Here is a 144,179-nt window from a genome sequence, read left to right on the forward strand (position 1 = left end):
AGAAATTTCAAATTCTTTGGTATGCTTGCAAAATCTCTCTATCTCTCAATCTTATGCACACATGTGTATGCACACTTATGCACACACACACACACACACACAATACCCTCCCCATCATCTGGCTCTCCTCTGCCAGGGTCTCCCCTCCCTGCCTGCCTGCCCAGCTGCCTCTGTTGCTTGCAGGGCACCATCCCCATGCATGGCTTTGAGAGTCTACTTGTTTTTGTGTCCCTTTGATAGTGTTTGGGGTGGAGTGATTCTGGAGTGCAGGCTCTGGGGTCTCACTCCCTTGGTTCAAATCCTGATTTTATTACTTTCTCAGGCAACTTACTTAACTTCTTGTAAGCTCTATGAGCATCTGTAAAATGGAGATCACAGTGACCTCACCTCACAGAATCGTTATGAGGCGTGTGATGTGCCCTGTAACACATAGCACTGAGAACCCCCTAACCCCTTGTGAATGTTAGCTGGCCTCTCCACTGCTGCTGTGACTCTTACTGTGACTCTCATGATCTGGTCTCAACTTAATGAGGTTTTCTAGGTGGCCTCCCCATGCCCTCTGCCTTTGTGGCCCCCACATTTCCCCTCCATGACACATGTGCCCCTCTACTGTAAGCATTCCTAGACTGTCTGTTAGCATGTGACCTCCTGTTGTCTACAACATTCCCAGGGTTTTCTACAGTGCTGGGTACATGGTAGTGCTCAGTATAAAAGAAATACATAAGGAGTACATGAGATAGATGCTGAATTTAGTTAATCCAAGTTGACCCTGGAAAGAACATTCTGACCTTGAGAAGTACAGGACCCTGGAACCATTGAGCAGGACTGTTCCACCTCCAGAAATGCATCTGTTGTGCTACAGTTTGTTTAGAAGATCTTTAATAAGTGAATTTCTTTATTGATTTTTAAAAATGCTTGTTTCCCAAACCTGCTTCTAACTTAGAGACTATTAGGAGGTGTGTCTAGATGCTGGAAGGGTGGGCCCACCTCCACTAGGTGAGTGAAGAAAGGTGGAGCGCTACACTTGCAGAGTGCTGTACAGGCCTCAGGTGTCTTTCTGCCTGGGAAAGCTTTTCTTTCATGTGGCTGTGTCATTTATTCATGCACGCCCTCATGCACACCTTCCATGGGGCCAGCCAGTTCTCCTGTTTCAGGAACCTTGCTCTCAACTGAGGCTGGTAGACTGATGTCTGGGTGGGTGTGACATGAGCTTAGGCAGTAATTTGGCTCTTTTGAGAGTGCAGACAGTCTCCTGGAGTCCCATAGCTCCCATCACTCTGCAGCCAGGAGCAGAGTCCAGCTGTCCTCAGGCCCCACGGGGACCTCGCTGTGTTTACATGATTCGTCATATGGTAACCTCTTACAGCTCTTGGGCAGGCTGCACTGTTACCTCATCTGCAGTCCAGTGACCTCACTCATGTAGAATGTAGCCAGTGCAAGCTGGGAGCGGAGCGGGCTCAGCCTCTCACTTCAAGCCCGGGAGAAGCTGTCCTCCACGTGGGCTCAGGGAATCTACCAGGTGGAGAGCTGTCCGCTTAGTAATTATTCCCAGCCAGGATCCGATTGAGAGCCAAGCAGATGTGTTTTCCAGGGGCTGGGACTGGGAGGTGCCGGTGAGACATGTGCGTGCCCACACCTGGACGTCAGTTATCTCTTGTGATTTGTGTTGCCTCCAAGAAGGGCTACTGACCCCCGGTGCGGCAGAGTTGCTGTCCCTCTCAGCCTGTTAGGTAGGCACTTCCAAGATGGTGGTGTGCAAACAGGCTGCGAAACGCACCACAAAAGGGACAAGGAAGGCACACAGTCTCAGAACAGGGGTGGAAGCATCACTAGGTACTGTTTTTACTGTTTATCACTTTCTTTGAATTATATTTGCTCTCCCCCTCCAAAAAATATTGCATGTGATGACTAGGAATATAAAACAAATTACCTTTGCCATAGGCTGCTGGGTTTATTAGCCTCTTTCAAACTCTTTACAATGTAAAGGACAGGCTGACCTACAGTGGCCTCCTCCTTCCAATAGGCTATCCCTCTCTCCCCATCACTCCCTCCCTCCCTCCGTACCCATGACTTCCTCCCTCCCTCTCTCTCCCTCCTCTCTCTCTCTCTCTCTCTGTCTGTAACAGGAGCTCTATTTGTGCATTTAACAGCTTAATCTTTTGAGTTACTTCAGAACTCTGTATTTCTTCTAAGATTTCTCTGGGATACAATTAAAAATGTTCCACCTTTATTAAGGTATAGTTGACAATTAAAATAGTATATATTTACAGTGTACAACATCGTGTTTTGATATATGTATACCTTGTGAAATGATGACCAGAGTCAAGTTAATTAACACACCCATTGCCTCATGTTGTTATCATTTTGTGAGTGTGGGGAGAGAACATTGAAGATCTACCTTCTTAGCAATTTTTAAGTATACAATACGATGTGATTAACTATAGTCATCATGCTGTCCAATAGACCTCCAGAACTTAGTCATCCTGTCTTACTGAAACTTGGTACCCTTTGGTTAGTCATTTTAAATTTTTATGTAGCTGATTTAGCTAATATATGTATATTTAAATTTAGCTACCTTACATATTTATGTTTAGAAAAAAAGCAAAGATTAAAAATCAAGCTTAGGAAACAAAAATGGCAGAAACAACACAAAAGCTAAATAGCTCCAGAGGTCAAGAATTTATTTGGGGGCTGGTTGCAGTGGCTAGCGCCTGTAATCCCAGCACTTCGGGAGGCCGAGGTGGGTGGATCATCTGAGGTCAGGAGTTCAAGACCAGCCTGGCCAACATGGTGAAACCTCATCTCTATTAAAAATACAAAAATTAGCCCATCGTCTTGATGGGCACCTGCAGTCCTAGCTACTTGGGAGTCTGAGGCAGGAGAATTGCTTGAACCCAGGAGGTAGAGGTTGCAGTGAGTTGAGATCACTCCACTGCACTCTAGCTTGGACAAGAGAGTGAGACTCCACCTCAAAAAAAAAAAAAAAAAAAAAAAATTCCTCTTGACGGGGATGAAAATACTCCTGAGCGGGAGGATGCTAATTTTAAGGAGCAAATGTTAGTAAACTGACAGAGTCAGAGTCATCCCCCTGACTACGTGGAGTCAGTGAGCAATCTAGGACTTGTTGCTCCTGGTCTGTAAATGTGGAACAAAATCCGTTCTTAAGAGTGGGATCTTAGTCTTCTTGGGGTGAGAGGCAAATGCTTGGCTATAATAAGCAAAAGAGCTGGGGTCATTATTTTGATAGTGTGTTTGCTGTCTACTTTTAGTCATGCACCTGAGACATTCTTTCTTATTAGCAAGCTTGGAGCAGCAGTGGAGTGTTGAAATAATTTCTCCCAAACCTGGGCTCTAGGACAGTCCTCCTGCACACAGATGAATGCCCCTGTGAGCAAATTGCCTTCCCAGCCTGTTCAGAGTCACCTACGCTGCTGGCAAATGTTTTTCAGAGCAAGGTAAGGACTGCAGAGACCCAGAGGCTGTATATTTAAACAATTACGGCCTGTGTGTGTCTCAGCCTCCTGCTGCATGCTCCTGAGCAAGATGGTGTAATATGTGCATTTTACATATCAATAGCAGAGGAGGCTGTTTCCAGATGGCTGTACCTATTTCAAAGCCACCTTTTTATGCAGAAGGAAGACTGTGTGACCTCCCTCCAAGTAAATGTGTTTTGTAAGTCCTGGGAATGAATGCTTAAAAAATGGTCCTGGGCTATATTTCATGTCCAGTCCAATGTGTTGTGTGTGCACAGCTGTTCGGGGCTGGCATGTGGTAGCATATTAAAAGGAAGATTACCATTTCCAATTTTTTCCCCTTCTGAAAGCTTGATATGCATATATGAAACTTGTGGAAAAAAAATAGGCATAATGAGACAGGGATGCTGGGTCTCAAGGCACTAGTCGGTGCACATCTGGAGTTTGTAGCATTCTAGAGATAGTTACTTATTCCCAGGAGCCGCCGCCGGAGTGGGAATGGTAGCCCGGTATCCATGGTGAGCTTCCCTATCTCACCGTGCCAGGTGTGCGTGTGTGTGTTATTTCTTGGAAAGGCTGTCCTCTGAGGGGGTGGGGAGGGAAGAAGACAAGAGAGGAGAGAAGGGAAAAAACAGAAGGGAGGTAATTAGGCGCCACCTTGCCGAATGGAGCCTGCTCAGGCGTCTGAAATCAAGAATGGGGATTGGAAGGGCGCTGATGGAGTCTGACGATTCCCCCTGCCTGCCAACTCCACGCTTGTTTCTATGGGTACAAGACCAGGGGAAAGAAACCCTGGGGTCAGAAAAGAGGCATGGATCACAATGCCAAGCAGGATGGGCCTTGCTCCTTGCCTCTTCTGCAGTGTGAGATTAGTCTTGAACTGACAACCTGAATTCATGCTGATTTTTTCCCCCAGTTTAGACATTGGAGCTGTTTCAAACTTCGTAGGCTGTTATTTGGAAAAAGCCTTCATGGGATAGCATTTTAACTGGATAGCTGACTGGCTGATTTTATATTCCCACTTAATGGATAGAGAAATTGAGGCATTAGGAACCATATGGACCTGCCTTACTCTAAGAGGGAAATAGGAGCAGGCGTGGGAAGTTTTCCCAGGAAAGAGTTTGTTATAGCTTCATAGATTCACGGGATGCATGATTTTTTTTTTTCTTTTTTTTTTTGAGTTGTAAGACTGTGAGGTTGCAGATGCTCTGTGTAAAACAATGCCCCACAGGGAGGGAAGTGTGAGGTCCGGCCTGAGGCCACCTTTAAAAAGGGCTATAAACAGCAGCTGCTTCTATTGTGCGTGCCAAGTGCTGCCTATTAGTTTAGGTTTCCAAACTCCTTGTTTCCTTCTCTTGAACCAGATGTGACCAAGCAAGAGTTTGTCAATTCAGAGGTGGACCCCAGATGGTGGGAATCAGGGGAGGGAAGTGAGGGGCACAGGGGCCTCTGGGGACTGAGGCAGGAGATGGCTCTCTGCCTTTCTCAGGTACTCTGTTTTTCTGCCTCGGTGTCTGATCCTTCTCTGGATTTGGCAGCTGAGGCAGAGTGGGAAAGAGTGTCTGTGGTGTCTGATCTTCAAGCTCACACATGAGCACGTGGAGGACTCAGGACATAATGGAGGGGGATAGATGATGGCGGAAGAGCATTTGGGAGCCCCATTGGCACTCCTGATGGAGGGCAGGGAGGGGACAAACAAAAGAGCCCCAGGCCGCTGGGCCACACAGAACCTGGATGATGAAACAGGAGGATGAAGTCAGGAAGACAGAGCCACCTCCCTCTGCTGCCCCTGGTGAAGGGGTGCATCTGTTCCCTGGTTGGTGGGGGAGAGATGCCAACCCAGAGCGTTATTTCTGATTCATGGTGCGTGGCATTTTTATTTACCATTTATAAAACTGTGGGTTCAGTTGTGTTTTTTGTTTTTTGTTTTTATTTTTGAGACAGAGTCTCACTCTTGTCACCCAGGCTGGAGTGCAATAGCATTATCTCGGCTCACTGCAGCCTCTGCCTCCCAGGTTCAAGCCATCCTCCTACCTCAGCCTCCAAAGTAGCTGGGATTACAGGTACCCACCACCATGCCTGGCTAAGTTTTGTATTTTTAGTAGAGATGGGGTTTTGCCATGTTGGCCAGGCTGGTCTCCAACTCCTGACCTCAGGTGATCCACCTGCCTCAGCCTCCCAAAGTGCTGGGATTACAGGCGTGAGCCACCGCGCCTGGCCCCAGTGTTCTTAATTAATCCCTTTTATTTCTCTTTCCCTCTTTCTTTCTTCCAAGGTGGAGGACCTTTGGAGATGTGAATGAAAACAGCTGTCTGAACAAGTTGTACCCTAACTAGCGCATCCGCGAGTCCGAAGCTTGAAATGGGGAAGTTGGTCAGCATGGGCGAAGCTACGCAGCCCAGGTGAAGGGACACTCAGGCAGCAGCCTCTGCCTTTTCGTCCTCTCCTTTTCACGGAGATGACAAGAATCATCCCAGGACTTATCTTCTGAGGTGCTCAGCTGTGCTCCCAGAGCTGCTTTGGTCACTGCTATTTTGGAATTACACTGCAGCGAATTCTCATGCACAGAGGGTGGAAGCAGGATGAGTGAAGTCATTCTGGAGAACAATGTAAATTATAGCCAAATTATATATTTGCATATGCCATGACCCAGCATCCCAATATATGCCAGAGAAACTCTTGCACAGATTCATGTGGAAATAAACGTAGTAAAGATGTCCTACACATCTTTCTGGGTCCCAGGGAGTTGGAGGCAACTTAGGTACCCATCATTTGGGGAATAGAGAACATGTGGTGGGAGCTTATGCTGGAATACCATGTAGCAGCTGAAGTAATGAATGAACACAATTCTTTAGCAAGACTGTTGACTGAACTGTTGACTGAACAGTTTCTTACACTGAACATATAAGAAACAGGACACTATCTATAGCACGGTGTCATTTAATAATATTAACAGAAGCATACACATACAAACAGTATTGTATTTTTACGTTTCCAGGCACAAAATTTCTTATACATGACATTGGGTGGAGAGAGAAGAAGGAGACCTGTCATGGGGATCGAAGTTAGAGGGAAAAAATTCAAATAAAATTAAAGAATAGAGGGAGTTTAAACTGCCCAGTTATGATAATTAACATGCCATGAACTGAAGAAACAACTTAGTTTTGCACTTGAATTCCTATGTATGGAAACGGAAATTCTCTTTGTCTCTTTCTCATCTATCTACATACCTATAACATACCATAGTTTCTGTGATTAAAAGTATCACAGAAATGCAGAAATGCATATGAAATCTCACTGTCAATAATCAACCATCAAATACTCTTTAAACCTGTACTGCGGATAGTCCTGCGCTAGGTCTGATGGAACATGCAAGAGCATAGGGTATTGTCCTTGTTGTTATCATGCAGATTGGAAGTTACATAGGAGACAAGAGCATGCAATTTAAAATAGCATATAATGAATGCCTAAACTGTGTAAGACATACACAATGAGGTGCATGACATTTGAAAACAAAGATGGCTGGTGAGGACAGGAGTGGTTACAGAAAACTCACTGGAGAAAGCAGATCTACACTGGGCGGTGAAGGATGGTGGAACTAGTTTGGCAGAGGGAAGGGGAACGGAAGCCACATAGAGACATAAATCGTGAAGCTACCAAGGAGACCATGAGCGCAGTAGCCAGACCCCAGCAGAAGGGGCCAGCTTGAGGTGTGGATGAAGCAGGGTGCAGTGCATACTTATCCTGTCGTCTGCGCAACATTCAGCTTCTGGGAACCATGTGTTGCCGCCTCTAGCTCCTTTATCCCCAGGGCTTCTCGGAAGCCATTTGTACAGACGCTTTCAGGCCTCTCCTGCCCACTGCTCAGGGTGTGGGTGCTGAGGGCGGGATTTGGGATTTGGCCAGGAGGAAGCATCTGCCACCATCGGCATCCTTTTTGCTTTCTTTTCCGTCTTATGAGTACTCGGGGGCTGTCTCCGAGCTTTGCCTAATTGCTCTGTCCACGGACCAATGAGGAGGGGTCACGTTTTAAAGTGACAATCTTACATTGGCAATATTTTCTAGAAAATTCTACACACACCCGTGGACTAATCTTCCAGAGATCATTTAATTCAATTTACTTATTTAGAGACAGGGTCTTGTTCTGTCGCCCAGGCTGGAGTGCAGTGGTGTGATCTCCGCTTACTGCAGCGTCAAACTGTCGGGCCCAAGCGATTCTCCCACTTCAGTCCCCTAAGTCGCTGGAACCTGCCCCTGGCGAATTGTTACGTATTTTCTGTGGGATGGTGTCTTACTATATTGCTCAGGCTGGTCTCAAACTCCTGGGGTCAAATGACCTCCCACCTTGGCCTCCCAAATTGCTGGGCTTATAGGTGTGACCCACTGTGCAAGGCCAGGTACGGTGGCTCACGCCTGTAATCCCAGCACTTTGGGAGGCTGAGGTGGGCAGATCACCTGAAGTCGGGAGTTCGAGACCAGCCTGACCAACATGTCGAAACCCTGTCTCTACTAAAATACAAAAAATTAGCTGGGCATGGTGGTATGTGCCTGTAGTCCCAGCTACTCGGGAGGCTGAGGCAGAAGAATCGCTTGAACCCAGGAGGCAGAAGTTGCAGTGAGCTGACATTACCCCACTGCACTCCAGCCTGGCCACAGAGCAAGACACTGTCTCAAAAAAAAAAAAAAAAAAAAAAAGATTTATAACATGTATGAGTTTAATCAATATTATTAACAATAACTAATATTATTAAGTTTGTTAAGAAAACTAGGTCTGGCGTGGTGGTGCACACGTATAATCCCAGCACTTTGGGAGACTGAGGTGGGCAGATTCTTTGAGGCCAGGAGTTCGACATCAGCCTGGGCAACATGGCGAAATCCCTTCTCTACAAAAAAATACAAAAATTAGCTGAGTGTGGGGGCATGTGCCTGTAGTCCCAGCTACTTGGGAGGCTGAGGTGGGAGAATCACTTGAGCCTGGCAGGTTAAGGCTGCAGTGAGCTGCAAGCCTGCCACCGCACTCCAGCCTTGGTGATAGGACAAGACCCTGTTTCAGAAAAAAAAAAAAAAAGAAAAGATGAAGACAACCAGGAGGCCAGGCATGGTGCTATGGATGTTCACAAAAGGGGTCCTAATGCATGTGTACTGAACAAACATGTACGTACGAGCATGTTCACCTTGTGGTGGAGACGACATTGAAGTGTACCGCAATCAGGCTCTGTACGTGAAAAGTTGAAGCAGGGACACCAGGGCACTCAGTGTACAGCCTCTGCAAACCAGCCAGAACCAGTCCATGGTGAGTGGTCTCTTATCAGGAGAAAGTTACTGAAAAAAGGCTCTTGTCCAATCAAAGCTGTAGTTTTGGCTGTGGAACAGGGGATAGAGGTTAGTCTGGTGGTGTCTGGTGGCTGGTGAGCTGCAGTTGTTTCAATATTGCTTATCTCAGGGCCACTGCTTGGTTGGCTGCCAGAGAAAAAGAAAAACCCTGTAGCCCTTAGGACATAGTATACTCTTTAAGTGTAGGGGTGCATGACTTAACCCTTGCCTAGCAAGGCCTAGGTTCTGTTTAGAATTCGGTATCTTATTGCCACAAAGAGTCTGTTCTGTCAGCCTTACGATCTCTGTTTTAACATTAATGCTTGTCAGTGGTTGTGTCTAAACCATAAAAGAAAGGGGATATACGCGTTTGACATCCTATCCCATCATGGCCAGGAACTCAGGTTTTAAGGTTTCTGTGGGGTCCCCTTGGCCAAGAGAGGGTCAGTTCAGTCAGTTGGCAGGGGCGGGGGCTGTTAGGATTTTATTTTTAGTTCTTATTGATTTCATGTTGACATATTTTGGATATATTGAGTTAAATATAACACGCAGTCAGCCCTCCCTATCTATGGATTCAGCATCCATGAATTTAACCAACCTAGGATCAAAAATATTCAAGAAAAAAAATAAAACAAATAAAAAAGCAAAACAGTATAACAACTATTTATAGATCCTTTGCATTAGATATTATAAGTAATCTAGAGATGATTTAAAATATACAACAGGATGTGCATACGTTCTATGCAGTTACTATACCATTTTATATAAGGGGCTTGAGCATCCATGGATACTGGTATTTGAGGGGGTCCTGGAACAAATCCAACCCTCCATATACCAAGGAGCACCTGTATTATTAAAATGAATTTGAGCTCTTTTAAAAATGTGATTACAAAACATTTAAAATTACACACGGAGCTCACATTCTGGTTCTGCTGGATAGGGCTGCTCTGGATTAAAGTTGTTCTTGGTTTATTTATTTGGTTTTCCATGCACTTTTCAACTCTGATTCTATGCCTGTGATCTGGATCTCCTCTTGAGATGTGGATTCACATCCGCCATTCTGTCTCCTCATCTTCTGAGAGGTCTGCCCTGGAGCCCTCTGCTGAGCTCTCCTCAGGACCAGCTGCTGGTCATCCTGAGATCCCTCTTCACTAATGTCCTGGGAATTTCCTTTATTGTTCTACGGTGTTGAAGCCTGTTTCCTGGATCTCATTTCTTCCTCCTTGGTTAATTCCTTTGTTTTATGAAACATGCTCTCCAGTTTCCTAAGAAAAGTGTGTGGGAGGCTAATTTTTTGCAACCTTATGTGTCTGAAAATTTGTCTTAAAATCACGTGCCCTTGATGCACAGTTTGGGTAGGTGAGTCCAGGATGCAGATAATTTCTCCGAATTTGGAAGGCATTGCACCCATATCTTCTAGCTCCCTATACTGCTGTTGAGAAGTTCTAAGTCATTTGACTTCTTAACCTCTGTACATAACCTTTCCTTTGAAATATCCACTCCCTCTTGCAGAATCTTCTTTTTCTCACCAATGCTGTGAACTTTCATGATGATGTGACTTGGTATATGTCATGCCATTCAATTCTGGGAAATTTCCTTGAATTATTTTACTGGTGATTTCATCCCCTCTATTTCTTTAGTTCTCTCTCTTTGGAACTCTATTATTTGGATGAAACAGATAATTGTTAGTCTGCACTGGTATTCTAATTTTCTTATCTTTTCTCTTTTATTTTCCATCTCAGTCCTTTGCTCTCCTTTCTAAAAAGTTTCCTCAACTTATGTTCCAACTCTTCTGCTGAGTTATTTATTTATATTATTATATTTTAAATTTCTAAGAACTTTTTTTTTGTTCTTTGATGACTTTTCCTTTTTTTTTTTTTTTTTTTTTTTTTTGAGACAGAGTCTGACTCTGTCACCCAGGCTAGAGTGCAGTGGCACAATAACAGCTCACTGCAACCTCGACCCCCTTAGCTCAGGTGATCCTCCCACCTCAGCCTTGCGAGTAGCTGGGACTACACGCGCCCACCACCACACCCAGCTAACTTTTCTGTATTTTTTGTAGCGAGGGAGTTTCACCATGTTGCCAGGCTGGCCTTGAGCTCCTGGGCTCAAGCCATCCTCCTGCCTCAGACTTCCGAAGAGCTGGGATTACAGATGAGAACCACTGTGTCTGGCCTACTTTTCCTTTTTAATAGCATCCTGCTCTTCTTTGTTTTGCAGGTGCAGTATCTTCTACATCTTTGTCCCCAAGGACAGTAATGCTCACTTTGATTTTAACTCTTCTCTTGCCTGCATAGTGTCTGTTTCTTCCAAGTCCCCTTTTTTTTCTGTGTATTTGGTCTTTCTCTTTCATGATAAAGGTTTCCTCAGGTGCAGAATAAACCTGGGTGGTTTACATATGTTTATTGGCATGAGGGCTGCCTGCCTATAGCTGGGGTCCTGTGCAAATGAGCTTCTCAGCAGGGTGGCTGTGAGGGATCCCTGAGTGAGTTGCTTTAGGTCTTCTAGAGCTGTTCCTATTTCCCAGAGGAGAATTTGCCAGTCTCCTGCCCAGAGGGTAATATCTTGGCTGCCAGCATTCTGAGAGCTGAATCGAGAAGACAGTTTGGGATTTCAACATTCAGGAAGTATACATCTGCCCCACCCCCCATTCCCCTGTTTCTCTTTAAGATACCCCAGCCTGCTATTGGCTGCCTCTGTCAGTTTTCTATTTTTGTGTAACAAACTACCCCCAAACATTATGGCTTGTGAGCAATTGTATTTGCTCATGATTCTTAGGGTCAGGAATTTGGTAAGCTCGGCTGGGTGGTGGCTCTGATCACAAGGCCTCAGCTGGTGCAGCTGGGATGGAGGGTTCACTTCTATGCTGGCTTTGTCATTCCCATGGCTGGTGTGACTTGGCCTCTCTGTCTTGTCTTTGTATCTGTCTTTTTCTCTCTCTATGCTGTCTCACCCATTAGGACCTCTCTGTGTGACTTGGGCTTCTCACAGCATGGTGGTCTCAGTGTGGTCATGAAACTGCCTTGGCAAAAATCATAACAGTGAAAAAATTATGACAGTGAAGGAGATCTGACCTAACCAACGCCATCTTGCCTTTAACCTCCAAAGTACCCATGGTCATTCCTGGGCATGGGCCAAACTAACTTTGGGAAAAATTCACTGTATAGTTTAAATAATAATAGCCCTCTCCAAAAGAAACTTAAAAACTTAAAATTAACAAGTTTATTAATTTTAAAACTCATGAAAAGACACCAGGTTAGGAGGATGAGAGGGGCCTGAATTCCCTTAAGATGTAGGTATAGTTAAGTGATTACCAGCCATTATTCTGGAGGTCACTTCCCCAATTATTCCTGTAAATAACATCATTATTGTAGAACCTAAGGTTGGCCTTTTGAGATGTCTTTTCAGGCTTTTGCATTTTTGATGACCCGATGGCCCTACCTGGACCAGCAACTCCTTTGTGGCCCCCACCCATAAGTGGACTCAGTGCAGGAGGACCGTTTTCCACACCAGTACGATTGCATCCCCAACCATCAGCATTTCCCCTTCCCTAGCCCCCTGCCCATCAAGCTATCCTTGAAAAACTCTAGCCTTCAAAAATTCAGGGAGGCTGATTTGAATAATACTAAAACTCTGGTTTCTCATTTAGCTGGCTTTATGTGTATTAAACTCTCTCTATTGCAATTCCCCGTCTTGATAAATCAGCTGTGTTTGGGTAGTGGGCAAGATGAATCCATTGGGTTCTGACTTCCAGCTGTTGACTTCCAGCGGGCAGGAGGCGAATAATGCCAGTGCTGGGGTGGTTGAAGGCTATGTCCAGAGCTGGCATAGTGTTGCTTCTGTTGGTCAGAGAAGTCATGCGGGTCTATCCAGACTCAAGGGTATGAGGAAAGAGACTCCTTCTTGTGTTGGAAGAGAAAGGACCCATTGCATATGAGCATATGAGTTGAAAGATTGGCCATCTTTAGGAAATTTAATCTGCCACACTGCCCAAGTTAAAGTTGATTTAAAAATAATATTTAGTGAGCATGATTTTTATTGGGTAGGAATATTTATCAATTGTTTTCTCCTTATACAAAATTAAAGATTGTGTTAAACTTATCTTCTGCTTTTGGAAATAAGTGTACTTCAGAGATAAACATTTGCTATGAGTTTCCAAAATTTTTTCTGTTTGTGTACTTAATCTTTTCATATTGTCATTGATGATGTGTATCTGAGTTACTGGTGGCAAATCTGTATGGGTCTATAGCAACCTCAATTCTTGTCTCCTCAGAAGAAAGAATTCAGCTGAGGGGCATAAGGCACAAGAAGAGACCAAAGCAAATTTTAGAGCAGGAGTGAACATTTACTAAAAAGCTTTAGAGCAGGAATGAAAAGATAGTAAAGTACACTTGGAAGAGGGCCAAGTGGGCATCTTGGAGGTCAAGTGTGGGGTTTGCCCTTTGACTTGGGGTTTTATATGTTGGCATGCTTCTTGTGTCTTGTATCCCTTTTCCCATGGAATGCTGCCAGAAGGTCATATACCAGTGAAACTCTTTTGCCTCATAATGCTCATGTTCGAGCTCACTCGTCCAGCTCCTGTGATCTTACCGGGAAGCTGGTGATCACCAGTTTCAGGTGTTTCCTATCACCTGATGGTCCCCTGACTCTCCTGGGTCAGGAGGTGGGGTGTGGAGGCCCTCTCCTGCCCTGTTCATGTCTGACTAGCTGCCCACTGTAACAAGATGATCTGTGATTTTATTTTTATTCTTTTGATTTGCTTTTGCCTTTGGAAGGAGATCTATATTTATTCAGTTTGAAGACTTGAGATGGTTTTGTCAGTGATTGTGTTGGTTCCTGTTCTCTTACTCCCAAAGGGGAAATTTTATGTTTTTATTTATTTGGCAGTTTGATTTTCCTTGTGTAGGGAAATATATTCAGCTGGGAGAAGTTGTTGGAAGGCAGTTTTCCCTGAGGAATTCACTGCTTTTTCAAATAGTTTTTTTAAGCCTCTGTGGGGAGGTGAGATGGGGGCATTCCCCCAAATCCCCCACCTCCTGGAGGCCAGCAGCTCTGTTTGCGAGGCCCTGGTGAAGCTGCCAAACTGCTCTCATTTGCCACCCTCCAGAGTCCCATCCTCCTCCAGTTCAAGTTTGAGAACTTCCCAGATCTTCGGGGAATCACCTACTTGATTCCCACAGGGTCTTCCTTTGTGAGTATTGAACAGGGTTGTCAGTACTTTGATCCATCCCTTCACAGGCACCAAATTACACAAACATTGACTTCCTCCAAGTTTCTAGCCCATTGATACCATGCTTATTTTACCTTGATGTGATAGAGTTTTCTCCCCACTTAGTATGACTCTCTGATCCTTTCAGTGGAATTTGGGAAGGGAGGGACCCTAAACATGTCAGCTTAAGTGTCATTGGCCACTTTGTTTTTGGTTTTAGTCAACAGGTTTATTAAGAATTGCTCCAAAGATTTGATAATATTTGAAAGACTGAATATTTTATTTTTTATGGCTTAGAAGAGAGACAAGCATCTACAGCAGTAGCTCTCAATCCTGGCTGCACATGAGCATCAGCTGAAGGGGCTTGGATGAAGTGCTCATGTCCAGGGCACACCCTCAGAGGTTATGATTTGATTCTCCTGGCTTGGAACCCAGTCATAAGCTTTGAGAAAAGCTCCCTGGATGGTTTGTGTACTCAGAGTGCTGAGAACCATGGATCATAGGGTAATGGGTGCATATCCTAAGCCTGTGAGTACCCCTGGAATGGGGAAAAAGGAGGAGAAGGAAATAGCAGGAGTAAAAACGAAGACGTCATAGATAAGAGAAAAAAGCACAGGATTTAGAATCTGTATCTGATTCCCAGTGCCACAGTTGAATGCCTGCATAATCCTGTATTACTTTTTTGAGTCACATTTCACTCTTTGTAAAAGAGCACTAATGTTATCTACTTCATGGCACTGATGCAAGACAAAATTGCATGTCTGGGAAAGCAAATGTTTGTTATTATTTTTAAAAACTAGGGTTTTGTAGTGGCACTTAAGTATAGGATCTTGAGAGATTATCCTGGTTTTAGGGTGGGTCTAAATTCAACGACTGATATCCCTATCAATCAGAGACTGGAACTGGCAAACAGACACAGACACACAGAGGAACAGGTCAGGTGAAGATGGAGGCAGAGGTTGGAGTTATGCTGCCACAAGCCAAAAATTTCCTGGAGCCCCCAGATGCGGGAAGAGGCAAGGCAGTATCTGGAGCTTCAAAGGGACCATGACCCTGCTGACACCTTAATTTTGGACTTCTGGTCTCCAAAACTGTGAAAAAATAATTTCTTGTTTTGAGCTGCCAAGTTCGTGTTAATTTGTTATGACAGCTCTAGAAAACTAAGACATCCTTCCCCACCCCCTCTTCCTGCATTATCTTCTTCCTCTTTCACATTAATTATAATATTTAAGAAATAATTCTTGTTCTTAAGAGGGAGCTAGTTGTGATGAAGTAAAGAGCCCCATGTCCCAGCAGAACTTAAATGATGTGAAAGTTAAATGGTCAAGGAGGACCATAATATGGAGATGCTGCAAGCCACCAGGAGCCAAGCACTAGGTGAAGAGTGTATACAATAAGTACAGGGATGTCGGGGGTTTCTCTGCCCTGAGATCCAATGTTTCTCTTGATCAAACTTTCTTTAATTTTGAAAACTAGTTTTCTCTTTTGATTCCCTAGAAGATGTACCTCATTGAGCGACATCACTTTGATCTCTCAATTCTGACCTTCTAGCTTTGAATTTTTTTCCAAGTCAGCTTACCAGCATGTTTCATACTTTTCCTGCCTCCTAAAGGAACTTTTAAAGAATATCTGTGACTTAAAGATGGCAGACAAAAGTCACTGGGTTGTTTAATCCCTGAGGAGAGACTATGAAAAAGTGAAGATCCACATTGAAGAAATACTTTTTCATGTTTGGGAAAACATGTACTTTGAACTTTGAATTAGTAATTACTTTCTCTATCTTGTTTTCTTTTCTTTTCTTTTCTTTTCTTTTTTCTTTTCTTTTCTTTTCTTTCTTTCTCTTTCTTTCCTCTTTCTTTCTTTCTTTCTTTTTTCTTTTCTTCTTCTTTTTTTTTTTTAAAGAGACAAGTTCTCACTTTGTTGCCCAGGCTGAAGTGCAGTGGCATAATCTTGGCTCACTGCAGCCTCCACCTCTTGGGCTTAAGCGATTTTCCTGCCTTGGCCTCCTGAGTAGCTAGGACTACAGGTGTTTGCCACCAGCCCTGCTGTCCATCTTGTTTCTAAATCCAAATGAAGCACTACTGGGTAATGTCATGGGAAGATGGTGGAGTAGGAAGCTCTAGGAATTTAGGACTTGAGCATCAGCTAGAAACTGTCTGAAGCAACTATTTTGGAACTCTGAAGTCTAATAGAATAATTGAGCATTCAGGTGAGAGCTTGATAAAGAGGTTGACAATTTTCAGTGAATTTCAGCCCTTTGTCTAGCAGTGGCTACCACCCTCATCCCCTGGCCCTGCATCTGCTTGCCATGGGAGTGGTGGTATGTATTCCTGATGCGCTTTCTGCCGCCCAGTGGGGCAATAGAAACTTTATCCTCCAAAAATTGGGGTTGTGTGTTTTGATTGCTGATCACTGCTTTTGATTGTGGAGGGACTGGCACAGAGGTTGGCTAGCGTTTCAACCCCCATGGGCTAAAGAAGCTCCTGAGGGGATTTGAAGAGACAGGATCTATTCCCTACCTGCTAGTTTCACTCCTCCATCCCCTGAGACACTTTTGGGAGGTAGACAGTCTGGAAATATCTGTCAGTCATTGGCTGACTGCAGAGGCAACAGAACAGAAACTTCTCTGACCACAAAAAACAAGTAATATACAGTTGCAAAATTTGTTTAGAAAACTTCAAAATGGTTGGCCCTAGTCCTCAAAAAGCAAGATTTGGCAATTCCTGAGATGTGGGAGAATTAAATCTCTGGAGTCACCGTAACATAACACTCAAAATATCCAGTTGCTAACAACAAAAATACAAAATATACAAAGAAATAGGAAAATATGGTTCATTCACAGGAAAAAAATAATTTGACAGAAATCATCCCTGAGGAATCTGAGACACAGGAATGATTAGTCAAAGACAGTAAGTCGACAGTCTTAAATATGTGAAATCAGTTAAAGAAAACCATGCCAAAGGAACAAAGGAAATCAGAAAAATAAGGTATGAACAAAATGAGAATATCAATAAAGAGATAGAAATTATAAAAAGGAACCAAATAGAAAAGTTGAAAAGTGCAACAACTGAAATGAAAAACTCATTAGAGGTGCTCAATGGCAGATGTGAGCAGGCAAAATGAACTTGAGACAATTTAAACTATCCAGTCTAAGGAGCAGAAAGAAAAAAGATTGAAGAAAAATGAACTGAGAATGAATGATGTGTTGGATATCATTAAACACACCAACATACAAATTTAGCATTTCCAGATGCAGAAGAAAGAAATATTTGAATAAATAATGGCTGAAAACTTTACTAATCTGAGGAAATACATGAATGCATAAATCCAAGAAGTTCAGTGAACTCCAAGAGGCATACACTCAAAGAAATCTACACAGAGACACATTATAGTCAAATTCTTGAAACCCAAAGACAAAGAGAGAACTTTGAAAGCAACAAAAGAAAAGCAACTTGTTCTGTACAAGGAATTTTCAATAAGGTTAACAGCCAATTGCTCCTCAGGAATCATGGAGACCAGAATTCCTTATGTAAAGTCCTGGAAGAAAAAACTGGAAACCAAGAACTATATATCTAGCAAAACTATCTTTCAAGAATAAAGGGAAAACTAAATATTGCCAGATAAACAAAACCTGAGGGAGCTCATTAACTGTAGACCTGATACAGAAATGTTAAAGGGAATGTTTCAGGCTGAAAAAAAAGGACAGTAGATATTAATAGTAAACTGAAGCCATAAGAAAAAGAATATTTGTATATTACTGAAATTAAGTTGGTTTGTCGAAACTAGGTTGTAATAAGTTTAAGACGTTAATTGTAATCCCAAGGTAACCACTAAGAAATAACTAAAAAAGCCCGGGTGCAGTGGCTCATGCCTATAATCCCAGCACTTTGGAAGGCCGAGGCAGGCGGATCACCTGAGATTGGGATTTTGAGACCATCCTGGCCGACATGGTGAAACCCTGTCTCTACTAAAAATACAAAAATTAACCAGGGGTGATGGCATGTGCCTGTAATGCCAGCTACCTGGGAGGCTGAGGCAGGAGAATTGCTTGAACCCGGGAGGTGGAAGTTGCAGTGAGCCCAGATCATGCCACTGCACTCCAACCTGGGTAACAGAGTGAGACTCCATCTCAAAAACAAAAAAACACAAAACAAAAAAACAAAAACAAAAAAACAGAAAAAAACCTAAAGACCTAAAAAAATACAGGGAAAGAAAGGAATAAAAATGGTACACTACAACACTATAAAATCAAGCAACCTAAAACCATTCCAGACTGTTTCAGAGTGACTTTTAATGGTTTTACTAGTGGATTCTCACAATCCAGCCTGTGTGAGAGGAGTTACCTACACATTCCAGATTTTGACAACTTGGAAAACTTAGCTGTGAGGTAGCACACTAAGCTAGTTTTACAAGGCCAACTGTAGAGCTTATATCAAAGAAAGAACACAACAGAATGGAGAGAGCATTGGACTAGAAGCCAGTGCCTCTAGGACTAGGTTCTAGCTGCCTGAGTTGTTTGTGCTAGCAAGCCAGGTGACATTGAACAATTCTGTTTTCTTATCCATAAAGGGGGGTTGTTGAACTAGACAGTCTCAGAGGTCCCTTCCAGACTGAAGATGAGCATCAAGGTTTGCACACAGCTCTCCTCGATGGGGCCTGCCCTCTGAATTGAAGAGCATGTGTAACCAAGACCTCTTTCTACTCATTTACATCACAGATGTGCACTCTCTGAGGCTAATTTTAAAAGAGAAAAAAATATCGTATGGCTGGAAGGGACCTTGAGAAATGACTTAGTACAACAGCAACAACATCTGCAGCAATACTGATTCCTTCTGTCTTGTACAGCGTTTCAGAATTATCTCTAGAGGCATCCCTCCCAGTATCTGTTTTAAGTCTTGAGTCAGGTAAGGCAGACATTCAACTGAAGTAAACAACTATGTATTGAGGGTTTTGTGTGTGTGCCAGGCAATATGCTCAAATCTGCACACAGAAAAATAAGAGCGAGTCCTGGATTTAAGGAGCCCACATGGTCCATCAGCCCCAGGTGAGGAAGTGGTGCTTAGAAAGACACAGTTTTGTGAATGAAATTACACAAGAAGAGTTGTAGCTGGGGTGGGAAGGCAGGTCTGATTTCTAGGGAGAGATTGTCACACTGTCAGCCTGCCTGGATTCAATCCATGCACCCCTTTCATGAGGTCCAGAAGAGGTGATTGTACAATTCTTTTGGAAAATAAACTCTGGTCCAGTGCACCTTACTATAGGGATTTTGTTCTGATCAGTAGTCTATCAGGTTGAAGTTAACACTTACTTCCTCTTGTTCTATTTAATTGAAAAAGACATGGTCTCTGCCCTTTTTCACTTCTGGTCAGTGGTATAAGTTCCTCATTCAACACTTTGTAGAAGACATAAATACAACACCCTTGGGGCAGGATGAGAGGCTGTGGAAGGAGAAGTAGAACTGCTGACCCAAGCCTTGTGAGATCTTCAGGGCTCAAGAACTGCACAAGTTCTTATGGCCAGGTTTGCAAAGCACGTATTTTATTAATCTAGAGGCAAACAAACAGGTCTGTGTCCTCTTCTAGGTCTTGGTGAAAACTTATAAGGCTTTGCCTTTTCTTTAACCATTATCTTAATCCTTAACTAATTATTTTAATGAGCTTTGGCATGGACTCATATTTAATTTAATTTGTATCAATCTTGTCACATCTTTGAAAGCATTTTATGTCTCTATGTCATAAGACTCAGGGCTAGAATTGTATGATCAATAAAGAATTAAACATAGAAACGGTAGTTTCTAGAGTTTTCAATGGTGGTCCCAAAGACATCAGGTTCTAATTCCTGGAACCCATAAATGTTACTTTACTTGGAAAAAGGGCCGGGGTGGGGTGGCTTACGCCTGTAATCCCAGCACTTTGGGAGGCCAAGGCTGGCGGATCACCTGAGGTCGGGATTTTGAGACCAGCTTGGCCAACATGGTAAAACCCAGCCTCCACTAAAAATACAAAAATTAGCTGGTATGGTGGCACATGCCTATAATCCCTGCTACTGGGGAGGTTGAGGCATGAGAAATTGCTTGAACTCAGGAGGCAGAGGTTGCAGTGAGCTGAGATTGTGCCACTGCACTCCAGCCTGGGTGACAGAGCAAGACTCCATCTCAAAAAAAGAAAAAGAGAAAGGGTCTTTGCAGATGTGATTAAGGACCTTGAGATGAGATCATCGTTTTGATGGACCTTAAATGCCCATCAAAAAGACTCAAGAAAGCACCCTTATAAGAGGGAGGCAGAGGGAGAGGACACACAGAAGAGGAGGAGGCCATGTGGGCATGGAGGCAGAGACTGGAGTGACACGGCCACAGGGGGAGGGATGCGGAAACCACCAGCAGCTGGAAGAGGCTGGGGATGGCTTCTCTAGAGCCTCCAAATGGAGGAGGGCCCTTGATTTCAGCCCAGTGATGCTGATGTTGAATTTAAGAGAATACATTTCTGTTGTTTGAAGCCACCAAGGTGGTAGTAATATGTTCAGCAGCCACAGGAAATTAGCACAGGAACGAAAAAGCTTAGGTCTCTACTGTTAGAGCCTATGGATTCCTTCTCAGAACAATAGTTTTAAATCACACGATATAATACATAGGAGTATGCCACAAGCCAAATATATCGAAATACAGATGCTAGAACATAAGAAAATGAATTTGGGTAGCTTTGAGCACATGAATCAAGATGGTGCATTTCCCATAGAGGCAAGTGAAAAGTTATTTTATTTGTGAAAGATATCAGCATGTTTCAAAACAAGCTGCTGCTCAGCTTGACTCAGCACACAGAACTGTGTGGAGTGGCCTGCAGGAAGAAACGTGGGGATCACGTGTTGTCTACGGAGGGGACTCATACTCACTGTTGCTTTGCAGGCATGATGACAGTAGACAGTGTTCCAGGATAGTTACAGTAACTGCAAGGTCACTGTGCAAATATCTGGTGTTCCCTTGTGGCTAAGATCTGGGGATTGCTGATGCTCTGTGGTTTGTTCTATATTCATAATTGGAGGAGATGCTAAATTTTAGTTCATGAACCTCTGAGTGGCAGAAAGTATAGAGGAACAGCAGCTTGAGCGGCCAGGGTGGGTATGGAGTTGGGTCTGCAGGGAGGCCGAGAATGGCAAGGCTTGGTGTTTGTAAGGATGGAGGCCTGTGCAGGAGCGGGACCCCTCATATGAGCACCCTGTGAAGCAGGAGGTGCAACGAATTAGACGGGGTGTCAGGCTGACTGTGAAATATGACAGATTAACAGCCAAGGCTGGTGGTGTGACCTGCTTTCAGACACTTCATTTAGAAGTTATCATTTTGCTGGATGCTTCCTATAATTTGTGATGATGCTGATTGTGATAAATCATGAGTTTCTGGCAAACTCCGCCAGCCTGCTCCAATGGCTGAACAGAGAAAATGTGTAATTCTGTGGGAACATTCATGCCACGAATGAGAGCAAGGGTCTGGCTGTAACAACAGAATGCTCAGTCAGTGAACAAAGTAATTAAATCAAGCTAATTAAATCACAATAAAAATAATTTTAATTTAATTAATTTCTTTGCACTGATTGAACATTATGTTGAAACCAAGAAGCTTTCTGAACACTAATAGAATTTAGGCTCTGGGACACCAAAGTTGTGGTCCCTGGTGTGGTACGTGGGTTATTGTTGAGGGAATGAAATTAAATACATTTAACCAGATGCTGGAATGTTGACTGAAGCACAAATAGAAAATGATTTTGGAATCAAGATAATAGGGTCTCTTCGTTTCTTGGTTTGATTTCTGTACTAACTGGGTCAATAAATGTCAAATTTGGTAATCATTTAAAAGGCCTATATAAAGTAGATGGTGTACAATTGCCTCACTGTGCTGGAATTGGTGAGAACCTTTAGGTCAGGATCTTGGTGGTGAGCAGAAGTTCTAAGACACTTGCCTATTGTCACCACTGCCCCCAGCCCTTGAAACCTAATAAAGACCTAGAAGCATTAGAACTGGAATCCTTGACTAAACAAGTGGCAGTGGGGTTTTTAACTGCAGCCTGAAAGATCTAGGTGAGGCATCTAGAAGGACTTCCTGTTTGGGACAGATATTACCCAATAACCAGTTACTACTCCTTGAAAATGGGATGCTGGCCGTGGTGGCTCATGCCTGTAATCCCCAGTGACTCAGGAGGCTGAGGTGGGAGGATGGCTTGAGACCAAGAGTTTAAGGCTGCAGTGAACCACAATTACACCCACTGCACTTAGCCTGGGTGACACAGTAAGAACCTGACTCAAAAAACAAACAAAACCCCCCCAAACTGAATCATGCTCTGCCCACCCCATCCCCAGGGCTAAGCAGAAAGACTTATGCAAGCTGGTACTCATACAATTATTATTAAATTGAATTATTGAGGTCTCTTAAGGAATTTCTTCCCTTAGGGCTTGAAAATTAGGATGGATACTCTGTTTCCGGGGATATTTAAACATCGTACAGTCTGTGAGCAGGAGGATGCTCACACAGACACCTCTCAAGGTCACCTCTCTGAGACTAATTTTGTCACATAAGCAACACTGGAATTCTGAGTGTGTGTTAACAGGCGCTCACATAATTACCAACTGCGATTTTAGAGGAGTTCTGTGCTTTGGATCCCAATATTATTTATCATGCACGTTATTTTAATTAATATGTTGTGTGTGTGCCAACATTTGAACCAGACCTCATTATGAGTAGTCGGGGCACTGCATTGTTTGTTGAGTGGAATTGTTTTCCGGGATGCAGCTGGTTTCCCTCTCTGGCAGCCAGGGAGGGCAAGGGAACCAAGGAGCCAGCATTTGCATAAAACCTTTGCTGCCGCAGAGGTTTTCAGTGATCATCTGTCCTAGACACTAACCAGCAAGGAATTATTTCTCCATCCAAAGGATAGGGTGTGAGGTGCCCCCAGGGAGGACTCTGGAAGCTCAGTGAGGTTTTGCGGAGAGAAGGGAGGAAACATCAAGGTTTGTGATGTCTGAGTCTTGCACCCAGCCCCAGGAAAGCATATCCAGGTGCCTTGGAAGAGGGAATTGGCACCTTTGCTGTTGTCTGTTGTTACTTAATTGTGCACACAGTGTGAAATCCATGGAAGTGCAATGCCCATGAATTGCAGCTGGCAGTTCATCTCTGCCTGAACAATAACCAGAGACCCCCACTTCCTCCTACAGCCTGGTAGGACTTTTGGGCAGGTCTTCCTTTTCCTGGTAGAGCTAACCTCCCATAGCCCCCGCCAATACTTGCCCTGCCCTGAGGTTCAGAAGATGAACATTTTCCAGAAGAAGGATTCTCCTTTTTGGAAAGGAGAACTTCTGGCTTGACCTGCATTCCAGCCAGTTGGGTTGGCTGCAGCCCCAGCCTAGCCTGTATCCTGACCCCGCCCCCAGCACCTCCTTGGTCCCTCCCTACCCTGCTCCTTCCTCACCAGTGGAAAAGGGTGGTGAGGATGACCCTGGAGGAATCCCTTTCTCCCTAGAATATCTTTGTCATTCCAGCACCTGGTTTCCACCTGTGTGTAGCTTCTTGTCCCAGTATTTGCTAATGAGAATTAAGACCTGGAGTTCTGCTCTTGTCGCCCAGGCTAGAGTGCAATGGCGGGATCTCAGTTCACTGCAATCTTTGCCTCCCAGGTTCAAGCGATCCTCCGGCCTCGGCCTCCCGAGTAGCTGAGATCTGAGATTACAGGCGCCCACCACCATGCTTGGTTAATTTTTGTATTTTTAGCAGAGATGGGGTTTTGCCATGTTGGCCAGGCTGCTCTCGAACTCCTGACCTCAGGTGATCCGTCCACCTCAGCCTCCCAAAGTGCTAGGATTTCAGGCGTGAGCCACCGTGCCCGGCCCATAAGGTCTAGTTCTATTCATACCATTAAAAATGCTTCAACTAATACTACTTTTTATCCGAAGTCAAATATGTGCCCAGCAACGTGCTAAGCATGGTACCCAGATCATCACATTTAATTTTCGTAGGGACTCTATGAGGTAGGTGCTATTTTTATTTTCTTCTTGTGGATGAGGAAATGGTGGCTTCAGAAGTTAAATAACTTCCCCTAGGTCATAATTAGGAAGTGGCAGAGCTGCTTCTGGAATCGAGGTTTCTTTCTTTCCCAAATCCCTCCTCTGAACCCCCTTGCTGCCTCTGGAATGAGTCAGTGGTGGAGAAATATTCTGTAAGTGTGCTTCAGGCCTCTCAACACAGCGCTGCCCACCCATACACATGAGTTTATTTGCACACTTTGTCCAAACGGAGTCCTCTTCAAATCCTCTTTTCCAACCCTGAAAGCTATTTTGCAGAAGGAAGATTTTGGACCAACTAAGAATGTTAGGGCTATTTTTTCTTCTCTCAGAAAGTCAATTAACTACACACTGTGCATCTATATTGGTCCAAGGATTCTGTCACGGGAGGAAATCTCTTTAAAAGGTTTGACTCGGAGACCTCAGGACACCTCCAACATGGGGCTTTCAATCCACTGTGAGTCCCCAGCCCCTGCGCATGCCCGATGTCCACGGCACACAGCTGTGCCAGACCCTGCTGTCGGGATAACTGGTACCAGCCACGGGCAATAGATGACCTCAATCTACCAGCCTGAGAGCTCCACCTTGATCGCCACTGGTCCCCCTCTTTGATCTCTTTCTCTCTTTCTGCTCGTTGTTTCTCTTTTTCCCTCCAAATGGACTTTGTCCACTCTGGTCCCCATCCCCGTGCCAGCCCCTCCCTTTCCTGTCATCTTGACTCTGTGCAGTTGGCTCCACACTATGCTCGTTCAGGTGGCCTTTGCCTGCCTCATAATTCTCTGCTGAAACAGAATAATAATAAAAAACCCAAGAAAAGAAAATATTTACCAGTTCTGAAATGGCTTGAATTAATGAAATAACGTTTTGGGGCATTTAGATTGAACCCGTGTAATTGTAGGTTGCAACGTATAATAGTAGCTCATGCAGGGATATCATTTTGTGCTATTTTACTTTCAGGTTTTTGTTAATCCAGTGGGTTTGGTGGAATTAGAGGGCTGCTGTGAAAAAAAAAAAAAAAGCCTGAGCAACCTGCTGGCGAGAGAACAGCTTTGTCAAACTAGCAGGTAGCTGTACGTTTAGCCTTTATCTGGCGTACAATAAGGGCAATCACCAGGGCCTGTAGAAAGAGTATTGAACTGTCGACACAGGACATTTTTGTTGAAAGTAGTCCTTTTGATTTCCTCTTCCCAGACTAATGTAATAAAAACAGACATTATGGAACACATTCATCTCAGTTTGATAGGGACCATCCTGAATACCCAGCAATGTGTGCAGTCATAAAGGTTATCCAACTGCTGTAAGTGACTTGGAAGACGATTGTAGATGCAAAGGTTATGAACACCTCTTCCTAGATAAGGATGGACAGCTGTCACAGGGGCAGGCCGGTGTGCAGATAGACTTGCCACTTTGTTTCTACTAGGATGTTAAACTTTGAAAACATTCTAAATTTCAGCCACAAGCCCATTTTCTCTAATTAACAAAACCTTGAGTGGTTATCTCCAAGGAAGAAGAAAGGAAAACAAAGTGAAGAATCTTGAACTTAGTTTTGCTGATGGGATGGCTGTTTCTATGGAAACAGAAACAGAGGCAGGAACCAGCCATGAACAGCCAGGGTCAGAGGCCTGGCTTGTGTCAGCTTCTCCCACTCTCTATATTCCCGAATTCCATACTCTTTGACTCTTGGAGTTTATGACCTCAGTGGGGACCATTTGCAAAGCAAAGAGCTTCACATAACTTGAGAACTTAGGATTTTTCTCTTAAACAAAAAGCTCACAGGAATTGAGCCAACTCTGGAACTGCAGAAGATTAGAACTTATGAAACCTTCTGATTTCTTTAGCTACCTGAAGCATTCCAAATTTGCTGTTAACATGGTAAACATTACTCCCAACATTTATGTGTATGCTTGCTAAGATGCTATTTTTCATGCACTCACTAAAGGGCACTGAAAGGAACTGCTTATTCTCCATCAATTATATCCTGCTGTAAGCTTATAGGTAACATTGTACTGGGCATTAGAATGAGAACAGGTGGGTAATTGCAGATTGAATTTGAAACAGTATAGTAGTATCATTCCTCAAACTGAATAAGAAGCATGACTTGATATTTCTTTGAGACTAGAAAGGCTTATGTATCTTTGTACTCATCATTGCTGTTGAGTTCACTGTAGTTTAAACTATTCATTTGCTCATGCATTCATTCAGTAAACTGCCATTGAGTAGCCACTGTGCGCTAGGATTCAGGTATCGGGTTCTGGGAGTTCAGACAGAAGACACATTCCCTGCTTTCAGGAAAGTGACAGTCCAGAGACATTTCTAAGACAAAGCAGATGGTTACAATGGAACGTGATGAGTACTGTGATAGGGAGATGCCCAGGGTACTGGAGGAGCCGGGAGGGGAGCCACATACCCAGTGTTGTGTGTATGCATGCTCATGTGTCTAGAAATGCATAGTTTAAGAGTGGTTTCCTGATGGAAATGTTGTCTAAAATAAATCTTGAAGGATAAATAGAAGCTAGACAATGAAATGGAAATGGGTTACATTGCAGACAAAAGCAAATGACATCCCAAGAACTACCAGTTACTCTGTGAGAGCTACGGTTACTTGAGTTGTGATGGTTGAGTCTGGAGAAATTGGCAGTGCTCTTCAGTTTCAGGCTAAGTTGCCTATTTGTTGGAAGAAGGAAGGAAGGAAAGAAGGAACGACAGCTGGAAGTCACTGAAGAATAGGAAAGAATCTAAGATTTACTTTCTGCTTGGGCCTGGTGATCTAAAAAAATAAATTAAATCTTTCAATAGGTAACCTCTGAACCTCCGTTTCCTCATTTATGAAAAAAATATATATTTACTTTACAGGGATGTTATGAGGGTTAAATGAGATGCTGATATCAGTCACTGAGCACAGTTCCTGACACTTCATTCATGCTCAGTAACAATGGTCATCATTATCATGATAAGTATGGAGGAAAGAGGATGTAATAAAAGTGCCAATGAGAGCTAGTGTGGTGGTTAAGCCTGTAGTCCCGGCTACTCAGAGGCTGAGGCGGGAGGACTGCTTGAGCCAGGAGTTCGAGACTATTGTGAGCCGTGATCGTGCCACTGCACTCCAGCTTGGTGATAGAGCAAAACCAAATCTCTTAAAAAAACTTAACAAATAATAAAATGCTGGTGAGAGATGACGGTGGTCTGAAATGGAGTGGGAGTGAGCCAGGAATCTGAGAGACATCTGGAGAGGTAGGATTTGCAGGGCTGGTGAGTGGCACATGTGCAGGCAGTGAGGGAGAGGAGAGCCGAGAATGACTTCCGATTCCTGGTTGAGTGTGTGGCTGTCCCCTCACTGAGATGGATGCAAAGTGAGCAGAGAATGTTCACAAAGAGAAAGACCATCCAACACCCAAACCCAACTCCATTCTTGATCTGGAGAGCTTTTCAAAAAAGGACGCTGTAGAGACTGGGGAGTGCAGAGACATCTCCATGGGAGTGGGGGGGGGGGGGGAGAAGTTAGTAGCAACCCAGATGATCTCTCCTCAATGCTGAGAAGAGGAGGTGCAGGTAATCTTCCCAGCCTGCCCGCCTGCCAGATACTGGTGCCTGGGCCAGCTTCTCTCCAGCTCCTAGATAACCTGTAAGAATCAAGCTGCTCCCATGGGCCCAGGTTCCTCATTAGGACACATGACCTGTGATGCTGGTGACCTTTGAGCTTCCCTGCACACCAGAACCACAGTCATTCTATGTAAAGCAGCTGCTGGGAAAAAAAAAAAAAAGAGTTATGAATGCTACTTCTTAATGTGCTAGCCAGAGCAATAAAATTTTTTCTCAATACTAATTCTGCAATTTAAATTTATTATCTTTGTGCTTTACAGTATCCATAGCAGTAAAATCTGTTCTCAAGAGTATGATTACAATTTCCAACTACCTAAGAAGGAATTATTTTTTTGTTGATGTTTTAAAGCCACAGCAATAAAATTTAACACCAACAATACTACTCCAACTTTGTATACCTTAAAACTTGCCATAAATGATAATTGTGAAAAGAATGTAGGGAAATATGTAAATGTTTTTTCCAGGAGAAAGTCGCTTTTTTAGTTTGTCTTATAGTGAGATTCAGATTCTTTTTTGCAGCAGGGTCTTGCTCTGTCATCCAGGCTGGAGTGTGGTGGCATGATCAAAGTTCACCACAGCCTTGATCTCCCAGCCTGAAATGATCCTCCTGCTTCAGCCTCCCAAGTAGGTGAGACTACAGGTGTGGGCCACCATGCCAGCTAATTAAAAACATTTGTTTTTAAGTAGAGATGGGCATCTCCCTATGTTGCCCAGGCTGGCCTTGCCTGAGCTCAAATGATCCTCCTGCCTTGGCCTCCCAATGTGTTGGGATTACAGGCATGAGCCACTGCCCTAGCCCCAGATTCTCTTTTTTGTTTTGTTTTGTTTTGAGATGGAATTTCACTCTTGTTGCCCAGGTGGAGTGCAGTGGTGTGATCTCTGATCACCACAATCTCCACCTCCCAGGTTCAAGTGATTCTCCTACCTCAGCCTCCCAAGTAGCTGGGATTGCAGACATGTGCCACCACGCCCAGCTAATTTTTTATATTTAGTAGAGACAGAGTTTCACCATGTTAGTCAGGCGGGTCTTGAATTCCTGACCTCAGGCGATCCACCCACCTCGGCCTCTCAAAGTGCAGATTCTTAACAGAGCATTGGAAACACACTCCTTTCCACTTAGTCCACAAGTTTTGTTGATTCCACCTCCTAAACGTTTCTTGAATTGGCCCATTTCTTTGTCTACATGACCCCTGAAGCTACGTGCTATTGCTCTAGTCTAGGGGGTTACTATCTTATGCCGGGGCAACTAATATGGGCATTTCAGTGTCCACTTTCCCACTGTATAATCAAATCTCCACAAAGCTGCTAAGAAAAAATTTTCAAAACATAAATCTTGCCAGTTTTCAGGAAAACCTGGGAAATAGAAAACAAGTTATATGATGCTGCAAGAAAGCAATCAGCTAAGTGCGGAATGTGGACAGTGTTCAGGACAGATGACTCGGTTTCTCTACTAAATCCATGGCATAAAAGAGGCAGAGGAGGCCGGGTGCGGTGTTTCATGCCTGTAATACCAGCACTTTGGGAGGCCGAGGTGGGTGGGTCATGAGGTCAGGAGATCGAGACCATCCTGGCTAACGCTGTGAAATCCCATCTCTACTAAAAATACAAAAAATTAGTCAGGAGTGGTGGCAGGCACCTGTAGTCCCAGTTACTCTGGAGGCTGAGGCAGGAGAATCGCTTGAACCCAGGAGGTGGAGGTTGCAGTGAGCCAAGATCACACCACTGCACTCCAGCCTGGGCTCAAAATAAATAAATAAATAAATAAAAATAAAAAAGCAGGAGGAGGAAACAACGATGGAATGAGAGAGAACTAAGAACTATGAACGCAATGCTCAGGTATCACTGGTGGATTTGTGTAGCTCCTGTTGATTCCAACAAGCTAACTGTGTGAAGACAGTTCTGCCAAAATCAGGAAGGTCTGATTACGGTTTGGACAATAGATGCTGCTAAAGAACTACTGTTAATTTTGTTGGCACACGTTTATGTTATTGAAACAAAGCCTTTATCCATTAGAGGTGCTCGCTTGGGTATTTACAGATAAAATGACATGATGTCTTGCATTTGTACTAAAATACCTCAGTCCTCTTCTTCTCCAGGGTGGAAGGGTGGTGGGGATGGGCAAGGATCAAGACCATCAAAATGCAGAAATTTGTTGCAAAATTAAAAGTAAGAAATTTGAGAGAATAGGATAGATGAACCATTTGTTCTTTTTAATAGTAACTGATGTTTTCAACAAAGATGCTTATTCATCACCTATATCAATTAACAGATTTTTTTTTTTTTTGAGACAGAGTCTCATTCTGTCACCTAGACTGGAGTGCAGTGGCATAATCTTGGCTCACTGCAAGCTTCGCCTCCTGCGTTCAAGCAATTCTGCTGTCTCAGCCTCCCGAGTAGCTGGGATTACAGGCACCCACCACCATGCTCGGCTAATTTATCTTTGCGTTTTAGTAGAGACGACTTTTCACCATGTTGGCCAGGCTGGTCTTGAACTCCTGACCTCAAGTGATCCACTCGCCTTGGCCTCCAAAGTGCTGAGATTACAGGTGTGAGCCATCGTGCCCAACAAATTAACAGATTTTTTACTGAGTACCTATCTTATGTAAAATTGAGTAAGATGTAGCTTGTGTTTCCCAGAAGCTTACCATCTGGTAGGAAAGGAAAGACCTACACTGGTGAAAAGCTAAGTAATAATAATAACAATAATAATACTACTATAAGACATAAGTCAACAACATACAAAGTAGTCAAGAGCTAGCACAAAAAATATTGAAGGGACAGAACACTGTGCATGGTATGCTACTTTTTGAATATGTAAAGAGGAAAAAAGAATCTCTAGTCTTGTTTGCTCTAGTCATATGTGTATAGGCATTAAGAAAGTCAGAAAGGGCACATATGAAACTGAAAAATTGTTATCTATTTAGGAGAGAGGAGAACCAAGCCAGAAAATACTTCGTACTGAATAGCTTTTATACTTTCTGGTTTTGGAAAACATGTGAATGTGTTGCATATTAACAAATTTAAAGTGAAAAATACTCTCATCTCCTTCTTCACAGCAGATCCTTATCAGATCCAGATCCTATTACCCTTGGTATATGATCGGATGTCCTTTTCCTGGCTTTCAGGACAGCCACAATCTGCTTCTGTGTCCTCTTGTCTCATGTGTGTCAGCCCTTGAGCTCTGAGCTCCCCCATGTTGGACTCTGCAGACTCTCAGCTCTGCCATGCTCCCTCTAATGTGGAATTCAACAAAAAAACAGGACCTCTGCTTGGCTTGTTCTCCTTCACCCTTTGGCCTGATCAAGCCCCACTCTTTCTTTTTTTTTTTTTTTTGATATGGAGTCTTGTTCTGTTGCCCAGGCTAGAGTGCAGTGGCTCGATCTGGGCTCACTGTAATCTCCCAGGTTTAAGAGATTATTTTGCCTCGGCCACCCGAGGAGTTGGGATTACAGGAGCACGTCACCATGCCCAGCTAATTTTTGTATTTTTAGTAGAGACTTGGTTTCACCATGTTGGCTGGGCTGGTCTTGAATTCCTGACCTCAAGTGATCCACCTGCCTTGGCCTCCCAAGGTGGTGGTATTACAGGCGTGAGCCACCACACCCGGCCTCCTACTCCTTCTTTAGGTTCCTATTGAGTTGCCACTTTCTCAGAGCAGCCTTCCCATGCCATCCCCTGAGCCCAGTCAGCACCTTGCTTAAGTCCCTTTACTATATGCTCCCAAAGAACGGTGCTTGTCTCTTCTGGTAAGGTAACGTGTCCAATTTGTAAGTAATTGTCTGACTTCATCTTTTTTACTCATCTATAAACTCCATGAGAGCACAGCGGTGTCTCGTTTTTTTTTTTTTTTTTTTTCCTATGTTCCATCACCTGTTTCCAAGCTTCATATTGAGTGGAGTTTAATATAGAATGCTTAGGAGAGGGAGCCACGGTTATAGGAAATAAAGAGAAGATCATTTTGCCTGTGCATGATACATAGACTTCAGGAGGAGATGGAGTTTCCCTGAGAAGCAAAGAAAGAATAAGACGCTGGAATGATCAGAAAGAGGTGGATGAGGCGTAAGCAAGAGGAGCCATCTGAAGCAGAGGTCTCCCTCGAATCAATGTAATGGAGACAAACATTTGTACTGGAGAGAAAAAACTTTCAGAAGTTTATTCAAAAGGAAAGGGAAGCAACTAGGGTAGGAGTTCTTAGAGAGTGTCCCTGTTTGGGAGGTCAGTGAAGCTCTAGCAACTGCACAAAGACTCCATAGAGGTATCTACAAGCATATTTTTTTCCTGAGTAAACTCGATTGTGTTTTGAGAATTCTGAAAGTCTGGAGATTTAAGAACCAAAGATCTTGTCAGGTTTAGGCAAGCTAAGAAGAGCAAGACATGACCCGTGAGCCAGGGAGAAGTAGGAGGTGAATTTGAGAAGCGTTTCAGAGGAAAGAGCAGCAGTGAAGGAAGGGGAGGTGGTCTGGAGGGCATTAGGGAAGGTCATGGAAGGACAGTGAAACAGTGGAGGAACCCTGTCAGGGCCTGGATTGCCAGCAAGTCATTCGTTTCCTTGAACCTTGCTTTTACTGTGAGGAAGAAGAAAGGGGACTGGAGCACTAAAAAAACACCTCCTTATCAGCCTCCTGAGGCGGCCGTGAGGGGATGAGAAAGAGCCCTAACACCTGGAAAACAGTGGGGCTTGTTCTTGCTTTAATTTGTTCTGTCTGTCATTTCCACCACGCGTGATGTACAGATGATGACGGTCACCACCGATTGGTGGGGAAGGGCTGCCCTGAGCCCAGCTTGCTCTCTAGATCTCAATACATTTCCAGAACTGTGAAGAGAGACTTCCAGCCTCTCCCCACCCTACACAACCTAGTCTCAGTTAATGTCTACACTGCCGGTGTGGAATGGCTCTATGCTTCATTTCTGTCACATCTCCAGTGTGGAATTTGGCTCTAGCACCCGGCACTCTAGAAGTGGTTTCAGACAGTGTGAAGGAAACCTGTGGGCTCCCCCACCCGTGCTCTCATCTGTGCTCCTCTTGCTGGCTGGTGTCCCCGAGCCAATCACTTCACCTCTGTGCCTCAGGCTTCTCATCTATTAGATGGGCATAACAGTCATCCTGAGCCCAGTGGGCTGTGGTGAGGATAATCTGGTTTAATACGCAGGAAGCCCTTAGGGGAGACCTAACCACATAGGCTGCTTGATAGGTGGTCCCTCTGACTGCCTCCCAGTCTGGTGGAAGGGCAGCTCCTCCTGAATAGCCGGGATGGGTCAGCCCTAACGTGGCCCATTGCTCAGCAGCTAGCACCGCCTCTTACTGACATCCTCCATCAACCATTTCTCTAGAGCTACCATCAGGTGGCAGGTTTAAGGTGATGCCTGCTTGTCCCTGGGGCAGGCAAGTTTTTTTCCAGTGCTTCTTCTGTCTTTAGGGAGCTGGGAGATGCCATTTTCTTTTCAAGGCCGTGGAGCAAAAGTCAGAAGATGTGTTTTCATTCTTTCTCTGCCACCTTGTGATTTTGGGATCTGAACTAGTTCCTTCCTGTCATGGAGCCTTCTGTCCTTGCTCCTAAACTGAATATATAGGCTGTCGGGAAGTGGCATTAGTCTGCGAGGGCTACCATTACGAAGTGCCATAGACCCGGTGGCCTAAACAGCAGAAATGTGTTTCTTCACAGTTTTGAAGGCTGGAAGTCCAAGGTCAAGGTGTCAGCAGCATTGGTGTCTCCTGAGGCCTCTCTCCTTGGCTTACAGATGGCCATCTTCTCCCTGCGTCTTCACATGGTCCTTCCTCTGTGTATGTCTGTGTCCTAATTTTTTCTTATAAGGACACCGGTTGTGTTGGATGAGGGCCCACCCTAATGACCTTGTTTTAACACAGTTATCTCTTTAAAAGCCCTATCTCCAAATACAGTCACACTCTGAGGGGGTTAGAACTTCAATATATAAATTTGAGGGGGACATAACATAACAGAGGGTTGAATAAGAAACTGTATGTTAAAACTTGGCATAAAGCAAGCATTTGGTAAACAGCAGTTAAAAATACTGATGCATGTCCCTGCACTGTATTTTGCTATGCAAACCTGTGGTCTGTGAAGGAGGATGAAGCTGCTACTCTGACTTGGCTGAATTAGCAGTCAGGCCCTATTTTCTTCTGTTTCACAGTGCAGATCTCTTACAACAATGCCTCTCTACCTGATGGGCTACCACTGGCAAGGGGTAAATGAATGACAAGCTGATAACATTAAAAACATTTCTTTTTTGGCTGCAATGCTATTGAATGGAAAAATCTACTTGGTAAATCTCCTTAGCCTACATATTATTAGGGTTATTACGACGTCATCTCTTTTGTCTGGATTTTGCTTTTACTGGTCACATGTCCTGTGTCACTGGAGCACAAGCTCACAGTTGGCATCTTATGAATAAAGGAAAGTCTGCCTCAGCCATTTGGGTTGCACGCGATATCTTTACAAAATGGCTTTTCAGTATCTCTTCAATTAAAACAAAAGCAAGCAAACAGCAGCTATCACAACAACAACAGAATGAAGGCAGTGGGAGAAAGAGCTACTTGGTTCCAGATATAAGAAAAGTGGAAATTTCTTTTTTAGCTGGATCATTCTCTTGGACCCTCCACCACCAGGCCCACCTCGGACAGTTTCAGAACGGTAGCTGCTACTGCTATTGGGCCTCTATTCTCTTTCTTCTTGTTCCCAGGTTCCCAGGTGACGAATGCCACCACCAGTTATGTATTCCTTTGCGTGGTACTCTGGTGGCTTTCTGTCACTCAAAATGTCCCTCTAGCTGAGGTTAATGACTGTGAGCAAGGACTTGCTCATTGGCACCTACCCTTCTTCAGGAGAGAAGCACACAGAGGCTTTCAAGCCCCGCACGATTGCCTGCAACCTCTGACTCTCCAAGGCCTCTACATCCTGACCTTCTCTGCTCTTTTAGTTAATGACAATTATAATGTTCAAGAGGCACACCACTGAGGCAAGAGGCCTCAGCTAATTGGGCTACATGATTAAATGGAGGTAGATTCCTGCCCCCACCCCCATCCCCACCCTGGTGCACAGCAATGTATATTTCAAGAGTATAAATAATGAAATTTAAAAAAAGATCTGAAACGTAATAGAGGTTTAAAAGAAAAAAAATTTAAATTTGGATTTTGGGAAAAAAAATCCCTGGTTGCAATTTTGGATTTTCTTGATGGATGGATTTGCTTCAGGTGGGGGATGTCAAAGGCTCAGGTGTGTGTGGCGGGGGATGGTGGACTACAGCTGCGGTGCGGAGAGGCCAGATGGCTTGTAAGGAAGGAGCGAAAACTCAGGGAATTCTAATGATGAGAAGCCCTCAAAGAGCTTTCAGAGAGCGGGCAGACATGCTGGGAATCCTGGGAGCTGTCGCAATTAGCATCTAGAAATGATTGTAGGACATCCTTGCCTAAAATACAGGTTTACAGCACAACACAGCCTCAGCATCTGGAGTGTGTGCTGAGAACAAACACGCAAACCAGCCAACCATATACATATTTAGCATCTATATGCATGCATGTATATTTATAGATCATACACAAATCATATATATATATATGTAAAGGTTGCACACGTTGTTAAATCTATGCTGATTAGAATGGAGTCAAATAGGGGGAGGGTGGCTGACCACAAGGGTTCACAGTCTCCATCTGTCATGAACTCTCCTATGTCGCTATCAGGAATGAGTCCCTGGCTGCCTTTCTGGGAAGGGAATGGCTTCCTGTGGTGATGAACGATGCCAGCCAAGTGCAGGTCGAGGCACGCTCTCCACCCTCCCTAGAAGCTGTGCCACCAACGAAAGGTGAGGCTGCCACCATCACTCAGGCTGTAGTGCAGCTCTCTCTCGAGCTGAGAAGAGCCTAAGACTTTCTCCTTTTAAACAGCACAGGATCACCTTGAATAGCAAATGTTCTAATATTCAAGTAGAGTTCACTGGAAAAGAGCTCATAACCCTCTTGGGACTCTTTCCAGTCCTTAAGGTGCCTCTGTGTGTGTGTGTGTGTGTGTGTGTGTGTGTGTTTGTGGAGGATGGTTGGAAGGTTGGGAACAGGTTAGAAGGAAGGCATCCTCTTCCTCTTTTAAAGAAAAACAGATGCACTGAGTCTGTGATTTGCCCGTTGTCTGTCAGAAGAAAGGACCCCATGCAGTGGACTCATAGTTGAGTGCTCCCTCAAGGAGGATGTAAGACAAAAGGAGAAAAGTGCCTGGTCCCACTCTTTTACCAACAGTGCTGGGGCTGGTAGTTGGCAGCGATCTGAGAGCAGGACACGCAGAGGGAGAGGAGGGTGCTGAGTCAATGCTGGAGGGCTGGCTGGCAAGTCCTTACCCACACCCTACCTACTTCCTGCCTATCCCACTATCATCTGCCACTTCAGCCCCCTCAGTCTTATTCAATGAACTTATTTGACCTTGATTCCACTGCCGCAATGTCACACCGGAATACCCGACTTAAGTTTCATATGAAGTGTTTGCCCTGGTGGTGAGGGGTAAGGGTGGGGGCATCCCGTCTTCTCTGTGGCCATGAGAGCCTGCCTGCCTGTTTGGCTACCGTCACACTTGGTGACACAGGAGGTGGATTAGGGGACAAAAAGAATTCCTGCTGAGCTTGGGGGTACTGTAGGAATTCCATTTACTTCCCCCACCCCCTGCCTCTGGCTAATTTGTGCCTTTTAGAGCAATGCTGCATTTTCTGCTGTTTGGGTTTGTTCTGAGTCTTTGGAGGGGAATAAATATGACCCTGATAGTCTCAGTTTAAAAAGGAAGAATCCACAGCAAAGCAGTGTATTTATATTTGTATTTTTTGCCGCTTTTCCCTGCACCTGTAGCAGAGGTTTGCTGAGCATCTCACCCAGTGTCAGTTGAGTTGCAGGTAAAGTGGCTTGGGTTGCTGGACTCTGCCTGCTGGGATTTTCTTTCTTCTTTTTCTTTTTTCAGCATTGATTTGCCCCCAGGTTGTGCTACAAAACACATTGAGGATGAGAAAAAAAAAAAAAAAAAAAAAACACAGAGATGAGCCTCCCAGGTTTTAGAGCCCAGGGTGGTTTGAGAACCCAGGAGACAGTCCTGCCATTGAGGGCCAGTGTCTTGGGGTGTGACGGGCATGTGTGGGATCGAGGTGACGGGGGTGGAGTCCAGGGTGGGAGAGGACTAGTGACAGCATTTGAGATCCAAATCTCACTCTAAAGCCAGCTCAGAGCCAAACCAGGGTGTTTAGCTCTAAGACGGAGCAAGACTTCTAGCTGGTTAATTCCCCTCAGCTTAGTGTGCAGTGCTACTGGCTGGCAGGTACTGTGCAAAGGAACATGGGCAGAGAGCCAAGAGGAAAGGAAGCGACTGGGGTGAAGCTGAACTGAGCAGAGACCTAGGGAGAGGTGTGACAGGCCAGAAATCACAATGAGAACATGGAATAGTATTGATGAGGAAGTGAAACAGTTGGGTATGGTAGAAAGGCATTGCAATCTGGGGGCAGAAGAGCTGGCTCTGACCTCTGCACTTTATGAACTGGGAAGCCTTATGAAAGAGATTTACCATCTGTAAAATGGAGCCAGTGATCATCTCCACCCTCCCTACCTCACAAGGATGTTGTGAGAATTAAATGAAAACATTAAAGCCCCACAACCCCAAACCCACGCCAACATACTACCTGACCAACTGTGATCACCTAACAAATTTGGTTGAATAAATAAGTAGTATAAAACAGAAAATAGGTAAAAGATGATTAATAAAGCAAGAGGGAGCTAGGTGGAGAAGGTAAGAAAGAACCAAATGGCGATGGTGTTTGGCAAAGGCATCAGACTCACTCAAAAATGGCGAAGGAGAGTTGTCCAATGGCTGTATAGCAGTACTCTTGCTGTGAACACCTGGAGTACCAGCTACTGTACTGATGGGTGGGAGGAAGGTACAGGGAGAAGGGTTCACAGGGTAGAAACGACTGGGTGAAAGTGGGTAAGAGAAAGTCTAACAACTTTCTGTTGTCTGTTTTAGGGAGGCTGAAGGGATAGGCAGGAAGTTGCATGATAATCAGACAGATGGAGTTGGCTTGGATGGGTTTGGAAGTAAAGAAGAGCTGCATCTGAAGCCTGAGGCAGGTCACTTTATTTGAAATTCAAGATAGAGGAGTTCTTTATTCAAAATGGCGATCTAAGGAAGAGACTTACAATTTTCTCAGGAGAGACAGTATTCACTGATTTGCTCTGAATCCAATGATTTGGTTCAAACTGGAAGTTAAAGCAAACGTAAAAAAGACCAGAGAAAGAGAGTCCCATCTCTAACTGAAGAGAGGGCAAGTCAAACTTCTGTAATTCAGTGTCGTGAGACGAAAAGGAAAGGATTTCTGGAAGGAGGTGACAACACTGTTTTGCCTTTCAGGAAGGGAGCCAGTGAACATGGAATGATTGTAGTTGATTTAAGGGGTAAAAGTTGAGAGGCAAAGGACAGCCAAGGTTGAAAGGGCTTCTCTGAGTAGTTCTTTTGTTCATGGGCAAGACGTTGCTGCTGACGGGTTCAAGGGGAGTGGGAGGGTATGGGAGACGTGGGAGGGATGATGGATTGCCGATGAACCTATGAAGAATGAGGCAAAGCAGCATGAAACCATTTGTTTGGGCTTTATAGATTTTCTAATAAAAACGTCAAGGATTTTTCACACCATTTTGAAAATGTCATCAAATGCAAAACAGTTCTCTTCAGGCTTGTGACAAAGGCTGAATTTCCAATGGTAAATTCCAGCTCAAGATGTAATAACAAACCTTGTGGAGTTTTCTTCCAAGTCAAGCCAGGGGTCAGGTTTGGTCCAGGGTCCTTCATTGGGGTGACCTTTGACCTTTCACAGTGACTGAACCTGCCCAGTAGAACCCAGAACTTTCCTAGTTGTGAGGTATTTGGCAAGTGACTGAGGGTTGATGTTAGCCCAGTGGGAGCATCAGGGAGTCCTCTTTTGAACCATACTTGGGGAGTGGAGTTCAAATCTCTGAGCATCTGACTCAATCAGATTCTTCCTGGTGCAGCCATTGAAAACACCTTACAATGGACTTTCTTGTCTGTAGTCTTGCCAACTTGCAATCTACCTCACACACTCCCTTACAGTTATTATCATTATTATTTTAGAACATCTCTCATCAAGTGACATCCCAGCTCAGAAACCTTCAATGACTCCCCTGTGGCGCCTTTTGCTATTTTCATTTCATTATATTTTTTGGTCTTATTTTTGACTTAGGGTCTTGCTATATTGCTCAGGCTGGTCTCACTTGAACTCTTGGGCTCAAGTGATCCTCCTGCCTCAGCCTCCTGAGTAGCTAGGAATACAGGTGCACAATACCGTGCGTGGCTCCCATAACATTTTTATTTAACCCAAGACATCCAGAATGCTATCATTTCAAAACATAATCCACATCAGAATGATGAGTAAGATATTTTCTATCCTTTCTTCATACTGAGTTTCAGCATGCAGTGTGTGTTTCACCAGTTACAGCACATCTCAATGTGGAGAATAAATTGGATCAGACATACTTAATCTGTATTTTGCTTTCGTAAGATTTACAGGTGTAAGAGAAGATTCGCAAACCAAGTTGTCCAAACACACCTTACAGTTTTCTAATAACTGAATCAAATATTGGTCTTTAGAGCTGAATTAAATTTGAATCAAATGACAAATCCTTGTCTTACTGCAGAGTAGTTTCCCATTGTATGGATGGACCACTCCCCTTTGCCTTTTAAATCAAGTGCAAACTGCTTTGACTGGCTTTCTGCATCCTAATTCCTTTGCAGCCTTATCTTCTGTCATTCCTTGGTATGTATCCCAAGCTCCGACTAAACTCAACCTACTTTTCCCCCATCCCCAATGCTTTGCCCTTCTGGCTCTGCTCTACTGGGGCATTCTTCCTTTCCTTTATACCATCATTGCCTATTGAAATCCCACCATTCCTTCAAGATGTGTCTCAGAAGCCACTTTCATGAAGTCTTTTCTGACTCTCTCAATCTGTCGACGGTGATGTTTCCTTTCTTTTGAACCTTCTTTAAACTATGTTGTGCCTTCGATCAACCCATTTTTTTTTTTTTTGAGACAGGGTCTTGCTCTGTTGCCCAGGCTGGAATGCAGTGGTGCATCTTGGTTCACTGCAGCCTCTGTCTCTCGGGCTCAATCAATTCTCCCACCTCACCCTCCTGAGTAGCTGGGACTATGGGCACATGTTACCATGCCTGGCTAATTTTCGCATTTTTTGTAGAGATGGGGTTTTGCCATGTTGCTCAGGCTGGTTTTGAACTCCTGGGCTCAAGGGATCCTCTCACCTTGGCCTCCCAAAGTACTAGGATTACAGATAAGAGCAACTGTACCCAGGTGATCAATCCACTTTAACATGTATTCTAGTTCCTGTATGCTTTTTCTTGTTTTTTTTTTTTTTTTTTTTTTTTTTTTTTTTTTTTTTTTTTTTACAGAATTTTGCACTTTTGCCAAGGCTAGAGTGAAGTGGCATGATCTTGGCTCACTGCAGCCTCTGCCCCCGGAGTTCAAATGATTCTCCTGCCTCAGCCTCCCAAGTAGCTGGGATTACAGGCACCTGCCACCACGCCCGGCTAAATTTTTGTATTTTTTAGGAGAGACAGGGTTTCACCATGTTGGCCAGGCTGATCTTAAACCCCTGACCTTGTGATCTGCCTGCCTTGGCCTCCCAAAGTGCTGGGATTACAGTTGTGAGCCACCACGCCCAGCCCGTATGCTTGTTTAATTCAAGATGCTCATCTCATTGAAGTAGAAAATCATGCCTTACACATTTGTGAGCCCTCTCTACTTACCATCTGCCATAAAGTTTGAGTTGCCTCCTTGTGGGCCACCATGTTTGGGGACGAGAGAAAGCATTCATCTTACAGTGGGTCTTCTTTTTGAGTTCTTCTTTATCAAGTTTTCCTTGCTAAAAGGATCATATATGGTGGAGGGTCTGGCAGAAAAGGAAATAAGAAGGCAGGGCTGTGGGGTTTTGTATCTTGGTCTAGTCTAGCATATCAAATCTGCTGCCTTACATTTTGCTTTTGCAGATGTGTCTTTCCTGGGCCCAGAAGCAGAGCCCAAGAGTAGACTTGCAAATATGCTGTCCTCTTCCCTTGCTGGCTCTCTGCAGCTCAGAGGTACACAGTTAAAAGGCAGACAGATAGGTAGATAGAGAGAGTGGTTTCTGAGAAAACTCTGTTACACTTGAGTAACTTCTAGAGAGGCCTGCTCTGGGCAGTCTCTGGTTGGGTCCTGCTCCAAACATTTCCTCTTGGATCTTCTAAGCATGAGGTTGTCACTGTATGCCCCCCAACACTGGAAGGTGCTACTTTCAAGGATTAGAGAGAACATAGGAATTATCTTTTTTGACTTAAAAAAAAGGTACGGCTCTGGGGAGGGGATAGAGGGAAGGCAGTAAGGGTTACCATGATTTTTCTCAGAACAACACAGGGATCAACTCAACAGGCTTGTCACCCTTTGCCTGTCAGGAGCCACCAACATGTTGGAAGTCAGGTGAGCAAGGTCTAGGCAAGAGTTTTGTAGCATGCAGGAAGATAACTTTGAGAAGCTTAATAAAGCAGCTCCCAGCCACAATTTCTGGGGTGCAGGAAGCCACTGCAAGGATAACTGGCAATGACTCAGTTTGTTAGCCACAGAATTTGATGGTTTAACTCTAGATCTACCAGTGCCTTATGGTAGAATCCTGAACTGGTCCGTCTTGTGCCCGGGTTTCCATATCTGGGAGGGATTGTTACCTGTCATTTCTGGCAATTTGAGCAAACATTTTGACTGTTTTGGCTTTAAGATGGAAAGACATACAGCCTTATTTATTCACCCATTCATTCATTCATTCATTCATTCATTCACTTAACAGATATGTGTGACATACCTGCCATGTACCCAGAGAATACAGCAGTGAGCAAAACAGACGAATTTTCTGACCGCATACACAAACTAGCACAAGTAAATACAGATACACAATACTGGGTGGTGAAAAATTCTCAAAAGAAAGATAAAGACAAGGTAAGGGGACAGAAGGTAATGCAGTACTGTTTCAGACAAAGCAATCTATCTAAAGGAGCCTCATTTGAGGGGGTGGCATTTGAGTAGGGATCTGAATGAGGTCCCTGGGGAAGCTCCCAGGTACCTGAAGAGAGAGAGGAGTCGATTCAGACAAATGCATAATAATAAGTTCTGTGAGCCTCAGTTTCCATGGTTTAAAATACAGCTAATAATGCTGACCTGGCAAGGTGCTTCTGTAGATTAAATGCAATAGCACATATAAAGTGCTTTGCACGTGGTAGAAAGCCTCGGGTGAGTGTTTCAATGTAAGTGGATGTTGCTTTATTTATCTTGGGTGAGCAGACTGGGAGCTCATTCTGTTCTTCCCCAGGACCACTTCAATCTGCAGTCTGTCCAGGCCTCTTTCTCAGCCTGTAAAGGGAGGAAACAACTCTTGTTCCTTCCTCAAAGGAATGAAGGCAGCCAGGTGAGGAAGCATCCATAAGAATTCATTGAGCCAGCTCTTGGGAGAAAGGTCCCCAGAAAGCCAGAGCCATGTGAGAGGCCAGCCCTGACTGAAGGCTCAGCTCAGACTCCAGCACCAGGCCTGGTCTCTAAAAATGTAAGGCTTAGACTGTGGCAGAGACAGATTTGCTAGCACAAGAGAGAGCTGGGAAGAGAGCCAGTCCCCAGGATAGAGGCTCTGCAGAAGGGCAGGCTCAGAGTGACCGCCAGGAAGCAACAAAGCAGCCACACAAACAGGAAGCTGGCGACAGGGTGGGGCCCGCGCGGGCCTGGAGGAACGGCTGCGGGGGAGCTGGGATGCACCCGTGATGCACCCTGGGGCAGGAAGGGAGGCCGCTGCCCAGCCCGCAGTGAGAGTTACCTGCCATTCAAGTACCAAATAAAGCTTCCCCTTTCATTTTTCTTAAAAGGACATCAGAAAGCTGCCTATTTTCTAACCCCCTCCCCAACTCCCATCTCCCATGTCTGTTTTTTTTTTTTTTTAAGAAAAAAAAAAACCACAAAAAACACCCTCCTTTTTACCGATGTACACATCCACCTGGAAATTAATGAAATGCCATTTCATCCCAAGGTCTGTCATTGCACTCTGCTGAGTCCAGAAGCTGGGAATCCATGCTAGCCTTATTATTTAGAAAACTGCCCGATAGGGGCATCTTGCAGATGACTGACTCCCAATGACAACAGGATCTGCATCTAAAATAACCTGAGTAGATTGCGGATTGATTCATGGGATCCAGCACTGAGCAGCCCAAACTCCATCCCTCCAAGTTTCATCTCCGAACTCCTGTCAGTCTCAAAATTGATAGAACAGCCTGAAGCCATTAAACAGAGTTATGTCGGCAATCACCTTTCTCATTCTCTCATATGGGTGCCAATACGTCAAGGGGACCCAGGCAAGGGAACAACAGGGTGGCTTTTTTTTAGCATTATGACAAGCAAATGCTTGAATACCAAGGAGCACATGAGCTTTACAGCAGCAGGGAGAAAAGAAAAGAAAAGAAAAGAAAAGAAAAGGAAAGAAAAGAAAAGAAAAGAAAAGAAAAGAAAAGAAAAGAAAAGAAAAGAAAAGAAAAGAAAAGAAAAGAAAAGAAAAGAAAAGAAAAGAAAAAAAAGCCCCCACATGGACGCCTGCCTCCAACTCCAGTGGCCCCGCATGGTGTAAAAAGGAGATTGCTAACAAAAAGGTTATTCAGCGCTTCTCCGAATAAACCCAAAGGTAACAAGTATGGACAGAGCAGATGTCAGGAGGCTGAGCTCTAGTTTGGAAAACTGCCGAGATATTTAAAAATAGCGCTTTCTTATTAACCCGAGCATAATGCTGAAAGTCCTTTAAAATAAAACTTCCCAGATGCCACCTGCATCTGACATGGCAATAGGATGAATGCCAGTGTGCCCACTGATACTGGAAATGCTCTCAAGAAACAGCCTCGACTGATTGTTCCGGCACAAACAAATCACAAACTAATTTATGTATTCCTGCAGCTGCACCCCAGCCGAGGCGGGGGAGTCGGACCAATTCACAGTTGACTAGTGCTGCCTCATTCTTTGCAGATTTTGGCATTTAACTATAATTAAGATTTATTGTTCACTAGCTTGCAGGTCAGGGCAAGCATGACAATATGGGTGACTTTTCTGTTTACTAGTGAAATGTCTGGTAGGAGGAAGCCTCAAACCTTCCAAGCAGAACTTGACAGAAATAAATAGTGCCTCTTCTCTCCAGGACTAGCACATTACCGATTTTAATCAGATGTGAGGAGTCACTTGAAGGGAGGGCAGGGACAAATCGGAAAGAGCTAGTGAACTGTGCTGTTGCTTTTGCACCAGAAGGGTAATGGCCAGAAGCCAAATCAATTATTGCTGATCTTCAGGATTTGGGAAAGGGATTGTCTGCTTGGTGTGGGAGGGAGGGAGCCCTTGATGCCGACAAAGGTTCTGCAGAGACTGGGACCTGCGGTTTCTTATGGCCTCTCCTTGCCATTGAAAGGAGAACCATTCCTCATCTCTTCTTACTCTCAAGGATGTCGTTGGACCAGATCAGATGGCCCGAGGAGGAGGGAAGCAGGGTTCAGCAGTCAGCGGCCACTCACCTGCCTTTACCGTCTGTCTGCTGCGGTCCTGGACAGGTGACCCACCACACAGTGGGTGTGAAGGAACAGACAATCCGGAGCAGACAGATGAAGAAGGGCATCCCATCCCCACTGCTTTATTAGAAGGCAGAAATGCTAACGTGCAATGTGCTTCCATTTTCTAGCATCTATAATGATTGTATATCACCGTTTGGGCTCCTTGGGATATTTTTGTCGGTGTCTATATAAAACAGAAAAACATCACTCACAAGGACCAGAGGTTTGGAGCCTGAGCCTGTTCTGTTTCTCTTGTTCCCTGACAGAGGAGGAGGGAAAATCCTTTGCACTTCTGTAGTGCTGCTAACTACAGAATGTAATTACATATAATAATGTAAAAAACGCCTTTGTATCTCACCTTAAACTGTAAAGGATTCAAAATATGGCTTTCAATATCTATACAACACTTTAGGAAACAATTAAAGGTGAAATAAGTGAGTGAGAAAACTGGGTGATTCCTGCATTCTTCTGTTTCATGCTGCCTGTTAACATTAGCGCTACCAGTTCCTGGAAGCTGAAGTTCCTGGTCTGATTCAGTACTGTAGTAATGCAGGGCTTAATTCCAGCACATTTGTTTTTCTCTTTATCAGAAAAGGATCTCGAGATTCTGAGAAGTAAAAGGAAACTTTTGTTTTGACATTAGGAGAAGGTTGTAAAAGCAAGAATTTTCCCCAAAGGTAAAAAGAGTGTGAAATTAATTTTAGTAGTGTTTAGATATGAGATCGGAAAAAGGATTTAAAAGAAAACTTTTCACCTATTTTAGCAAGTGAGGGTGTTTTATAGTAGCAGATACCAGGTTGCTAATGCTGTGGAATTCAGTTCAATTAAAGTGTTACTGAACCATGGAAGAGGAAAATAGAATTGTGGGAGGGTGGATTCTAATATTTAGATTTGGCTATTTGTAGTATTTTTAATCACTTAAAAAGTCATGTTCTTGGTTGTACTAAAGTCACTATCGTTAGTTGAATTTTCAGATTTTGCCAGTTAGATCAGCATCACTTTATCCTAGGGAAACCCGAGACAGGCACAGAAAGATTCCAGTAAGTCTCCCAGAGAGCAAACCTGACCCTAAATGCAAGCCTGGTTTACTGAGCCATGGAACTTTGAACTTGGTGATGCTCTGTAAGAGCAAGCAGCCACCACGCCGCTCCCGCATTGCTGATAGAAGCAAATCACATTTATAAACACGGGCATCTGCCACTGTGGACACAAACCGGCACAGAAAAGGACGCGCAGGACACAGCAGCCATTTAGTGGACAGGAGGTCGTTGAGCACACCGCCCCTGGGTACAGACTAGGGAAGGGGGAGGGAGGGAGCAGTGTGGCAGGGCCATGCGCTTGGAACAGGTGGGAAGCTGGAGGAAAATCACTTTGCTCTCAGCTGGGGAGGGCTTTGTGGAGGAAGCAGGATTTCAGGAGCTGCTAGAGTGATTGCAGGAGACAGCTTGACAGGATGGGATGGGGCAGGATTCCAAGCACAGGGACTTCTGCCCAGGAACGAAGGAAATCTTGAAGGAGGGAATATGTGCTTAGTTGATGGGGCAGTGGGAAAAATTCCAAGGAAGGAAGAGGAGGAATGGGCCATATATTAGCAGGGCAACTTGGATGCACAGGACGCAGATTGTCATCTACTCAAACCTGGTTGCTGTTTTCCCATCATTCCCGAACACACAATTACTTTGTTACAGTCCTCCGCATTTAAGCTTTGTTTTTTCAACAATAATATGGCATCCAAAGTGGTCACCACACTCATAATGGAATATTAAAATGAGACATGATTCATCAAGCTGCCTTCAGTAGAGATAAAATGGATGAAAACACAGGCAAAATAACCCCATTGTTAGAAAATTTTTCTAAAAAATGTGTTTTCTAAATTAGAGAAGAGAGGAGTACCACGGAGTAACTGTTATTTCCTGAAACAGTAAGAATTGGGGATTTACTTTTTTTTAAGAGATAGGATCTCACTATGTTGGCCAGGCTGGAATGCAGTGGCACAATCATAGCTCAAGGCAGCCTCAAACTCATGGGTTCAAGTGACCCTCCTGCCTCAGCTTCCCCAAGTTGCTGGGACTACAGTCACATGCTACCACAGCAGGCGGGCATTCACTTTTAAGAGGAGGAGGATAAACAATAGTTTTGTATCTTCAAGGAAGAAACAGAGATGTCAGAGATTTCAGGTCCTTGTACCTGATATTGCTGAGTTACCTTGCAAAAATGCTGCAGGAATATTTACTCCTACGAAGTTTGTGAGAGACTGGTTATTTCCCCAGATGCTTCCCAGGAATAGAAGTTATCAGGACTCATGATGTCTTAGGCTGAGACAAGTATCTTGGCCTAGTAAAACAAAACTAGTGTCTTGTTTCACTTTGATCTTCCCTGGGTGTGATGGGGACCATTGATTTAAATCTAAATTTCTATATCTGAATCTATATCTATACCTAATCTCTTTTGACCACTTGCACCTCTTCTGTGAATTGGCTATTCAATCCCTTTGGTCATTTTTTCTGTTAGGCTCTTTGCCATTTACTATTTTATCTAATTTACTTGCGTATTAGGGATACACATGCTATTAGTACAAGAGAGTATAGATTCTATTGTGCCCTTGCCAGCATTCAATAAAACTGACACTCTTAAATTTTTTTTCTGAGACAGAGTCTCACTCTCTTTTGTAGCCTGGAATGCAGTGCCTCCACCTCCCAGGCTCAAGCAATTCTCCCACCTCAGCCTCCTGAGTAGCTGGGACCACAGGCACATGCCACCACACCAGGCTAATCTTTTAATTTTTTGTAGATACAGGGTCTCCCTCTGTTGCCCAGGCTGGTCTCGAACTACTGGGCCCAAGTGATCTACCCGCCTCAGCCTCGCAAAGTGTTGGGATTACAGGTGTGAGCCACTGTGCCTGGAAAATTGATATTCTTTTTTTTTTTTTTTTTTTTTTTTGAGATGGAGTCTTGCTTTGTCGCCCAGGCTGGAGTGCAGTGGTGCAATCTCGGCTCAGTGCAAGCTCCGCCTCCCAGGTTCACACTATTCTCCTGCCTCAGCCTCCTGAGTAGCTGGGACTACAGAGGCCCGCCACCACTCCTGGCTAATTTTTTGCATTTTTAGTAGAGACAGGGTTCACCGTGTTAGCCAGGATGGTCTCAATCTCCTGACCTCGTGATCTGCCCACCTCGGCCTCCCAAAGTGCTGGGATTACAGGCATAAGCCACCATGCCCAGCCCAAATTGATATTCTTAATTTGCCAGTTGAAGAGTCTAAAAAGAGTATTTTGATGTTTTTGTTTATATTTACTTGCTTATTAATGAGGCTGAACTTTTTTTCATATATTTATTAGAAATTATTATTTCTTTTACAAATATCCCCTTGCCCACTTTTGGCAGTTGCCAACTGTGTTTTTCTTATTGGTCTGTAAGGCCTCTTTATGGGGCATGAACTCAGTGTCTATTACTTGTTATACATATTTTGTCATGCAAATTTTAAGCACTTTAGGTATCCTATGAGCTATCAGTGAGCTTTTCCACTTGGTTTGCAGAGACACTGTGGATGGGGTAGGAGAAATGTGTGCATTTCAACTCTGGCTTGTGTTCTCTTTAAGTTTCTGAAATCAAACGTAATTCACTATCTTGAGGATTAACTTCCTGTGGAAAAATACCCCATCTGGTCTATATAAGAAATGGCTTTGACCATGTACCGTACAACACAGCAACCCTGGCCTTATTGTGCCAAAGTTGCATTTGCTTGGTATTACCATTGAGCTGATGAATTCAAATGCCTCTCCTTGCTCCTTTGACCACAGGAGCTGGGGCTGGGATGGGAATGGGCAGGGAGTAGGGGATCAGTAAATAGCAGAATCACTAAGGTGTAGGAAGGGCAGGGAAAAGACTTGAACCTGGCCCCAAACGTCGTCTACTCTTGCTCCATTCACCTCTGCTTGTTGCTGACTTCTGACTTCCTCAAATTTTCTCCCTTGGTAGGTTGGCCTTCTTCATGTGACAGAAAATATCTTGCACTGTCCTCCCCTGAGAGAGGCAGACTGGGTTGTCTTTTAATTGCATCCTGCAGAAAGCACTCTCTTGAGGGCCCAGTCCAGGTCATGAGTAAGGTTGATAGATAAAATACAGGACAACTGGATGCATTAGAATTTCACGGAAGCAACTCATCATTTTAAAGTTATAAGTATGTTCCAAAAGTTGCATGGGATACACTTATACTAAAAAGGTATTCATTGTTTAAGTGAAATTCAAATTTAACTGGATGGCCTGTATTTTTATTTGCCAAGTTTGGCAAACCTAGTCTGCTCCTGGACCAATTAACCTAGAGCCAGGGAGCTGAGGTTCTGTCTACCCTCACATCAATTATAGAGTGGGCCAGATTATGTCCTTACTGTTGCCCATTTGTTGATGGTGGGGATGAGGGGGTGGTTAATTACACTAAATAGACAATTCTATGAGTATCTACCATACCTGCTCTACTTAAAGCAGCTGGTCTCTGCCCAAAATGGACTTTTTACCAGCTCTCCTGCCCCCAGGTTGGACTGCCTGTATACTGCTTACTCTCTGGCACGGCCCTCTCAGGTTCGGTCATTGTTTGCCAACTCTCTGGGTCTTTGTTCCCTGTGCTACGATGTAAGCTATGTGAGAAGCAGCGCCTGGCCGGGGTTTCTGCAGTGCATCCCCACATTTCATGCAGGGCGCGGCACACATTAGGCGGAAGGACACACTTGGTTCGCACAAATTCAGCCAAGAGTCCCCCCTATCTGTTACATGCCTTTCCTTCCACGCCCGTCCCCAGTCACCACTGTAATGGGAGACCCGACACTTCGATCTGGAGAGACCATGCATGTGCTTGTCCTTTCTACTTCTTCACAGTTTTCGCTTGTGTAGACGAAACGACCGTAGTCCCCGCTACTGGGGGAAGCTGAGGCAGGAGGGTCCCTTGAATCCACGAGTTTGAGGCTGCAGTGAGCTATGATTGTGCCACTGCATTCCAGCCTGATCAACATAGTGAGACCCTATCTCTTAAAACGAAGTACATTCCCAATTCTTGCTGTTTCAGGAAATAGTAGTTACTCTGTGGTACTCCTCTCTTCTCTAATTTAGAAAACATGTTAAAAATGTTTTCTAATGATGGGGTTATTTTGCCTGTGCTTTGATCTGTTATACCATATTGCAGGCAGCCTGATGCATCATGTCTTTTTTTTTTTTTTTTTTTTTTTTTTTTGAGGTGGAGTCTCACTCTGTCACCCAGGCTGGAGTGCAATGGCATGGTCTCGGCCCACTGCAACATCCACCTCCTGGGTTCAAGCGATTCCCCTGCCTTATAGCCTCTCGAGTAGCTGGGATTACAGGTGCCTGCCACCACACTCAGCTAATTTTTGTATTTTTAGTAGAGACGGGGTTTCACTATTTTGGCCAGGCTGGTCTTGAATGTCTGACCTCGTGATTCACCCGCCTCGGCGTCCCAAAGTGCTGGGATTACAGGCGTGAGCCATCATGCCCAGCCCATGTCTCAGTTTTTAATATTCCATTATGAGTGTGATGATCAATTTGGGTGCCATATTATTGTTGAAAAAAACAAAGCTTAAATGTGGAAGACTGTAACAGTAATTGCTTGTTGGGGAATGATGGGAAGACAGTGACTGTGTTTGAGTGAATGGTGATCTGCGTCTGTTTACCTTCAGTGTCTTCCATTCTGGCCTGCCTCATCACTGCCAAACCTCACGCCCATGCAGGGGGCTCAGCTCTGAGTGGAGAAGGCCAGTGCGTCAAGGCACACCTTTTAGCCAAGGGAGACAGATGCTCACCCAGAATCCGGTCACCCAGGGATGCTGGACCCTGCACATCCTGGAAGGCTTATTAGCAGATGGCTCCAGAGGGCAAAGGTGTCCAGCCTTCCCCTTCCTGTGTTCTCCCCTCTCACTCTTGCATTTCCTCTTCCTCTATCTGGAGTCTCCTCCTCCCCTAGTACCCTTCCCTTTACCTTCCTTCCACCCCACAACCTGTCCAGACCACATTGCCCACCTTCTCACTACATAAGTTCTTTTGCACTCTCTCTCTTTCCTCCCATTTAAGGAATATTTGCTATACAGTAGGCACCTTACTACCTTACATACTTTTTGTTTGCATTATATCGTTTTTCCCAATGCTATAGTGTAGGAATAGTTATTTCCATTTTGCAAATAACAAATGGAAACATTAGAACTGTGAAGGCGATCCAGCCAGAGAGTGATGGAGATGGGCTTTGAACCTGGATCTTCTGACAGCAGAGTCTGCACTTGTGAGTGTCCTGTTGTACTGCCATGTAGCCCTCAGAGGCTGACATTTCAGCGTGCATGACCCGTATATGGGTGGAGTGGGGAGGGCCAATCTTTAGGGGTAGGTGTCCTGTGCAGCACTGCGCAAGTCCTCGTCCAGCTTCATCCATGACCAGGCTTGGTGCTGTGCTCCCCCGCTCCTTCCATCTGTGCCAGCTCCCACTGCCTCCATCATCACCTGTCTTCACTCCGCTCCTTTGTTTTTCATTCCTTACACTGTGGGCTAGCTTCTTCCTCTCACATCTAGGGAGGCATTATTACTTTGCAAACAAAACATGTCCTGCTTGCCCTAGAAGATGGGTTGTCTGTGGAGATTTCCTGCAGACTGCTGTGCTCATCGTGGCTCAGGATTCTTGTAAACTGCAGTCACAGAGGGTGGCACTTCCTGCCAGAGGGAACCTTGTCCTCTCCCTGACCTCTGCCTTATTATCCCTTGCTGTCCATCTTGGAATCCCTCTCCCGTTTGCACTGAGGCCCTCCTGCTACCAACATCAGGACATCCCAGGCAGGGAGAGAACCGTGTCATTTGGAGATGGCAGGAGACAGACAGATATTGCTAAGTGGGCTGTTTTCCTGCCTCGGTCCTTCCTGGCCATTCGGTGGGTCCACATCCTGACCCTCCCCCACAACCACTGGAGGCCAAGACTTGCAATGTTCCTGAGTCCCAACACGGCCAATTATGCCACAAATAAATAAAGATGGAGAGAGCAGGCAGCTCCTTCCCAGCCTCCATATAGAGCCTTCTTTGAATGACATGGCTCTGGTCCCCAGCTGTGGCTGAGAATGTGTTTCAGGGCTCTACCTCAGACAATGCTGGCCCAGTCTCCTTCCCCAGCTCCCAGCTGCATTTTGCCTCTGGCCTGGGAGTCTCTGCATCTCTCGCCTCTCATGCTCTCTTTCTCTCTCTCAGCCCTTTGGTCATTTTCCTTCCAGATTCTAAAAAGGGGAAGGGACTGGGAAACAAATTCAAACCTTGATTTTTGAGTGGGATGAATCCTTCTGCATGAAGAAATAAAAGAACATACATTGATAGCTTGGAAAACAATGGTAATATTTAATTAACCTTTTGAAATGGCTGATCTGCAAATCTGCACGTGTCAGCTCATCTTCAGAACAGAGGCACTGTGTGTGCCGATGCCAAAATCAACATGCTGGTCCATGGATTTCCTCCATGGGGATTTCACAGGGGGAAAAAGTAAGAATATATTCCGTGACCCCTCCTCCCACCATCAGTTGTGTTACTTTAAAAAATTCATGTGATCCAGCTGCCCTCGCCAAGGTTGGACGCAGCCTGTTGTGCTGCACATCTGAGGACCCCGAGCTGAAGCTTGGCTCTTGTCCCTGTCATTGTAGCAGACAGGCCTCGGGCCTCCTGGGGGACTGAGGGTCAGTTCCGATGACAGCAAGAATCAGCTCGATGCACTTGGAGTTCTCCCAACACGGTGCATATCCACAGGACAAAGGGAATTAGACTCATCTGCAAGTGTCAACTCTCTGACTTTTTTAGTGTCTTTTTTTTTTTTTTTGCTTGTAAAGGTGGCGTGGTCTCTTAGTTTGAGAAGTCATGTCATCCAGGGAGCATGGAGGTTGGCTCATTAAAATATCGCTTGGTTAAAATAAATCAGTGTTGATGGAATTGTTTAAGATATTCCCCCTCGTGGAGCTGGTGTGTCACGCTGATCAACTTGTTACTCCCATCACCATGGGCTATGTGGAAACTCCTCCTTTCGGCTCTGCACCCCATACCTGCTTTAATGAGCATGTCTCCAAATGTAATCGGAAACCTAAGTTGATGGGTGGTGACTCATACATTTCATTTCCTTTTATCAAGTGCAGTAGCAGAAAGAATCAGGGAGGGTGATATTTTGCTCTTTGGGACTTCTAGGAATTAAAGGGGTATGGGCATCAAGAAAATGAATATGAAATAGGTGATTTGTACCTTTCAACTGTACGTACACATCAATCAAGCAACAACATGCACTTTGAAATGTTTAAAGAAATTACTGTAACTTGTGAGAAGCCTTTAGTTGTTTTTATGTGTTTTGACTGATCAGAAAAAAAAGCATGGGGCTTTCAAGAAATGTGTGGCAAAACTGTAAAGCTTTGAATAAGGAAGATTTAAGGCTTATGAAGACTTGATGAAGGTAGGATGATGCACAGTGGGGTAAATGAGGTAATTATTTCATTGCAAAGTCACTTTTTCCTAATTGGAAGGACACAGCATAGTTGGGCAAAACAACTGCAAAATGATCTTATCCCTGTCATTCTGGTAGGCTCAATAGATGTGGGGATCAAGAAATGAGGCTGGAAGGTATGAAGCCTTCCTTAAGGAGACCAGGTGAGTGCCTTTCTAGAAGAAGTAGCTCCTGATGACCTGACCATCAGTGACTCTGTTCACAGGGCAAGGACAAGAAAGCCAATGACCACAATGACTCAGAAGTGTTAGAAATACCAAATCTGCCAATGGCAATTGCTAGGCTGAGACCCAAGATCTTTTTGGCCCCCAAAAGCATGGAAGGTAACAGGAAATAAGTTTTCCTGGAGGTAGAAAGAACATTTGTGGTTTGCCTATAAGCCTACACATAGAGACCACTTGCTACATTCAAGCCTGTAGTAGGTGCTTTACATGCCTTATCTCATTTAATCCTCACAACAAACCTATGAGGTATTTACTAGTATTAGCCCCACTTTATAGTTGAGGCAATTGAGGGACAGAGAGGCAAATTAATTTGTTCACAGTCACACAGAATATACCGATTCTCAGTAGTAATTGAAGAGTTGAGCTGAAGAGGAAGGCTATCTGTTATATCCAACAGTTTGCATTTATTAAATGGATTTATCTTGTTTTAATGGTGTTTAGTCGTTGGGCTCAGCTGCTCAATGTGACTTGCACAGTGTAGAGTAGTGTTCAGAGGATCCAATGTCAGGCTTTCTTCAGAAGCTGATCCAAACTACCTCATCCACTCTGAGTCACATGGTCTTTCTTCTGGGACAGCAGCAACAGGACAGATCTTAGATTTCTGGAAGAGCTTCATCATCCTGGACACACGTGGGAGAAAAGTGAGCCAAATTGAGAAAGGAGAGCAGTAGGGTGGGGCAGGGGTTGGACACACAGAAACCATTCCCCTCCCCTACCTTTTCTTCCCTCAAAATGGACCTCTCAGCTTCTGGAGGGAATTAGAATATAAGATGGAATGGTCAACCAAAGGAGAGCTTACTGGTAGAAAAGTGTAATGGCTTCCATTTGGCCTACCTCTGCTCCCATCCCAAAGCCTCCAGCCCAAAGCTTCATCTGACCCCTAAACTGGGCTGAGCATGATTAGACCACCAGAATTAATAAAATATGGTGAGATGTGTGGTTACTCAATAAGGAAATACAGGTTGAGCATGCCTAATTTGAAAATGCCAAATCTGAAATGCTCCAAAATCCAAAACTTTTTGAGTGCCAACATGACATAATGACACCTTTGCTTTCTGATGGCTCAGTGTACACAAACTTTGTTTCAGGCATAAAATTAGTACAAATATTGTATAAAATTACCTTCAGGCTATGATGTATAAGATGTGTATGAACCATAAAAATATCTTGTGTTTTGACTTGGGTCTCATCCCCAAGGTATCTCATACCCCAAGTTATGTGCAAGTGTTCCAAAATCCCAAAAGCCCGAAACCCAAAGTACTTCTGGTCTCAAGCATTTTGGGTAAGGGGTACTCAACCTGTAGCACATGGATGTGATGCCATGGAGGTCCCACGATCCAAAGTGTCTCAGGGGTCATAACACAAACAGGCGTAATCCCACTCTTAAGAGGTTTACCTTGGGTGGGGGAGCAGCCCCTTCACCAAGGACTCTGTCTGACATCATGACTAGAGGCCACCAAAAGACAATGTAAATGACAACGTCACTGATGACTACTGATGGTGGGAACATCCACCAAACCAAGGGACTTTACTCTGATGTCTCATGTATTCATGCCTGTCTAATTCCCTGAGCAGCTAAACTATCACTTTCAGTGATTATCACTCTGGCAAAATCTAAGTGGACTCCCAGGGGGTGGGGGAAGAAAACTGCATGTGCATACATAAGAGTGGAAGCTGCGTAAATGTGTGTATGCTTGCATTTGTGCATGCAAGTGGTGAGAAGCAGAGGGTCTGAGCAGTTTTCCGAGACTCCCCAGAATACAGAAGGCTTGTGGTGCATATGGGAGAACTGACAAGTATACCAGAAGGTGAGGAAATGGCTGGAAGCAACACTAATGCCACTCCATCTGGAAAGAGGGGTACTGTTTAGTACGTCTGGAAAGCATTATTTCTGCAAATAGCTCAACCTCTATCAACTTTCAGGCAGGGATCCCGATCTGCTGCCAAAATGAGATCTCCCTTACGGCAATGTGGTGGGAGCGGCTGAGCAAATGAACTAATAGCACAAAGCAGGAAATCTGTAGAGATGGCAGCCGGTAAGGTACCACACAGCAAGCACCTGCCTCTTTCCAAAAAGACAGCCGGGGCTTCGCATCACATTAGGCCAGGGCTGCACTGGGGGAGAGCCGAGCCTGGTGGGATTTTTGGGCTCAACAGCCATTTCCAACAATTTCTCACAATTTTTGGGCTCAAAAAAGCCCCAAATATAGTTAGCTTTATTTGGCTTTCCTGCATTGATTTTTATACCCGTGGGTATTTTGAAGGAAATTAAATCCATGTGTTTCTGATTCGGTTGCCATTAGCACATGAAAACGCTGTTTTGTGAGAATTATGGTATGCCGTGGGTGCCTTCGCACCGTGTTGCTAAATGCCATAAAACCGTCTAGCCAGACACGGAGGTGCAAGAAGCCGGGTGCGTTCTGCTATACGCCATTTCCCTGCCTGTCCAGAAGGCAACATGTTTTTGTCATTTGCATCCTTTCTGAATGTAGCACAACATGTTTTCTCGTGCCTGTTAATCATCTATCATTTCCAATTTGAATGAAACTGTATTAGTGTGAATGTTGAGAAATTGCCCTTAACCACTAATAGCTGGACAGGATTCATAGGAAAGCTGCCACAAGGACTGGTGCTGGTCTCCAGGTCCGGGGCAAAGAGGCCAGCTGAAAAGCATCCCCAGAAAGGCTGTGCAGGCTCCAGTCTGCAACCTTTAGAAGCAGGTGAGCATGCACTGGCCGTGAGAGAGGGTAAGGAACCCTGGTTAGAGATCAGGGGTGGGGGCTCCTCTGGGCCCTCTACTGACCGCCCCTGAACTTCCTCTGTATTGATCACTTGGTTGAATGCCATCAGTTTAGGGCTGTTTCTGGGCCTGACATTCTATGAATTAAAATCTAGCCCCAATACGTCCTTAGTGATCAACTTCACTGCGTGGTTGCATGTATTAAATCCCTACTGTGTTCAATGTTTTATGCTCATGAGGGCAGAAAGATGAAAAACCTGTTTTTGCCTTTGGAGGGAAGATGGAAAAAGGAAGGGGACAGGACCAGTTATTGACTTGAGTCGGGCAGAGTGTAGGGGCTTTATTCGTCAATTTCACATCATTGGCAAGAATGTTCTGACGTATGCGTTATCACCCCTATTTGATGAATGGAATTTTACTGAGTCAGGAGGGGTGAGTAATTTGCTCTTGGACAAGAGCTTGGAAATGGAGGAGTTGGGATATGGGGTCTTTATCTATGACTCCAAGTTTTCAGGTTATTTTCTCTCCTCCTTACTGTTTCTTATAATTTAATGTGATAAGTTTCAAATATACACATATAATCTAATATTTTATATCTAGAATTATAGGGAGGGAGTGCCTAATTCTGCTTTGGGAACATTGGAAGACTTCACTAAGAAAATGGCATTTGCTTTGGGTTTTGAAGGATGAGCAGGAGTTGACCCAGTGGAGATGGGAGATGGGTTGGGGATGGCAGAGGGAACAGTGTGTGCAAAGACATAGAGTGAAAAGGAGGGCAAAGTGTTCCAGGAACTGAAATCATGCCATTTACCTCATTTCTGATTAACATATAAACTGCTGAAACATTTCAGGTCACATTTCTACTGTAGACACAATTATATCTTGATTGTACATTTTCTGGAGCTCTAGTCTAGTCTCATCATTCCGTCTACTGGGCTACGGAGGATCATCTTTGAGATGAGGCGGCATCTCAGCAAGTGGCTTGGTTGACTTTGACTTTGTCACCCTTGACCAACTCAGTGGAAAAGGGGTTTTCTACATTTTCTTCCATTCACATTATTGTCTACAATGTTTTGCTCCTCACTTACGATAGAAGAAGAAAGAAAGTTAGTTGAGAGGACAGCTGGCGGCAATTTTGCTCTGAATTCAGAGGTTGTGGAGCAAACAGGAAATTTCATGCTGCAGCCGTAGTGGAGGCCAAACAGAGCTTTAGTGACTTACATCGTGTGTCCACAACCTGCTTCCCGTGAAATTGCCTATAAGCATGAATGACCTGGGAAGCTGCAGCTGAGCTGCTTCTCTAGAAGCCTCTCTGGATTTCATACCTAGGCTCCTTCTAGCACTTAATAAAACTGCACTCCCCTACGCCTTAGATTGTCTGAACTTGGCCTGTGCCCTATTTTAGAAGTCAGTTGGGCTTCTAAAGTGCTAGAGTAGGGAGTCCATGGAGAGTCATCTTCTCCCATCGTAAAGATTCAGGAGATCTCTCAATTCCTGGCTAGGAGTATGCTGTGTTCCTGGCTGAACGAACTCACTTACCTCAGTCTAGAATTTAACCTGAGGCATTACCTTTGGTAATGTTTGTGATTCTAATGAAATCTAAACTGATCCTCCTGGCTTGATGTCGGCCACTTGTGAGAATCTCACACTCCATTTAGACTCAGGACACCTACTTCTCATCCAGAATATTTTCCTAAAAAAAATAAACTTCACCCTGTGTCAAATGAAAGGGTCAAACTCAACAATCACTAAGGTCCTATCGGCTCTAGAATTTTCTAATTTCTTTTATTCTAGCTTTGCTGGAAGTGAGACCAGCTGTTTACTCTCATTAAAAGAGTCTCACTCTCCCATTATCATTCTAGACTGTTTTAAGGCCCCGTATCCTCATCTTAGCTTTCTCTCTTTGCTCCACTAAAGCAAATCTCAATTTATTTGGCCTTTCTCTCAGAAGGACAATTTTCCCAAACATATCATCATCCATGTGGACATGGAACCTTTTGGGACCCTCTCTAAGGTCTTTACATCACCCTCCAATTGTACCTTCCAAGCAGAACACCAATACAAGCTTAACTGGAGTGGGGTGATGTGGTTGGGTATGGATACAGCCAGATTCTGCCTTTCCAAGCCTTGCTTCTGTGAGAGCTAAACAATTTCAGGGAGCTTGCAGCTCACTGTCTTCTGCATTTGGGTTCATTTAGAGTAGAGGCCACATTAGCTATGTTATAAACATGGCGGCCAACAATTAATGGCCTGGACTCATTCTCCTCTTGGCTTGTGCAGAGAGAGGCCAGTCAGGTGGCTTAGAGACGTTGTTGGCAGGAACCATCGCTCCCTCTATTTGAGAATGAAGGACCATAAATGGTGGCTGCCTTCCAACCTGCCAATAAATAAGTAAATATAGAGAGTGTTGACATTGGTCTCCCTGCCAAACACCAGTCTGCTTCTATTCTTATTTTGGGGGAGACGAAAGAGAGAAGGGTTATTGAATAGGCTTTTGAGAAGTAGCGTCAGTTCCACTTGGAATCTCTTCTCTTTTTGGAAACATTTCAGTCGGCTTTCTGGCCCTTACTGGAGAGTGGGACAATTCTGTCAAACATGAGGTTGTGTTAGCTTATTCATAATAATGATCAGCAATAGGCTGAAATGGAGCCACTTCTAAGGTTGAACTGTTGTCAACAGATACTTCAGCTATATTTTGGAATAATAGCTTAGCCCCTGAGAGGGAGGGTGTGAATTTCGCATGCAGCCAACTCTAAGACAATTGAAGGTGCTGGCCAAGCACGTGGCACTGTAGGAATACTCAGCTTTGGGGCTCAACTTCCTCTCAGCTCACAGATTTACCAGGTTTTTAACCCCTGCCTCCTGAGTTAGAGGGTTTTGTGAATTGATTCAGTCTGAAGTTGGACAACATGGCAGCATGTTTTTCAGCATGGAAGGCATTGAGAAGACATAGCTTGCTAACTTTTTCATGCCTGATGCTTAACATGGTGTCTGTCACATCACAGCCACTTAATATATACTTGTGGAATGAATGAATGAATTTATATATGCTTTGCTTCCTCTCTGCTGTTATCAATAATCTCAGACTGTTCCTGTATTTTGAATTACTCCAGAGCCACACTTTAGGATGTCTGAAGTTTAGGATTTGGCTCTTTCACATGCTTCTGTTGCCACCTACTCACGTCCAACTATCTTCTCCTTAACACCCACCCCACCGGCATGCTGGAGGGCTCTCTATAAAGGCTCTCCTAGCCCATGCTGCAGACACTTTTTCCTGTTCTGAAGCACATCACTAGAAATTCTACACACTTGCTTCTCCCTTTTAAAAAAATAATTTCACTCCTTTCCTGTTCCTTTTCCCATTTCCCTTGAGAACTTTCAAGAGCCTGCAATATAAACACCTCTAACTGAGAAAATCTGACTGAGAAACTGAGGAAAGAGAAGGCCAAGGGCTAATGGAGGAGTCGGACACAGTAACTTCTCTTTTCATGAGATTTGGTGGGGTTTTCTCCTTGGATGACTGGTCTCCTGGGCAGAGCCACTAGCCTTAAAGGGCCACACACACTTCAAATTTCCACGGTTGTGTTTTTGTTTGTTTGTTTGTTTATTTGTTTTTGAGATGGAGTCCCGCCCTGTCACCCAGGTTGGAGTGCAATGGTGCAATCTCAGCTTACTGCAACCTCCGCCTCCCGGGTTCAAGCGATTCCCTTGCTTCAGCCTCCCAAGTAGCTGAGACTACAGGCACATACCTCCATGCCTGGCTAATTTCTTTCTTTTCTGTTTTTGTATTTTTAGTAGAGACAGGGTTTCACCATGTAGACCAGGCTGGTCTCGAACTCCTGACCTCAGGTGATCTGCCTGCCTCTGCCTCTCAAAGTGCTGGGATTACCACGTGAGCGTATCTGGCCTCTATTGTTGTTTTGACAGCTGAAGTGCAAAGGAATTAATTTTTTATTTTAATGTTATTTTAAAAATAATTTCTCCTTTTATTTTAGATTCAGGGGGTACATGTATAGGTCTGTTACATGGGTATATCACATGACACTGAGTTTTGAGGTATGAATAACCCTTTCACCCAAGTAGTGAGTATGGTACCCAATAGTTATTATCATTTTTCAGCCCTTTCTCCTCTTTCTTAATGGCCCCTACCTCCAGTAGTCCCCAGTGTCTACTGTTCCCATCTTTATGGCCATGTGTACCCAATGCTTAGATGCCACTTATAAGTGAGAACATGTGGTATTTTGTTTTCTGTTCCTATTAGAAATTAACCCTTTAAGTCAAAGTCTTCTATAGTTTAGTTACTGCTTTTCTTCAAAGTGTGATTTATTATTCACCTCTTCAGGCATGAGTGTGAGAGTGTATTCACATGCACACACACACTGGATACTACTGGGTTTTTTTTTTTTTTTTTTACGAGTTTAGATATTACTGATTTCCCTGCACATCCTCACGGCATCTGAATAACCCAAGACTTCCTACTAATGGTTTCAAGAGGAGACTTTCAGGTAATTAGGGAGATTCTGTTTTTCAAGAAAAGCTCTTCTTTTCAGAATTCTGGTTCCAAAGAGTTGTAGATGACTGGTTCATTTTGGGGGTTTGTATAGTTTAATGGGCAGCTTATGCCACACTGATCTCTAGCATATTTGTATCAACAAGGAGACACAAGTCTGCATGATTGTGTTTTTTTTCCCCTAGGTTCCTAATATACCTTTGTTATTTGTATTTTTAATTGTGTGAAAGTACCTGAAAGCTTAGTGGCAAAGGAAGACAGTTGTAAATAATTGAAGAAATAAATACATTAAAAAAAAATCCAAGTTAGTGATATCTGACTTCCTCTATTCATGTTATTGCTACTCTTGTTGCTTTTTGGTTTTTGTTTTGCTTCTTGACTGTTGTTGTTTTCCAGGAAAGCTGTCATTTATCGTGAGAACAAGAGCAGCCATGTGTTGATTTTTCTGGATTCTTTTTGGATACTATCCCAGTGCTAATGAAGGCCCTTCCAAAGTGCTAAAGAGCTGGTGCCAAAATCAGTTACGCTGAAAACAATAGAGAGTGGTACACAGACAGCATATATATATATATACCCATATATGTATACGCACGCCTCAATATCTGAATTAATACATGTGTGTGCACCTCCCTCTGTTTATGCAAATATACACACTCATTTGTGCAAACACATAATGTGTGCGCCGGAGCTACACTGAGGAGAATGTGACTGCTGCATTTTAATAAAAGGACTTTTTACAGCTGCTTGCAGAAAATTTTCTTGGATCAAGGGATGAGCACAGTTTCTAGATGTTGCAGCGCTCGAATTTGTCAGTTTGGAAGCTACTGAAAATGTACTTTCATCAATTAAAAAATGTAGGGAGGAAAATATGTATTATTATAGATTGTATTTGTTTTACTAGGAGATGAGGAAACTACTACAAGAAGCACCTGGAAAGCGCTTAGCGTAGGCTTGGTTGCTGTGCTTATATTAACAAATTCTTTAACATCGATCTTTGAGTACTTTGGAGGTAGTTTATTAGCTGAAAGAGGGGACATTTTGTAGCTGGGCTCTCTGTGCCCTCAATAGATTCTCCCTGCCTTTCTCCCAGTGTGTAATTATTCTGTCCTCAATTTGTTTACATAGCTTGGAGACGGGGACAGAGTTCTCTGGCGACCATGCAGCGGCGTGCAATCGCCCTAAAGAGAAACATTTAGAAGCGATAAAACCTAAATGCCCTGCCATGCACCATTACATCCCACAGTTATTCAAATTTAGTAAGTTAAATTAAATAATATCAAATAACTTGATTTCCGGGCTTTAAAAATTCATCTCTATGGTGCCCAGTAGTCAATTTCCTTTATTATTATTGTTCATCAAGTAGAATTTATGTTTTTTATGAATCAGGATCCTCGCCTGCGCCGTCCGCAGCGCTCGCGGCGGGCCTGGTGAGTCGCAGTTTGGAGCGCCATCTACCGGCTGTTTTCTGCACGGCCGCCGGGAGGCCGCGCGCAGGCCCCAGGGTTGGGGAGAGGACCAGCGAGCCAGGACGGCCCAGCACGCTGGCCCTGAAAACATCAGAGACAGGACAGAGCTCTCAGCCGCTGAGCTCACAGCTTCCTTGGTCTCGGTCACTGGGGGTCCGTGTGAAGTCGCAGGGAGAAGCCGGAGAGACTGGCTGCTGAGGCTGGAGGAGTTTTTCTTCTCCTGCTGGAAAGCTGACACGTGTGGTGGTGTTCCGCGGCTCCCATTCTTCTTTATAAAAGCCCAGACATCCAGTTGAACTGCTGTGTCCCGGCGTATCTGGGAAGCCATTCCTGCATGACTCAAAGCCTATCTCTGCTCGTGCACATTCCTGTTAGAAGAGGACACTGGATGTTTAGGCACAGTGGCTGCTGATGCCAAAAAGTCCCCCAGAGAAAGACAATGATACATTTTGTCACATATAATGTTTTTAAAAAGTATTTTGCTTCCTGGGAAATCTTTCCCTTTGACATTTCTGAAAAGGAGTTGAATTCTGGTGGGGTGGGGGCAATGGCAAGCCATTGGTTTTCTTAGTGGCAGGCTTTCATTTACGCTTAATTTGATTGTGGTTTAACAAATAAACAACCATCAGACAATGGCAGTGTGTGTTGAAGGAAGGAAATCCCTTCAAAGCAAAGTTAAACTATTCCCTAATTCAAACCTCTCTGGCACCTTTGTTTGATCTATCTTGCTTCAGTAAAGTTCCATAAGTGTGACACTTAGAAGTTTGCTCACATTTTCAAGTAATATCATAATCCGAGCATCCCAACAGGGCATCCAAGAAGTTCCTTTTCTTCTCTAAGCTTCTAAACAGAGTGCTCAGCATGGATATGTGTGTGTCTGAAAGTGCCTTCCGATTGATCAGCTGTCTCCTCTCTCCCTCCCTACAGTCAAGTGTTTCAACATAGCAACAGATGGTGTTTTAAGCTTTTTGCTGAGTTTAGTATGGTCTATTTTTTTGCCTTCTCAGGAGGACTGTGGTGATAAGTCCACTCTGCCATTAATAAGTTCAAATGAGATGGTACAACTATCTCTTAGAAATTAAACTGACTTCACTGAGTCTTACGATTTAGTGTTGTTAATGCATTTTTCTTTCTTTTCTTTCTCTTTCTTTCTTTCTTTTGTTCTTTCTTCTTCTTTTTTAGACAGAAGCTGGAGTGCAGTGGTGTGATTGCTGCTCACTGCAACCTCTGCTTCCAAGGTTCAAGCGATTCTCTTGCCTCAGCCTCCCAAGTAGTTGGGATTACAGGTACGTGACACCACGCCTGGCTAATTTTTTGTATTTTTAGTGGAGATGGGGTTTCACCATGTTGGCCAGGCTGGTCTTGAACTCCTGACCTCAGGTGATCCGCCTGCCTCGGCCTCCAAGTGCTGGGATTACAGTCATGAGCTACCAACCCCGGACGTTAAAGCATTTTTCAAAAGGAGCTCTCCTTCTCTTTCCTTAAAAGTAAACCTCTCTCCCTATGTTATACCATCTCTCTATAGTTTTTAGGCATTTTCTTCAGATGCTTGTGCAGAAAAGAAATGTAAGAAAAAAGTTGCCAGACTGGAAGCAAAATCACATATATTTATTTTGCATGCCTTAGGTTACAAATCTCTGGAGATTTTAAGACCATTTTACTCTCCAAGCAAGAGTTGAAACTAAGTAACATCCTCCATTTGACTTAAGAGGAACAGAGTGAATCATGCTAGAGGGTCTTGTTTCTGAGATTGCAAATACCAAAGAAAATCCCATTCTTAAACGACCTCCAGAGAGCCTTCCTCCTTGTTGTTTAGTGGTGTGAGGAAAAACCAGAGACTCTTTTGCTAGGTTGTTGAAGTTCAAGGTGGAATCATCTTTTCTTCACTTGTTAACTGAAGGCAAACCCTTCTAAATATCCTGGCCTTGTTGTTCGTGTTGTTTTGGCATTTTTATCATCAGGGTTGCTTTTGTTATAGATTTGTCATGGTGTGGATCAGCCTGCATTCTGTCAGGGTTTGCAAGCCTCCCTGCCGATGTGTTGATCCGGTGCCTGTCCTGGAGTTACCCACCTCATCCTGGTCTGTCTTTCTCAGCACAATGACCTTCTAGCTCTAGCCTAATACAATAATTTGTTTGGTGATTTAAAGGAGTTGGCCAAGAAACACAGGCAAGAGATAGCATTCCCAAACTTAATCCTTCGTCTGTTTATCTTATTTGTTTATGGAGAAAGCCAGAAACAAAATGACCCTAAGGTCGGGCTATCTGAAACCAACACACCTCCAGGAAGATGTTCCAGACTGAATGTCCCCCATTTCCCTCCCCCTGCCACCCCTCCAATTCACATGTTGAAGTTCTGATGCCCAGCACCTCAGAATGAGGCTGTATTTGGAGACAGTCTTTATAGAGGTACTCAAGTTAGAATCAGGTTATTCGGATGGGCGTTATCCAATATGGCAAGTGTTCTTCTAAGAGGAGGAAATTTAGATACAGACACAAGCAGAGGGAAGACCCGCTTCACGAGAAGACACAGAAAGAAGACGGCCATCTACAAGCCAAGGAGAGAGGCCTGGAATCGTCTTTCTCTCACAGTTCTCCAAAGGAACTAACCTTGCCTACACCTTGAGTTTGGACTTCCAGAACTGTGAGACAATAAATGTCTGCTGTTTAAGTCACACAGTCTGTGACACTTTGTTATGGCAGCCCCAGCCCTAGCTGAGGTGAGGGAATTAATTCAGTCATCCATATATTTTGATATTCCAGAATAACTTGGATTATTTAGAAGAGCCTGCAGGCAGGGAGATGTGGTGCGCTTTGGGAAGTCCTTGATGGTGCACTAAATGAGGCCCTTGGAAGATTCCAACCTGACTCTGCCCAACTTAGCTGCTGAATCCTCCACAAACCATAAGGTAGTACTGAAGTCTGTGGAGCACTACGGTCATGTGTAAACCATGACTAATCATAGAAATAACTTGTCTTCTATTTAGCTTCCTCTATCTGGATACAAAAAGCACTTTCCTGCTGAGAAACTGACACTTTAAGAACATAGGGCTTTATGTACCTCTTTTGAAACTCCTTAACTTGATTTGGAACAGAGTTAAGCTCTGTGGACATGCAAATTTAACTCCAGAGGTATTGCCACACCTGTCTATGCCGCCCAGACAGAAGGCTCAGGTGAGAGCTTTCTGCTTGTGCACTTAAAAAGTGAGGCCTCATCAACAAATACTCTTCATGAAACTTGCCTGATTAGTCTTTCCATCGTTGCAGCTGTTTCCATCAATGCAGTGTCCCTTTAAGAACCTGCAAGATTACTAATGGATACAGGTCATGGTGACAGACTTAAGTAAACCTTCAGCAATATACAATCATGTTGAGTTTTCATGTGATTACCATCATCTCACGCCTATCCCAATAGGGCGAAGAATGCATGAAGGAAATGAACACGATGGATCATATACATCATACTGTCATCCCCCAAGAGTGAGAAAAACAATATCTTGAGGAGGCTCACACTGTCTTCCTGATAAAAGCCAACAAGAATGTGCATTAAAACGGATCCTGTATTTTATGATAAACTATTCTTGCCCTGTGTCATATTGTGTTTTACACATACACATACCCCACCCCTATGGAATAAAAATGAATTCAGTAGACAGAGGCATTTGCTCTGGAGATTTGGGAATTAAATACTGGAGGGCTAGTCAATGTCAAAAATTGGAGTGGAATTAATAAAATTAATAAAATGAGCTGTCTAATCCAAAATTATATATGTATGTCATCTTCGCTTGGGGTTCATATCTCAAGACCCTGCATAAATTAAGTTTATGGCTTGACCCATTTAAAAATAACTCTCTTTTGCTGTTGAAGTCTTTAAGGTCAAGTTCAAGAAGTGTGAGCGCTACAATGATTTACCACTTCATGCTTCCTTACCGAGTGTTATTCTCTAGCTGGTGTGTTTTTTCTCTCCCCCTCCCCATTTGCATCAGAGAACTGATGGGCTGTGTGTTTTCAATATCCAGTGTCTGCTTAGAAGATGACAAACATCTGCATTATTTTTCATTTTTCACTTGTCATCAGGATATTTGAGGCGATATACCAAATATACTCACATGAAGTCACATGACTTAAAAATATTGTTTTCCTCAAGGTAATTTCATTCTAAGGTTCCCATTTAGAAACATGATTTTGTTTATTGGTGAATCGACCACTCTGTGATAAGGTGCATTAAGCAATCAAGAGAATATTTTCATGGTTTAAGAAAAGATCCTGATGTTTTTCCTATCTGAATGGTCCTTGAGATGAATGTGGTGTAAAAATATGATACATTTCCCTGCTTCAGAAACAGCTCAGAAATCTTTACGTGTAACAACGGGCTAACAGCTGCAAACACAAGGTGACATCTTTAAAGATAAGGACACTGAGGTATTGATTAGACAAATCTATTTGGCAAGGCAACAGTGATGTATAGATAGTGGAAGGGGATGTTGGGAGAAACCTGTGAATGCACATATTAGAAAATACCTTGCACAGTTCATAAATAATAATGATTATAATAAAGGCTCTACCAGTGGTTTAAGGATCCGAGTAATATGAATTGATTGTTAACATTTCACTTTAAAGATAGATTAATTAATGCTGAATCATACGGTAATTCTTATGAAAGTACTGTACATATGACATCGAAATTAATACCAAATGAATTCATTATAAGTGAGATAATTACAATGAATACCCAATAAATTAGCCACGACAGGACATTTAGAATTCTAGGCATTAAAGTATTGAGAGTAGTAGCAAATGCCCTGGCCACTGCTGAGCTGTCAGGTCACCTCAAACTTAATTGGGTAAGTTCCTGGGCCTTTCAATGTGAGTTTCCTTCTGATTGGGTGTGGGAAGGGCCATGTTGGCTGTGCTGGCTCAGATATGCTGACAGTGGGTCTGGTGGTCACTGGGCCCTTCTATGGGGGTGGGTTGTTGCCACAGTCTCCTTAGCAAACTGTTACCAATGAAATGCTGATGAGCCCAAGCAAAGCACTAGGACTCGGTGAACAAAGAACTTGCAAAGATTCTCCAGCTGAGGCTCTGCTTGGAGCACAGAGAGCCAACTCCTTTGGTTGATCTTCTTATCCTTGCCTTGGTGTCTTTTGCCATATTCTTACCGTCTGCTGGAGCTTCCTCTGGCCTACAAGGGCATTTTGTAAAACTCTCTCATTTTGCATAGGTTTATGCTGGAATGCAGAGAAGCCAAGGGACTTCCCCAAAAGCACACATCTGTAAATCCCTAGCCTAGGGTTCCTGTTTCTAAGCAATCTGACTAGGAGACAACAATAAACATAATAGCTAATGTTTATTAGGCACGTAACACAAGCCAAATGTTATGCTGAATGTCTTATGTGTGTCTTCATACAACCCCCTGAGGGAGATGGTATCTCTATTTTGCAAACAGTCCACACAAGTTGAGTAACAAGCACAAGGTAAGGTTACCTAGGAGGTAACCTAGGTGAGAGGAGGGTTGGGGACTCTAACCCAGGTTTATTTGTCACCATCACTTGGCTCTCTGGCAGTGGTGAGGTTCCACCTGGTGTCGGTGAGGCGTGGTCTCCTGCCAAAGTCTGGTTTACTGTGAGTTCCCTGCAGCCATCCCAGAAAACTGGGTCAGCTGTGGGAGAAGAACAGAGGGAGGCAGGGCAGAGATGCAGCTTCTGGGATGTGAGCAGGTGAGTGGGAGAGAGGCTGCCCCTTCTCATCAAGGGTTTGAGAATCAGGGCTTCCTTTTCTGCTTCCTTAACCCCTTTCTGCCCGGGGATGGTAGAGCCTCGAGACAAACGGGACCTGCTGATAGCGAGCCCAGGCGATGGGCTGCTTTCCACATGAGAAACAAATTTCTTTTTAAAAAAAATTTTTTAAAATTATACTTTAAGTTCTGGGGTACATGTGCAGAAAGTGCAGTTTGTTACACAGGCATACATGTGTCATGGTGGTTTGCTGCGCCCATCAACCCGTGATCTACATTAGGTATTTCTCCAATGCTATCCCTCCCCCAGGAGAAACAAATTTCAGTTGTGTTAAGTCACAGAAACATTGGGGTGTATTAGTTCCCTAAACTAAAATAGGAGGTACACAACAAGCATGCAGGTCTAGGGTGACTTTAATTCCCACTTGGCTCCGTCACGGTGAGTTTATAGCTCCTACACATTGCATCAGGATCTGTGATAGTTTTCTGGGAGGAAAGGCCCTCCTACAGCCATCCCTTATGTAGAAAAGTTGAGGTGTGTTGCATCTAAGGCATCCCCGCAGGAGTCCCAGATGCCACTAGAGGCCTCCGTGAAGCTCTGGCCCAGCTGGCCTCTGCATCCCATGGACTGTTGCCGCCATTTGGCAGCAAGGGGTTTAGGCGCACCCCGGTGGGGATAGCCATGTATTGGCCACATAAGCCTTGCTGGTAAGGCTCCGGGAATCAGACCAGAACACTCAATAGAAGTGGGACCAGGGCTTTAAAAGATTTAAGTCAGAAATAGTTTTAGTGTTAAACAGAAGAACTGTTTCTTTCCATGGAACTTAGATCACTGCAGGGGAGAAGGGAAAGAGAAAGTGGCAGGGGGGCAGGGGAGCAAATCCTGAATCCGCTGAATCTACCCAAAAATGTTTGAAAAACAAATCTAGAATTGACAAAGTTATGAACTGGCAAGACTAAATTTTCCAACATTAATGGAGATGGGAGCTAGACAGATAATTGTCTGGTTATAGGGAAATAAAGGCGACTGCATCTTTGCACACATGGGCATATTCTACACACTCTGTGTTCAGACCCTGCAGTGTAGCACTGGTTAATACTGGGCAAAGCTTTGTCTCCTTCAGGCTTCTATTAATAGATGATTGTGACATTGTAATACGGGGACAGGAATCTGCCCAGCAATGCAGTTTGTGGCCGAGAAGGTGGCTGTGGACGGGGGGTCATTTATTCATCTGACCAGTATTTATTGAGCCCATATTATGTGCCAGGCATCAGGGTTTCCAAGGTGCTGAGAAAGTCCCTGCCTAAAAGGATGACTTTTTTACTACCTAAAATTCCTTATATTCCTGAGCAACATTGTCTAAATACTTTGCTGAGGTCAGCCACCGCGAGGGAGACAGGCAGAAGAGGAGAAAGGTGTAGGTTTGGGAGTCAGGCCACTTGGGACCAAATCACAGCTGAGTTTGTAAGTTTGGATGAGTTACGAATTCTCTTAGGGTTTCGTTTTTCTCATCTGTAAAATGAAGACAATTAAAATACCTATTTCAGTGCAGCACTGTTGTAAGGATTAAGTGAGATAATTTATTGAACCTCCAGAATATATTAGCTCTGAGTCTATGAAGCTCTGGGCAACCAAGTACATTGAAGCTATTATAGTTGATAGAAAAGAATTTTGGTGAGAGGAAGGAAAGGAAGATTCTGCAAGAAGAACAGAAGTGAAGAGAATGCCAGAGCCTGGTGCCTGGGCAGCCTGTCTCCAGGCTGAGGACAAAAGGCTTGGGAAAGGGGGTTTGGGACAGAAGAGTCTTAGGGAAGCAGACTACACATACCTGCTCTGCCTCCCTCAGCACAACACTCAGCATGGCGCCAGGTCATCAGGGAGCCCACCTGCAGCATGGTGTTTGCCGAGTCCTTCGTATGGGCTTCCTGGTGCCATCTTCCCCTGGAGCGAACCGTTCCCCACCCAGGAGCTACACTGTCTCCTTTCCCCACCTCCAGCTCTGTCTATCTCCACACCAAGACTCGACCAGAGCAAAATGCTAAAAGGGCAACTTCTGTGGCACTGTAGAAGTGAAAAGCACCAGACTGATTTACAATGCCCCAATTTTCCTCTGTGCCTTTTAAGAAAAACATCATTTGATTCCTTTGGAGTTCACATTGTTATTCCTTCGTTCTTCTCTGTTTGGAGGAGTAAATGAACACAGAACTGCACAGCAGAGGAAATAAACAAATTGCAAAATTCCTGGCCATCAAAAAACTTGAAGCATAGCAGCGTGAGTGGCATAAATAATAATTCAATACAGAATGGGGACGAGGTGATTACTGGTCTTTACCAACAACGTCCTCTGTGGACCACGTGGGGTTTCAGGAGCAACAAAATACAGCATAAGCAAGAAAATACAAATTGGCATATGTTTTAAGTAAAAGGGAAAAATGGGGTAGGAGCAGGGGAGAAGTTGAAAAATTAAGATTTTACAATAAAGAAGATAGAGAACTGAGAATTTTCTGGATTGGATAAAAGGATTCAAGGGAAAAAATAAGATAAAATATGGGGGCAATATAGTGGTGGCAGCTTCGTTTTTCAGACAAAGAAACAGGATCTTCATGTAGGTTCGGAGACATTGAGTGTTAAAGAGATGGGAGTGTGGGAACAGGTTGTACAACCCAGCCAGAAATAGCTGGCCCAGAGGGCAGAGTCCGGGCCTGGGAAGTGTAGCAGCACCAAGGATAACCAAACTCTACTCTTGGAAAGAGCTGCTTCTATCCTGAGAGGAGAGACTGTGCCCTGGGGACAGTCAGGGCACCAGGGGTGACAGGAGCAGGAAAGGGCCTGGGGCTTCGGAACTGAATCTCGTGTTCAAACATTCCTGCCCTTGTGGTCTTCATGATTGGAACACCTCATGCTCTGCTTTCTCACACCCAGTCTAAGCTACACGGCAGAGAATGGACGCGCTAACAAGCTGCCGCTTCACTACGGTTTTGCTGCCTTGCCTTTGATAATCTCTGTGTGTCAGAGTCTTTTTGGAAGCAATGCCTATCCTCCGACGCGAGTGATGCGTGTAATGCAGCCCAGCCCTCAAATGGTGCTGGCCAGGGGCCTGATGGCCATTGACAGGGCACCTGTATTACCAGTTAGGCCTTGGGGGCTTCGGGGAATATGCAGGCCTCTAAGCTATAAAGAAAAACAGGACCTTGAGTGAAGCCAGAGGACTGCTTCTCTCTCTGTGAAGCGCCTCTTCCATTTAAGCACCCAACACTTGAGATTCAGGTATGGCAGACCACAGACGAAGAGCAGATGATAGGTAAAATAATATTTATTTCTTCTTCCAGTGCTTTCTGGCTTCAAAATTTCTTCTATTCATAGGTAAAGTTGCAATGAATTTGGTAAAAATGAGCCCCCATGGGAAAATCCAATAGGAAGAATTGGCAAGCTATTACCTCAGAAAACTATCTGTAAAATTTCTCAGAACTCTAGAGTTTGAGACCAGGAGTTTGAGACCAGCCTGGACAACATAGTGAGATCCTGCCTCAAAAGAAAGAAAGAAAGAAAGAAAGAAAGAAAGAAAGAAAGAAAGAAAGAAAGAAAGAAAGAAAGAAAGAAAGAAAGAAAGAAAGAAAGAAAGGAAGGAAGGAAGGAAGGAAGGAAGGAAGGAAGGAAGGAAGGAGAAAGAAAGAAAGGAAGGAAGGAAGGGAGGAAAGAAGGAAGGAAGGAAGGAAGGAAGGAAAGAGAAAAAATGTAGCCAAGTGTGGTGGTGCACATCTGTGTCTCAAAACGAAGCAACAACAAAAAAACCCCAAAAAACCAACAGCCACTACTTAGCTCTTCTAAGTCTAAGGACCTGCACTCCAGCTGGAAATGGTTCTGGCCTAGTGTCTTCCCCTCCTCCTGGGGTAGTAGGGCAGCTTGGCTTGCTCTTCTCCCAAGGATGGTAGAAGCGCAGGAAAACAAGCAGTCACAAACCCTTTGCTTGCATGAAGTCTGCTGTCATCCCATTATTCAGAGCAAGTCACAGGTCTGGGGAGGGACAGGGCAAAGGTCCAGAGAAACAGCCCCTCACACAGGATCTCTTACCGGGTAAGGAGGGAAACCTGTCTCCCTCAATCAGAGGGGAGTGTGGGTAGGCCCCTCCTCACTCTCCTGCCTCCACGGACTTGTGACACTCTGGGGGAATTGCCCTCAACTGGCCATGGTCTGGAGCAGCCTGGGAGCTTTTGGGCAGAACAGGTCAGGTGTAACCACCTGGCTGGGGGTTCACTTCTGCCTTTAGAGGGTTCTGTGTTCCTGGCTACTGCTCAAGCAAGGAGCTCCCTCAGGTTGCTGAAGGAGAGTCCACATTTCCTGCTACAAGTCAGGGCTGCACCAACCCTGACAGATGAGTCAAGTCTTAAAACATATGACATTGATATTGAAAAGCAAGAGAGACTGGTGTTTAGACTCTGGAATGGACAATAATACCCTGCGAATAACCATGGTCTTAGAGACTTGGGCTTAGTCATGACATTGAGAAAAGTCCTTTGCCAGCTCTTCTGGCAGCATTGGCTCTGCCAGGTCTGCTTGATCATCCACAAGTTTGTGGGGAGAGGCCAGGGCCAGGGTCCATCCACAAGTTCAAAGGGAGAGGCCAGGGCCAGGGTCACATCAATTTTCACCTTGGGCCCACAGCTTCAGGCCTCAGAAGCCAGCAAGTCCTTTTCTAGAGCTTGAGAAACTGGATGTGAGTGTCAACACTTGGACACCCATGAGCCACCAACTAACAGGTTAAGAAGCTTTATCTATTTCATTTATTTATTTTTTATTGACAAATTATAATTGTATATGTTAATGGAAATGTAAAGTTATAATATATATCTACAGTGTAGAATGATTAAATCAAGCTAATTAACATGTCCATCACCTCAAATACTTATCTTTTTTGTGGTGCAAAACTTGAAATTTATCATTTTTACTATTTTGAAATATATAATACATTATTAATAATAGTTGCCATGCTGCGCAATATGTCTCAAAAAACTCATGTCTTCTGTCTAGCTGAAACTTTGTACCATTTGACCAACAACTCTCCATCCCTCCCCCAGCCTCTGTAATCACCATTCCCCTCTCTGCTTCTGTGCATTCCATTACTTTACATTCCACATGTAAATGAAATCATGCAGAAGTTTTACCAATTCTCTCAGGATCTCTCTCATGTAATTTGGTGAACTTCCACTTCAGTACTGTCGCAAAAGCCAAGAACAACTTTGAGGAAAACTCAAAGTGAGATTTTATTTTACTTGCAATGGCAGTGAAAATGGTATCCAGTGTTTCCCAAGGGAATGCCAATACAGTGGTTACAAGAAGGAAGCAGAGGACTTGAGAACAGAGAGAGATTACAGGGATCCAGAAAATCCGGATACATCAGATCAAACTATAATAAACAACCTTCCCGTGTTTCCAGGTGTTCTGGATCATAAATATAGTCTCCTTTCTCAGATTCACAACTGGGGCCTAATCCTTTAAGTTTAATCAATACTTCATCTGAAAAGGGCCCTTGAGGGTGAAGAAAAACATTGAGTATATTATTTCATATCTGTATTATTCAAAAATTAGTTTATCATATGTTTTCTGATATCCTGAAATTTGTGTTTAGGGTTCAAAATAGAGGTGCAAATTGTATCAAACAAAATAAAACTCTTGAGATTGCTGCTTCTTTCCTTCTTTTCTTTCTCTCCCTTCCTTCCTTCCTTCCTTCCTTCCTTCCTTCCTTCCTTCCTTCCTTCCTTCCTTCCTTCCTTCCTTCCTTCCTTCCTTCCTTCTTTCCCTCCCTCCCTCCCTCCCTCCCTCCCTCCCTCCCTTCCTTCCTTCCTTCCTTCCTTCCTTCCTTCCTTCCTTCCTTCCTTCCTTCCTTCCTTCCTGCAACTTCTAGTTTTCTACCCTAAGCTCAATACAATTATGGAGAAGGTTTGCAGGGAGAGTCTGAAATTTCTCATTCACTAAATCTACATTCTTCCTGAGAGCTCAAAGATCATTTTCCAGTCTGATATTCTATGTTTCTGTTTTTGTTTTCACAAAGTTGACTGTTAAAATGATGACAAGACACCAAAGAGTAACTTTAGGATTTTGCAGCCTCAAAGGGCGAGAGAGATTGCCAGCACTTTGAATCTGATCCTAAAGAGTAGATGTGCAATGGGCTGGGCTCTTGTGGCCGGCCCCGGGCGTCTGACCTGTCTCACTGTTACAGAGAGCTGGTCTGCATTGTCCGGGCATGGCCAGGATTGAGAGAGGGGAAAAAGGAAGCTCTGTTTAGTGTAATCTAAACACCAGCACAAAGCTGCAGGTGTCTGCCCAGAGAAACACAAGTGCTATTTCTCTTAGACACAGGAAGTCTTCTTCAGACTTGTTTAAAGAAGAAAGACCAGGCAGACACCTCAACAATGATGATATATTATGTCTTAAAGGGAGTAAAGTGCTAGTGAACATAGATCTTCCCCTCCTCAAATCCTTGCTTTTTCCTCTTCAGATTGCTGTTTCTAAACATTATCCTGACTTACAAACTGGTTTAACTTGACATCCATAATAAAAACGTATTTATCTGAATAAATTTCAAATCAATGACACTTTTGCGTGCACCTGATGCGTTTTGCTGTGGGTAGGTTGATACTGTTTAGGAACAGCCTCCACAGACTTTCTTTCCTATAGCTTCTTTCTCCACTTCCCTCCTCATTTCCCACCCCTGCCACCATGGCCTCCACCACAGTCCACACCACACTTACATTCTGGCTTCGCTTCTGTAGCATTAAAGCATTTGTAATGGCGTTGTAGGTTATCTTACCACTTTAATTGTAAAGGAGATGGGTGAACTAGAGCAAAGGAGAATGGAAGAGTTGATTTCGTTCCCCTACCTACCAAGGAAAGGGAGAGAATAGCCAGAGGAAATGAGGTCTTCTGAAACTCAAAAATGGGATTCGAGAACAATGCAGCCTTCTGGAAACTGTGGAGTGTTAAGGGAAGTTATGCTCTGTCACAGGAAGGGTGAGTGAGGCACTGTGCCTTGTGAGACCTCTGGCCAGGCTCTGTGGCAGCTGCAGGTGGGGCAGCAACCTGGGAAACAAGAGGTGACTTCACTTGGTAACATTCAGACTTGGATTGAGGAAGATCGGAGGCCCACCACTGAGTTGTTTATATTAAAAGGTGTGCATTAAAGGGGGCCAAATTGTTGACTATGGCCTGACTTTTAAATTTTAAGAAGATGAACTTGAAGCTTATTGTCCTCTCCTCCCCCTCCTCTTCCCTCTCCCTCCTTCATTCCAGAGAACTAGCAGAGTTTATTTGTTAAGAACACGAGATCTGGTTTGCATGCTTGTGCTGACACATCCTAGCTATATGCTTTTTTTTTTTTTTGAGACGGAGTCTCACTCTGTCACCCAGGCTGGAGTGCAGTGGCCAGATCTCAGCTCACTGCAAGCTCCGCCTCCCGGGTTTACGCCATTCTCCTGCCTCAGCCTCCTGAGTAGCTGGGAGTACAGGCGCCAGCCACCTCGCCTGGCTAGTTTTTTGTATTTTTTAGTAGAGACAGGGTTTCACCGTGTTAGCCAGGATGGTCTCGATCTCCTGACCTCGTGATCCGCCCGTCTCGGCCTCCCAAAGTGCTGGGATTACAGGCTTGAACCACCGTGCCCCGCCGCTATGTGCTTTTAAGCAAGACACGGATCCCTCTATGTCTCAATTATCTTTCCTGAAAAATGTGGACAATAGTAGTAGCCACCTTGCGAACGTTTGCCATTAAGATTATGATATGACTTTTTAATCTTTGGGAACGCTTCCTTCAGAAGTACAAGAATGTAACACAGCTCACCATTCTGCCTTTCTTCTTGAGGGTTCTCTAGCCATCCATTCAAGGAATAGTTTTAAACATCTGTTGTGGGTGAGACACGGGTTGACAAGTGGACCTCTCTGACCAGAAAAGAGGAAATATGAAAGCTCCACTGAATTACAGCTAGAACACAAAACTTTCATTTAGTATGTGACGCACATTTTCAGTATTTCTATATCAATGTTTATATGCTTACTACCGTGAAAGTAAAAACATTCATTTGTGTGGTAATTAACACTTAATATTATTAAATTTTATTATAAAAAATTGTGCCAAAATAGACAAGAAATTTACCATCTTAACCATTTTAAGTGTTCAGCTCAGCTCAATGGTCTTAAGTCCACTTACATTTTTGCACAATTATTGCCACCATCCATCTCCAGAATGCTTTCATCATCCCAAACTGAAACTCTATACCCATTAAACAACAACTCCTCACTCACTCCTTCCCACAGCTCCTGGGGACTGTCATTCTTACTTTCCATCTTTATCAGTTCGACCACTCCAGGTACCTGGAATCAGTGGAATCATACATTATTCATCATTTTACGACTGGCTTATTTCGCTTAGCATAATGTCCTCAAGGTTCAACCATGTTGCAGGAAGTGACTGGATTTCTTTCCATTTTAAGGCCACATAATATTCCCTTGTATTTATGTGTCACATTTTAAAGATCCATTCATGCATTGATGGACATGTGTGTTGTTTCCACCATTCAGCTATTGTGAATAGTGCTGCCATCAACGTGGGTCTACGTAAGCACTTAGGATTTTGGTAATGACAATCTCTTCAAATTTGATAGCAGGACACCTGCTTAATAGTAGGTAACAAGATTTCAATTTTATAAAGAGATCCCATTTACTACTTCAACAAACACTCAGTATCTCCGAGTGCCAGGTGCTGGTGTCCAGGGCAAACCCCAGAGCTGTCAGAGAACTTCAGTCACCAGGGAGGCAAATAGGAAACAGGCAAACACACCAGTCGGCATTTATCATTATTCATGGCAGCTAGTGCTGTGCAGGAAACAGCAGGATGCACTAAGAGAGCCCTGGCTGGGTGACCTGGCTTGGGCAGGGTGGTCAGGGAGGGGCTTTCTCACAAGTGGATCTTTGTGCTGAGGCCTGAGGATGAGAAGAAACCAGGGCAGTGCAGAGTGGGAGGTAAGAACTTTCTGGGTGAGGGCACAGCACAGATGAGTTCTGGGTAACACATCTGGACTGTCCCCCTCTCTGTAGATCAGTTCTGACTGTGCTCCTAGTTACTGAGTGTGACTTGAGCTCCTGACATTCCTGCAGCTCAGTCTTGGTTTATGAATCAAGCATGAAGTTGCCTGCTATTGACACATGCTTTGTAACCTTGGAACTGAAGCATCTCAGGAGCGGGTAGAATCATGAATATCCTTCTGCTTCGGTGGCTCCCAACCCAGCCCTGTTTTAGGGTCTGGGTCCCCAGGGAGTTCATAACAAAAAATCCTTGCTGGTGTTTCCCATGCATACAGAGGAAGGAGGGTGCTGTTTCAATATGGAGCATCACCCAGACAGAGCCCTTCCTTGGTGAAATGTGCTTTGAAGCTTACACATTTTCTCCTGCCATATATATATATATATGTATGTCACATACACACACACACACACACGTCTCACTCTGGGACAAATATATATATATATGTATATATAAAATATATATATGGTGGTTTCTTTCTCAAGGCTCAGTACATGGCAAGGGTTTCCACTGGATAATTGTTGAATCAGGTGACTTAATTTCTTTTTTCTTTTTAATAATTTGAACTTTATTTTTTCAGAGGCAGGGTCTTGGTCTGTCACTCAGGCTGGAGTGCAGTGGCATGATCACAGCTCACTGAAGCTTCCACCTCCTGCTCAACTGATCCTCCTGCCTCAGCCTCCTGAGTAGCTGAAACTACAGGCATGCACCACCATGCTTGTCTAATTTTTTATTTTTTGTGGAGACAGGGTCCCCCTGTGTTGCCCAGGCTCATCTTGAACTCCTGGGTTGAAGCCATCCTCTTACCTGGGCCTCCCAAAGTGCTGAGATTACAGGCATGACCCACTGAGCCTAGCCTAATTTTGACTTTTATTTTAGATTCAGGGGGTACATGTACAAGTTTGTTACATGTAACAAGCATGGTGGTGCATGCCTGTAGTTTCAGCTACTCAGGAGGCTGAGGCAGGAGGATCAGTTGAGCAGGAGGTGGAGGCTGCAGTGAGCTGTGATCATGCCACTGCACTCCAGCCTGAGTGACAGACCAAGACCCTGCATGATCCTGAGGTTTCGGGTACAAATGATCCTATCACTCAGGTAGTGAGCATAATATCCAATAGGTGGTTTTTCAGCCCTTGGCCCTCCCCCCGTCACTCCTTTTAGTAGTCCTCAGTGTCAGCTGGTCCCCTTTTTGTGTCCATATGTACCCAATGTTTAGCTCCCACTTATAAGTGAGAACATGCAGTATTTGGTTTTCAATTCCTACATTGATTTGTTTAGTGTGATGACCTCCAGCTGCATCCATATTTCTGCAAAGGACATAATTTCATTATTTTTAATGTCTGTGTAGTATTCCATAGGGTGTATGTACCACTTTTTCTTTATTCAGCTCACCATTGATGTGTACCTGGATTGATTCCATGTCTTTGCTATTGTGAATAGTGCTGTGATGAACATATGAATGCATGTGTAGAACAATTTATTTTCCTTTGGGCATATACCCAGTAATGGGATTACTGGGTTGAAAGGTAGTTCTGTTTTTAGTTCTTTGAGAAATCTCCAAACTGCTTTCCACAGTAACCGAACTAATTTACATCCCTGCCAACAGTGTTACAAGCATTCCCTTTTCTTGCAGTATTGCCAGCATCTGTTATTTTTTATCATTTTAGTAGTAGCCATTCTGACTGGTGTGAGACGCTATCTCATTGTGGCTTTGATTTGCATTTCTCTGACAATTAGTGGTGATGAACATTTTTTCATGTTTGTTGGCCTTTTGTATGTCTTCTTTTGAGAAGTGTTTGTTCAAGTCCTTTGCCTACTTTTCAATGGGGTCATCTTGTTGAGTTGTTTTAAGTTCCACACAGATTGTGGATATTAGACCACATATCCACATATCTCCATGTTGCATGGAGAGTTTGCAAATATTTTCTCCCATTCTCTGGGTTGTCTGCTTACTCTGTTGATAGTTTCTTTCACTGTGCAAAAGCTGTTTAGTTTAATTAAGCCCCTCTTGTCATTATTTTTTGTTGTTGCAATTGCTCTTGAGGACTTACTCATAAATTCTTTGCCAAAGTTGATGTTCAGGATGCTATTTCCTAATTTTTTCCGACGGTTTTTGTAATTTGAGGTCTGAAATTTAAATCTTTAATCTATCTTGAGTTAATTTTTGTATATGGTGAAAGGTAGGGGTTCAGTTCCATCTTTTTTGCATATGGCTAGTCCGCTATCTCAGCACTATTTGTTGAATAGGGAGTCCTTTTCCTATTGCTTATTTTTGTCAACTTTGTTAAAGATCAGTTGGTGTAGGTGTGTGGCTTTATTTCTGGGTTCTCTATTTTGTTCCATTGGTCTATCTGTCTGTTTTTGTACCAGTACCATGCTGTTTTGGTTATTGTAGCCTTATAGTATAATTTCAAGTCAGACAATGTAATGTCTCCAGCTGTGTTGCTTAGGATTGCCTTGTTTATTCAGGCTGTTTTTTTTTTTTTTTTTTTTTTTTGGTTCCAAATGAATATTAGAATAGTTTTTTTTTAATACTGTGAAAAATGATGTTGGTATCTTGATAGGAATAATGTTGAATCTATACCTTGTTTTGAGCAGTATGACCATTTTAATGATATTAGTTCTTCCAATTCATGAGCATGGAATGTTTTCCCATTTGTTTATGTCATCGCTGATTTCTTTCAGCAGTGTTTTGTAGTTCTCCTTGTAGAGATCTTTTACCTCCTTGGTTAGCTGTATTCCTGGATATTTTGTTTTTGTGTGTGACTATTGTAAGTGGGATTGCATTCCTGATTTGGCTCTCTGCTTGAATGTTATTAGTGTATAGAAATGATACTCTGTGCTCGCTTCGGCAGCACATAAACTGGAAATGCTGCCCATTTTTGTGCATTGATTTTGTATCCTGACACTTTATTGAAGTCATTTATCAGGTCTAGGAGTCTTTTGGCAGAGTCTTTAGGGTTTTCTAGGTAGAGAATCATATCATCAGTGAAGAGAGATCTTTTTCTATTTGGATATCTTGTATTTCTTTTGCTTGCCTGGATAGGACTTCCTGTTTTTTGTTTTTTGAGAGAAGTTCTGATTGTCATCCAGACTGGGCTGCAGAGACTTAATCTCCTGAGTTTTGAACTCCCTGTCATTGAATTATATGAGAAAAAAAATTTTTGGATGTGTACTCTGCAAATTAAGAGTTTTGTCGACTTGGACCTCCTCTTGTCAAAGTTCCAACCAGTTTGAATCCCTTTCTTGTTGTTGATTGCTCCCTAATTTTTTGGTCATAAAAAGCCTTAAGGAGGCAATTCAAACTTTAGCCACTTCTCTAAGAATGAGTTTTCTCATCAACAAAATGAGGAGACCTCTCTCATAAGGTCATGAGGATTAAATAAAATAATTTGAGTAAAGCATTTAGAATATGTGGTAGTTCCTCAATATTAATCATTATTATTGTTGTCAATTTTACTTTGAAATATGTTAGCCCCTGAGAATCCACAGCATTCTCTATCTCATATTCTTGTATTTCAGCCTGTGATGTTAAGAGAAAGTCATCAAGAGAAGACCTTCTTAGTCCATTCAGGCTGTGAAAACAAATTATCAGAAACTAGGTGGCTTACAAACAATGTATGTGAAATTTGTTTCTCACAATTTTGGAGCCTGGGAAGTTCGAGATCAAGGCAGATTTGGTATCTGGTGAGGGCCCACTCTGGTTAATAGACAATGTCTTTTCACTCTGTTATCATTTGGTGGAAGGTGGATGGTTAGCTTTCAGTAATTTCTTTTAAAAGAGCACGAATTCCATTCATGAGGGCTCTGCCCTCCTGATGTAATCATCTCCCCAAGGCCCACCTCCCAATACTATCACATTGGAGGATTTCATCATATGAATTTTGGGGAGACAGAAACATTCAGATCATAACAAGGTGGGAGAAAAAATTTTCAGGAGGTCAGGGACTGTTTCTTTTTCATCCTTATAGCTATAGCAGCCATTATAGGTTATTGCTTTATAAATATGGCATTGGAAGGGAAAAAGAATGAAGAAGAGAATAGAAGGAAAGATTACAGTGGAAACTCATGATCTGTTGCCTAAATTGCAAACATGAGCCAGTTCTCAGATGCGGAACCTGGTATTTGAGGGTCAAGTCCCAGTAAGGAAGGATTTTGCAACACCAAGGCAAATGTATACTGTAGGGATTCCTCAGTTTTCCTTTAAAGGCACCTATGGGTGTTTACTAGGGTAACCCTTGGGAATAGGTTATGTCCAGTTTGTTCAAAAGGTGTTGGTTATAGGCCTGAGTTGATGTTGATTCTTCCCAACCCAAAGCACCATTATCATGTCCCTGTTAGAGGAGGGCTTTATGGGGCAAGTAATCAATGGAGCCAAGGCCCTGAGCCATCATGAGATGGTGGATCTCCCAGGTCCACAAACCAACAGATGGTCACTTCCCAAATTCCTGAATATACTAGGCAAGAACATACTTAGCTTGGCAGAATCCTCATATTTGTTCCTTGACCTTGGAATAAAAGCTATTGTCATAGGAAAAGCCAAATGGAGGCTCCTGAAACTGCCTTCCCATATCAGGGTAGTTAATCAAAAGCAGCATGGCATCCTGGAAAGAACGGCAGAGGCTAAGTGCTGCACTAACTGACACATGAGGCAGAGGTAGTGGCTTTCATCTTAATCATCAGTCTGGTTCTTACAAAACCAGATGGATCATGGTAGATGACAATTAGTCAAACAACTAAGTAATGGCTCCAATTACAGCTGCTTTGTCAGATGTGTTCTCTTTACTAGGGCAGGTTATCACAGCCTCAAGTATGGGGGATGCAGTTATTGATCTGGCAAATGCATTCTTTCCCATAAGGTAGGAAGAACAGAAGAAATTAGCATTTAACTGGGATGGACAACAGTACACAGTAATGATCTAGTCCCAGGTATATGTTGATTCTCCTGTACTCTGTCACAAGATAGCCTGAAAGGACCTGGATTGGCTGGGCATTCTGCAGAACATTGATCCACTAATGATAGATACTCTGGATGCCTTAGTAAGATAAATACTTCAGAGAGTGGAGGTAAACTTGCCAAAAATTCAGGGATCTGCTACATTAGTGAAGGTTATAGGTGGTCCAGGGGTCTGGGGCATGTCAACCAGGCCCTCTAAAGTAAGTAACAAGTGCCTTATTCCTAGTAAGGAAGAAAATAAGGAATAAGTGAATTCTTTGCACCCACTTCTACTCAGAAAGAAGCACAATTGTTAGATCTTTTTGGGTTTTGAAGGGAGTATATTCGGTACTTGAGAATATTTCTGATTCATTTATCACGTGACATGGAAGGATGCTACTTTGGAGTTGGCCCTGAAGCAATAAAATTCCTTGTACTACAGGTATTCCTACTGTTTAGACTATATGATCCAGCAGACATCATGGTCCTAGAGGTATCTGGGTAGAATGGGATGTCGAGTAACAGCTCTAGAAAGCCCCCAAAGGAGTTACAGCACAGACCTTGTGGTTCTGGGACAAGGTCAAAATATCTGCGACAGAGTGCTATATGCCATGTGAAAAATATTTCTTGACCTGCTGTTGGGCACTGGTAGAGACAGAACATCCAGACATGGAATATTAACTGACCACATGCCAATCATGAACTGGGTATAATCAGCCCCACCAAGATATGAGGTCAGGTAGGCCCAGCAACAATCTGTTGTAAAATGAAAGTGGCGTATCCTGGATTGGGCTCGAGCAGGTCCAGAGGATACAAATAAGCTACATGAACAGGTGGCCCAGACCTCCACATGATCTACTACTTTGCATTGATGTCTTTCCCTCAACTCACACCTATTGCCACATAGGGGACTTCTTATGAGACCAGCTGAAGGAGGAGAAAAACCAAGCTTGGCACACAGTAGCTGAGCATATTGACATGAGCTGAAAATGGACTATTGCTGCACTATAGCCCCTCTTGTGGTCCTGAAAGGTATTGGGGTGGAGAATCCTTCAATCGGTAGAGCCTCACACCAGTACTGCCTCTGGCCATCCACTTTGTGTAGAAAGAGAAGTGGATGAGGTAAGAATATACGTGGGTTCTGGGGAAGTGACATGTGACTCAACTCATTTTTAAGGGGCATAGAAAAAGAGGAACAAAAAATTCTGAAGAAGAGGTATGTGGACGGACCTATGGGAGTGGTCCTGAAGTGTGATCTTTGGATTGCATGTAAACGCACAGCAAGAGTCACTGCAGCAAAAGTACAAACAACCAAACAGATGGGATGGATTAGCCAGTGGATGCCAGCATCTTTCCTTGGCTACCCCAGGGCATGATCAATGGGCTCATGGGTAGAGCCATCTTGAAGGCAGAAATAGAGGTTATGCATGAGCCCAGCGGTAAGAACTTGCTCTCACCATGGCTGACGAAACTACTGCTGCTGCTAAACGTCAGATTGGTCTGCTCAAAAAAGCTAACATCCTGAAGCTGATCAGCAAGATGTGTGTGGCAAATTTATTCCAGAAGCTTCTTCTCACCCTGGATAAAACATTGATTCAGTCACTGAGACTGAGACATATTCTGGATATGGCTTTATCTTTCCTGCCCGCAAGACCTTGACCATCTCACTATCCAAGGGCACACAGAGCGTCTGCTTCATAGACAAGGGATCATCTATAACATCTCTTTGGACTGAAGAAAAACTTTATGGCAAAGGAGGTGTGGCAGTGTGTGCATGACCATGGTATCTACCAATTCTACCCTACACCACACCATTTAGAAGTTGCTAACCTGAAAGAATAGTGGAAAAGCCTCCTGAAGAGGCAGTTGAGTCACCTTCTTGAATACGGCACCCTAAGTGGGTGAGGGACTACTTTAGAATGCACTGAACTTTTAGAACTAATGCTGTTGTAGCTAATATACCTAGAAGTAGAAAACATGGTTCCAGGAAGTAGAAGTAGCTTTATTCATCATTTTCATCATCATGACTGACTGAGGAAATTGGTATATTCCCCCCACACAATTTTAGGTAACCTGGTGCTTGGAGGTGGCTGCTTCCACCGAAGAACATAGTCAGGGTCCTAGGGAATGTAAAGATATGGCTGTGCCTCTGGCCACTTTGGTCTTTTTGTGCCAACAGACAACCAGGCATAGACAAATGTACTATATTAGAGGAACAATTGATCCTGATCATCATGAGGCGGTTGGACTGCTGCTACACACAGGAACAGGGAGGCACCTGTTTGGTGTTTTGATGCACCTCTGTGGTGGTTTTTGGTGCTCTTAGGCTCAGTTTAAATTGCAGTTGGATGAGTACAGTAAACATAGCTGGTCAGGAATGGTAACAAGGGCTCAGATCCTGCATAAAAGTCACCTAGAACCACAGAGGTGCTGACCAAGAGTGAGGGGAACCTAGAATGTGTGGCACAGCAGGGCACAGTGACTATCAGTGATGACCTTGGACCAACTGCAGCAGAGGAGCTGAAGTTCATCTCACTGACCGTCCTCTTGTAAGCTCCTTAGGAATCATGACACAGAATCCCGCAGAAGCCATGCCTGCATGGCATGAACTCAGTGTGAGGAGAAAGTGGAAATTAACAGGCAGGGGGTGGGCCGCAGCAGGTACTACTTGAATCCACTTTCCTGGGCTGAATGCCCCGGATGCTGTGTGTGCCAGTAGCTAACAGCTAGCAAGTCTTTCCTTCTCCCCCAGATTTCCCTCAGCTGATGGGAGCAGCTTTGCCCAGCAAATTCAAGCTGCCAGGTTAGGAGGGCCCAGAGGCAATGACTGACTGATATAGGGGTATAGAAGGCAGGACCTCTAGCATCAAGCGGTGGTGGTAGTGGTGGAGAAGATCACTCTGCAGTTCTGTTTATGCTATGAAGCTCCCCCAACTTCCCATCATGGACGACGACAAGGCTGGACTCTATCTGAGACAGCAGCCTTGCCCTGCTCTCTCCCCTCCCCTGCCATCCTTCCCTCTTCCCCTCCCTCACTGTTTTTTTTTTTTCCCTGTAAGGCACTCCCTCCATGAATCCTATGCACCTGAATCTTTGACTGAGGCTCTGGTATCCTTCTTCCTTTGGTCCTCTGTCCTGGGGAGTAGGCATTCTTTAAATTATCACAATAAGAAATTAATCACCCTGGTGAATGGAGCCACCAGAAGTCTCCAGAATTTTGAGGACTGAAGGGTTCCTTAGAGGACAAAATTTATTCAGGGACATCTCTTACTTTTGCACATTTTATTTAAGCATAATGCGTACACCGAAAGTAAAATGTAATGTATAGCTTGCTGAATTTTCACGAGGACATTATAGGAAGGGAAGAGATGGGGTTACGGTGGCACACACTTTTCTACAACACAGTCCAGAAACAATCATGGCCCTTTCACTGCCATTTCACAGGCTGGAGCTTGTCACGTGGCCCACCCATAAGAAGAGGGGAGAACTGGACATGGGCAAGATTAGGGATCTCTATAGCAATAAATACAAGTCTGGCCAAATCATTTTTTTCTCCATTGAATTTTCTTGCGTATATCAATTTATCTCCCTTTCTCCAGTTTTGGTGGCCAGCTCAAACCATCTCAACCAATATACAGAAAGAACGTATTCAGGGTGTTTGTTCCAATGATGCACTATGGAGAACTTGATCGATTTGATTTGGCTAAATTTAGTATATCAATAAATGATAGGAAAACCACCTTTACCATAATTTGAGGTCCAGTTGGAAGCAAAATGATAGTCAAAAAACTTTCTACTGAGACTATCTTCTGCAATTTTTAAGTTTGCAGTGAAATTTTGCACATAGATAGAGGCTGCAAGGACACACGGTTACACCAAGAAAGGTGTACAATTTAGAGGATCACTGATGATACTGGGAAAAATGTAAAAATAATTATAGATCCTTTGGTATTAACGCACATTCTCATAATGACTGCCATTACTGGCTTTGGGGCCACCTTCCATAATGAGTCTTTTTTTAGGACTTAGTGTTGCATAGAAGTGCCACTGATATTGTGTTTCTATTAATGAATGTGTAGTTCTAAGCTGCAACAATGGCAATCCTGTATTACTCTGTGAACAAAATTCTGCTGAATTCACAGACAGGTGACATTGTGTGGGCACTAATGTATATGGCGCTCTCTGTTGTAATAAGGCTGCTATTATCTTTAACACAATACTGCTGAATGTGCCCTGGACTTACAGCAGGTGCTGTTAGCTAAGACTGGACTTAACTCTTTGGAGTCTGATTTAAGCACCCTCTTACAACCTTATCAGTGTCTTCCAATCTAAAAAAATCCCATTCGTGCCTTTAATTTAATATTTTTTACTGTGTTCATTCTCCCTTTCCCTACCTCCTTATGTGTTTTTATAATGACTCTATTTGCATCCAAATTCTTCGATATGTGGAAATGCATATTTTGTCTGCTTGTCTGAGGAGGTTGTTGACTTGTTGACTTATCTCTTCATTCTTCCTGCCTGGGGGAGATACACCTTCGTGCTTTGCCTGCGTCTCCCACTCTGTCCCCCAATCTACGAGGACTCTATGCGGTAGTATCGTTTCTCTCAAACACTGCATTCTCTAGCAGCAGTGAGTGCTCTGGGCTGGAAAAGACATTAAACATCACCAATGATTTGACTAGTGTACTGGGCCAACTGAGGGCCACACAAGGCAGGAAGAAAGCCCTGGCTCTTGTCCCTGGTCCCTTGGCCACTGGCAGCCCAGGGCCCATGTGCACACTATCAGGCAGTCTCCATGCACAGTGAGGGCTGACCGGGGCACACAGAGGGTCCTCAGGGACATTTCACTCTTCCCTTTTATCTGCCTACAGATGATCCACTTTTGAGATTACCTGGGAGAGGGCAGCAGCCGCTGGTCCATCTGGCCTTAGCTTCGTCATTGGTTTCCTTCCTTGCCTTTGGCATCTGTCTGTGGCCTACAGCCCAGCAGTGGCAGGGAGAGAATTGGGAAGGAGAGCCACCATATCCCTGGGCAGCTATTTCTGTCAACTGAAAAGGCCATTTAAGCAAAACACTTAATTACCTTTCCTCTTCCCTGCCACCCCTGGGAAAGTATGAGCCAGTCAGATAATGAGCTTAGAGTGAGTGAGCAGCTTGGGAGGGCAGAGATTTTCATCCGACTGAGGAGTGACCTCCTCTGATCCCATCAAGAAATGGGGAGCAGAGACAAGAGCAAGGGGTGAAATAAACAGGTTCCTCTGCAGCATGGCTTCATTATCTCACCTGTCACGTTGCAGATTCCTAGAACATTAGAGAGCTCTAATTCACAGGTAAAGCACCCAGGCCCGGTCTGTGATGAGCCAACTCTGAAATGGAAGCTACTTCCACGGCATGGTGCTGTGCAAAGAGCTCTAAGCTGAGCATCTACCCCGCATGGCTGTTGCCAGCTGGGAGGTTTGGGCAACTCACTCAACCCTTTGGGCCTCAGGTTTCTGACAGATAAAAGGAGGACATTGGACTTGAAGGTTGCTAAGACAACTCTAAATTTTATAGAGCTAGAAACATTGCTTCAGGTGTAGGGGAGTTGGGAAAATGGGGTCCCCTCCAAGCTGGGAGCCTGGCTGTAGCTGGGGGAGGCGCTGTGGCTGCATTCTGCATCATGTTCCCCTTGGGGATGTGTGTCAGGCCGGGGGCGGGGATGCCCTCCTGGGCTTGTCAGAACCAGTTGTTGGGGTCCTGCCCGCAGAGGCACAGCCTGCCAAATGAAAGGCATGGAGAGCCACTGGCCTGCAGGGAGAGCCCGGCATCTGCAAAGAGCTCATGCCAGCCCTATCTGGAAGGGCAGCAGTTTGCTTGCCTCTGTGGCTGAGCTCACTGAGTGTCTTTCTTGGTTCTCATCCATTTTGACCTCAGTGAGGCTCACTTTTTCTCTTCCTTCGTTTGTTCTGCTTGGCCCTGGCATCTGGCCATGCTGGCCCAACAGAGGACGGTGGCCATGGAGTGCCCCCCAACTGCCGCTGCCTGGCCATCCCCACTGCTGGGCTCTGCCCAGCCACCCCCGTTGGGCCCCATCCCACTCCTGGAGTTTGATATCCCACCCACATTTTCCCTGTTGCCCAGGCCTCCTGTCCACCCTCTGGAGTCTGGCCTCACCTTTGCTGGCTGGACTGTGCCATCCGGCCATGGCCTTGGCCTGGGCTGTGACCCTGTGTTGCCTCCTGGTCCCTGCCTGGGGGACTATCAGTGAGGGGGACTCAGAGGCTGGGGCGGGTGAGGGGGACTGAGGCCACCGCACCTGTGGGAGACAGATTGGAGGACTGAGAAAGTCACTCCATTTCATTCATTCATCAGTCATTGCAAGCTATCCTTAGGTGCAGAGGTTATAGCACTGAACACAAAACAACTCCACCTCCCCCTATAGTGCTGAGAAAATAGAAGAAGACCAAAATAAATAAGCCAAAACATTTTGAAAACGTAACTAAATAAACAAGTAAAACGATGTTTAAAATAAAATGAATTATGTGTAGTAGAAAGTACCCACTATGATGGGAAAAAATAAAGCCATGAAGGGTGACAGGAATTCCCAGAGTGAGGATGGGGTTTGACAGGGAGGTCAGAGGGGGCCTCACTGAAAGGGAAATTTCAGTGAAAATCTGAAAGACCTAGGGAGGGAATCATGCTGAGATCTGGGAAAAGAGGACTCCAGGCAGAGGGAATGGCACGTGCAAAGGCCCTGAGGTATAATTGTGCTGGTGAGCAAGAGGGCTAGCTAGGAGGCCTGTGGGACCTAAGCCGAGGGAGGGGCTGGTTAGCAGATCACTCCGGAGAAATAATGGGGATGAGTGGCGGAGAGCAGGTAGCATGGGGCTCTGCAGGTTGCTGTGAGAATTTCCCTCTGAGTGAGTTGAGGGCCACTTCAGGGCTTTGACAAGAGGAAGTCATTCTCTGGCCATGCTCACAGGTTCATTCTGATCGTTGACATGAGAGAACACCAAAACACGACCAGGGCACTGATGGATGCCTGGTTGGGAGGAGACTGTGATCACACAGATGAGACATTACACGACTTGGCCCAGGTCAGTGATGGTGGAGGGGGTAAGAAATGGCTGGACTCTAGATGTAAAGGTACATTGACATGATTTCCTGATGGCCTGGATGTGGTATGTCAGAGAAAGAATGGAGACAAGTATGTTTTTGAGATTCTTGAACTGAGCAACTGCAGGAAAGGAGCTGTTAATGGTTAATGGCAAGGAGTGGGGTCGACCAGGAGCTCCGGGCTGAATGTGTTTGTTTCAGATGCCTGTAGGTCACGAAGTGGAGGGGTGGAGTCTGCAGTGCATGAGAGGACAGTATAATTTGGGTGCCCACAGCAAGTAGATGGTATCTAAGATTGCAAGATGCAGTGAGATTACCACTGGAGTGCAGGTAGAGGCTAGAAGAGAGAGAGGTCAAAGGCTGAGCACCGGGGCCCCCAGCATGAGGAAGTTGGAGTGAGAAAGATGAGAGAAAGCTGGGAATGAAAGGCCCAGATAAGAGGAAAACCAGTGCTGTGTGCTGCAAGGTAGATGCAGTGTTTCAAGGAGGAAGGAGTGGTTATCCATGTCAACTAAGATAAGGTCTAAAATGACAATTGGGCATAGCAAAGTGGGGGCTATTGTTGAGCCCCATTTTCTGTATGGAAATTCATTTATTGGACTGGGGATCCTGGCCCCTATCCTTAGCTACAGGGATGAGCGTGTGGCCCAGGTCTGCTGACAGGGAGCTCCTCCCCTGGTCACAGAGATTGGTTCAGAGATGGGGCATATGTGTTCAAGTTGGGCCAATCAGAGTTCTCTCTGGGCACAGTGATTGGTTTAGAGATAAGCATGTGGCCCAGGCTGGGACAATTAGGGTTCTCTCTGAACTTTCAGTCCTGGAGCTGTCAGGAAATATTGGCTTCTTTCTCTGGAGTTGCTAAGTGTTAGGATGCAAATCTTGGCCACTAGCAGACATGCTACCTGTCGGGTAGACTCACCATTCCTAAGACAGAGAGAGAAAGATCCTTGACAATAGCATTTGAGCCTATTCTGGCTCCAGTGCTGCCCAAGGCTTGCTGCTCTCTTGGACTTCCATATTTCATTTCCCAGAAAATAAATTCTCTACTTGAAGCTGGTTTGAATCAGTCTCCTCTCTCTTGCATCCAAAATGTCCTGGCCAATTGAAGATTTCTCTGACACCAGCTGCTCAATAGTGGGAGGCGCTTCCTCAATAGTGGGAATGCAGCCTCCTACATGAAACCTTATGGAGCAATCCCTGGATTCAGGACTATTTTTAGCTGCCACAATTGCCTGGGGAAAGCCGCCGGCCTGGGCACGACCAAACAGGGTCAGCTCCCTATCTCCTCCTGCAGCAGCGTCTGACGCAGGCCTGGAATCTGGGACAAGGTAGGGTTGTGACCAGAGAAGCTGAGTGAGGGTATCAGATTCCACCCATGACCCAAGAGTTGGTATCCTGTGGGCTGCCAGGGATCAGTATTGGGAGTTCCCTAGGACCTTATGATAGCCAAACAGGGAACTGCTGCAGGCTTAGAGGGGGACAGGGTCAGCATCTGGGGAGAGCAGACCAAGTAATGGGAGACCAGGGTAGGGGAAGCAGTTGCTAAAACAAACTGACTAATCCTGCCAGATGATGTTTCTTTGGCCTGGAGCTGTTATTAAAGGGCCAGCCACACACAAATGGCAGAGTCTTAAAGACACCTGGTGCACAGGCCCATTCATGCTGGCTTTTGGCTTTAGAAATCCAGTCTGCCACCTTTGGGTGTCTTCTCGGTGTGTTAAAAAGGAAAGCACTTTGTTTGCACTGTGCTTTGGGTCCACATGCAGATAAACAGGTTATTCAGCCTGCCTCATGTCTCTCTTATACCTGGGCAAATAAATGCATGAGTCACCCATGGGAAGAGCTCTGAGCTTCTCACCCTGCACACCGATAAGGATAAATTATGCTCCAGTGATCACTTCTAGTTACCTACACTCAATAAACCAACCAAGGCCTCATAGAGCCTTGGAATATCTATGCACCAAAGGACTTGGTATAAATCCCTTTTGTCCAAAATCATTACCTCATTGCTTGCTTCTATGTCAGGATTTCTTTTGTTCTTGGAGAAGACATACGTTTCACACCAACCCTTTCATTATCTAACTGTGGTTGAGACTTCCTTCCAATCATACAGTTTACTCTCACTATGGAATAGAAATGATACCAACTCAAAAAATCTCATTAAATGGAGTGCCACACAGTTGGAGTTTGTAGCATTTGACAGAAGCTAAAATGAAATTTACTTGTTGTTCGGATAATTACAGATAGTGCATATTACTAGACTAAACATATTTGTAGGAAGGGTGAATTTAAAGTGTTTAAGAGAAAAACTGTTTTAAGCACCCTCAAGCACTTTAAAATGGCACGTTGCACCCAAATAATTGATGCCAGGTACATATCAATATTCTATAGTCGTGAAAGCAGGTCTTCAAAGATTTCTGGCAGGCAGTGGTTGTTCAGCCCATTTTTAATTTACTGCAATACAACTACATAAAAACGGTATCATTCACGCTTTTTGCTAATTTACTTCAGTCTCCCCCACAATCAGTCTGAAAAGGAATATTCTACTTCATGACTTTACCCTTCAGTGAGGTATATTCTTGGTGCCATAATTGAATTCTGCTTTCTAAATCACATAAAGAAAATGTTTCCCAAACCCTTTCCATACTTCCTGTAGATGGGACACAAATTGCAAGAGAGAAATATTGTGGAGACTTAGAAGCAGACAGGCCTTCCCTTCTGATGAGAGTGGTTTTGTTCTTCTGGCTGTTGTGTTTTTAGACTCATGATCTCTATGAAGTGAGCAGAACCAAACCTCTGGTATATTGGTCAAGGGAGTGTGAGCTACTACAATAGGAAAGTCCTCGTGTTCTAGCAGTTTTCCATTACGAAAAACATGTATCTTGCCCACGTAACTCTCCAAGGCCAGTCATTCTGGCTGAGCAGCTCTCCTCCATGATGTGGTTCAGAGGCCTGGATTCCTTACAGGCATGACTCCACCAGGCTTCACATGTGGCTCCCAGGGCAGGTCCAGGAGTCTCATTCTGTCTGGCTGCAGGGAGAAAAGCTCATGGAGGACTACACAGGGCTTTATGGTGCAGATTTGGGATTGGTGCAGACTTATTAGCTCTGCTCATTTCACACTGCCCAGTGTAGGACTGACGTTGGACCACGGTCACACCTCCCTGTAAGGGAGGTTGGGAAGTATCATTTGGCCATGTGCCCAGGGTCTGGGTAAAGAGGCAGTAGTTTCTGCCTGCTATGGCCATAGTCAAGAGGCTTTTGACACCAACGGTGGCCAAGTTCTTACACCGAAAGTATTTAAAAATACTAATTGGGGTAGGTCCCAAAAAACTGAGTAAATTTTGTTAATTTCTGGGTTTTGTTTGTTTGTTTGTTTGTTTATTTGTTTTTTTGCTATTCAGTTTTGCTTCTCTATTTTTATCCCATTGATTTCTAGAATGGAATTAAACATCTTAACATCTTGGTCTCCAATAACATCCCAAAAAAGCTACAAAGTGTCTATAGCAAAATAAGTCTATTTGACCCTGTTTTCTTGTAAATCATTGGAAAGTGACAGGCTTCACACCAAAATATTCTAGTGGTCTGAGGCAAACAGGATCATGATTGCTCTTTCTCTCTCTCCATCTCTTTAAGACCTGCATATCAGCGAGTGCCTGACTCATAATTCAGGACATCAGACTTCACATAGGCCACCCTGCTCTCTCCACACCTGTGAATCACCTCCTTTCCCTGGGCTGATGTGGACACAAATCTCAAGCCCACCACGTTGCAGCTGTGAAGTTCTGGCAATTTATTTAACCTTCCTCAGGTTCAATTATTCCTTAAATTATTCTCCTTAATTCCTTATTTTGTGCAAAATCAGGTTAACACTTCCCATCTCTTGGGACCTTGAAGGGTTAAGTTAGATGCTGAAGGAGGAATCACCGAGCACAGTGCCTGACATCAGCTACACAAGTAATCCCTACCAGCTTCCTTCCTGCCTTGCTCAGCTCAGGGAAAGGTAAAGCGCCAGGGTCTTTGTCAGAATGGTGGTGTCTCTGCTAGTGAAGCTACCTCTCCTCCCCCACACCACAGACTCTATGAAGACCCAACTGCAGCAACAGTTCTTTCCATTCAGGCAGAAATCAGAGGGTCTGAGGGTGAGGAGGAGGGAGTAGGAGCCAGACAAAGGCACAATTACCCCCACATGACTGCCTGCTAAGAATTCTGGCTGCAGAAAAGGCTTTTCTGCAGTTTGTTTTTGCTAGTTCTGCTCCAAGAACCCAAGAGGTAAGGCCTTCAGTCAACAGGACAGCCCACGTCTCATTGTTCCAGTGTAAGTCAACTTAGCTAACCTCTGGCATTTTCTATGCTTCACCTCTTCTCTCGAGTATTTTCTTGATTCATAAATAGCTATCTACTCCAGTTAGCACAATTTCTATTGCTCGAGCCTGGCTAAGCTTAGCACACTTCACACACACACACACACACACACACACACACCATCCAAGGAAAGTTGGGCCTCTAAATGAAGGGTGGGTTTGTACTCTCTGTTTTTCAGGCCATGCCTGAGTACATGTTGGAGGAAGACGAAAATCACTTCCACTAGTTCTCCTGAGCTAAGTTTATGAGAATCAATTATAATCCTTAAATCTTCTTATTCTTATATAGGCTTATTTCGTACTTAGTTCTGGTATCCCACTCTGAGCCAGTCAGAAGAAAAAAAAAAACCTTTGCATTTGTGATACTGCACAACTGTGCAGCAACGAGGATGATATTCTGGGATAAATCAGCAAAAGCCTTGGCTGTTTCAGTCGTAATCCTAAAGATCAACAGAAGAAATTGCTTGAAGTGGGTGGATAAAATTCTTAGAGTAATCCTGCCCAAGCCCTCTAGAGTTCTTTTATGATGCCTTTATATATTTCAGCCTTTCACCTAGGAAGATTCCAAAGCATCACCCAACCTCGTGGGCCGTGCTCTAGGGAAGGAGCATGACAGCTGCAAAAAGGCTTAGACTTGAAAATGCCTTTTGAAGGAGTGTTGGGAGAAAAGGTCCCATTGAGGCTAATGATAAATCTGTGGAGGCGCTTTAAGAAAGTTTCCATGGAAAACAGACACAGTAACTTTTCTCTGTTGAGAATGTCAGTCAAAGTGTATGACCTGGCTAGACATACAGTATATGACCAAAGCGTCGACGTAGCTAGAAACTTGTTCAGCAGGCTGAACTGCAGTAGGGCATCCTGGTGGTGAGATTATGACAGGTGCATTTGGGCAGACAGGGCTGAGGCTGGTGTGCAAAGTCACTGGTAGTTGGCAGCGTGAATTAGTAGGGAGTGAGGGGGTTTGATGGGATTGTGCAGGACGGGATGTGTTTACTGCACGGATCAAGACCAGAGATGGAGGCGCGGCTGGTGTTTCAGACGCACATGAGCCGGAAGCTGGGGCTACAGCTACAGATCATGCTATTTCTTGACAGAAACCTTTCTTTTATGGTCTCTCTTTTTCTGGTCCAGAATTTCACAAAACTAAATAGCAAAATATCAAAAAGATACCATATGTGGAAGTTACTTCTGATTGACCACCAAAATATATTCTCCCCATTATCCATAAAAATGGAGGGCATATACTTTTTAAATTGAAGTGGAATTGACATACAATATACCACACATTTTGAAAGTGTACAGTTTTCTAATTTTGGCATATGCCATACTACCACGAAATCATCACTGCTGTCAAGATAGTGAATATATTCATCACTTCAAAAAGTTTTCTTGTGCACCATCCTGATCCCCTTTGCTTCTGTCCCTCCTTGCCTGCCTTGTCCCTTCTTTGGTCTGCTTTCTGTTATTTTCTACAATTTGATATAAATTGAATTACATAGTGTAGATTCTTTTTTTTGTCCTGGCTTCTTTCACTTGGTGTAATTATTCTGAGACTCATCCATGTTCTTTGTGTGTTTCAAAAGTTCATTCCTTTTAATGAATGAGTCATATTTTATCATATAGATACTATACAGTTTGTTTATCTGCTCATCTTTCAATGGACATTTGACTGTTTCTGGGCTTTTAATATTACAAATAAAACTTCAGTGAACATTCACGTCTGAGACTGTGTGGACATGACCTTTCTTTTGTGTTGAGTTGATATGTAGAAAGCATACAGCAGCTGTACATTTAACTTTTTGAGAAACTGACCACTGTTTTTTATTTGGTTGTGCCAGATTTTTATTCATACATTAGCAACATGTGAGAGTTCTAGTTCCTCCATACCTTAACCGAAAATTGATGTGACCAGTCTTTGTAATTTCAGTCATTCTAGTAGATGTGTTATAGTAGCTCGCGTTTCCAAAATGACTAATGATGAATGAGGCTGAGTATCTTTTCACATGCTTATTTGTTATATGTCTGTCTTTCTTGGTGTAAGTTCAAATCTGTCCATTATTTTTGAATGTTTGGTTTTTTTATTCCTGAGTGTTGAGAGTTGTTTATACATTCTGGATTCAAGACCTATATTATATATATGTCTTGAAAACAGCATGAGGCTTGTCCTTAATTCCCTTAATAGTGAATGTGTCCCAGCACTTTGGGAGGCCAAGGCGAGTGGATCACCTGAAGTAACGAGTTTGAGACCAGCCTGGCCAATGTGGTGAAACCCCATGTCTACTAAAAATAGAAAAATTAGCCAAGTGTTGTGGCGGGTGCTGCTAATCCCCGCTACTTGGGAGGCTGAGGCAGGAGAATCACTGGAACCCGGGAGGCGGAGGTTGCAGTGAGCCAAGATCATGCCACGGCACTCTAGCCAGGGCAACAGAGCGGAACTCCGTCTCAAAAAAAAAAAAAAAGTGGTGAACGTGTATTTGTTCTGCAGGTTCCCTTGCCAAGCAGTATGGCCACATGACCAAGTTCTTACTCACTTAATGTGAGTAGAAGGGCAGAAGTGAAGTATGCTACTTCTTGCTTCAGTCCTTGAAATAGTGTGTGCGCTTCTCCAACCTCTCTTTCATGTCCTTGAGTGGATGATATGGCTTTGATCATGCTGGTGAGGACAGTGCCCTGGCAATTCCAGAATGACCTTGGCAGTAGGATTACTCACCTTTGGGCTGTAGCATGATAGAGGAATAAAGCTCTATCATTTAAAAAAATCACTGAATTTTGAAGTGTCCTGTTCGTCCTTAGCAGCTTAGTCCTTACCCTAACTAATAACAAGAAGAAAGACTTTCCTTCTTCCTCCTTCCTTCCTACTTTGAGCACTTTCCAGCAGGACTTTAGGTGGGTCTGAGGATGAATTCGTTTTTCTGTAGAATAGAACAAACATTTATTGAGCACCCAATTAGGAACTGTGCTACGTAATCAGCCTGCAAAGAGAAATAAAACCCAACCTTTGCTCTTGAGGAAATGATGGTCCAGTGAAAAATCTTTGGATTTTGGCTCGTATCTAGCCAGTCTGAAGTTATAGAGCTGATCATTCAGCAGTTTAGGGATTTTGTTGAGCTTAGAGGAACCTGAAAAAGATGCAGAAATTTGACGTTAAATTGGTAATTTTCTTTTAATGTTCTGCAGAAAATCACATTAACATGAACTGCACTTTAACCCCTCAGCCTGTGAACTGAGAACAGGTCTCAATGTCTAAGTGCCCACAGCGCTCCTTCCCATCCCTTATATTCAGTACTAGTCTTCCCAGGTTAAGTGGTATCATGTAGTTTCCATTTATTTGAGTTATTATGGGGATATGGACTCTACTAGACTTAATATAATTCAACTAACTTACTTCTCTCAAGAAATATATTGGGGTTTACAGATGAGAAAACTGAGCCAGAGAGGTTAACAAACATGCCCAAGGCCACAGAGCCGGCTAGAGATGGAAGCAGGGTTTGAAACCAGGCCTGATACCAAAATCCGAGCCCCATTCCTACAAACTCTGCTGCCTTTCATGGGAGCAGCTTCAGACTTAGACTATTCAGAGTACTGCTTTAGGAGTTTTCTTTTCATGGGAGAAAGAACTTCACAGACTCTGGTTGTGTTTTTATAGCCTCCTCAGCTGCAGACTTGATGACCAGCCTCTGTTACACATAGGAACCTGTGTCACTCCCTGCCTCTTTATATTCAAGCATCAGCATGTTTAGCTTTTGTTTTCAATCCAGAACCTGACCTGGATTTTGTAAAACAGAACTTCAGCTTCACATGATCACGAAATGACAGTTAATCACTGGAAAACAATTTAGAACCCAGCTCCTGGCTTTAACACAAACTGAAGTCACCGTTTCTTATTGGATTCTTCCAATGCCAGCTTGAGAGCTTGGTAAGAAGTTTCAGCCGTGTCAAACCGGGAGAAAAGGATAGAGGCTCTTTCTTTCTCTTGCTGTTCCAGATCAGATAACGTTGCCTGATTAGTTTCCTCTGCCATGAATTCACACCGCATGTACCCATATGCCAGTCCTTCGCTACCAGGCCATCAGCTATATTGCTTCCTGCATAATCATTCATATTTACCTCATGCTTTCCCTTCTCCACCTCTGTTTCCGCCTCCTCCCCATGAAGTAGCACAAATGCTTGCAAAGAAAATGTGATAACAGGTAAAATTTATGGGAGTTTCCTGGCCCACACAGAAATAAGAACCACAGGCATCCCCAAAGGAGGGATTTCTTTACCCAGACACTGAACCTCTTGAATATGCCCTGATTCGCTCACATGGGAGTTCTGTAGAGAAACCGGTTATCTTTTTTATGGAATCAGAATGTGGAGCTCCTGTTTGGGAAGGGTGGCTTTCATAAATGCCAGGGGGATTATTTATTTAGTTACAGTTACAGAAAAACCCAACCCAAACTGGCCTAGTCAAAAAAGGAATTTATTGACTCATAGAAGCTGAAAAGAGGAGGGCGAGCTGGAGGCATAGCTCCATTCAGGGCTCCAGCATATCCGTAGCACCTGGGCATTTTTATCTTTATTTCTTTGTTTTGCCTTCTATTATGTTGATTTCATCCCTGAGTTTTATGGAAACCAGAAGCGTCTCTGTGAACCCATTCATTTTCTTATGTTTTAGGTCATAGTTTCTTTTTCAAAAGATGCAGTGAAAAATGTCATTGTGCCTCACTGCTTCTGACTAGGTCACTTATGAACTATGAACATCAGTGGACAGGGAAATGAGACTTGCTGATGGCTTAGACCTGGGTCAAAACTCCACCCCTGGGATGCCATTCCATGGAGTCAGCTTAATGTGACTGCATGAAAATCCTGTACAGTTACCAGGAGGATACTGGAAACGTTCACTGCAGTGAGTTTTGCCTTCTAAGAAATAATGAGTGTGTGTCTACTGCACAAGCCAGCTGCACACCTTGAAATAACCAGTGTCTACTCACATAAAATAAGAATTTACACCCAAAGTCAGGCGTAGAGACAGGGTTACTTACTGATTTAATCTACAGGAGCAAAGGCAGTTTGCCAAAATGTTAATGTAACGGCATCATATAGAAAACTTACTCCCGAGTTTCTCCAAAGTTAATAGGAAGACCACCTTACGTTCCTTAAAACAGGAAGATCCTCCACTGGTTTGGTCTTGAAGCCTATTGCAACAAGTGTTTCTTACCTGTTTTCATTGAGGGCTTGCTTTTGTTTTTATTTTCTGAGAGGACTATGGTATTGAGTGATAAGGAAGTCTATGGCAGGACCTGGCTGGTTCTGGATGAAGTAGAGTTTATGGCAGAAAATTGAAACTTGGGAAGTCTCTAGAAGCATTTTGACTGCATTATGGTCCACAGGCCAAAAGAAGCACCCTTATGTTGTTCTTTCTTCCAGTCATTCGGCTTCTCCATATGTCTTTCTAAATAAATGTCTGTGATTATGTTATTCATTCTTCTTACAAACTCTTGACTTTAAATGTTCAACCCCTTAACCACTGAAAAATTGTTAATTACTATGACATTACCCAATACTGTGTTATTATGTGATTGCTTTGCATTTCCTTTCTTCAAATATTTTATTGTTTATTGTGTATTGGACTCTCTGCTAAAGCACTTTATATGCATTATGTCTTTTACTCCTTATAACTATGACATAGAAACTTACTATTTCCGTTGTTTGAAAGATAAAACTTAGGCCTATAAAAGGTTAAATATCTTGCTCAAGGTCACACAACTAGAGCCAGAGATCTTAAAACCATGCTACGTAAGTAAGACAAAGGCTTTTCTCTCGCTCCCCTGGTGCAGAACAGGAAGACAGACCTATAAATAAATGAGTGCATTGAATGTTATATTAGCCATGATAATGATCTACACAGGAGAGGGTGAGGAAGCGAGAGGAGGGGAGAGAGAGAGAGAGGGAGGGGGAAAGAGAGAGAGACAGAGAGAGAGAGAGAGAGAGAGAAAAGTCATTTTCGTGGCAGGAGGTGAGGAGTGAAATGGCTGTTGGTCAAAGTTCTCTGGAGGAGGCTAAGCTGAGGTGTACAAGAAAGTGTTTTCCAGCTGGAGGGTGGTGTTGAGAATAGAATTATAGAGACAGGGACCTGTGCACATCGAGCACAGAGACATCTAGAAGCGACACAGGACAGGAACATTGCAAGCTATTTGACCTGGCTGGGCACAGCGTTCAAGAAGGATGGACACAGGAGAACACGGCAGGACCAAGTCCAGGTAAAGTCTAGTGGGGGTGAGAGGGATTTGATCCGAGAAAATGAAGCCATTGAAAGGTTTGAAGGAGAAAGATGGCATCCATTCCAACATTCATAACCAGTAATTTAAAAACATTCTCAAGTTTTATTTTTTGAGCTTTTTAATTGCATAAGATACATAACATAAAATTACCATTTTAACCATTTGAAGTCCATAACTCAGTGGCATTAGGTATATTGACAACGTTGCACAATGATCTCTGCTATCTGTTTTCAGAACTTTTTCATCGTCCCTAATAGGAACTCTGTACCCATTAACCAATAACACCTCATTTCTCCATTCCCCAGCCTCTGGTATCCTCTCTTCTACTTTCTATCTCTATGAATTTGCCTATTCTAGGTATCTCATATGAGAGGAATTATACAATATTTGTCCTTTTGTGTCTGGCTAGTTTAACTTAACATCATGTCTTCAGATTTCACCATGTTGTAGCGTGTGTCAGAATTTCATTCCTTTTTAAGGTGCATGATATTCTATTCTATGGATATACTACATTTTGCGAACCCATCCACCTCTTGGTAGACATTTGGGTTGTTTCTGCCTTTCGATTACTGGGACCAATGCTGCTATGAATAATGGTGTACAAATATCTTTTTGAGTGCCTGCTTTCAATTTCTTTGGCTATATACCTAGGAGTAGAATTGTTGGATCATATAGTAATTCTATATTTAACTTTTTGAGCAACAGCCAAACTGTTTTTCCCAGAGCCTGCACCATTTTACACTTCAATAATAAAGTATGAGGATTCCAATTTCTCCACAACTTTGCCTACACATTTTGATTCTAGTTGCCCTAGTGGTGCGATGTAGTAGTTCATTGAGGTTTTGATTGGCGTTTTCCTAATGACTAGTGCTGTTGAGCATCTTTCCGTGTGCTTCTCAGCCATCTGAGTATCTTCTTTGGAGAAATGTCTATTCAAGTTCTTTGCCCATTTTTATTTTGGGTTGTTTGTTGTTTTCTGCTGTTGAGTAGTAAGCATAACTAGCTTTTTTTTTTTTTTTTTTTTTTTTTTTTTTGAGACAGAGATTCAGTCTTGTTGCCCAGGCTGGAGTGCAGCCGCGCAATCTTGGCTCACTGCAACCTCCGCCTCTTGGGTTCAAGCGAGTCTTCTGCCCTAGCCCCTCCTGAGTAGCTGGGATTACAGGCACCTGCCACCACCCCAGCTATTTTTTTTGTGTATGTGAGACAGAGTCTCGCTCTGTCACCCAGGCTGGAGTACAGTGGCGCGATCTCGGCTCACCGCAAGCTCCGCCTCCTGGATTCAAGCCATTCTCTTGCCTCAGCCTCCCGAGTAGCTGGGGCTACAGATGCCCGTCACCATGCCCGGCTAATTTTTTGTATTTTTAGTAGAGACGGAGTTTCGCCAAGTTGATCAGGCTAGTCTTGAACTCCTGACCTCAGGTGATCCACACGCCTTAGCCTTCTGAAGTGCTGGGATTACAGGCATGAGCCACTGCGCCCAGCCATAACTAACATTTTTTAAAGGACTAATATGTTCTAGCCACCAGGCTGATGAGAATTATAGTTTAGAAACATAGTTGTCCCTCAGTATCTGTGGGCAGTTGGTTCCAGGACACCCTTACCGATTCTAAAATCCATAGATGCTCAAGTCCCTTATGTAAATGATGTGATATTTGCATTTAACCTATATACATCCTAAATATAAATTGAAAATTTATATTTTAAATTACTTCCAGACTCCTTATAATACCTAATACAATGTATTAGATAACATAAATAGTTGTTACATTGTATTTTCTAGGGAACAATGACAAGAAAAAAGTCTGGGTATGTTCAGTACAGATGCAGCCATCTTTTTTTTTTTTCCCCCTGAATTTTTTGATGCTAGCTTAGTTGAATCCATGTAAGTGGTACCTATGGATACAGAGGGCCAACTGTACTGCTCTGGATGTATTTGAGAAGGGCACAAATAAAGCTTTTTGCTGTAACCTATATAAAAGGTGAGGGGAGACTGAATTGAGTCAGGAGCAGTAGGGGTTGAAACCAAGGAGCAGATGCATTTTTAGTTCTATATAGTAAGAGACATCACTGAATCACTGATCCTATTATGTTGCTTCTATTTTTTTAATCTCTTGAACAAAATGAGTTAAGAAAATTTGTTTTGTGTCTTGTTTTAACCAGAGTATATTTTATTTTGCAGGTGCAAGAAGCAATAGGCAAGCTTTCTCAGCAAGCTAAGTAAGGGTATAATATATGAAGTAAATTCTTTGGTGTGGAACACACTGCAAAGAAGGCAGTCTAGTTAGATTGGTATCTTTTGGTGAAAAATTTGTGGGTTGTGTAGTGGAAAGCGTTTTTGCTGGTAAAATTGGAGATGACTTAAACATTCATCGATATAAAAATGATTAATAGATTATGAAATACCAGGCAGTAGATCAATACACATAGCATGTTGTGACATGGAATAATCCTCAAAATACATTGTTAACTAAAAAGTGAGACCTAGAACATGACATACAGCATGATCACATTTATGATAAAAACATTCTTTTTTATATGTGGACATATTTCTAAACATATGGATGAAGATCAGGAGTGTATTTACACAGTGCAATTGGGAAGGACGTAAGGGGGTAAAGGTGGAGGGTAACCTTGTGTTATCTGTATTGTTTTCAAACTTGTATCATCTGTATTGTTTTCAAACTTGACCAAGAGAATATGTTCATGTGTTCATTGTATTTTACAAAAATGTGCTAGTGGCCAGGCATGATGTCTAACACCTATAATCCCAACACTTCGGGAGGCCAAGGCAGGTGGATTGCTTGAGCCCAGTTTGAGACCTGCCTGGGCAACATGGTGAAACCCTGTCTTTACAAAAATAATTTTTAAATTAGCCAGGTGTGGTGGTGTGTGCCTGTAGTCCCAGCTACTTGGAGGGCTGAGGTGGGAGGATTGCTTGAGCCTGGGGAGGTTGAGGCTGCAATGAGCTATGATTATACCACTGCACTGCAGCCTGAGTGACAGGGCAAGACCCTGTCTCAAGAAAAAAAGAAAAAGTGCTAGTGTTCCTAGATTGATGGCTATAAAATGGCTTTTCTGTTTCCTCCTCTACCTGTGCCCTTCTTTATCCCACCTCCTCCCAAGACATTTCTACTCCACAGTCCCTGGGGCATGAGCATCATTGTCCAGAATGTCCCTGTGGGTCAACGGAGGTTGCCCTGAAAAGCAAGGGGAAGCAAGTGTACACATTCTCAATGTACAGTAATGTGAAGAACGTCGCAATTCATACTTTTTAAAAATGAAAAATGTCAATGACACACAACATTTCAGGGGAAAGTGTCCACGCAGTGGTATTTGTGTGTTGTTCCTGCCAAATTAGCAAGAAAGTTGGGAGTGTTCCATTATTTCCATACATGTCCATCTGTAGTTTTCCTGCAAAAGCCAGGCTGGTGCCACACATGGCTGTCATAACTAACACGGCTGATGAGCATTCCATGACTCCAGTCTAGTCATCAAACACACACTGAGCACGTGCTGTGTGTACAGTCCTGAGTCGGGAGCCGTAAACGGGGGAAGAGGTGGTAGGCAATGATGTTAAACCTTGAAAGGAATGGGTCACGAGAAGGACATTAACGCTTTGATCTGTGACATGAGGGGGGACGAAATAATTTCTCCCACACCCTGACCTGTATTGACTGCACTTTCTCACTGATTTTTATAGCACTAATTATATTGTAATTTTACATTAGTTTGAATATCTTTTTGTATTAACTATCAGACTGTTCATTCTGTAATGGCAGACACTTCATCTACTTTTGTCTCTTCAGTCTCTGGCATAGTTCTTGGCACATGGAGTGTGCTCAACAAATACATGTTAAATAAATGGTTGCTAAATTATATATGTGTGTATATATAATGTATGTATACATATATAATTGTATTATATAATTATATATGTGATATATAATATATATTATTAGCTGATATATTATTATAATGATCATTATAATGATATATTAACAATATATCATTATAAGTACAAGCCGTAGCTGTGAGAGCACAAGCAAAAAATCCACAAGAGTTCAAACTATTTTTTTAAAAAGCTACCACTTCAGGGCCTGGCACAGAGGCTCATGCTTGTAATCCCAGTGCTTTGGGAGGCCAAGGTGGGAGGATTGCCTGAGGTCAGGAGTTCGAGACCAGCCTGGACAAGACAGAGACCATATCCTAAGTGAATTAATGCAGGAACAGAAAACCAAATACTACATGTTCTCCCTTATAAGTGGAAGCTAAACTTTGGGTACTTATAGACATAAAGATAGCAGCAATAGACACTGGAGACTACTAGAAGCGGGAGGGAGAGAGGGGGTCAAGGGCTGTAAAACTAATTATTGGGTACTATGTTCACTACCTGGGTGATGGGATCAACCATATCCCAAACGTCAGCATCACACAATATACCCAGGGAACAAATCTGCACATGTATCCCCTAAATCTAAAATGAAATTTGATATTGAGAGAGAGAGAGAGAGAGAGAGAGAGAGAGAGGACCTTATCTCTACAAAAAATTAAAAAAAAAAGAATTAGTGGGTGTGGTGGCTAGCTCCTAGGGAGGCTGAGGCAGGAGGATTGCTTGAGCCCAGAAGATTGAGGCTGCAGTGAGACCTGATTGCGACACTGCACTCCAGCCTGGGTGACAGAGTGAGACTCTGTCTCCAATTAAAAGAAAAAAAAGCTACCACTTCAGAATCAATAGCTTCTTCAAAGCCTTAATACACTTTCACTATGGCTAAGACTCCAAGGCGGGAGAGCTCTGTGAGTTAGGTAGGCCCACTAATCATATCTCCTCATGAAGGAGAGACACACACAGCAGCCGGCACCATGCTGGGTGCGTGGAAACCTCTAACTGGTGGCCCTCAGGCTTGCAGGGTGTTCAGACAGAGTCACATACCTACCCCTTAGGGCTGATGAATTAGGAGATATTTATAGCCTCCCCCCGACTCCTCTCAAGACCCATTCTCAATTCCTGCTCCCTTCATTCTCAGCAGATACCCTCATCTCATGAGTCATTGGGGACACTGAAGTCATCAGTGTGCTTTCTGGTAATTTCCCAGTCTTCTACAATTTACCTACACCCACGTCCCTCCTCCAAGCCAGGACTCCAGCCAGGGGAGATAAGGTGGCCTCCTTCTTGCCACACTTTCCGGCTCTCCCAGGGTTTGCATCCTCTTGTCTTGTGCCCCTTCCTTCATCTGCTCCCCACACCCACACCTCCCGGGGTCTGTCGAATTGTTCCTTCTGTTCCTACCAATGCCCCCTCTGCCTAGGAAGGGTGTCCCGCTAATGTTCCTTTTCTAGATTCCTACACCAGCCTGAGACTGTGTCTTACATTTCCATTTGTCCCTCTTCCACAGTGCAGACTGAGGAATTCTTTTTTTTTAGATGGAGTTTCATTCTTGTTGTCCAGACTGGAGCGCAGTGGCATGATCTCGGCTCACTGCAACTTCTGCCTTCTGAGTTCAAATGATTCTCCTGCTTCAGCCTCCCAAGTAGCTGGAATTATAGGCATGCACCATCACACCTGGCTAATTTTGTATTTTTTCAGTAGAGACTGGTTTTCATGATGTTGGTCAGCCTGCTCTTGAACTTTTGACTTCAAGTGATCCACCTGCCTCGGCCTTCCAAAGTGCTGGGATTATAGGCATGAGCCACTGAGCCCAGCCAGAATTCTTTTTGCAATGCAGGTCATGGGTCATTCCCAGTGCACCAGCTCCGATTCCCTCACTTTCCAACATTCTGAGAAATCACATCAGAATGTGAGTAAGAGTGACACTAAATCCTTCTACTTTTTCCTTTCCTTCTTCCTTCCTTCCTTCTCCCTTCTTTCCTTCCTTCCTTCTCCCTTCCTTCCTTTTGAAAGTAAATTATTTACATACTTGAGTATTTTTCAGTAGTCACACTTTCTGGGGTGCATCTTATAGCAGATAGGAGTCATCAGTGCTTGAGACATCTTGACCCTGTGACTGGGCTTCTGTCTTCCTCTGCATCTCATGCACCTTGTCTTGTGTTTCTGCATCCTCTCACCTAGTTCACTTCTCATTCTCAGTTCTGCTTCCAACACTATACCGTCATTGCCACCGTCAACATCCTCCCTGTCCTTATCTGTTGCTTCTGCCGGTATTGCTCCTGCGAGTCCTCTGACTTCCCCGCCACATTCAGGCTTTTCTTTTCTCTTCTCTTCTCTTCTTTTCTTCCTTTTTTTTTTTTTTTGAGACAGAGTCTCGCTCTATCTCCCAGGCTGGAGTGCAGTGGTGCGATCTTGGCTCACTACAGCCTCTGTCCCCCGGGTGATTCTCCTCAAGTAATTCTCATGCCTCAGCCTCTCAAGTAGCTACAGGCGTGTACTACCACGCCTGGCTAATTTTTGTATTTTTAGTAGAGGCAGAGTTTTGCCATGTTGGCCAGGTTGATCTCGAACTCCTGACCTCCAGTGATCCACCTGCCTCAGCCTCCCAAAATGCTGGGATTCCAGATGTGAGCCACCACGCCCAGCCTCTCCAGGCTTTTCTTGAATGGCTTCTTTTCTCTCTCCTTGGCTGCCTCGTGTTCTGCCTGCCCCTGAGGCCCTGTCCTCAGAGTTCTGCCTTCTGCTTATGGCTTACTTTCCTATCTCTGCAAACTTCCTGTGGGATATTTTCCGTGTTTTGTGTGTGTCTCTCATACCACATGCACTCCTCTTATTTTAGTGTTATCCTCTAGGCCTTCTAGAACATTGGCCCACCATTGAGACTTGCTTGCTGGGCTATAGTCATAATTCCAAGGAGAATAATATTGTGATTTTATGAAAGTTATCCTTTTTGCTTTATTGTCAATACTGCTCCTAAGGGCAACCAGCATTTTGATGACATTTTTCAATAAAGCAGCACATTACCTCCAGTCTTCAAGAATTTCCTATTGTTTTCCCATCTTCCACCCCTCTTTTTGCTGATGTGAGGAAATGCTCCTCAATTCAGAGGCCTGACAGGCTGTGGTGGCTCATGCCTGTAATCCCAGCACTGTGGGAGGCCAAGGCAGGAAGATTACCTGAGCCCAGGAATTCAAAATTAGCCTGGGCAACATTGGGAGACCCCATCTCTACATAAAATTAAAAAAAGTATCCAGGCACAGTGGTGCACACCTGTAATCCCAGTTACTCAGGAGGCTGAGATGGGAGGGTTGCTTGAGCCCAGGAGATCAGGGCTACAGTGAGCCACAATTGTACCACTACTGCACTCCATCCTGGGTGACAGAATGAGACCCTGTGTCTCTAACTTAAAAAAGAAACAGACTTGAAGGAGCACTTACGAGTCTCAAACAGTGTTCTCTGGTCAGGGCCCTTCCTCTTTGATCTATGTAGACAGTTTCAGTAGGCACCTCCTTCTTTCTTGCCCAACTTCATTAAGCCTCTTTCAAACCTTCCTGCCCCTGTCCACAGAACCAACATCCCACTCTTGACCTGTAACTAAGTATGTTTTGGGCAGATTCTGTGAGCCCAGTTCTATGCAGTGAAGGAGTAAAAAGTAAAAGAGTAAAAAGAGAAAGGCCTACCCTGGAGGAAAGTCCATTCATGAGGCCAATGTGTCTTTATCAGAGAAAAGCATGTGTTTTGCTACAAATGGAATTATTTTTCCAAAGTGTGTTCATTTCTTGTTGCCGCTATAGGAAATTATCTGACAGGTCTGGAAGCCAGAAGTCTGAAAACATTTTTATTGGGTGCCAAAATCAAGGCGTTAGCAGGGCTGGTGCCTTCTGGAGGCTGTAGGGCAGAATCAGTTTTCCTGACTTCTGTAGCTACTGGAAGCCACTAGCATTCCTAGGCTTGTGGCCCCTTCCTGGCATCATGTCAACCTCTTGCTTCCATCATTACATCTCCTACCTCCTCCTATGCAGTCAGATCTCCCTTGGCCTCTCTCTTATAAGGACATCATAATAACATTTAGGGTTCACCTAGATAGTTCACGATAATCTCCCCAGCTCAAGTTCCTGAATTTAATCACATCTGCAGAGTCCCTTTGGCATATAAAGTGACACGCACAACTTCTGTGGATGAGCACATGGATACCTTTGGTTGTAGGGGGACATTCTTTAGCATACCACAGTATCTCACACTGAATTTCACCTGCCCTTTGCCTACTCAGTCACATATCTTTGTAACACTTTCTTGAGTTTTATTCTGACTGTAAACTGCTAGGTAATAAGACATTTTCCTTCAAACACATGCAAACACACATACAAGTTGACTTGGAAAGTCAGATTTCAAGGTGTACTGACACATCTTTAAGAAAGAAAACCAATTTAGAGGGTGTGGTTTCTGTTGTCAGTGCTTTTGTTTAATTTCACACACACACACACAAATCACACTGTGCCACTCTTATTTCCTCGTTCAGCCTGTTGAAAGAGAGCCCCTGTGAGGGCACATCAAAGTGTCACGAGAGGCGTCTGAGTCAAGGAAAGATGTTGCGCTGGCTTGCTCAGATGCGGGGGAACGGCCACCTCTTTCTAGTCTCCGGAGCCCCAAAGCCCAGAGTGAGGGATGCCTTTCCTCACGTGATCTGTTGACTGCACGTCCGGTTCATCTCCGGCTTTCCTGGCTCCTCCTTTGCTTTCCTCAGCTTCACCCACTGCCTTCAACACCCAGCTGGAGAGATTTTCATGAGGCCTCTGTCCTCTGTCCACTTCCCCACTCTGTGACATTTTTCTTTGTTAATCTTATCCCCTCTTACAGCTTCAACACTCATCCATGAAGACGCATTCCAGATCCATGTTTCTAATGCAAAATATGAAAAGTAAATATTCCTTTGACAGTTTCTTAAGACCCTCTCTTGTTTCTCTTGGTTGAAGATGTTTGAAGGATGACACTTTAATTTATAGACCTTATATATTTTAATGGCTCATCTCGGTTGAACATTTGGTATGGTAATGCTCTTATTCCAAGCACACATCCAAAACAAACCTTACTTAAAAGAAAAGCTACGAAAGATGCATTCTAAACAGATGCATTTGTTAGCAAATTACACTAACAAAAATTTGATTTATAGCATTAAAGTTTAGAACACAAATGTAAACACAACCAATGGGTCCATTCATTGCCTCTCAAAGCACCAATGGGAGTTTGATTATGGTGCTCACGTAATGAATGAAATCCCACTTCCCAGCTCACACTCTCACATAAAATAAAATAACACCATGAACCATAAGTATATGTTTGCTAGAGAACAAACCATTTTCCAAATAGAATTGCCTAGCTATTGCCTTTAGGTCAAATATCTCAAGTCTCTGGGAAAATCTAGCTCAGTGAAATGGAATAATAAATTTCAAGTGAAATGATAAGGCTTTCCTCCACTGAAGTCTATAATTTTTTTTTGTACTTGGCTATCCTTTGTTCACCATATTATATTACAGTAGTTTTAGCACTTTCTCTGGGTTGAGTTCTTTTTGTCTGATTTTTACACTTATAATATTTATGATAAGGAATGGGAGCAGTACAGTGTTGTGTTTCAGTTCTGAAGTAAAAGTTTCTTACTACACTCCTTCTAAGTTCCAGTTCATTTGCTAATTAAATGTTTGTCAAGTTTAGGAAGAATTAGATACATATCCTCTGCTTCTAAATCTCTTCAAAAAAAGAAAATACAATCTACTTGGATACTAGAACAATTATCTATATTGCTTGTTCTTACCATAATTTATTTGCCTTGTGGAAATTACTGTATTCAGAGGTGTAAAATGTTCATAGTTTTAGGCCTCTATAAACCATAGGCTGTCAGACTTCCTTTCATTGGCTTTTTCTAATAGCTTCTAAACCATGACTACATTTTAAACACATGGAGATGTGTTGTCATGAAGATATGCTTGTAAGGAAACCAACAAAGCCACAGATAGAATTGCCTCTTCAAAAGTGGGCAGTGATTCTTCGTAGAATCTGTTTGTTCATTCACTTATTCCTTCCCCATTTGCATTCCTGTTCATCGCCCACTTACTGAGTATTTAGTGGGCAGTACCCTCTGCTTTGCTATAGTAATAATATAATTTATTATAACTTAAATAATATCTATCATATCTAATGATAGATATTACTAAGCATAGAGTTTGCTTTTCATGAGCCCATAATCTAATACAGTACTGTTATAAAAAATTGTAACTAAAAATAAATATGCAAGCCCAGACATGGTGGCTCACACCTGTAATCTGAGCACTTTGGGAGGTCAAGGCAGAAGCATGGCTTGAGCCCAGGAGTTTGAGACCAGCCTGCACAACATAGCTAAATCTTGTCTCTGCAAAAATATACAAAAATTAGCTGGGTGCGGTGGTGCATGCCTGTATTTCCAGCTACTTGGGAGGCTGAGGTGAGAGGACTGATTGAGCCAGGGAGGTAGTAGCTGCAGTGAACCGTGATCCCATCACTGCATTCCAACATGGTCAACAGAGCGAGACCCTGTCTCAAATTTAAATATATATATATGTAAATAAAATCTCTCTTTTCATTAGATCAAGAGGCCTGTGAGGCAGAAAGCTCAACCTATGTCTTTGCTTTTATAGACGAGTAAGATCTGTGGTCTGATCTTGACCTGGATTTGAACCTGGATGCTTCGTGTACTAGCAGCATGGTCATTACCAATTACTTATCCTGTTTTCCCTCAGCTTTCCCATCTTAAAATGATGATTGTGGGAGTGGGTGGATGGTGGGTGCAGTGCAGATAATAATATTACCTTGCAGGGTTTTTTGTAAAAACAAAGATGAATATAAAGTGCCTGACACTTAGTAGGCATTTAACAAATGTTAAATGAATACATACCCTTGGAGTTAACAGAAATGAAAAACTACTCCTAGTTTGGCTGAATAGAGAGGGCTTCTAAATGCTTTATCTGATCTCAGAGAATCTGGGGGGAAGCACATTTTTGAAATAGAAAATCATCCTCCCCCCCTTTTAAATGCTTTTTGATTTATTTTTCCTGTTGTTCAGGTGGGCATGCACAGTTTCTATCATCCTGCTCTAATCTTTACTTATACCTTTTCCAAAGGCAGCACGCCATCCGTGACCCAGGCCGAAGGGAAGGACTTTCCAGCAGCCTCAGTGCTTGAGGAATGGGGGGCACTGTGGACTGCTCAAGGGGAAGGGGCTGGTGGGATGCTAGACGGTGGCAGGTGGCTATTTTCACATGGCAGTCAGCAGCAAATGAAAGAGGTGTGTGGAGATCATTCTCCCCAGAGGCCATTCATTTCTCTACAGCTGAAAGAGCAATGGGTTGATCCAAAACAGGACCAAAAGTTCAAAAGGATTATGACAGATCAGTCAAGCACCCCCAAGTTTATCTGGATAAAAAAGCGTAAGCACCCTCCAGTGTTGACAAAGCTCCAACATCTGCAAAGGCTGAAAGGGGAGAATCTGAGCTGTGTTAAGAGGGTTGTTATATTTCCCTAAATGTATGAAATGGATCCAAATTAAAACGAAGTACCTTTTACACTGGTGAAATCTTTCTAACCTTAAACTAGGATGGAAACTACTCGAGGCATGATGCAAGTAAACATAAAAGTAAAAGTATTTCCTGAATTATAAGTACCTAATTATGGTTGTCCGATAAATATGAATGACTGGTTGGGCACTGGTTTCCCTCAGATCTCCCACATCCTTTTTCACCTTCCCCCTTTTACGTTTCCTCCTCTGTCTTGGCCCAGCAGCACCCTGATTGCCCATGCAATGTGGCTGATACAAGGCTGATACCACTGTGCTGCCTTTGCCTCCTCCCTTTCACTGCTCTATTAATTCAAGCTGAGATTAACTTTTTCTCACACATCCTATCCAGCCTCCTTCCTTCTTCCCTTACATCTTCCATCTCCTGTCCAGTTAGATTAGAAAAATTAATATTAGTTTTTCTACCAAGAGTTTGTTGCTGTGGAATGAAATAAGGAATGCAGAGTCCCTGCTTTTACCGAGTTTAAAATCTAAATTAGAAAATAATTTATCTCTACCTGCATCTATCTATGTATAAACTCATCATGAAATGAAACAAGGTGTGTAACCTGGCATGACTCAAAAGAAAGTTACCCATTGGTTACAATACCATAGCAAAAGTCAGTTTTACAAATTTCTTTCTTCTCTCATTTATTTGTTCTCTCTCTCTACCTCCCTCTTTCTCTGTCTCTTCCTTTCCTCCTCTCTCTCCCTTTTTAAATAACCGTTTTGTAGCATTTGGTCGGTTCTATGCTTTTCCCCTATTTACAGTTTATGATAATGTTTATTTTTCAGTTACACACTGGTATGGAAAAAAATGCATGCATGCTGGGTGGGACTTCTTTGTCTCTCCTTAGCCTTTTCCTTTTCCCTGTGAAATCAGATATTCACAAGAAAGGGCTAAGATCACAGCACGTGTTAGCAAATGCAACGAGTCGCCTGTAATCTGTCTCTCCTTCTGTGCTTCCATTTCCTGACTATCTAACATATCAGGGAGTGTTTTTCTGCAGTGCTGGCAGGATCAAAAGTCAGGCAAAGACGATTCGGGTTCCATTTCTATTATGATATAATTGTCCTATCTGCATGATAATACACACATATATTCCTGCTAAATTATCTACAGCCTAAGCATTCATTCATGCCCCAGAGAAGATGATGAATGTGCCAGATGCTTACATTTGTGGTAAGATCACCAGGATGGGTGGAGCAGGGCAGCTTGCCAACTGTTTGGGTGGCTATTTGTCAGGAGAACGAGTCATCTCTACAGCTCCTGCTGCACCACCCCTGATATTGGTTTTAATGTGCTCCACTGGAAGAAGGCCAGAGCCTCTACACCAAAATTTAGGCCCATTTAATGCAATGATATATTTCCCATATTACCCTTTTCCTCCCTGCAAGTCCCCGACTCAGCCATTCTGTGCCTGTTGCGGATGATCTGCATTTTCCTGAGGCATGGCATGAGGCTTTGTTCTGAGAATGGGACTCCTGTTTTATATTTTACATTTGGTGCTTGAAATATTCCCCATAGTGCGTTCGTTACAGGGCTTGGGTCAGGACTTAGCTTAGAAACCGTATGATCTAATTTTATTTATTTATTTAATTATTTATTTTTTGAGACGGAGTTTCGCTCTGTCTCCCAGGCTGGAGTGCAGTGGCGCTATCTCGTCTCACTGCAAGCTCCACCTCCCGGGTTCATGTCATTCTCCTGCCTCAGCCTCCCGAGTAGCTGGGACTACAGGCGTCCGACACCACGCCCGGCTAAATTTTTGTATTTTTAGTAGAGACGGGGTTTCTCCGTATTAGCCAGGATGGTCTGGATCTCCTGACCTCGTGATCCGCCCGCCTCGGCCTCCCAAAGTACTGGGATTACAGGCGTGAGCCACTGCTCCTGGCCAATCTAATTTTCTTGGGAGTGATATCATTCAACTATTCCTGAGCTCTTAAAGTCAATGGACTCTCTAAAATAATAATTTATTTCTCTAAAATAATAATTACTATTATTATTGTTATTATTATTTTTGAGACCGAGTCTCACTCTGTCTCCCAGGCTGGAGCGCAGTGGCGCAATCTCGGTTCACAGCAACCTCCGCCTCCTGGGTTCTAGTGTTTCTCTTGCTTCAGCCTCCCACGTAGCTGGGATTACAAGCGTGCAGTACCATACATGACTAATTTTTGTATTTTTATTAGAGACGAGGTTTCACTGTGTTGGTCAGATTAAATACTCGAAAAGCTTGTGCCAGCAGACCAGGATTTGAAATTGGTGCTTGAAGGAGAAGAGAAAGAGAGAAAATGCTCTGCTCCCTCCCAGCACTGGGAGGAGCACAGGGCTGCCCATGAGTGGGCCCAAGGCCATGCCGGAGCCATCTGTGAGGATTTCGGTGGGGCCTGCTGCTCTGCAAGCCTCGTGATGTGTGAGCTGCTGCGTTGCCATGCAGTGGCCAGGAAGGGGGCTCCGGCTCCTCGGGTGGCTTTTGTGTTCTTGAGATAGACTGAGCTGGCTTGACTTGGGATCAGACCTCCCCTGCTGTCCTATTGTCTTAGCAAGTAGTACTGGGGCGGAGGAAGCCGAGGGGAGCGCTGATCTAAAGTTTTAAATAGAGCTCCAGTGCAGGCTTCCCTGGGTCAGGATCCGAGGCAGGCCTGTCTGCCTGCTAGGGCTGCATGTCTCCGGGGCACATGAGGCAGCTGATAAAAGAAGCTGTGTGGTATGGGCTGTGGGAAGGAGAGAGCTTTATTTGTTCTGCATTCTGCAGTGTGATTATGTTAACCTGTCTGTGTGACCTTGACACACACAGCGGAATTGCCCGCTTGTGTGATGTGACGAGGGCCAGGTGATTACTTTTATTTGCTAAATTGGGACTGATTTGGATGGGGACACCTGGCTACTTAGAGTATGTGTTTGTTTATCTGCCAAGTTCAGCAATCAATCCAGGGTGGGAGGCCATGCATGGTGACATTTCAATGTCCTGGTCAGAAGTGTGAAAATTCTAGTTGCAGTTTATATCTATTTTCATGGCCATCTTGATTTGTGTTGCTGTTGGCTTTTCTAGGGGCCTGGAATGCCTGCAAACCTAACATTCAATGTGAAATCTCAGAAGCCTTCATCTAATTCATTCTGAAACTGATTGGATTTTTACTCTAATAATAATTCTAACAAGTTTGGGGGACACTTTTGAGTTCATTCATTTTCCTTCTCTTATTTTTTTGGGGTGTTCGTCAACAAAATCCACCAGTGTGGAAGCCTAGGGCTTTCTTCTGTATCTTGAGAGACTTCTTAGTTTGCCAATTAACTCTGCAGAGCTAATGATGTTTCCCTGATCATTTTCAAAGCATTGGATATCATCGCAACAATGGAGTTATATAAATTCATTTTTAAATTACATTCCAGTGTTTAAAAACTATTACCTTATTATATAATGTTCAATGTTAAAATGGATAGCTGAAAAGTCAAATTAGCCCAGTGAGAGTATATTTATTTATAGAATTTTCCAAAAACAACATTTGTGAAGGTTGAGAAAAAAATAGGTAGAAATAATTTATCTAAGATCGAAAACACGCCAAAGACCAAAAAACCAAAATGTCTTTCTCTGAAAGACATTATTGGGGGAACCTCAAAAAACATCTGGATTAGATTACAAAATATAAGAGTAAAAAGAGTAGTGGTGTTGGAGACATCAGCTTTATAATTCTGGAATTTTATAATTGCACTGTCTTTCTTTCTTTAAAAACAAAGCAAAACAAAACCCTTTGTTTTTACTATTTGTGTTTTAGTCCCTTGTCGGGGGAGGGGTGGGTTGGTGAGGCTGAAGGGATATGTCACAAATGATATTAAGGGAGGCCCGTGTGATTTCTTTCTTTACTTTTCATATCTCAATTCCCTGGCCATTCAATTTAGTTCTGGAGGTGCTGACAGCTGGTAATATGTTAAACTGCAATCCACTTTTTGGAGGTTATTGATATTTCCTAACTGAGGTTTAATGGTGTGAGTTGGCTTAGGTGAAAATGTGCCAAGGTCTTGGGTCTCCTGTGCCTCATTCAGGTTTGTTGGAGTTCCAGGAACATACTGCCAGGAGCTAGAAACCATGTTGCTGCCTGGTCCTCCCAAGTCAAATGAATCTCAATTACCTATGACTTTCAGCGTGCCCTGCATAGACCAACAGAGGGACCAAACAGCTTTTTGAGGGGTTTATTTGTTTGAGTTACAAAAGCTGTTGAAGGTCAGAGATTTATAACATCTACTTCTTCAAAATTAATAGCTGCTTATGTTTTAGAAAGTAGTCCTAATTTATTTTAGCAAAAAGCCTTTAGGAAAAAAAACACGTCAATAGATCTGGAACTAGACAGCAGTGATGGTTGTGCAATATCGTGAATGTAGTAAATGTTACTAATGGTAAATTTTGTGTAATGTGTATTTCATCATAATAAAAAGAAGTCAATAGAAAAAGTTTACCTTACCCTAGTGGCTGAGAATGTTGATGCTGATTATTACTGTAGCTGTGTTGTTTCTAAAGAGGTTGAGGAGGAAATGAATGGACACATGGGGGTAATACTTTAAACTCAGAATAATTTATTGTGGGCACTAAATTTTATCTACGGAAAGTGGCAAATATTGTGAATATTCTTCTTAATATAGTATTTTCTATTAACAATAGGGACTTAACATCTGTGGTGGTCACTATTTGTAACAAAACAAAACAAAACAAAAATGGCTTAAGGTGCATAATTTATAGTAATTAGTCATTTTGGAACGATAAAAAAACAGTATATATTACAAGTCTAGTTGGCCACCAGTAGCTCCCCTGGTTATGTACTGCCAACATATGTATAATAATATTCGTGAGGTGATAAAAACTTTACTTTTTTGGGTAAAACAGTCATCACTTAAAATATAAAAGTTAAATAAAGGTAGAAAATAACACAGTTTACATGTGGAGACTTGGTAAACACACAGATACTGACAGAATCCCTCTTTAACAATAAAAGGGGATTTTAAAACAACTATGAAAATCTCTGAGTTCTAGCACTTGGGATTCATTTATTTCGTTTGTGAATGTCAAGGATATACTGTAATCTACTTTATTCAATACATCAAAACCATAATGAATGAGCTTAAACCCATGGATTACCTCCTTAAAATAGCTTGCTTTTGGTTAAATTAAAAATATATTTGTCGTTTAACTATTGTTTGCAAAGCATTGTGCTGATTGTTTTGGAAAAATATGGAGATTAGTAGGGTACAGACTCTGTCCTTACAGAACTAGAAATATCATAGGTAGAAAAGATAGATGCCCAAAAGACAATAATCCTTTAATAAAAGATTGATAAATGCTGAAAGTGAAAGTGGCTTGGAATTTCACAAAGGAGAGAGGAAGTAAGCCAGCAAGAGTTAGCTCTTGGCTGTAAGGATGAGAAAAGATTCATCAAAGAGGTGGTGTTTGAGAATAGATAAGAATTCAGCAACTGAGAAAGCATTTTAGGTGGCGGAACTGAAATGATAACACAAAGGTATGGAATAAGAAACGGCTGGGTGTTCAGAAAATGTCTACAATCTTAGTTTGGTTGGGAGTAGCTTGTTTGTAGGAGATCAATGAGAGTTAAGATTAAAAATTTGTCTTAACTGTTAGGACTAGGAATGTTGTATTTAATTTGGAAAGCATTGGGAAGACACTGAAGGTTTCTAAGGAGGCACTGAAATGATCCAAGTTGTGCTTTGCTGCTAGGACCAGACTGGGTTGCTTGGGAAGAGATCTGCAGAGAGCTGATAGAGTGTCCTGTGGAGAAGAGAGAGCAGAAGGAATGAGGGCCTGGGCTGAACTGGTGGCAGTAAGAAAAAGAGGCAGAATGTAAATGATTTGGTAATCAATTGGGTGCAGCTGGATTAAGAAAGTTCTTAGGAGATGGCAACATAAGTGTGTCCAAGCTTTCCCCCAGCACATACACCTCTCCTGAGCTGAAGCTTGCTGAGGCCAACAAGCATGTTAACAGCTACAGGGGGTAAGGATGAACCCACCTCTGGCTGACTCAGTTAGGGAGGATTGCTGCAGGATTTTTCTCCTGGGACCTTTATGAGAACCTGGAGTTAGTGAGAAGAGCCTTGGTGAGAAAAACAAAATAAATTGTGTCCTGGTCTCCAGAGATGGGCATGTTGGTGATGATGTTATAAACAAAATAAAGAACTTCTGGCTTCCAGTCTGGTATATAAGAAAATTGGAAGTCATCCCTTCCACACTCACAGCAAGAAAAAACTTAACAAACTGAAAATCAGAACTTTCTAGATCCATGAGAGAGTTGGGTCATGGGACAAACCATTTTTCCCAAAATTAGAGAGACAGACAGGAAGTTACAGACAATCACAGCTCACTGAAGCAGAAGCCCAGGAGTGGAAACCTCTATGAGAACCAGTATCGGGTTCCTTTTACCCAGTACATCCCATTCAGCTTTCGATTAAAAAATGACAAGCCACATTAAAAGACAAAAGCACAATTTCAAAAGACAAAGCAAGCATTAGAACCAGACTCAGATATGGCAGAGATGTTGGAATTATCACAGCGGTAATTTAAGACAACTAATATGGTAAGGGCTCTAATTGAAAAAGTGAACAACATGCAAGAATGGATGGGTAAGGTAAGTATAGAGATGGAAACTCTAAGTATCAAATGGAAATACTAGCAATAAAAAAAAATTCAATAGAAATAATGTCTTTGATGAGCTTCAATACACTGGACGTGGCCAAGGAAAAAAGTCAGTGAGCTTGAAGAAATGTCAATAGAAACTTGCAAAACCATGTAAAGAGAAAAAGATTTAAAAAGGCACAGGATATGTAAGAGTTGTAGGATAATTACAAAAGATGTAATACATAGTGGAAATACTAGAAAGAAAAGAAAAAGTAAGAGAAAAAATATTTGAGGGAATAATGACAGAGAAGTTTCTAAAATTAATGATAGATGTCAAATCACAGATCCAGAAAGCTCAGAGAGCATGAATCAGGACAAATACCAAAACAAACAAACAAACAAACAAACAACAACAACAAAAAACTGTGCCTTGGTATATCATATTTAAACTGCAGAAAATCAAAGACAGAAAAATCTTGAAAGAAGCTGGTGGCATGAGGATGGGGAAATACCTTACCTAGAGAAGATAAGAATTATATCATAGCTCTATTCAGAACCCACGTATGCAAGAGTGGAGTGAAATATTTAAAGTATTGAAAGAAAAGACACACTAACCTAGATTTCTGTGTCTGGTGAGATTATCCTTCAAAAGGAGGGGAGAGGCCACGGGCAGTTGCTCATGCCTGTAATCCCAGCACTTTGGGAGGTTGAGGTGGGAGGATTGTTTGAGCTCAGGAGTTCAAGAGCAGCTTGGGTAACATGATGAAACCCCATCTCTACAAGAAAGTAGTCTGGCATGGTGGCACATGCCTGTAGTCCCAGCTACCCATCATGTTGGGTAACATGATGAAATCCCATCTCTACAAGAAAGTAGTCTGGCATGGTGGCACATGCCTGTAGTCCCAGCTACTAAGTGAGATGAGATTGCTTGAGCCAGGGAAGTCAAGACTGCAGTGAGTCGTGAGCATGTCACTGCACTCCAGCCTGGGTGACAGAGAAAGATTCTGTCTTGAAAAATAAAAAAGAGAAATAAAGAGGTTCTCAGACAAATAAACATTAAGGAGGTTTGTCACCAGTCAACCCGTCTTTCAAGAAGTGAAAATAAGTTCTTCAGAAAGAAGGAAAATGTTATAGGTAGGAAAACGGAATCTATGTAAAGAAAGGAAGATTATTTGGGAAGGAATAAACGAAGGGAAAATAAACAAAAGGGAGAGAGTAACACTGGACTCGGTAAGTATACATGCCATTCTCCTCTGCCTCCCAAGGTGCCATGGTGGTCCTGAATAAAGGGGTTCCCACTTTCTCTACTTTTAGGCTGGATGAGTGTGACAAGGCCAGAGAGCAGAGAGGCATCATCTTGGTGCCTTGCCAGGGACCTAGCAGCCACTGGGCTGCCTGGGAAGATATGACTACATCTTCAACCATTCAAGGAGTCCCAGGAGTTGAACTTGAGGGCCAGTGTACAAAGGAGAAGAGCAGCCCAACTGAGGGGGTTTGGGAGCCAGAGGCAGGGAGAACACAAAGACTGAGACCTGGACCCTAATGAAACTGAGCAGCTGGAGAAGACAGGCATCAACTTGAACAGAATAGGAGCTGTGCGGAGGTTCAAGTACCAAAAACATTTTCTGGGATAAAAAACCCAGGATGTTATTTAACATTGGAAAACTGGTAGGTAAATTAAAGGAGAAAATGGTCATTACTGAGTAGCAATAGTGAAAAAACCGAGTATATAGATCCATGAAACCTGATACAGGGACTAAAGAAATTTCAGAAGAAAAAAAAGATGGAGATGGAGGAAAGACAATAATTGAGTTCTTGATAGAAGAAAATTTTCCTGAGCTGAAGAAATTTATGAGTCTGCAGTTTGAGAGAATTAAATGAATTCCTGGTGGGATTTGTTGAGTGGGGGGGATAAAGATGTACATTTACTATATTCTGGTAAATTTCCTGAGCCCTAATGATAAAAATAACATCTTACAAGTTCCCAGCTGGGAAGAACAAATTACTAAGAAAGGGGACACAATCAGACTAGACTCAATTTTTTAAAATGTATTCCCCTTTATGCTAGAAAATGGCGTAAATAATAACATCCTTAGGCTACTGAGAAGATAGGACTAAGAATGAGAATTCAATACCAGACAAGATAACACTTATCTGGCAGAATAAAAGATATTGGTAAATTTTCAAGGATTGAAGACATCATCCATTTAAATTTGTTCTGGTTTTCCTATTATTTTGTCTATTTTAGCACTGAAAATTCTACCTCCTGGAGAACCATTTAGTCACAGGCAAACCAGGACAACTAGTCAACTTATAATATAACCCACCTGAAGAAAACCAACATCAGGTGGAAAAAGAATAGAGAGTTTAAGGTGGGGAGTTCTCAACCAGGGGTGATTTTGCCCTCCCCTCCCCTGTTGTCCTCTTTCCCCTTCAGAATTTGGCAATATTTTTGATTGTCACAGTTGGAGCAATTGGGGAGAGAGTTCTACTATTAGCTACTGAGTAGAAGACAGAGATGCTGTTAAACATCCTGCAAGACACAAGATGGCCCCTCACAACAAAGATTTATTTTGCCCAAAAGGTCAGTAGTGCCAGGTTTGGGAAACTCTGAGGTGGGGGAAGATAATGAGAAGTGGAAAGAGTCATAAGCTACAAACCTTGCATATATATTTAGATATATGAAATTTAAATGTAAGTGGATAATGAAAGATTGTCTTGGGATGTGTAATGTAAAAACCTGTGAAAGTTTCTTGAAATAGAAGAGAGAAGCTGCAGAGAAATCCCAATACTGATCTAAAAGTTTGAAACTGTCTCCCCAAAACCTAGTCACTGGGAGGTAGAGATAGAAGAGACTGATGAAACAGGTGAGGCATTCAAGTATTTTCCAAGGTTTCAGTTTATTGGAATGGGAATGAAGCTAGTCAGGGTATAAAATGTCTTAGAGTAAAAATCACAGATATCTTGTTTTCACGTAATAGTAAAAAAATTGGTATGTCAATACCAGGAAAATGTTTTGCCAGGAAAGGGAATTAATGGAATGAAAAAATACATCAGAACTGCTATATTAGCAAAAAGTTGAAAGGGATTGAGCGACAACTTGATGAAACCTGGGAAAATATGAGAAATGATGCAGGTATTTGGAAGGGAGCAATGTCCTGCCAACCAGTTTTGCCAACCATTATTCTAAGAGGGTTGAATAATGTCACTGTTTTACTTCCGCATATTATCCAGAGGCTGAAAATCCATAGCCTTGTAATAAATATGTGTGGTTCATTTGAAAGTTCTTAATGAAATAGTACAATAATAATTATCACTTTTCCGCTGTCCCAAACCACGTAAGTAAGTCTATGACAGGAAATTATTGGTTAATACTTGCCTCCTTCGCTAGACCCCAATCTTCACGAGGGTAGAAATCATGTCTCTTCTCTCTCATCATTGCATCCCCGACAACCTATCAATGTTTATTAAACAAACAAATCAATAACAGCCTCCCAATCTATGATTAGAAGACTAGATGTAAGGAGGAAAAAAGCCCCAAGCAACATAAAGCTTGTGAAAAGCTCAGGCAACTGCACATTTTACTAAGATTCGTGAAAAAGAAACTAAGGAGAATGTAACAATAAAATGCATGACCTGGCCGAGCACGGTGGCTCATGCCTGTAATCCCAGCACTTTGGGAGGCTGAGGCAGGCTGGTCACTTGAGGTCAGGAATTTGAGACCAGCCTGACCAAAATGGTGAAACCCCGTCTCTACTAAAAAAAAAAAAAAAAAAAAAAAAGACTGGGCGGTGGCTCACACCTGTAATCCGGGCACTTTGGGAGGCCGAGGCGGGCGGATCTCGAGGTCGGGAGATAGAGACCATCCTGGGTAATATGGTGAAACCCCACCTCTACTAAAAATACAAAAAAATTAGCCGACGGTGGTGGCAGGCACCCGTTGTCCCAGCTACTCAGGAGGCTGATGCAGGAGAATGTCGTGAACCTGTGAGGCGGAGCTTGCAGTGAGCTGAGATCCCGCCATTGCACTCCAGCCTGGGCGACAGAACGAGACTCCGTCTCAAAAACAAACAAACAAACAAGAAAAATTAGCTAGGTGTGGGTGTGGTGGTGTGTGGTTTTAGTCCCAGCTACTCAGGAGGCTGAAGCAGTAAAATTGCTTGAACCCGGGAGGCAGAGGTTGTAATGAGCCAGATTGCGCCATTGCACTCCAGCCTGGGCGACAGAGGGAGATTCTGTCTCAAAAATAAATAAATACATAAATAAATAAATAAATAAATAAATGCATGACCTTATGAGCCAGTGAAGGCTGACTTGAAAACCTAGGAGACTCAATTTGTGTAACATAAAAGTTGTAAAAGAAACTTCCTCCTTAGACTAAGGTTGCCAGATTTAGCAAATAAAAATACAGGACACCCAGTGACATCTGAATTTCAGATGAACAATGAATAGTTTTTTGCACAAACATTTTCCAAATATTGCAAGGAACATACTTAAGCAATATTCATGGTTTATTTGAAATTCAAATTAATTGTATTCTTGTGTTTTACTGGGTAACTCTACCTTAGACTATACATAGCAGCAATATTTTCTGAATAGCTAAAGAAGATTATTCAGGAAATTAGTTACTTTTTTTTCCAAGTTGGCATTTGAAAAACATTACCCAAATATAACATCTATTAATGTTTTAGTAGCAATCACCTTCTATTAATTCCTGTGCCCTTTCAATTATATTTTATTTTCTCCCTAATTCTGTATTGTTTTCTAAGAGACCTTGATCCTGTCTCCCACAGTTATTTTCTGGAACATAATCTCCTAATCTCCAAGGTAGTCAAGGAGGAACTGTAATCCTAACAGTAAAGGCAAGTTGTACTTGTGTCGTGCTTTCCCCCCTGTATCCAGATGATGCTTGCCTCAGTGAAGTGGGTAATATTCTCCCCGTTTCATAAATAAGGTCAAAAGTTGTTATGTACTCATGATAGCCGCTGCTCTGGTATGATGCCATTGAGGAGAAGCAGCACGACATAGAGGGCTAAACAGGACAGACCTGTCCAATGGCCCTGGGTGCTGACTCCCAGGGTGGGGACCTTCTAGCACATGCAAGCCTGACCTCCATTCTCCAGTACATAAATCAAGAGAGAAAGCGGGCTGGGCCAGTGGGCTCTTCTGGATAGGTCAAAAGAGAATGAGGTTGGGACCAGGAGACATGAATGTTTCCTGTGGAGCAGATGTGGATTGCACAGGCTGGAGGGCTATGGTCCATCAGTGGTCCAGCAGAATCCCTGTGCAGTGGACCACTGGGAAACCAGGAAGAGGGAGCATTGAGGCACTGGAGTGAAATTCATGGCATACCACATGGCTGTCACTGTTGAGTTCTTGCAGAGAGCCCCAAAGGGATCCTTGAGGGAGTCAGGTCTAGAATTTACCAAGTCCAGAGAGCTCAAAGTCAGCTTATGATTTTTTCCATCAAGTGAGGTCATTCTATTTCTTTCCTCTCCTCCCTCCTCATGCTCCAACTCAGAGGAGGATTTGGTAGGAGCTGCAGGGGGTGGCTGTGGAGGCAAGCGTAGAGAAGAGGAGTGGAACTTAGTTGGCATACTGTGACGTGCCTGGTGGGAGGAAGTGAGAAACAGATCTCGGCATTGGATGAAGGTTGAAGATGCCCTAATTTTTGATTTGAGTTAAATAAGATGACTGTAGGAATATCTATTATGTAGAAATGAGCAGCAAAGTCATGGGGCCTGCCAGCATTTTAATCCAGGGGTGGGAAGGGAAGGGTTCCCCAATAAACTAATTTTAAAAGGATGGTGGGAGAGTTTTAAAACTTTATCTTGAATGCTGGGTACACTTAAAAATATTTAATATGCAAGTAAATTATTTAATAAACCCCACGAATTCACCATTTGACAGAAGAAATAGAAATGCCTAAAACCGTAAAGTTCCCTGTGGGTTTCCCCAATCCTGTCTTTTGTCCTGCTCCCAGTTAATCATTATCTTGATATTTGGTTTATTTTCATTGCCTTCTGTTGTTCACAATTCTGTTATACATATTAGTATTCTATAACATGTTGTGTTTGCTTGACTTGAACTTTATTAAATGGTTTCACACTATAGGTATGCATTTTTGATGGATTGTGTGTTTCACTCATTCATCCATATTGAAGCATGCAGTTGTATTTGTTTGTTATCTACTGCTGTATAGTGCCCCACTGTGTGAATAATGCAGCAATGTAATCGGCCGGGCGCGATGGCTCATGCTTGTAATCCCAGTACTTTGGGAGACCAAGGTGGGTGGATCACTTGAGGTCAGGAGTTCGGGACCAGCCTGGCCAACATGGTGAAACCACATCTCTATTAAAAATACAAAGAATTAGCCAGGCATGGTGACGCTCACCTGTAATCCCAGCTACTTGTGAGACTGAGGCAGGAGAATCACTTGACTCTGGGAGGCAGAAGTTGAAGTGAGCTAAGATTGCACCACTGCACTCCAGCCTGGGTGACAGAGTGAGACTCTGTCTCAAAAAAAAAAAAAAAAAAAAAAAAAAAAGTAGCAATGTAATTATCAATTTTCCTGTTAATAGATACTTGGATTAGTGGCATTTTTCTGTTATATACCACAGTGTTTTAAACATTTTTAAAAGGGCGTGTATGCAAGGGTTTGCCTAGGTTATATCCCTAAATATGAGTGGGATTGCTGGGTTTATAGTATCACTTTTTAATTTCTACCAAATCCTTTTCCAAATTAGTTGAATCAAATTCTGCCCCTCCATCCCATTTTAGAAATGTCCATTATTACAAATCCCAGGCATCGTTTGATATGGTCACTTTTTTTTTTTTTTTTTTTTTTTTTGAGATGGAGTCTCACTCTGTCGCCCAGGCTGGAGTGCAGTGGAGAGATCTCGGCTCACTGCAAGCTCCATCTCCTGGGTTCACGCCATTCTCCTAACTCAGCCTCCCAAGTAGCTGGGACTAGAGGTGCCTGCCACCATGCCTGGCTAATTTTTTTGTGTGTTTTTAGTAGAGGTGGGGTTTCACCGTGTTAGCCAGGATGGTCTCGATCTCCTGACCTTGTGATCCGCCCGCCTTGTCCTCCCAAAGTGCTGGATTACAGGGGTGAGTCACCACACCTGGCCTAGACTTTTAAAATATTTGCCAATCTAGCAGGTTTAACATATCTCATTGTGGTTCTAACTTGCATTTTTGTAATGGCTAATAACTCTATTTTTCATTGTTATAAATTAATCAATTTCTATAATTTAATCAGATTGGAATTGCAGAAATCAGATGGAAAGGCAGACAGATGGAACACTCTGTTTGTCTCTAATTTATACTCTAAATAACAAATGATTTACCAAATGTATGACAAATTATTCTAGAACAAAGTCGACTTGATTTAGAGTTTGGCCAGAAATGGGGAAATTGTACTGTAGGTTCTGGGACATATGTGGTCCCATGATGTGACTCTTCCTGCTTTTCCTGCCAGAGCAGACGTCTGGTACCCTGTTGACCACACATGCTGGAGTCTCTACCTGGTTTATTATTTTTTTCCTGTAGCTGGATCAGTGGATGGGAAGTGAAAGGAGCGATATGGCCAGGAGCCAAGAAGCAGTTTGATTACTACTTCTTTAGTGTTCAACTTGCCAGCAACGAGAACTCTAACTCAGGAAATAAAGTCCTTGGAGCTACCACTTTCAAAAGAAGTTGTGAAGAATCTACCAGGCTGGGCATGGAGGCTCACACCTGTAATTCCAGGACTTTGGGAGGCAGGAGAAATGCTTGAGGCCAGTGGTTTGAGACTAGCCTGAGCAACATAGCAAGACTCTATCTCTACAAAAAGTAAAAAACATTAGCTGGGTATGGTGGCATGCACCTGTAGTCCTAGCTACTCTGGGAGGCTGAGGCAGGAGGGTTGCTTGAGCCCAGGAATCCAAGGCTCAAGTGAGCTAATTTTGCCACTGCACTCAGGCCTGGGTGACAAAGTGAGACTGTGTTTTGTTTTGTTTGTTCGCTTTTTAAAAAAAATCCCCCAGGAAGCAGGTTCCATGACTTCATTTACCATCTAATACTAATTTGGTTGCCTATAAAGAAGTTCTCCCTAATACCTCCTGTTGTTATTTGAGCAGCCCCCTCGTTTCTTTGATTATTCTTTAGTAGTCCTCAGCATCCTCTGGGCACCACAGTTTTACTTTTTAGTGCTCATTCAACTTTTTCCTGTAAGGAGATATATCACAATTGAAAGGTCTTTCAGATAATATCATGTCCTAGCATGTAACTTGAGATTTAGAGACCTGACATACCTTTAACACACATTTAAGAATTTTGAGTGATTGTGTTCTGTGTGCATAGTGCGTTATAACATAGTCAAGTCCATCCTTCAGAAGTCACGTGTACTTCCCTTTATTAATTATCCTGTCCATGCTGTCTGTGTCAGGCTGAATAATGGCCCACAAAGTTTTTGAGAATGTTATCCCAGCAGAAGTATAGCCTGCTTGGACTGAACAGGACAAGAGAGGATAGAAGGAAAGAAGCCTCTTGGACTCCCAAAATTCTATAAGCAGAAAACAGGCTGACAAAATGACTCAGCTGCAAACATGTGCTACCCTTTAAAAAAAAAAAAAAGGTGATTCCAAGGGTGGATCCATGAGCCAAGAGCCACAGAGAATCAATCCTAGGCCCTGAAATGCAATGGAGTTTGCCTGGTTGCATTTGGAAGTTGGTGGGGACCAGAGACTCTTTTTCTTTTCATTTTCACCTGTTTTGAACAGTAGTGTCTATCACTATTTTGCTATGCCTATCCCACTATTGTTTTTGGAGCATGGAACTTGTTTTCTAATTTCACAGGTCTAGAGACAGAGAAGAATTTTCCCCTAGGATGAATTATATGCAGATTCATCTGTACCCGATTTAGATGATAAGATTTGGGACTTTTGAGCTGAGAAGACTGAGATTTTGGACTTGAAGCTGTAATGAGTTAAGACATTGGGGGACCTTCAAAAGGGGTGTGTGTGTGAATCTTTAAGGATCAGAGGGTGGACTGTGGTAGACTGAATAATGACCCATGTACCCCACCAATACATTTGCACCCTAATCCCCAGATCCTCTGCCTGTTACCTCACATGGTAAAAGTGACTTTGCAGGCCGGGTGCTGTGGTTCACGCCTGTAATCCCAGCACTTTGGGAGGCCGAGTCTGGTGGATCACGAGGTCAGGAAATCGAGACCATCCTGGCTAACATGGTGAAACTCCGTCTCTACTAAAAATACAAAAAATTACCCGGGTGTGGTGGCGGGCACCTGTAGTCCCAGCTACTCGGGAGACTGAGGCAGGAGAATGGCATGAACCCGGAAGGTGGAACTTGCAGTTAGCTGAGGTTGCACCACTGCACTCCAGCCTGGGTGACAGAGCAAGACTCCGTATCAAAAAAAAAAAAAAGTGACTTTGCAGACATGATTAAATTAAGGATCTTGCCATGGGAGATTAGCCTGGGTTATCCAGGTGGGCCTGAGGTAATCACAATGGTCCTTACAGGAGGGATGCAGGAGGAGTGAAACACAGAGGAGAAGGCCATGCAAAGCAGAGATCAGAGCAATGTGGCCAGGAGCCAAGGCATGTCGGCAGCCTCTAGAAAGTGAAAGAGACAAGGAACAGATTTCCCCCAGGGCCTTCAGAAATAACCAGTCCTGTGACACCTTCATTTTAGCCATAGAAGACTCATTTTGCTCTTCTGACCTCTAAAACTCTAAGACAACATGTTGTGTTGTTTTAAACACTAAGTTTGTGGGAATTTGTCGTAGCAACAATAGGAAATGAATACACATTCTCTGTTGGGCCAGGGTCCTGACATGCTCTTTTATATTCAAAAACTTTAGCTAGAGCCATGGTGTAAAAATGAATGAGGGAGCAGATTTCTTTTTCCTAGGTGGACTATTTCATTATAACTGGTAAATCAATATTTTTCTCAACAAAATAATATTTTAAAACAAACTACAAAAAAGAACTTGAGGTATTGAAAGCCTTTATAAAACAAATGTTCTCTAATTTAGCAAATACTACCTGGAGTACAATACTTCAGCTTTTACTAAATATCTAAACTAACTCTATTAAATAAAAAACCTCTCTCTGGAAGACCTAAGGCCTTTTTAGGAAAAAAGCTAACAACGATACATAAAATTACCTTTGCCAAAATGTCAGGAAGATCACATTATTAATATTCTCATAAAATCCTGATAGGAAAAAAGTGCCATGATTGAAACTTGTGAGGTGTGACTTTGATGGGGCTGGTTATTCAGAACAAGTTTGGGCAGACCTAGCAAGACACAAGATACAAGCTCACAATGTGTGAGCTTCCAATTTTAGGGAGTTAAGAAATTTTTTGGTTTTCATCCTCATGTTTACTTTCTTCTTTTGATTGATCAGAGATGCCAATGGGTGGCATTTAACTCATTTACACTTAATGTATGGATGTGAATTATTTAATTAGAAAATAATTGTTAATGATTTCCATTTGAAAATTATGTTTAGACATGGTAATATCTGTGTTGTGAAGCCAACTAACTTAGGAGCTAGTTTTTTCTCCCTTAGCATTTGAGTTTTTTCCATTAATTACCAGTTTGCGTTTATGTCCCTGTATCAGTAACAGTGCAGTCAGGAAACCAGCCATGTAGGTTATACGTGTGATGGACAACCTGTAGGCAATCAAGGACAGTGGGGAGACCTCTATAGATTGGCAATGGCAGGACTCTGCTTCCACATTCAGTGCTTGAAGACTCATAGGAAGAGGTGGTGCGTTCATTGCCTCCCGCTGCTGTAAAGTCACTGTAAACAGAGTAGCTTAAACAACACAAATGTACTGTCTTATAGCTCTGGAGGTCAGAAGTCCAAAATGGGTCTCCCTGGGCTAAAATCAAGGTGTTTGCAAAGTTTCCTTCTTCTCTGGCAGCTTTAGCAGATAATCTGTTTTCTTTCTTTTCCAGCCTTGAGAGGTTGCCTTGGCTCATGGCCCCTTCTCCATCTTCAGGGCCAGGATTCACAGGTTAAATGTGCTTCATATCACATCACTCGGAGACGGACTCTTCTGACTCCTCTTCTACATTTAAAGACCTTTGCAATTACCTGAATAATCCATGATGATTTTCCTATTTTGACATCAGCCGATGAGCGACCCTAATTCCATCTGTAATCTTAATTCCCCTTTCCCATGTGTCATAACATATTCACAGTTTTCAGGGACTAGGATTTGAACATATTGGGAGGCCATTATTCTGCTTCCCAAGTGGTATCACTGGGAATGGAAGCTGGGTCACAGCAGGAATTACGGTCATGTGAGCAGTGTGTGGACGAGACACATCCCAGACAATATGGGGGGAGGAAAGAAAGAAGCACCTTAGCTTCTCACTGCAAAATGGGAAGGGAACAGTAGGTAAACTCCTGGTTCTAAAACATCTGACTCCTTTCCTTTTCTTTCTTCTTGTGTATTCTCAAAAGCCTGTTATTAGGTGGTCGGGAAATATTTTCTTCTGCTTATACCTTACTGTGTATATCACAGCTATATACATCTTTATGATATAAACCAATATAATGGAAAAAGGACTGACTCAATCGAAACAGACATACCAAGCCACACAAAACTCTGTCCTCTATATACCTTGAGTTGTTTGTGTGGGAAAAATCATGTGATTAGAGCCATTCTCCTTGAGCACTTTTCATAATAATGGCTAGTGCAGCGATTTGTAATGCAGCCTCTATGGTTGTAATGTTCTTCCTGGACTCAGGTCAAGTGAGGTGAATTTGGGGGTCCAAAAACTGTGTGGGTCATTCAGGTTTTTCCCAATACTGGAAAAAGATAGCTCATTATAATGTGCTCACAAAAAAAAAAAAAAAAAAAAAGTCATTTTCCTGTCATTCTGCAGAAATTTACAGCAAATGGGATTTCGAGGATTACTGCATGAAGGAAATGTCAGTGTTAAATCTATAGAGAGTCCCTCTAGTGCTGCATGTCATAAATTAAAAGCAAGCACTAGTGAAAAGGCTTGGTGAAGGGGAAAATAGTGAGGCACTAAGCTGATCTTCATTTACTTTTCTTTCTGGAACACACATGCTTGGCTGCTTTTTCTCGGACCCCTCCCCCTAGCAAGAAATCACTGCATTTATGTGTGCGTCCAGCTCTCTTCAGCTACCTTAGCAATGCTGTTTCAGCAGCTTGCTGCAATGCCAGCATCAGGTGTCACAACTACTGTGGTGACTGGGTTAATGGCTGTGCTGTTTTCCCTGGAGAAGCAGGGACAGACAGGCCAGTCTTTGTCTCTGCCAGGAGAGGTCTGAATTTAAAACTTCATCCCAGACAATGTGCCTGGGAGCCGTGGGGTTTTTGGTCATTTGGCCTGGCTTATTCTCTGCTCCATCACCAACTCCGTGAGCCTCAGGCTCACTGTGCACAGCCAGGCGCTTGTTTGAGGAGAGGAAAATGCATCTCTCTTTTCTTCCCTTTGTTGTGAGCCCAAGTTTGGTTCAAGTTTTTGAAGTCAGACCTGTGAGTGAACTCTCTTCTGCTGGATTCGCCTGTGGCCCCAGCAATTCCTGTTCTGAGATACCAGTGGGTGTGAAGTGGGAGGTGGGTGTGGAAATTATGTTTTCATCTCTCTTCTTTCTCCTGCCAGTCCTCCCACCACTATGGTTCTAATGCAAGGACTAGGGGCACTGACGCTGAGGGTGCTCATGTGTAGTGTCCTCTGAATGCTGTCTCACTGATGATAATGAAAACCACAGCTAGGAATCCCTGAGCTCTATACAGTGCTAAGTGCTTCATGATGGTGTATAAGTTTATCCGTAGAAAAACTCCGAGGCTATTAATATTATCTTCTCCTTTTTATGCATGTGCAAATTGAGGCTCAAGAGGTTGGATAACTGTTATGGGCTGAATTGTGTCTCCCTCACTAAATTCACATGTTGAAGCCCTAAACCCCAGTACCTCAGAGTGTGACTGTATTTAAAGACAATCTTTAAGGAGGTAATCAAAGTAAAAATGAGGTTGTATAGGTGAGCTCTAATCCAACTTGACTGGTGTCCTTGTATGCAGAGGAGATTAGGACACAGACACACAAACCAAGGGAAGTTCTGTTGAGGGCACAGGAGAAAAACAGTCATCTCCAAGCCACAGAGAGAGGCCTCAGATAAATGAAACTTGCTGACACGTTGATCTTGGACTTCCAGCCTCCAGGACTGTGAGGAAATAAACTCTTGTTCTTACCCACCCAATCAGTGGTACTTGGTCTTGGCAGCCCTAGCAGACTAACACCATAACTTTCCCAAGGCTACGCCCTTGGGCAATCTGACTATAGAAGCCATATTTTCAGTGTAAACCCCATAATTATTCTTTGTTATGTTTCCAGTAATATATTTAGGCATTAGTTAATATTTTGGAAGGATGTGTTTTTAAATACTGATTAAGTTGCTATCTCGTTTCATATTCATAACATATTTACTGCCAAATTTTGAAAGAAGCCACTCTGAGAACTGACCTCGCCCTACCCTAGTTATCTCTAGGTGAGCTGTGAATTTTTCAAAACAAAACTTAGTCAATTTTTCTTCAATTAAAGAAGAAAAACCAACTATGCAAAATAGCTCTTGGTTTTTTAGGGGCAGGAGTTAGGTTTCAGGAAATCAAACAAACAATAAGATTTGGAAATCCCCCATGAGTGGGGCTTTCTGACCCCAGAGCAGGGGCAGGGGCTGGCAGTCTCTCAAGGAAGTGGAGCATTTCTTATTTTTCCAAACGTTGAGACCATGGGTGAAGGGTGAAAGGTGAGGGACTGGGGCAGGAAAGTCCGCACAGGGGTGCTTAGGAGGTGCTGGACAGGCAGTGTCCCATGGAAACCCAGTTGAGCTGGAAGGGTGCCGGCAGCCCTTCTTGGCCATCCCCAGGTAGGCCAGTGACCTACTGGTTGATCCTGATTTACTGGTTGAGAAAGCTTGCCCGAGAGGATCTTACACAACTGTGTATTTAGAGTTTTCTAGAAAACTTGCTCTCACTCTGTTCTCTGGCCTATGGTAGGGTTTCACATCAATACATTAAAACAGAGACCCCAAGCATAGGGATTGGGATGTTTGGGGTTTCACGGCATACCGGGATTTGTATTTTTAATGCCTTAAGACATTTATCCCATTACTCAGATATCTTTTTTTATATAGTTCATGAAAAAGCAACATCAGCCCAGTTTCCTGGTTTCAGCTGTAGACACAGTTCATAACGTTTCTGAATTGTCACTGGATAGCATTAGCTACTTCTTCATCAATTTCTTTCTAAAAACTACCCGGGAATCAAAAAAGAATAGTAAACAACAGTTTTTATTGCATCCATGTAGATTTCAACAGAAGAAACAGAAAAGAGTCAATGTCTGCAGGAGGTAAGGAAATGTGATCGTGCTGGCAGGTCTGATTGGCTATGACCTTGAGTATAATCAATAGGCCACTTCCCCTTTTGTCAGGCAGAACTGAATTCCACGTATTTTTTTTTCCAGCAAAGGCACTCACCTAATGATATTAAAATTTTAATTGATTATGCTCGATGTTCTGAAAATTGAAACAGCTCAACTCAAACTCACTCAACCCGCTTCGTCCTCCAGCCGCCATTGACTTGTGGATGCGACAGCTATAAATAAATGCTGCCACCTACAGGAGAGAGTGGGTTTGCGCAAGGCCAACTGCATCCTCTCGTCCTCTGCCTTCTGTCTTATTTTCTGCCTGGAACTCACATTTTACTGCTTTTCTTTCCTACCCTCTTCATATGATTCAAAAGATCAGGATATATATTTGTTTGAATTTCTTGATTTTGTTTTAGAATACAAAAAGAAAATCCCATATTCTGTAGGAAAAATGATTTTTTATAGTGAATCTCCAGATTCTCTAAGACTCATATAGTAAATATTAAAATAGGATGTAAATATTTAAAGTGGAGCCTGGAGAAAATAATTTGTGAGACTCAGTGTCTGAACCAGTAATGCAAACGTTTCACACTTGTATTCAATTTTTCCTCCCTTTTATACCAGAACATGAGTCAATAAGCCTTCTCACTCTAAAATGTCACGTAACACAGCTTACGTCATGCTTAGTAGCTCTGCTTGAGTACAGGAAGTGGACGGTGGCCAGCCCACTCCATCTTGGGTTGGCACTATTAGAAAGTGTGCCCTTCCAACCAGCCCAAATGCCCATCAATCAATGAGTGGATAAAGGAAATGTGGTGTATATATACCATGGAATACCACTCAGTCATTAAAAAGAATGAAATAATGGCATTTGCTGCAACCTGGATGGAATTGAAGACCATTATTCTAAGTGAAGTAACTCAGGAATGGAAAACCAAACACCATATGTTTTCACTCATAAGTGAGACCTGAACTATGAGGATGTAAAGGCATAAAAATGATACAATGGAATTTGGGGACTCGGGGGAAAAGGGTGGGAGTGGGCTGAGGGATAAAAGACTACACATTGGGTAAAGTGTACAGTGCTTGTGTGATGGATGCACCAAAATCTCAGAAATGAGCACTAAAGAACTTATTCGTGTAACCAAACACCAACTGTTCCCCCAAAACCTACAGTTTTTTTTTTTTTGTTTTTTTTTTTTAAAGAAGAAAGTGTGCCCTTCCAGTAGATTAAAATGTGTTCGTGCATCGGGCGTTGAGCCTGGATCTGTGTTTTGGAATGGTGAAGAGAAAGCAGTTCCCTCTCTCACAGGATAGCGTTTCACATTTATGAAGATCGTCATCACAGCTCCCAGGGTTTGGCCCTTTAGCCTGCTTCCTTTGCCTCACCTCACAGAAGTGATTCCTACTCCCTCACCCCAACTAACTGGCCACTTGCTTCTCTGGATATGACAATTAACTGTCATCCTCTCCACTAGCATCATATTGTTTTTCAGCGTCTGTAGCAGAAATGTATGGATCTTGCAGGATTCTGTGAACCACGCATTCTATTCTCTCCACCCTCAGACATCAACTTGAGCAGCAAAAAAAGCACTTGACACAGTTAAAAGTCTCTAAGCCCACTATTAAAAACAGCGTAGGCCGGGCGTGGCGGCTCACGCCTGTAATCCCAGCACTTTAAGAGGCTGATGCAGGAGGATCACTGAGGCCAGGAGTTTGAGATCAGCCTGGGCAACATAGGGAGATCCCACCTCTATTAAAAGTAAATAAATAACCTGGGAGGCGGAACTTGCAGTGAGCCGAGATCGCACCACTGCATTCCAGCCGGGGTGACCGAGCAAGACTCCATCTCAAAAAATAAATAAATAAATAAAAAATAAATTAAAAAAATAAACAAATAATAAATAAAAACTCAGTGTATATGGTCATTTGGGAGAAGTATGGTGAGTGAGCATGATGCTATTTGACGAGTTCTCACGATACTGTGCCTTTTTGCCCTCAGAAACTAGCAAAGACAGCACAGGTTGCTGTTTCACTCGTGAGAGTTTCTAGGACGTGTTGCTTGTGCATTTCTCTAGAGTGGTGTGAGCACAGGGCATTTTGTGGTGGAAGAAGAGAGAGTTCTCTACTTTGCAGACTATGGTGCATGTGAAATTGTGAGGGAGGATGTGTCTGGCTTTGGCACTTGAGTCTCTCATCTTGGCACCAAGTCCCTCTTATTTTGGAAAACCTCATCTCCACTATTAATTTCAAGGTACCTGTGCTGGATGGAGGGTGGGATCTGCTATTATCTATGTTGGTGTAGACTTAATTTGCAGGCTAAGGACTCTGCTTTACCACCCTGAGCAGTATTTGTGTTTTAACTCTTCTCTGTAATTTGAAAAGGGTTTGGTTTTTATTAAAGGAACTTCAATAATCCACAAGCATGTGGAATAATGGCTTGGGGGCAGTGGATCTTGTTGATATCCCTAAAAGTTCTTCCAGAAAGGCTATTTTAAAAGAGCTCACATTGTGCCAGTCTGGGCAACATTGTGATACCCTGTCTCTACAACAAAAATTTTAAAAAATTATCCAGGTATGATGTCTTACACCTGTAAGTCCCAGCTATTTGGGAAGTTGAGGCAGAAGGATTGCTTGATCAGGAGTTTGAGGCTGCAGTGAGCTGTGATCGCACCACTGCACTCCAGCTTGGGTGACAGAGCGAGACTCTGTCTCTCTAAAAGAGACAGAGAGAAAGAGAACAAGCAAGGGAGAGAGAGCACAAGAGAAACAACTCATATTGTAGTAGGTGAGGATTGCCCCCATGGTTTACATAAACCCTGGGTTGGGCCAATATTCATCACCTCAGGGTGATAATGGAACTATGCGTTTACTCACAGTGATTAGGAGGACTCTGCTCAGGAAACAGGTTTATTTAGGGGAACCATGAAATCAGATTAAAATTCCCTTTTAGGGAAACTGATATATATATATTTGCATACTGGTTCTCTGCTATATCTGAGTTCTGATTGTTGTGGCATTGGGGGTTAACTCAGACCAACATTTCTGCTACAGCTTTTAATTATGCATAATAACCATCAGACTGTGTTCTTAGGTATCACTTTCATCCAAAGCTCAAAGTGCTCTTCAAGCATTATTAGCTCATTAATCCTTGCAACATTCCTGGGAGGTGGATTGGAGGCAAGATGATTAACCCATTTACCAGACAGGCACACAGAGGCACAGAGGATTTCAGCAACTTCCTTAGGGTTGTATGAGTCAGAGTTGGGTAGAGAACAGAGCCTAATCATTTCCACCCCCAGTCTGCCTCTCTGAACCTTCCCTCCTCCTAGGAGCAAAACCTAGTAACATTTGGGTCTTGGGAATTGTCTCTACCTGTTTTCCGAATATCGGTGTGCCACAATATACTGAACAGTTTGCCAAAAATGAAGGAAAAAAAGTTTTTATTGAAATGTAAAGCCTATGCTCTTTAAGGGGAAAGAGATTTATATATTGATCACTAAAATAAAATAGGGTAATCACTTACAGCCTTCATAGTCCTCAGCATCTTTTAATATAGACCCTTAAACTTCTCTTACATAGAATCAGGAAATTCCATTTGGCCAAGCAGAAATGAAACTTGAACTTCGTAAGGGTTAGGATTCAGTTCGTAACTGAGAAGAGCTAACATCTGTCTTTTAAGTTTGACAAACAACGTTTTCTCCTTGGTTTCACTTGAATGCAGGCTAGTTTCACACGGACGTCATTGTGGTTTTAGTGGAGTTAGAGGAGGGGAGGGGCCATAGTGTGATCTGGTGGGCATCCAAAAGGAGAGTTAATGTTTGCAGAGCCACTGAAGGCCTGGGACGGGGTCAAAGGGCTCCCGAGAGCAGCTGGAGAGGTAGAGTAGTAAATTCAATGGGAAGCCAGGACTCTCCTTGGGTCTTTGTCTTTTTTTCATGATTCATTTATTTATTTAACAAACATTTTTGAGTATTTATTATATGCCAGTCATTGGCTGGACTTAAGTAATTGTAAGGAGAAAAAGACGTAATACTCATCTTGCAGGAGTATAAACAAGTGAACAAATATTGTATACAGTCATGAGTGATTGTGGAGATATTTTCAAAGTGTAGTTAGGGTGAATTTGCTTGAATGGCTGAGAGAAATCTTTCTAAAAGTATCTTTGAAAGACTGCATAGAGGGAGGGAGGTCCAAAGAATGAGAGAATTTGGCGAGCAGGTCTCTGGGACTAAACTTTTGAGGGTTATCTATTGAAAGTTTAGTCCCAGAAAGTTTAGTCCCAGAGACCTGCTCGCCAAACTTCGAGGGTTATCTGTTGAAAGTTTATTGTGATTGATATCATCATTTACATCAGCAGCAAGTGTTTACTGAACTTCTAATGTGCAAACTAATATTCTGGGCTACTGGGGATATAAACACACATCAGAAATGATTACAGTCCTCAGGCAAATTGTAATCTGTTTGGAAATGCAGAATATACTTAAAAATACAAGTAGCAATATAATTGGATATATAGTTACAGGTACTTCAGAACACAGACAATAAGCACAATAGAAATCCAAAGAAAAGAGGGTGATAAATTAAAATACTAGAATTAGGGACATTTATGAAACAAGGGAAACACCATCTTGTACCTCCCTTTTCACTCTCCAAGGTGTTAATGCCATTTAATTCCACTGCATGTGTGTGGATGACTGACGATTAATCTATTTTATCCACGACCAAAGTCTCCTTTCAACGTATTTTCTTAGGATAACAGAATTTAACTAAAAAGGTGAACTTAGTATTTTTATTAGGCAGGACAACTTGCATGACTAGGACAATGGGTACCAATGCCAATGATCATGACGTTCAATACATTATGAGGCACTGACCCTTTGAGCTGTTAATCACTATTTTATTAATCACTATTTTATAGCATAGCCAAAAATAATACAAATAAAGCTAATAAGTGGTCTAAATTAGTGAGTAAGTCCCAGCACTAGAAATTACATTAGAACTTCGAATAATGCCCAGGTATTTTTCTGATACTCTTTGAAGCTTCTTTGTCTTCCCCACAAAAGTTTTGAAGGAACACAACTTTCAAGTCGCAATTTGCCTTGAACACGACTTTCAAGATTTTAAAAATTGTTTTTCCCTTCTTTTTTCAAAAACAGCTTGAGGTATAATTCACATAATCAATTCACCCATTTAAGTATATAATCAATGGCTGTTAGTATATTTACAGATCTGTGTAATCATTCACCACAATCAATTTTAGAACATTATCGTCATCCCAAGAGGAAACTTCATAGTCCTTAGCCATCTTCCCAATCCACTATGTGCTGTTCCCACCTAGCACCCTCTCCCACAATCCTAGGGAACAACAATTCTATTTTCTGTCTCTGTGGATTTGCCTATTTTGGACATTTAATATACAGAGATGGTTCTTTTGACTGGCTTCCTTTACTTAACATAATATTTTGCAGATTGATCCATGATGTCGCATGTATCAGTACTTCATTTTTTCATATTGTTGAATAATACTCTATTGTATGGATATAATATGTTCTATTTATCCATTTATCAGTTGACAGACACATTGGTTGTTTTCAGTTTTTACTATTATGAATAATCCTGATATGGACACTTGTGTTCACTTATTTTTATGTAAAAATGTTTCATTTCTCTTGGTATTTACCTAAGAAGTGGAATTGCTGGATCATATGGTAACATGACCATATGAAGAACATTTAAACATTTGAAGAACTGCAAGACTTTTTCTAAAGTGACTGCATTATTTTATATTCTCACTAGTAGTGTATAAGGATTTTAATTTGTTCACATCCTCACCAGTGCTTTTTGATTCTAGTCATCCTCGTGGGTGTAAAGTGATATCTCACTGCAGTTTTAGTTTGCATTTCTTTGATGGTTAATGATGTTAAGCATCTTTTTATGTGCTTATTGTGTTTGTATATCTTCTCTGTATAGATGTTTGTATGTCTTATATATGTTCGTATATCTTCTCTGAAAAAAATGTCTATTCAGATTCCTTGCTCATTTTAAAAAATTAGTTTGTCTTATTGAGTTGTGATAGTTCTTTATATATATTCATGATACAAATTCCTTATCAGATACTTTATTTGCAAAATTTTTATCCCATTCTGTGGGTTGTCTTTTCACTTTCTATGTGGTGCTTTTGAAATGCAAAAGTTTTTAACTTTGATGATGTCTGGTTTATTTATTTATTTATTTGCTTTTGGTGTCATTTTTAAGAAACCATTGGCTAATCCAAGGCACAAATATTTACCCTTAGGTTTTATCTACAAGTTTTATATGTTTTTAAGCTCTCTCTATATATTTTTATTACATTTTGAGTTAACTTTTTAAATATGGTGTGAGTAGGAATCCAAGTTTTTTTTTCATGTAGATATTCAGTTGTTCCAGCACCACTTATTGAAAGACTATTCTTTTATTATTTAGTCTTGAGGCCTTTGTGAAAAATCAAGTATGATAAATGTGAGGGCTTATTTCAAGACTCTCGATATATTTCATTGATCAATATGTACCACAGTACCACACTGTTTTGATTACTGTAGCTTTTTAATAAGTTTTGAAATTAGGAAATGTGAGTGTTCCAACTTGGTTTTTTTCTTTTCAAGACAGTTTTGACCATTGTATGCCCCTTGAGTTTTCGTGTAAGTTTTGGGACTGGCTTGTCAAATTTCTTTAAAGAAGCCAGCTGGGATTTTGAGCTAGAGATTGCATTGAATCTGTAGATCAGCTGAAGGAGTATTGCTATCTTAACAATAGTCTTTGTCTTCCAATTCATTAATATGGGATGCCTTTTCATTTATTTAGTTCTTTCATAATTTATGTCAACAATGTTTTATAGCTTTCACAATATAAGTTTTACCCTGATTTTGTTAAATTTATTTCTAAGTATTTTAGTATTGTTTATGCAATTGTAAATAAAATCTTTTTCTTAATTTAATTTTGGTTGGTTCATTGCCCCTGTATAGAAATACAATTGATTTTTGTATATTTATCTTGCATCCTGCAACCTTGTTGAACTAATTTATTTGTTCTAATAGTTCTAAAAATGGCTTTCTTAGGGATTTCTATGTACCGGGTCATATCATCTGTGAATAGAGATGGTTTGACTTCCTCATTTTCAATCTAGATGCCTCTAATTTTGTGTTCTTGCCTAGTTGCCCTGGCTGAAAATTATAACTTCTTGAGAGGGTACTATAGACCATAGTAAGAAGCTCCATGACCCTCACAAGCTCTTCACTCCTAAATACTATCATAGGGCTGAGGTATCATGCTGGGATCTACTCCTAGGCCATAAGGGGCAAAAGTTAGGAATATAGGAAAAAGGAAAAGAGACAGGGAAAAGAAAGAGAAGTGAGAGGAAAGAGAAAGAGGAAAGAGCAGTTGGAGGAGGAGAAGGAAAAGGATAGAGAAAACAATAAGGTAGCTCTCAGGCTGAAGACAACCTCCCTGAGCTCTATGAAGGCAGTAGTGACAGAAGTGAAGTTGTTAGTTTTTATTGGTGATCTTCTTGCCACCGGGAAAGGTAGGCAATGATAGTAGATCATAGTGAAGGCTTTCATTTCCTTTATGGAAGGTAGAAGAATATCAAATTTTTTTATGTAAGGCAGAAAGCTTTAAAGAAAATAGCATCAGGTTGGCAAATGATGTAACACAAGATCCCATGTAGAAAGCAGCAATGCTTTTCTTTGCTAGTGGGTCTGAAATGACTTTGAGCCAGGACTGGGAGGGTGAAGCACTGTTTGTGTTGCTGCTCTTCCTTGGCCACTGGTGAAGATCTAGGTGTAAATGAGGGGTAGCAGTGAAAAGGCAACCAACCATTTAAATCTAAATGGCCCTACTCCAAATGCTGCTGTTTGCCACCAAAAGTAGCCGTGAAGATTATTGATTTATGATTAACTTGTTCAGTCTCTGGGTGAGGGTGCATATTTTAAATTGGATAAACTGAGAGTAGTTTGATCTAGAAAAAGATTAGCATCTGAAAGAAGGATGATTCTTCAGAGGTTTTGGGGTTATAAGTAAATATCCTTGGGGTCCATGACTTTTTGAAGAAAATTAATTAGAAAATGTGCATATCAGAATGCAGACAGCACATAGCTATGAACTGTGCCACTTCTGGAATAACAAAAGGCAAACAGGACCTTAAAGAAATGGGCTGGTTTAGAATTATGAATCACTGAGCCCATTTCTTTCAGTGATTAATGATGAATCACTGTTTTAACTTTGGATGAAATAATAGGCTGCATCTGAGGAGCTTCATTAATCATCATAAGAATTAGGCTTGTGCCAATTCATTACTGCAGGGTCGACATGTGCTGAACACTTGAGCTGAATTTCAGGAAGGGGTGAACTTTAGGCAACGGCTTGCTTAAAAGAATGAAAACATTAGGGGTCTGTTCTTGCCTGGATGGGTGGGGATTTATGAGTAAAGAATAGATTCTAATGTATCATCCCTCATCTGGAAGCTTAACAAAACACTAACTACAAAGTCTTTGGCTTTTTGATATTCAGGGTCGTGATACAATAGATAACCAACATGTATCATAAAATCTGATACTTTTATCTGTTGTTCATTTTGCATGTTTCCTGTATTCAGAAAGTGATTAACAATCTACTGGACATTTGGATTTCAGCAGGCATGAAAATAAGCACATTTAACTAATTGTTCTTCTTTGAAGAGCAAAATCATCCTTGCAAAATCCTAGAATAAAAGCTTTCCTTGAAAACTTCTTATTATAGAAAATGCAAACCTGAGCTACAGACAACAAAAGAAGAAACCTGATTCATACAAACAAGAAATCAGGCTAGATTCATCATTTGGTCAACTTCAAAGACCTTGAGCTGAAATGAGGGTTAAAAAATTGTTCCAACAGATTTAAATTGATGTGCTGCAGAGATATATAGGTAGCATGTATATCTCTCTTGCAGTAGCCAGAAGTGATGGGAAACCCAAGGTAATTTCTTATAGTCCTTAATTCCAACAGATGTGATTTTGATAAAGTAGGAGAAAAATTCACCCAACTTATGAAAGATGTATATTGTTATGTCTTAATACTTGATTAGTTTTAGTAATCTTTAAGAATCATGAACCCATTCACATCACTTGGAAACTTGGTTTATTTTTTATAATACATTTTTTTCCCCATATCAAAAGCATATGGGTTTTTTGAAGGAAAAAATCAAGGATTAGATCAAAATGTTAAAATCTCATTTTTTAAAATTGACTTTTTTAAGAGACCAGATCTTACTCTGAGGCTCAGGTTGGCCTGAAACTCCAGGGCTCCGGTGATCCTCCTGTCTCAGTCTACCAAGTAGCTGGGACTACAGTATATACCACTGTGCTGGCTTACATCTGTTTTACTTTATTTATTTATTTAGACAGAGTCTTGCTCTGTTGCCCAGTCTGGAGTGCAATGACACGATCTCAGCTCACTGCAACCTCCGACTCCTGGGTTCAAGCAATTCTCCTGCCTCAGCCTCCCAAGTAGCTGAGATTACAGGCCCCCACCACCACACCCAGCTAATGTTTTATATTTTTAGTAGAGACAGGGTTTCACTATGTTGGCCAGGCTAGTCTTGAACTCCTGATCTCAGGTAATCCACCTGCCTCGGCCTCCCAAAATGCTGGGATTACAGGCATGAGCCACTGCCCCTGGTCACATCTGTTTTACTTTAAAAGACTAATTATATTTGAGATATTTTAAAATACAGACTTTCTTAAAGTAGTGTTCATCAGTATTTATAGGAGAAAAAGAGTGAATTGAATTTGAAAAACAAACTTGAATCACTTAGAAGTACATGTGAACTATTGGTTATAGCTTACACACATACACATACATGCACACACAATTTCACATAAAGCTTATATTATTGAGATTTAATAGCTTTCTAACTGATTTCTCTGACCCCAGGTTCTTTCTTAGTCTATGTTTTCAACCTATCAGAGACAACTTCTTTACACATAAAACTCATCTGACTCTGTCTACTTAAAACCCCGGTGGGGTAAGCATTAATGATTCTCAGCTCTTAGGGTTCAGGTTTCTCAGGCTGTGGGAGTGGAGAAGGGCCAAGGGCAGGGCATGGGGACATGGGGCCTTCCACACACCAGGTACTGTCTGTGCCCTGAATAAGGCCTCACAAATACTTGTAGACACTGCCATTTGTAAATAAGTAAATTAATTTCAAGCCATGTATCATTGTATTCTCTTTTCATATGTATTTTCTTAATCATAGGATATTAAAAGTACAACCATGTTAGGGTAGGAGGTCCCTGAACATTTTTTATTTAACTTTAAAAAGGGATCCTCCTATTCTCCAAACTTAGGAATCAGCAGCTATAGGATAAAGGACAAACTTGTCATGGACTGCAACCCGTCAGAGCCCAAATTAGACCGGTTGAACACAATCGCTCCAGTTTTAGCTGTTCTCCGGCTCATGCCCGCCCTGCGTCTGTCTGCCTCCAGGGATCCCTTGGAAGCCATAAGCCGTAAGCCGGAGGCTAGAAGACGGCTGTAGTTCCGTCTTCCTTTGCTGTGCAATAAGCCCTTGTGTGTTCCTGTGTACTACTGCATGTTTCCTATCATGCTGTCGTTATTTGCCTGACTACCTTACTAAACTGTGATTTAGTAAGATTCCGCCACGCCTTCCTCCTCGACTTCCTCCCTTTGCTCCTTCCCTGGAAGAGGTGGAAGGGCCCTTTGTAGGCTCTCAGCTAAGGTTTGTTTAATTGAACTATATTTTAAAGCATGAAGCCAGTGCCAGAATTTCAAAGTGGTAGAAGAAGGCCATACATGGAATTCTTTAAAAAACAAACAGGAAACAAAACAACATACAAGCACACACCAACTACAGGTGGATGGCTCGCTGTTGATTTTATCAGCCAAATAAAAGATTTCCAAAAACGTTGAAGAGATGGAGCCCAGGAATGAAAACTCGATATTTAAAGAAACATAGAATGAAAGGTAAGGCGCATTTTGGAAGCTGGGATGGAAAAACAACCCTGGAACAGGCTTTCATACACAAGCTGGATGTTGGGGAGGCAAACAATAAGGCGTAGGAGGATTAGAGATGAGGAAAATGAGCACGGAGTCCAGGCCTGCCCAGTACACCACAGGAGGAGTTGCTGGCACCTCCGTGCAGGCGTTGGAGGGTGCTGTGCCTTTGAGCCTTGGGCAAGTTGACAAACAGCCCAGGCGCAGGTGGCTTGGACCAGCTACATGGAAACCCACGGAGATGCCTGGATTTTGTTCCCCAGCATTCAGAGGAATGACACAACTATGGAAATTTTACTGGGTAAACTCCCAGGTACTGTGAAGCTTCTAGATAAGAGTCAGCCCAACTCTGCCTAGAGGCTGCTACCTCTAGGCAGACAAAAAGATGGGGCTTACCATCTCTGGAGGCGGGCAAGCAGAGGGCCAGGTGCTCAGTGCTGGGTGGAATGAATGAATGAACAAGGAAAGGGTGAACATACAGTTATGAGATTCCATATGACAACCTACCTGCTGGGAGTGCTCAGGCCACGACAGTTCCAAATTCCAAAGAAGGTGGTCTTGGAGGGCCGTGTGGAAGCAGATGAGCTGCCATTCTCCTCTTTCTCCTATAAACGATCCTGATGGATTTTAGACACTTCCATTCATTTTATGTCCTCATTACTCTGACTGAGAAAGCAGACTTGATATAAACCAGGACAATTTGAAACTATAAGGATTGGTTTGCAAATTAGAGAGAGTGAGACATTTTCTATCTAAAGGCTGGACAGAATTCATGTCTGAAATCTTCCTTCTCATTGCCAAATCGAATTGAATAATGTTCTTAGTCTAGGAGACCCTTTTAGTTGGTTTGGGCTGCTGTAACAAAATACCTTACACTGGGTAATTTATAAACAATGGAAATTTACTGCTCACAGTTCCAGAGGCTGGCAAGTCCAAGATCAAGGTGTCAGCAAATTCAGTGTCTGATGAGGTCCTGTTCCTTATAGATGGCATCTTCCAGCCATATCTTCACATTGGTGGAAATGGAGAACAAGCTCCCTTAAGCCTCTTTTAGAAGGCACTAATGCCCTTCATGAGGATGGAGCCCCCTGACCTAATCACTGCCCCGAAATCCCTACTTCTTAGTACCATTACCTTGGGTGTTAGGTTTCAGCATAAGAATTTTGGGAGGACAAACATTCAGACCATAGCAAGGACTACCCTGGAGATAGCAGATGGTTCTCCATGAAGATGAGCATCGCTGCTTCTTCATCTGTGTCTCCCTAATGCGTTACTAAGCACAGCACCTTCGTTTGCTGAATTGAACTAAAATGTCACCTGAGCTGCTTTAAAAATATTTCCCTCATTCCTTGCAGTTTTCAGAATCCAAATTATTAGATTTTCCTTTGGATTTGGTGACATTGTGAACCAACATATTTTTATGTTCTCTGGTTATTTACCAGCTGAAATTTAATTC

Source organism: Chlorocebus sabaeus, chromosome 8 (genome assembly GCF_047675955.1).
Source record: "Chlorocebus sabaeus isolate Y175 chromosome 8, mChlSab1.0.hap1, whole genome shotgun sequence".
Classification (NCBI taxonomy): domain Eukaryota; kingdom Metazoa; phylum Chordata; class Mammalia; order Primates; family Cercopithecidae; genus Chlorocebus; species Chlorocebus sabaeus.